General features: G+C 50.6%; 2 protein-coding genes across 5 annotated transcripts; one reads left to right on the top strand and one right to left on the bottom strand.

The window, feature by feature from the left end:
• The first annotated feature begins 7,732 nt into the window (after window positions 1-7,732).
• ARHGEF18 (Rho/Rac guanine nucleotide exchange factor 18) lies at window positions 7,733-101,245 on the top strand. 4 transcript variants are annotated; one of them, XM_081231895.1, is made up of 29 exons: window positions 7,733-8,002; window positions 23,422-23,543; window positions 30,065-30,330; window positions 31,253-31,403; window positions 32,078-32,192; window positions 32,858-32,915; window positions 33,246-33,290; window positions 33,796-33,873; window positions 34,793-34,895; window positions 35,040-35,181; window positions 74,352-74,490; window positions 76,014-76,126; window positions 76,285-76,425; window positions 77,796-78,046; window positions 78,783-78,908; window positions 80,812-80,929; window positions 81,822-82,070; window positions 83,533-83,609; window positions 84,946-85,124; window positions 85,912-86,003; window positions 93,707-93,889; window positions 95,218-95,355; window positions 95,763-95,887; window positions 96,626-96,682; window positions 96,780-96,827; window positions 96,949-97,428; window positions 97,778-98,111; window positions 98,893-99,009; window positions 99,091-101,245. In XM_081231895.1, the coding sequence occupies exons 1-29, from the start codon at window positions 7,897-7,899 to the stop codon at window positions 99,243-99,245; spliced, it is 4,308 nt and encodes a 1,435-aa protein (XP_081088021.1). In that variant the 5' UTR covers window positions 7,733-7,896; the 3' UTR covers window positions 99,246-101,245. The 4 variants fall into 4 exon arrangements, with proteins under 4 accessions (XP_081088021.1, XP_081088020.1, XP_081088023.1 ...); XM_081231894.1 differs by having other exon boundaries at window positions 96,777-96,827; XM_081231897.1 differs by lacking the exons at window positions 7,733-8,002; window positions 23,422-23,543; window positions 30,065-30,330; ... (5 more) ...; window positions 34,793-34,895; window positions 35,040-35,181 and adding an exon at window positions 42,126-42,389 and having other exon boundaries at window positions 96,777-96,827.
• A 1,935-nt stretch (window positions 101,246-103,180) lies between these two features.
• PEX11G (peroxisomal biogenesis factor 11 gamma) lies at window positions 103,181-111,225 on the bottom strand. Its single transcript, XM_081232023.1, has 5 exons — window positions 111,145-111,225; window positions 109,616-109,804; window positions 107,075-107,253; window positions 104,354-104,416; window positions 103,181-103,736 (listed from the first exon to the last, which is right to left on the bottom strand). Exons 1-5 carry the CDS (start codon window positions 111,202-111,204, stop codon window positions 103,430-103,432), a joined length of 798 nt encoding a protein of 265 aa, XP_081088149.1. The 5' UTR covers window positions 111,205-111,225; the 3' UTR covers window positions 103,181-103,429.
• Between the last annotated feature and the right edge of the window lie 6,068 nt (window positions 111,226-117,293).

The raw sequence follows: 117,293 nt of genomic DNA, 5'->3' as shown, positions 1-117,293 counted from the left end.
CAAAAAAAAAGAAAAACAGTTTTTAACCCTAAGTTGTAAAAGTAGCTTTGAAATTCATTCTACCACGTGTTGGGTTTCTCATTTTTGTTTTTTGGGTTTTTTTTAAAATATTTATTTATTTGGCTGTGCCAGGTCCTAGTTGTGGCTCAAAGGATCTTCTTTGCTGCCTGTGGGATCTTTAGTTTCGGTGTGCATGTAGGATCTAGTTCCCAGACCAAGGATCGAACCTGGGCCCCCTGCATTGGGAGCGTGGAGTCTTAACCACTGGACCACCAGGGAAGTCCCTGGGTTTTGTTTTGGTTTTACATTTTATCTTTAGCCCTTCTGGAATTTTTTCTGCAGCACAGAAGTATTTCACTCAATCACAATTCTATGAACAGTGGGAGAAAGAAAGGTAAACCTAAGGTCCACGTGTATTCCACACCCATGTCCCTCACTAACTCAGCCATGGTCTGGCCCCTTGGCTTCGGGTGTTCTATCCCTGGTCTGGTTTTTCCTTTTTAATCCCTCTGTGGTCTTAGCTCAGCCAGAGAAGCCCCGGGAAAGCACTGCCTTCTATTGGCTATCAAAGTGATAGCACCTACATCCTGAAGAAAAAGGCATCTCTTAAAGCTAAAAGCAGGATCTGTTCACATGCCTGGGCTTAAAACTCTCCAGCAGCAGATATCAAAAGGATTGAAATTAAGGACTCAAACAGGTATTTGTACACCTGTGTTCACACCAGCATTATCACAGTAGCCAAAACGTGGAAACAACTCAAGTGTCCGTTGACAGATGAATGAATAAACAAAATGTGCTCCATACACACATGGAATATTATTCAGCCTTTAAAAGGAAGGAAATCCTGACACATGCTACGACAGGATGAAACTTTTTCTTTTGACTGAGTTGGGTCTTCATTGCTGTGCGCAGGCTTTCTCTAGTTGTGGCGAGCGGGGACTACTCTTCATTGCAGTGCATGGGCTTCTCATTGTGGTGTCTTCTCTTGTTGCAGAGTATGGGCTGTAGGCACGAGGGCTTTGGTAGTTGTGGCACGCGGGCTCAGTATTTGTGATACCCGGGCTTAGTTGCTCCGTGGCATGTGGGATCTTCCCGGACCAGAGATCAAACCTGTGTCCCCTGTATTGGCAGGCGGATTCTCAACCACTGCACCACCAGGGAAGTCCCAACGTGATGATACTTGAGGACATGAAGCTCAGTGAAATAGACCAGACACAAAAGGACAAATTCCACTTATGTGAGGTCCCTAGAGGAGTCAAATCCATAGAGACAGAAAGTAGGATGGTGGGGGACTTCCCCTTCCAATGAAGGGGGTATGGGTTCGATCCCTGGTTGGGGAGCTAAGATCCCACACGCCTCATGGCCAAAAAACCAAAACATAAAACAGAGGCAATATTGTAACAAATTCAATGAAGGCTCTTTAAAAAAATGGTCCACATCAAAAGAAATCTTTTAAAAAAATAAGAAAGAAAGTAGAATGGTGGGTTCCAGGGTCTGGGGGCGGGGATGGAGAGTCAGTGTCTCATGGGGACAGAGTTTCAGTTCGGGAAGATGAGAACGTTCTGGAGGTGTCTGGTGGGGATGGTTGCCCAACAATGGGAAGGAACTTGATGCCACTGAGCTGTGCACTTAAAAATCGTTGGCATGGTAAATCTTACCATGGTGGTATATTTCACCACCAAGGAAAGCAGGAAAGGGTAGCACAGGCGGGGGGTGGCAGGGGGAGCCTCGTGGAGGTGAGACGGGGTAGTGGGTGGGGAGAGGGGAGCCAGGGGCACACGGCTGAGGGGTCAGCATCCAGATGGCCAGTGGGGACCTCAGCAGGGAGGCGATGGGGTCATGGCGATGGAGACTGAGAGTCTACAACCTTCTCAAGCACTTGGGCCATAAGAGGGGGAAGCAGGGCAGGGCGGCAGGGAGAGGGCAGTGGAGTCAGGGGAGAAGCCGGAGAGAGTTTAAACTCTGGAGGAGGGGGAGCTCAGGAAGAGAAGAGTAAGAAGAGAGATGGAGAGAAAACCAAGGTACAGGAGAGAGAGACAGCAAGAGAACGAAAGAGGAGGGAAGACAGTGATAAAGGTGAAGTGAGACAGAGAAAGATGGACAGAGGCAGAGAGCAGCCCCTCCTGGGCATAAGATCCTGACCCCACCTTCCCCCAGCGCCGCCCTGTGATGGTGTCTGGGGGGGGGTCTCTGGGGCTCCCACATCCTCTGTCCATTCAGTCCCTGCTTAAACCCCTCCAGTGGTGCCCATCAATTACACTTGCAGTCTGGGCTCCCAAGGTCCTGAAGGTCTGAGCCCTGCCAGCCTCACCGCCTCTGTCCCCACCAGCACCTCCCAGCCACGCTGGCCTCTTCCTATTCCTCAAACACATCAGACTCAGACCCGCCTCCTAGCCTTTGTCCCTGCAGTTCCTGCCACCCGGAATGTCCTTTCCCCAGACCTTCATTTATACGCCTGGCTCCTGGGCACTCAGGTGTCAGCTCCCATGGCCTTCCCTGACGCCCTTCCTCCTGTCCCCAGCTAAAGCAGCCACCACCCCCACCTAATCTCTGTCACATCACGATGTTTACTTCCTGTCACAGCAGTTAACACCATCTGAAGTTACCTTGTGGGTCTGTTTTCTGGTTCACAGTTTGCTTTCCCCAATGAACCGTGAGCTTTCCCAGAACAGGGGGTTGCTTCTGTCTTTTTCACCATAATCCCATGCCTACAAAAGTGCCCAGCATACAGTAGGTGCTCAATCAATGCGTGCTGCATTAAACAAATAAGCAACTGGTTGCAGGATGTATCATGCACGTGAATCTGTATTCCTTCGTGTCTCCTTGGTTCCGGGTGTATGTTGCATTTGCACGTTTCTGTGGACTGTCGTGTGTGGGTCCCAGAGGACGAGCACAGGGTTCTCGGTCAGCGAGGGTTTGTGTTGAAGGCCCCTGGGTCTGTGTACTTGTGGCTTTTGTGGGGGGGGAGGGGGGGTTGTGTCACAAGACAACCAGTGTGTCCGTGTCTCCACGTGTGTTCTCACAGGTGCCCAGTATCTGCCCTTGTGTGCATGTATGTGTGTGTGAGTCATTATGTGGCCCCATGTACGTCCAGGGGTGTGCACTCTGTATGTATGTCCTCATGTCCATCCTGGGTGTCCACCTGATGGCACGTGCTCATGTGTGACCATGTGTGCATGAGCACAGTGGTCTGTGTTAGTATCTCCTTGCCTGCCCCCCTCTGGATGCATCTCTGCAGGTTCATGTTTCCAGGAGTCCAGGAGCCTGCTGTGCCTGTGTGTGTCTCTGGTGTCCTGTGGGGGGGAGGGGGGGCTCCTGCATTCATGTATGAGGTGTCACACGTGCAGGTGCAGTGGTGTGCTAGTAAATGGTGAACAGCTGGCTCTCAAGTGGAGGACGCTGATTTGCCCATTTGCATGGTGTAAATACCCTCACCATGATCAACTTCAAAGTACCAATGTGATGTCACCAAATACAGAATTGCAAAGATACAGTCCAGTATGTAAATATATATCTTGATAGATAGATGACAGATAGATCTATATAGATATATAGATATAGAATAGTATATAATGCCTTTATATACTATTTCCATCAAGCAGTTTCAGTAGATATAAATAACCTCAAGAGCATGAGTAAGATAACATAATAAAGGCCATATATGACAAACCCACAGCCAACATTGTTCTCAATGGTCAAAAACTGAAACCATTTCTTCTAAGATCAGGAAAAAGACAAGGCTGTCCACTCTCACCACTATTATTCAACATAGTTTTGGAAGTTTTAGCCACAACAGTCAGAGAGGAAAAAGAAATAAAAGGAATCCAAATCAGAAAAGAAGAAGTAAAGCTGTCACCATTTGCAGATGACATGATACTATACATAGAGAATCCTAAAGATGTTACCAGAAAACTACTAGAGCTAATCAGCGAATTTGGTAAAGTAGCAGGATACAAAATTAATGCACAGAAATCTCTTGCATTCCTATACACTAATGATGAAAAATCGAAGAGAAATTAAGGAAACACTCCCATTTACCATTGCAACAAAAAGAATAAAATACCTAGTAATGAACCTACCCAAGGAGACAAAAGACCTGTATGCAGAAAACTATGACACAGATGAAATAAATTAAAGATGATGCAAACAGATGGAGAGATATACCATGTTCTTGGATTGGAAGAATCAACATTGTGAAAATGACTATACTACCCAAAGCAATCTACAGATTCAATGCAATCCCTATCAAACTACCAATGGCATTTTTCACAGAACTAGAACAAAAAATTTCACAATTTGTTTGGAAACACAAAAGACCCCGAATGGCCAAAGCAATCCTGAGAAAGAAAAACAGAGCTGGAGGAATCAGGCTCCTGGACTTCAGACTATACTACAAAGCTACAGTAATCAAGACAGTATGGTACTGGCACAAAAACAGAAATAGAGATCATTGGAACAGGATAGAAAGCCCAGAGATAAACCCACACACAAATGGTCACCTTATTTTTGATAAAGGAGACAAGAATATACAATGGAGAAAAGACATCCTCTCCAATAAGTGGTGCTGGGAAAACTGGAGAGCTACGTGTAAAAGAATGACATTAGAACACTCCCTAACACCGTAAACAGAAGTAAACTCAAAATGGATTAAAGACCTAAATGTAAGGCCAGACACTATAAAACTCTTAGAGGAAAACATAAGCAGAACACTCTATGACATAAATCACAGCAAGATCCTTTTTGACCCACCTCCTAGAGGAATGGAAATGAAAACAAAAATAAACAAATGGGACCTAATGAAATTTAAAAGCTTTTGCACAGCAGAGGAAAACATAAACAAGACGAAAAGACAACCCTCAGAATGGGAGAAAATATTTGCAAATGAAGAAACTGACAGAGGATTAACCTCCAAAATTTACAAGCAGCTCATGCAGCTCAATATCAAAAAAACAAACAATCCAATCCAAAAATGGGCAGATGACCTAAATAGACATTTCTCCAAAGAAGATATACAGATGGCCAACAACACATGAAAGGATGCTCAACATCACTAATCATTAGAGAAATGCAAATCAAAACTACAATGTGGTGGGCTTCCCTGGTGGTGCAGTGGTTGAGAGTCCGCCTGCCCGATGCAGGGGACATGGGTTCGTGCCCTGGTCTGGGAAGATCCCACATGCTGCGGAGCGGCTAGGCCCGTGAGCCATGGCTGCTGAGCCTGCGCATCCGGAGCCTGTGCTCTGCAACGGGAGAGGCCACAACAGTGAGAGGCCCGCGTACCGCAAAAAAAAAAAAAAAACTACAATGAGGTATCACCTCACACCAGTCAGAATGGCCATCATCAAAAAATCTACAAACAGTAAATGCTGGAGAGGGCATGGAGAAAAGGGAACCCTCTTGCACTGTTGGTGGGAATGTAAATTGATACAGCCACTATGGAGAACAGTATGGAGGTTCCTTAAAAAACTAAAAATAGAACTACCATATGACCATATGACCCAGCAACCCCAATGCTGGGAATATACCCTGAGAAAACCATAATTCATAAAGAGTCATGTACCACAATGTTAATTGCAGCACTATTTACAATAGCCAGGACATGGAAGCAACCTAAGTGTCCATCGACAGATGAATGGATAAAGAAGATGCGGTACATATATACAATGGTTGTAGTGAGGTGGATGGACCTAGAGTCTGTCATACAGAGTGAAGTAAGTCAGAAAGAGAAAAACAAATACTGTATGCTAACACATATATATGGAATCTAAGAAAAAAAAAAAAAAGGTCATGAAGAACCTAGGGGTAAGACGGGAATAAGACACAGACCTACTAGAGCATGGACTTGAGGATATGGGGAGGGGGAAGGGTAAGCTGTGACAAAGTGAGAGAGTGGCATGGACATATATACACTACCAAACGTAAAATAGATAGCTAGTGGAAAGTAGCCACATAGAACAGGGAGGTCAGCTAGGTGGTTTGTGACCACCTAGAGGGGTGGGATAGGGAGAGTGGGAGGGAGGGAGATGCAAGAAGGAAGAGATATGGAAACATATGTATATGTATAACTGATTCACTTTGTTATAAAGCAGAAACTAACACACCATTGTAAAGCAATTATACTCCAATAAGATGTTAAAAAAAAAAGATGTGGTACATATATACAATGGAATATTACTCAGCCATAAAAAGAAACAAAACTGAGTTATTTGTAGTGAGGTGGATGGACCTAGAGTCTGTCATACAGAGTGAAGTAAGTCAGAAAGAGAAAAACAAGTACTGTATGCTAACACATATATATGGAATCTTAAAAAAAAAAGGTTCTGAAGAACCTAGGGGCAGGACAGGAATAAAGATGCAGATGTAGAGAATGGACTTGAGGACACAGGGAGGGGGAAGGGTAAGCTGGGACGAAGTGAGAGAGTGGCATGGACATATATACACTGCCAAATGTAAAACAGATAGCTAGTGGGAAGTAGTCGCATAGCACAGGGAGATCAGCTCGGTGCTTTGTGACCACCTAGAGGGGTGGGATAAGGAGGGTGGGTGGGAGGGAGACACAACAGGGAGGGGATATGGGGATATATATGTACATATAGCTGATCACTTTGTTGTACAGTAGAAACTAACACAACATTGTAAAGCGATTATACTCCAATAAAGATGTTAAAAAAAGAGAGAGAGCATGAGTAAGAGAAAAATGTAGCAAAATAATTAGGAAGTGATGAGTTTTTATTTTATTGTGGTAAAATGTCATGACACAAAATGTACCACTTCAACCATTTTGAAGCGTGCAGTTCAGTGGCATTAAGTACGAGGTGATGGATTTAAGTGGTTATTACTTTTGTCCTGAACAGAATTTATTTAACCATGAATTCATATCATTAAATTTTTATGATGCCTGCCTTTAAAAACTAGCTAGCAAAATTCCTAAACATTTAAGAACGGGCTCCTGTGAGCCGGGACAGCTGGCCCTGCCTGTCTTCATGTCCCGTCACAGGCTCCTTCTAGCCTCAGCATCCAGGTGTGTGTCCCCACGTGAGTGGTTCCCGGACTCTCCATGACTATGTTGTGTGCGCCTATGCACCCACATGTCTCTGAGTGCAAAAGAGCCTAGGTGTGCCTTTCATGCACCCAGGTGTGTCTGCAGGCAGACCGCTCTGTCTGCACACCTCCATGACTTCGAGACCCACAGTTATCTACACACGTGCGAGCTTGTGGCCCGTGTCTCTCCAAGAGAATCCACTTGCCCGGGTACCCACTCTAGTGGCGTGCGGGAGGCAAGTCTGAGCATCTTTTCGTAACCCCACACCAAACAACATCAGGTTGGCAGTTGAAATCAGCCACGATGGGAGTATTTACACCACAGGAATCTGCAAATGCTCACATTATGGCCCTTTTTTTTTTTTCTTGTGGTCAAGAGAGGTGGTTGTTAACCCTTTACCAACACACCATGGGGACCCATGTGCCCCATGTCACCTTGTGTGTGCCCACATGCCAGTGCATGTTCATGGGTGTGCATGAGTGCCTGTGCCTCCGTGGATACGCATGACTGGTGTGTCCCCGTGCATCTCTGTGTGTGTACCCACGTGCTCGGGTGAGGCCCCAGCACCCCGTACCTCTTCGGCAGTTGGTTCCGCAGGAAGTTGCCTGGGTCGGGGGAGGGTGCTGAGGTTCCCCCTGTCCCCTAACCCCAGCTCCTCAAGACACCTGCATGCACAGGTCTGAGCGAAAGAGGAGGGCTCCCTCTTCTAAAACCCAGTCCTGTGCTGTACTCAGACCCCTGCCTCAGCCCCTGTCTGGGAGTGGAGGCGCCAGCCAGGCAGGCGGCAATTGTGGAAGAGGAAGTTAGGGCAGAGTTGGGTCACCCTGCGGTTTACCCTGGGCTCTGGCCCACAGATGCTTCCCCCCAGGCAGGCTCAAAGCCCAAGCCATGGGTCCTGGGGGATGCAGGAGCTTGTAACCAAGCTGGATACCCACAGCAGCGAGGACAAGGCTTCATCTGGTGAGTGACCATCACTGGGGAATGGGGGACAGATGGACCAACAGGGACAGAGCGGCAGCGGGGTCTGTGGGGGAGGCCTGAGGGGCAGCAGACAGACCATCCACAATTTCTGTCCACCTTCTGGTCAGCCCACTTCCCGAGTGGGTGGGGGGAGGCTGCTTGTTCTTCTGCAAAAGTCTGTGGTCGCAAGAACTTATACCTCAGGGGGCTGGGGTCCATGATGGGCAACAAAGCCAGACAGAAAGATGGAGCCCCTTGTAGCCAAAGTCCGCACAGGGAACAAGGGACAGGGGATGAATGGTGTGTGTGGTGGTGGTGGTGGGGGGTGGATTAGGCTCCCTGTGGCAGAGTCACCAGGGATGCTTTGCTTCTTAAACTAGAGATTTGGGGTGAAGAGAGAGATCACGGACCTCCCTGAAACAGAATCCGAAGAGTGGCGCTGGGGAGTCTGACATTCAAAACAAATTCCCGCTTAAGACTGAGGTCTGAGAGCCAGTCCTGAGGACAGCCTCACCCTGATCTTCCAAGGTCATCCAAGAAGGAGGACCCTCCGCCCGGGCAGCCCTCCAGGTTGGAGCCCTCCCGGTGGCCCACCGAGGGGAGCCTCACTCACCCGGCTGCCTGGGGTGGGGCGAGGTGGGGTGGGGAAGGCTGTGGTTTCTGCAGGGCACACCCAGGCCTGCAGCTTCCTCCCTGCCCTGGTTGCCAACAAGGCCATCAGGCAGGTTTCAGGCACTCTGGGGCCAGGGACGGTGGAGCTGGTGGGGTTAGGCTAGGGGGAACATCGGGGAAGGCCCTGAAGGCCGCACTCAGAGAGTAGACTCTCCATGGAGAATTCCACTGGCTGGGTCACCCGCGGTTCTAAGGAAAGGGTTTGACAACCAGTGACAACAAAGGGAATGCTGTCCCTACTACCAGCCACCTTTGAGCTCCCTGGCCACCACCGCAAGTGAGTCCTTGTGGGAAGGCTTCCTGGCAGAGGCAAGCTTTTCACTGGACCTTGAAGCACCAGTAGAATGTCAACCACAAACCCATCAGTGTATCTAGTCTGGGACATTCCCCACATGCGCCCTGGCCCCCCAGCCCCTGACACAGGGCTGGACACCTGCCAGCGGTCAATACTGCTGTGGATGAGACGATGACTGTGTCAGCCAGTTGTGGGTTCAAATCCCTGCTCCCCTGCCTCTGTGTGGCTGTCTGCAAGTGACTTCACCACTCTGGGCTTCTGTTTGCTCCTTTGTAAAAGGGTCGTCATAGACCTTGCATGTGAAATCATGGCACAGTGCCTGGCATGCCGTAGGTGCTCTGAAACATCGTTAGCCTTGCCTGTTCTCTCTTATTCTGTCCCTGTCCCCAAACCTGGCTCCCCTGAGCAATCCCTGCCCATACCACAAGCGTGCAACCTCAGAAACTTTCTGTGCCACACCTAGAAAGAGGGACTAATGGTGAGTCTCAATCTCTATCAAGTATGTAGGGTAGACTTGTGAAAAACATGGCAACCACCTCCTTGGACTCTGCTTGAGGTGGGTTCTTCCTCAAGAGGGGTGGGGTTTTAGCATCCACAGAAGCATCGGAACACAGCAGTGAGGTTCATTTTAGAAGCTCCCTTGGGACCACACCCCCATGGAGAAGCAACTGGGTGGAAGGGGATATCCTGAGGGTAGGGAGACCCTCTCAGGAGATGAAAGTGGCTGGACCAGGTCAGGGCAAGAAGGATACAGATGCAGGAGGAGGACCGGGGACAGGACTTGGGGACCATTTGGTGGCTCTAGATGGGATTCAGGCTGAGAGGGAATCCAGGACAAGGTGCTGATTTCCACTTGAATGAGGGGATGGAGGTGTTTTGAGGAGAAGCTGTGTTTAAGACGTTTGTTACTTACCTTCCTTGTGTCTCAGTTTCCTCATTTGCACAATGGGAGTGATGGAAGTGTCACTACTATCATCCCACCGTAGAGTGGATGAGAAGACTAAATGAGCTATTGCTGTAAAACCTTTGGACTGGGGCCTGGCACAACATAAGCTCTTGTTAAATGTTGGCTTGGGTTGCTATTACTTCATCCCTGGCCTTTAGGCTGGCATGACCCACACAGCTGGCCCCCTAGTTGGCACCCCCTCCCAAAGCCCATCATCTTAACCTGTCCCTACACATGCCCACATGGACTCCAGGCCCACATACTCTCCCAGAATCTCACCTCTCCACATCAAGAGGTGGAATCAAGGTGGAGTCCCTTGTGCCTGGACTTGGGCAGACCTTCATGGGTCCCTCAACTAATAAAGTCTAGCAGAAGCAATGTGAGATCATAAAAGACAAGGCCACTTATACCGGGCTATAGCTCGCTCTCTCTCTCTCTCTCTCTCTCTCCTTGGGAGCCCTGAGCCTCCAAGTGAGAAATCTGGCTTCCCTGAGGATGACATGCAGGAGAGACTATGAGAAAAGACCACATAGAGATGAAAAGAGATGCCCATGGAATGCCAGCTCTTTGAGTTTTCCCAACTGTGTGAGCAAAGATGCCTTCTTGATGGCCTAGCCCCAGCCCATGTCTGGCTAGGATCTCATGGGTGACCCCACACCAAAACCACCCAGTCAGGCCACTTACTTCCAAATTCCTGTTCCATGGAAACCTTGAGAAATAATAAATGATTGTTGTTTTAATCCACTAGGTTTGGGGGTGATTGGTTATGCAACAGGGAATAACCAGAGCACACTGCATTGCACCCCAAAACATAGTAGCTTCAAACAATAGCAACTTATTTAGCTCATGGTTTTTTTTCATTTTGGGGTTTTTTGCCAGGCCATGCAGCTTGTGGGATCTCAGTTCCCCGACCAGGGATTGAACCCTGGGCCACCGCAGTGAAAGCCTGGAATCCTAACCACTAAGCCATGAGGGAACTCCCAAGTTCCTGATTTTTTTTCTTCCAGTTTTATTGAGACATAATTAACATACAGCTCTGTCTATATTTAAGATGTACAGCATAATGATTTGAGTTACATACATTATGAAATTATTTTCACAATACGTTTAGTGAACATCCATCATCTCATACAAATACAAAGTTAAAGAAATAGAAAACTAATTTTTTTGTGATGAGAATGCTTAGGATTTACTCTCTTGACAGCTTTCATGTATAACATACAACAGTGTTCATCATATTTATCATGCTGTACATTACATCCCTAATAGTACTGATTTATCTTACAGCTGAAGTTTGTATCTTTTGACTGCCTTCATTCAGTTGTTTAGCTCATGATTTGTTGGGTCAGCTGGGTAGTTCTTCTTGCCTCAGCCAATCTCTGCTGGGTTCACTAATGGATTCATGGGACACTGTCATGGAGGCTTCCCTGGAATCTGCCCTTTCTAGGGGTCAGGACACCGTTGTGTCAAGAAAGTACCCTTACCAAGGGTACCCTTACCAAGATGGCAGTCACCATCAACAAGATGGTAAAAGACCTCACTAAAATGGCGGAGACTCTCACCAAGATGATAGATGCCCTCACCAATATGGAGGCTATCCTTGCCAAGATGGCACATACTTCTATCAAGATGGAACACATTCTGGGACTTCCCTGGTGGTCTAGTGGTTAAGACTTCACCTTCCAATGCAGGGTGGGGTATGGGTTCTATTCCCTGCTCAGGATCTGAGATCCCACATACCTCGTGGCCAAAAAGCCAAAAACATAGAACAGAAGAAACATTGTAGCAAATTCAATAAAGACTTTAAAAAAAAATGGTCCAGGGACTTCCCTGGTGGCGCAATGGTTAAGAATCTGCCTGCCAATGCAGAGGACACGGGTTTGATCCTTAGTCCAGGAAGATCTCACATGCCGCAGAGCAGCTAAGCCCATGTGCCACAACTACTGAAGCCCACACACCTAGAGCCCGTTCTCCTCAACAAGAGAAGCCACCGCAATGAGAAGCCCGCGCACCACAACAAAGAGTAGCCCTTGCTCACCACAACGAGAGAAAGCCCGCATGCAGCAACGAAGACCCAATGCAGCCAAAAATAAATAAAATAAATTTTAAAATAATAATAATAATAAAAATTTTAAAAATTAGAAAATTGTCCACATCAAAAAAAGAATCTTTAAGAAAAAAGATGGAACACATTCCATACCCTGCACCTCCATTCAAACTCTCCACCAGCTCTTTCTACTATTACCATCCAGGACCAGAAGACCACCCTTTGGCAGGCCAAGGGGCTATTTACAACTCACAGTAACTAGCATCAGGTTAGAGGAGGCAGTCCAAGTGGTAAATGCCATCAGAGCCTCCTTCTGGCACAGACACACAATAAAATCAGAACACTTTAACCTGAGACATTCAAGGTCACTTGGCCCTCTGCCTCCAATGACTCCCACCCATGCAAATCCACCCAGCCTTCCTCCTCTCCCCACAGCATCACAATCAGCTCGACAGCTCAAGGTGGGAACCACTGGTTCCTAACCTAGTACTCAAGCAACACCATGGTCAACTATGGCCCTGGTGAAAGAAGAGAAATTGGGGGGTTAACCACAGTAGAAGTCACCTCCCACTTCTACTCACTACATAGTCAACCCTCCGTATCTACAGGTTCTGCATCTGTGGATTCAGTTAACTGTGGATCATGTGCTGTGTTTATGATCTGCAGTTGGTTGAATCCATAGATGCGGAGGGCCAGCTATGGGACTTGAACATCTGAGGATTTTCGTATTCACCGCAGGTCCTGGAACCAATCCCACGCAGGTACCAAGGGATGGCTGTATATCAGAACTTTCCACTAAGTGTGTACCCTTGACACTGCCCATGGAGAGGATACCTGGAAATATCCCTTCCCCGTGATGTTTTACACCAGACCAACCCATCCCTGTGTCACATTCTGCTGTACTTTTCACCGCAGTATCTGTATCTTCTGTGGCTCTGTCGCTATTGTCAGTTTTTCTTCTGGTTTTAGGTAACGAGATTCTATCTTCTGTTGTGCTTCAATTTTGATTGAATGCCTGATATTGTTTATGAAAAACTGTAGATATCATTGGTGGTTCTTCATGGTGTTATTTTCCTCCAGAGAGGTTTTACTTTTGCTTCTGGAAGATAGTGAAAGTAAAGGCAGGTGACTTTAGTCTAATCAGAGATTAAGCTGACTTGAAGCTGGATTTTGGTCTGGGTGAAGGTTGGTCCATTTCTGGTCTCCCCTTGCTCCTAGGGTACAGTCTTTGGTGACCCCATCTCTCTCCTCTTTGTGAGCCCTGACTTCCAATGTCTATTCCTCCAGCCCCAGAAGATTGCCAGAAGCTACACTCAGTTTCTCAGCCCCTTTCTGGTCTGCTTCACACTTAAGAACTGCATTTATATCAACAATTTGCTTGTGAGGAAAAAAAAACCCCAGCATTGCATTATGTCTACCTCGCCTCTCTAGGATTCTGACACCTCAAACCTTGGCTGCCAACGCCTTCAAATTGAGGGTGTTTTTTTTTCTTCTGATTTTATCCAGATTTTTTAGCTGGATTTACCCTGGTGGAAAGGTAAATCTGCAATAAGGTAGCCTGCCACCGTTAGAAATAGGTATCCCTGTTGTATTTTTAACACAAGATTTTTATCAAGCCTCCATTGCTAACTGTGCTTGACTCACTGTGTTTCTGTTTCTGGGCTCCTGGGTCCCTGTCTTTGTTGCCATCAGTTTGATGGAGGTCCCTCCTGGCTTCTCACTGCTTTTAATTTCCCTGAAGTTCTCATATCTGCTCTCCACCCAAAGGTCTGGAAGATCCAAGAGGCATTTGTAGTCTGTCCAGGGAAAAGTATGTGGTGGGAGATGAGGAATTAAAACCTGGAACACAGCAGAGTAGGTGATTTTTTAAATCTCCCTGAACTGTTATCTGGATTTCTATGTATATAACTGGCTGTTTGCGTATAATTGTGTGTGTGTGAACATATGTCTGACTATTTGCGTGTGTATGTTTGCCATTGTCTACATGCACTGGGAAGTGTATTGGGTGGTGTTGGTGTATAGAGTGTTTTTATATCTTTTTGTGAGTGAAAGATATGGAGGCCACCTACTCATAATAGGATAGCGGAAGTGATCTAAGGACAGAGCCCTGGGAACACAGAGTTTAAAGGTCAGGCAGAGAAAGGAAGAGAAGCCAAGTCAGGAAGGGAGACTGAGAAGGAGCAGACAGAAGAAGAAAAGGCATGAGAGGAATGGATTTCAAGAAGAAAGTGGTCATACTTGTCCAGTAAAGGTGAAACTGAAAAGCACCCAATAGATTTAGCCCCAGAGAGAGCTAGAAGACTGGCGGGGATGGAAATAAGACTTCAGTGGATGATGGAGTCGAGTAGTATGTGTAGGTAAAGACAGACTTGTGGCTAACCCTTTGAGAAGGGATGGTGGAGGCTGAGAGGTCACTGAACAGAGAAGGGACAGCCAGGAATTTTTCAGACATTAGTGAAAATGCAAGTAAGGAGGCTTCCACCACCAGGGGGCAGCACTTGTACAGACAGGCGCTGGCTGGCACCCACACAGATGCACACAGAGATAAAGACACAAAAGTAGACACAAAGAAACCCAGGCAGACACAAAACCCCCCCACAAATACCAGATGCAGATCTCCCCAAGTACTAGATGAGTCATGTAGATCCAACCCCACAGATACTGATGGGCATTCAGATACACACACACACACACACACACACGCATACACACAGAGGATCACAGAGATTTTTTAAATTGCGTGGATAATATTATTCAGCCATAAAAAAAGGAAGGGAATCTTGCCATTTGTAACAACATGGATAGACTTTGAGGGCATTATGCTAAGTGAAATAAGTCAGACAGAGAAAGACAAATACTGTGTGATCTCATTTAGATGTGGAATCTAAAAAAAAACCCACCACCACCACCACCAGGGACTTCCCTGGTGGCAGAGTGGTTAAGAATCCACCTGCCAATGCAGGGACACGGGTTCGAGCCCTGATCTGGGAAGATCCCACATGCCACGGAGCAACCAAGCCCGTGGGCCACAACTACTGAGCCTGCACTCTAGAGCCCATGAGCCACAACTACTGAGCCCGTGCGCCACAACTACTGAAGCCCGTGCACCTACAGCCCGTGCTCCGCAACAAGAGAAGCCACCGCAATGAGAAGCCCACGCACCGCGACGAAGAGTAACCCCCGCTCGCCACAACTAGAGAAAGCCCGCGCACAGCAACAAAGACCCAACACAGCCAAAAGTAAATAAATAAACAAATTAATTAATTAAAATTAAAAAACACCACCAAACTCATAGAAAAAGAGATCAGATTTGTGGTTATCAGAGGCAGGGGGTGGGGTGGGGGAATTGGATAAAGAGGGTCAAAATGTACCAACTTCTAGTTATAAGATACATAAGTCCTGAGGACGTAATGTACAGCATGGTGACTATAGTTAACACTGCTGCATGGTGTGTTTGAAAGTTGCTAAGACAGTAAATCCTAAGAGTTCTCCTCAGAACAACACAACATTATTTTCTCTCTCTTTTTTTTTTTTTGGTATCTGTATGAGATGACGGAAGTTAACTAAACTTACTGTAGTAATCATTTCACCATATATGTAGGTCAAGTCATTATGCTGTACACCTTCAACTTGTACGGTGCTGCATGTCAATTACATCGCAATGAAACTGGGAAATAAAAACCTAAAATGCTTATATACACCCCCCCATAGACAAGTTGACACTCAAGATTTGAAAACACACACTCTGTGCTAACACACAAATTCACTGTCAAAAGCACAGAGACAATGAAACACACACACATACAAACACTCAGACATTCATGCATACCCAGGTCCAACTCAGGACCCAGTCTATACCTGTTTTCTGAGGACCCCTCACTGCACCCTTCAGCTCCTCCTGGGAATGTCTTGTCCAGCCAGGGTGAAAAGCCTATAGGGCAGGGGAGGTGGGGGGTAGTGCTAAGGACTTGGCCTCTCCCAAGGCTGGAGTCCCCGGGGCCCCCCCTGCCCCAGCCCCAAGCTCCCATCAGCTGATGCATCTGGCAGCCCCTGCAGACAGTCTCCGCCCCTCTTGCTGGCAGCCCCGTCCTGGCAGATATTCCCAGCCGATTGCCTTCTTCATCCTGCTGTTCACTCACATGCTCGCACACACGGCCCCCATGGCTAGCTCAGCACTCAACCACTCCTGGCCGGTCCTCTCCAAGCTCTGGCTGAAGCGGTGGGCCTTCAAGAGAGGTAAGGGGGCAGGCAGTGAGCAGTGGGTACCGACCACCCAGGCAGGGCTCCCTGGACAGCCTGCCCACCATCCCACCCCAAGCCTTTCCTCAGCCCAGGGGCACAGAGTCTGCCTGAGCCAGCCCCAAATTTCTTGATCTCTGGTTCCCTGGGACCCCAACAGAACATCACAGACTTGTGGGGTCCCTCTTGTCTCAGAGGAAACGTCTCCCCAGGCTCATCCAGGAACTTGTCTCCTGTAGAAGGAGAATCCACCCTAGAACTGGGGTAGCCTGGTGGCTTCCTGGGGGCTCCTGATGTGATTTGTTCCCGGATGGCTGCAGGACAGAGGTTCAGAGAGGCAGCAAAAGGAAGGAGGTTTGAGACTTCCAGAAATTCTGGTAGAGACCTCCCTAGAACACACACACACACACACACACACACACATTGGCTGGTAGCCCCCTGGGTCCCAGGACTTCAGTTTACTACGTGGGGGCTGGAGAGACCCTGGTATCATATCCCCCAGGGTCTGGGTGAATTGCTTTTGCAAAAAGGCATTTCTTAAGTCTCGGCAGGAGTTTAGTCCTGGAAGATAGCCAGATGGTGTCCAAGGCCATGGGGCATGGGGGATAGTGTGATAGGAGCCCCCTGTACCCCCTGCATAAGCTGAGTACTTGTCCATGAATGAGATTCCATGCAGGAGAGAAGTCAAAAAGAAGATTCATTAGCTTGTTCATTACATACACTCTGGTTGAGGACCTGTCGCGTGCCAGGCACTGTGCTGGAGGAGACTGGAATATCGAGAATATCGGGGGACCTGGAGGCTGGGGCTGGGGAGGGAGACGGTGGCATGCGGACTGAGATGCAACAGAAGAGCAGTCATAATGGTGGAAATTGCTGCCAGATATTGACCCCTTGTGAGGTTCAGCTCAGAAAGGGGAAGTGATGATCTCAGGGTCACACAGCATGTACATGCTGAAGGAGCCTGGATTTGGAACCAGGTCTGTCTCAAGGCTACGTCTGTGGTGTGTTCTGACCAGTGAACAAAGCTACCAGCGTGGGCAGCTGGAGGGCTTGGGGAGGGTTTTTAAATCCACCAGTGGATGGTAATGTTAGAGAATTAGGGTATCAGCCACGGATCCCACCTGGGACCCAGATCCTTATGAAGCTCTACCCACTCTTGGCAGCCCAGCCCACCCTGTCTCCCTGCCCGGGAAGGTTGAAGCTGTGACTTATAGGTCGACAGGTTGGGGAGTGAGCTGTGGGAACCAGTGGTAACTCTTAAACCCTTTTATGGCTGGTGCTGCAGGAGCTGCTGTTGGAAGAGGCTGCCTAGAACTTGAATACAGGCTGAGAGGCGGCTCTTTGGCGAGAAGCATAGGGGTGGGGCGAATAGAGGGACTCTCTAACCGAGTCCTCCCATTCTTGCGCCTTTCTGTGCCCTTCTTTCTTTTTTTAATATTTATTTTATTTATTTATTTACTTGGGCTGCGCTGGGTCCTCGTTGCAGTACGCGGGATCTTTCAGTCGTGCCATGAGGGCTCATAGTTGCAGCATGCCAACTCTTAGTTTCAGCATGTGGGATCTAGTTCCCTGATCAGGGATTGAACCCTGGGCCCCTGCATTGGGAGCGTGGTTTCTTACCCACCAGACCACCAGGGAAGTCCCCCTCTGTGCCCTTCTTAAGCTCTGTAACTGGCTGTCTGGGCACCAGATGGGACCTCCTCGGAAAATAATGGAGTGGATTTGGAGAGGCAGACAAGACTGTGGAAGGGGGGTTGGGACCTGCAGGAAGTTCCCTGGGGCAGAGCCCCACTGGCCCTTCCCCTCAGTTGCTCAGTTACCCATTTCGGCCATACTTTTTCACTCATTCCCTAGTACATAATAAGTGTATATATAATGTGTGCATTCTGTGTCTCAACTTGGTTTCCTTCTTGCCTGGCTTCTCTGCCACAATTCTGCCTCTTTCTATCTATGTTTCCCCCCTCCTCATCCCCTCAGAATACCATCTCCTGAAAGTAATGCATCACTGCCACTGGACACTGGCACACCACTTATCCCAACTATCCACCCATTCATCCATCCCTGCATCCACACATACATACATCCATTTGTCCATCTAACCATCTACTCATCCATCCATCCAACCACCTACGCATTCATCCATTCAACCAGACAGACAGTCAACTATCCATCCATGCATCCACATATCCATGCATCCATCCATCCACCCATCCATCCATCTAACCACCCAACTATTCATGCATCTAAATATCTACTCATCCATCCATCCAACCAGCCAGCCAGACAACTTTCCCTTCAGCCAGGCAGCCAGCTAGCCAACTATCCAACCACTCATCCATGTATTCAACAATTCATTCATTCATCCATACAACCATCCACGCTTCCATCCAACCATATATTCACCCATCTATCCATTCATCTGCTCACCACAGGATAGCTTTGTGGTTGTGAGCCCTTGTTTTGGAGCAAGAAATACCTGGGTTCACGTCCCAACTCTGCCTCTTGCCAGTCAAGTGTGACCTTGGATGAGTCAGTACATCTCTCTGAGCCTCGGTTTCCCTTTCCATAATGTGGGGACTCAGAGGGTTGTTGTGAGGATAGAAAAATGCAAAGAACATGACAGGCTTAGCACAAGGCAAGACATATTGGAACTGATCAACACACATAAGATTTTACCACTTGGGGGTGTAAAAGTGGGTTGGATACAGAACTTGCCTCACAATCTGGAGCGGGGGACAGCAAACTTTTTCTGTAAAAGGCCAGAGAGTAAGTGTCTTCAGATTTGCAGGTCATATGATCTCTGATACAACTACTGAACTCTGCAGTTGTAGCATGAAAGCAGTCAGACAATACGTACACGAATGGGTGTGGCCGTGTGCTACTAAAACTTTACTTACAATATCAGGTGTTGAGTCAGGTTTGGCCTGTGAAACTCCTGGTCTAGAAGCGAACAAGTAAGCCAGTTAAAGTACAACAGGGAGTAGAAAAGGGGTGCCAACGAATCCAAAGTCCTCTGGCTAAGATGGTCTGCAGAGGATCAGAGAAAGTCCTTGGTTGCCAAGGCAGGAAGAGTGGGAAAGGGTGGTGGGAACAGCACAGAGGCACACAGGAGAATAGTGAGTTAGGGGCTCAGGTGTGTGTGGGGAGTTGAGAGGGTAGACTGAAGAGGGTTCGAATGTCGTTCTAAGGGGAGTCTAGGGGTGAGGACCAGAGGAAGGGGGGTGACTCTCTGAAATGTCATGCCAAGAAGACATACCAGCTACTGGGACAGAAGAAGCCAATTGTGGTTGGCAATTGTTTCTGCAGGAAAATCGAAACAAGAGCTGTGGTTGTGTAGCAGGAGCTATAATGGAGGCTGACATTAAGATAGTAGCAGAGGCAAAAAGAAAAGAGGATGGAGCAGAGAAATGTCGTGGAGGTGAAATTGACAGGGCTTGGTGTCCTGAGGGGTCGTAAGGAGGCAAGGCTCATCTCCGGGTCTCTGGCAGGGTCACTGGGAAGACAGTGCAGTCACACTGATATGGGGACACAGAAGGAGGAAGGAAAACAAGGAGTTTGGCCTTGACAGCTTGAGATTGGAGTGCAGGTGGGAATATCAGGCAGTCACCACTGGAGACAAAGGCAGAGGCCATTGGAGACAAAGTCTGGAGCTTGGAGGAGATAATCTGTCACCAGAATGAAGGCTCAGTCTGTACCTGGGGTCAGGGTTCAGCACATGATGAGGGTTGGGGTTCAGATTGTGGCTCTAGGATGGGAACTCAGTCTATGACACCAGGATCAGGGCTCAGTCCATGACACCAGGATCAGGGCTCAGTCCATGACACCAGGATCAGGAGTCAGTCCATGACACCAGGATCAGGGCTCAGTCCATGACACCAGGATCAGGGCTCAGTCCATGACACCAAAGTCAGGGCTCAGTCAGTGACACCAGGTTGAGGTTCAGTCTATGACACTGGGTTAGGGGCTCAGTCTGTGACACAAAGTTTGAGGCTCAACATGTGACACTGGGATCAGAATGGAGTCTGTCATCAGGGTCAAGCTCGGCCTGTTCCTGGGTCAGAAGCTTCCATGCAAAGAATAAACTCAGCCCTGGCCTTTCACCTTTAGCCTTTGGATCCCAGACTTTTAGGGTCACAGATGCAAGGCATAAAGTTCGGCCTTTGGCCTCTACAGGCTGCAGGAGGCCTCAGGCCTCTGTGAGGCCCCTGCCCAGGAAAGCAGGTAGACCCTGCATCCTCTCCTGAGGCCCCCTGGGGCCTTGGCTGAGGGATGGGATGGCCCCTCCAGGCGGCTACCCCTCCCCTTCCAAGCTCCCATCAGCCTCCAGGACCCAACCCCACATCTGGCTTTTCTCGCCCTTCACAGCCTGCTTGCTGTGTTCCTACATTTCCCTGAGTCATAGAAGCTGCCTCACGGGAGATGCAAGGTTGAATGAGGGCAGCAGAACAGAGGCCCTCAACCAGGTTGGGAGAGTAGCTGGGAAAGTAGTGATGGTTTCTAGAATATTTGCAGTGATGGGAATTCGCTGGTGGTTCAGTGGTTAGGACTTGGTGCTTTCCCTTTCACTGTCAGGTCCGGGTTCAATCCCTGGTCAGGGAACTAAGATCCCACAAGCCGTGTGTTGTGCAGCCATCACCACAATCAATTTTAGAACATTTTCATCACCCCCAAAAGAAATCTGTATCCTTTAGTCATACCCCAAAGTTTCCCATTTCTCCCCAGCCTTAGACAATCACTAATCTACTTTCTGCCTCTATGGATTCACCTATTCTGAACATTTCATATAAATGGCATCACATAGCATGTGGTCTTTTGTGACTGACTTCTGTGATGTCATATCATGTCTTTAAGGTTCATTCATGGTATAGCAGGTGTCAGAACTCCATTCCTTCTTTTTTTTTTTTTTTTTTTTTTTGCTGTGCTGTGCGGCTTGTGGGATCTTAGTTCCCCAACCAGGGATTGAACCCCAGGCCTTTGGCAGTGAAAGCGCAAGTCCTAATCACTGGACAGCCAGGGAACTCCCAGAACTCCATTCCTTATTATGACTGAATAATATTCCATTGTATGGATGGACCACATTTTATGTATCCATTCATCTGTTTATGGACATTTGGGTTGTTTCCACCTTTTGGCAATTGAGAATAATACTGCCATGAACTGTCATGTACAAGTTTTTGGGTGGATCTATGTTTTCCATTCTCTTGGGTATAGACCTAGGAGTGGAATGGCTGGGTCGTATGGCAACTCTATGCTTAATTTTTTGAAGAATTGCCAAAATGTTTTCCAGACTCCTTGAGTTTTTTATGTCCATGTGATACCTTTTCATTCATCTGTTTATGAAATGTGTTTATTTCTGCCTTAGCTATTTTCTGCTGTTCTTGCTACCTTCCAAAAAGCCCCAGCAATTTTGCATTCACAATTTTGTATTCGTTTTCTTAAAGGAGGCTCCCCAAATTATACAACTGTCAGCACCCCCAAAACCTGGGGCAGTGTTTGTACTTACACAGCTGGGAGGAGGGAACATAAGTGGGTACAGACAGCTCACCCCATGTTGGGATAGAAGAGGACAGCATCACCCCTTCCCCTCTGCCAGCTGCAAGGGTTATAGACCAAGTGGCCCCAAAATAGATCACCCCACATGTACCCTTTGGAGGGTGAAAGTGGGCCACTGTTAAACATTACTTGACTCAGTAGCATAAACCAGGACTGTCCCTAGCAAGCTGAGACATGGGGTCACCCAGCCACAGGGGACCCAAGCTAAGGAATAGATGAGGACCTAACTGCCACTGTCCAAAGGCATCGCCATCCTGCTCCCCACCCCCACCTCGGCCCTTCCTGAGGCTGCTACCGCTCTTACCGCAAACGTGCGGGTCAGTCTCTCTGGGTATCACCTCCATTGGACTCCTCACCTCCACCTTCACCCATGATCCTCCAGCCTCACCTCCAGGCACTCTCCCTTCAGCTCCCTGGTTGCAGCAGGACCCAGGATGTTTTTGCAGGGGGTGTGGAGGAGTGAAGGGAGTCCAGATGCCAAGGCAATGCAGTGCAGTGCAGTGCAGTACAACACAATGCAGTGCAATGCAATGCACAGGAGAGGCACCGTAGATGGGGGGGTGGACAAAGATTTCTGGAGCGAATAGGATGAGGTCTTTAGGCAGGCGGCCCTACAACAGGAATGGGGGGCTCTTAGGCAATGGGTCCTGCAGCGGCAGGGACAAGGCACAGAAGGAAGATCCTGGTGAACACCAGTGGCTGGACCAAGACATTTGACCTTCTTCCTGCAGGCGGTGGGTAACCTCCGTGGGGATTCGGATATGCAGGGGTGACGGGCTCTAGCTGCAGTGTAAGGGGCAGGGGGAGAGAGTCGGGAGTGCCTGTTTCTCCAACGGCAAAAGGCTCCATCCAACACCCAAGATCAAGCCAGGGCACCCTCCTGACCTGGAGGGCAAGGAAGGTGACCAAGCGCCCCAGGATCGGGCCCTGAAAGGTGGGCACCATCACACCCACCTTCCAGGTGAGGAAACTGAGGCTCATAGAGGTGACTTCCCCAAAGGTGTGGAGCCACTAGGGACAGGTCCAGGCAAGGACACAGTCTGGTTGACCCCAAACCCCTTGTTTTCTCCTCTATACCATGCCACCCAGGGGTCCCTGGAACTCAAAGTACAATATAGGGGCAGAGACAGCCTGAAGTTCTACCATTAGAGACCCTCTAAATGTGGGCACTGGGTACTTGCATTTGGTCTTAGGGACCCATTCTAGCAAATGAGGGCTTTTTGCTAGAGCAGGCATGACTAATCGATTTCATCTCATGAGCTAACTCGGATCAGCTGGAGATGGCTTCCAAAAATGATGCAGTGGGAAGCATTCTGAGGGGACCATGGCTCAGGAAGAAAGAGCCCTGGGATTGAATAGAAATATCTGTCCCAGGCTCAGCATGAGTGGTGTTGTGTATGTTGGCTTAAAGAGGGAATTCCCTGGCGGTCCAGTGGTTAGGACTCACTCTTTCACTGCCGAGGGCCTGGATTCGATCCCTGGTCAGGGAACTAAGAGCCCACAAGCCACAGGGTGTGGCCAAAAAAAAAAAAAAAGATCATTGGGACCATCCTCCCCTGCCATCCCATTTTACAGATAAGAAAACTGAGGCCCAGATGCAGCACTCGGGTCCTGACTCTTCAGGCCTCCCACTCAGCCGTGACACCTTGTCCCTCCTTTCCCCACAGGCTCTGAGCCCAAGCCATATGTCCAGCCCTTTGACTCTGGAGCTGCAGACTCAGCCACAAAGAGCAGCGGTGGACCCTGGAGGCCTGAGGACCCAGACTTCTCCGCCATGGAGGATGAGCAGGCATGTGTCTGACTGCTGAGACAGGCAGGAGATGAGAACGCCTGTGGCAGCAAGTACACTTTTTTAGCACCTGCAGGAACTTTGTGTGCATTATTTCAGGGAACTCTCATCAAAATATGGCAGAGTAGTTATTATCCCATTCTACAGATGAGGAAATGAATCCTTTCTGGAACAAGAAGAGGGAGAGTGGGATGAGTAGAGGGGAGGGTTGATGGATGGATGGAAGGAAGGAAGGATTGACAAAAGAGATGGATGGATGGGTGGATGGATGGATGGATGAAAGAATGGAGGGAAGGGAGGGAGGGAGGAGGGAAGGGTGGCTAGATGGGTGCATGGGTGGGTAGAGCAATCAATGAAAAAGGAAGAAAAAGCTCCCATGGGGACCTCTGAGCTAGAACAGCCCTGCAGAGTGGTCCTAAATCAGGCTGAGATGGCCAAGCCATTACGTCCCCACATCAATCAGTCGTGGCCTATGGACTGCCCAGGAAGGGATGTGACTTCCCAGAAGGAGACTGACAGCTGACAGCCATCTGCTGGCAGCCCTCCCCCAGCATCTGGGGCAGCACATCCTCACTGAAGGGGGTGTCTGGGTGGCATTTTATAACACCCACCACACTAAGGAAGGAGGGTCCATTACAGTCAAACCATATGTAGGAAATTCTGTGTATCTGCCCCTGTCAATTTATAGAAGAGCATACTGGGGTCCAAGCAGGGAAAGAATTGGCCTAGGTGTCAGGGAGAATCCAGGGTAAATGAAGACGGGACCAGGGCTCAAGTTCAGTTCTGGATCCTTCCAGGGCTCTGGACCTCTTGGACTGCAGGCAATTGGGCAGATAGGATGGCCGTGGAGGAAGCGTGTACCTGGAGAAGCAGGGAGCTCTGGGTATATACGGGGAGGCTCTACCCCACCACCACCAAATAAGCCCCGCCACCTGCATCCGTGTCCTTATCTAGTTGGTCACCAGAGCTGGAAGCAGCAGAAGGCAACATCCTTGCCCTTCCCTCCCCAAGCCCTGTGAACACTACACCTGTACAACCCTCAATTCTGTCCATGTCTCTCCTTCCTTCTCCACTGCCCTGGTGGAGGCCACTGTAATTGCTCACCCAGGTGATTTGCACAGGTGTCTTCACTGCTCCAACAGCCCTGCCCCTGTCCAAGCCTATCTGGGCTCTGCATCTTACATAATCTTTCTGAAGGCAAATCACAGCCCCCTGGCCTCCATAACACCATTGTTTGGAACTTAGAGATTAAATCCTTCCTTGGCCTACCAGGCCTGCTGATCCAACCCCATTCCCTCCCCCACACAAACCCCTTCAGTCATAAGGAAATCTTGCCAGTTTGTGGGGGAAGCACCGTGAGCTCTCAAGCCAACAGGCTTCTGAACATCCTGTTCTCTTAATGTCTGGAACGCCCTCACCCAGAGCCTCTACCTAGCTAGCTCCTACTCATTTCTCAGGGCTTCCCTCACTGTTACTTCCTCCAGGAAGCCCTCCCTGATTTCTTCCTTTCTTTCTTCCCTTCTTCTTCCTTTCTTTCTTTCTTTCTTTCTCTTTCTTTCTTTTTCTTTCTTTCTTTTCATTGAAAAAGATATATATACTGATAAGATGTAAATTATTTTAAAATATATGCAACTTGACCTATATAGCCAGCTCAAGAAATCATTTACATGTCACATAGACACTATTTTATGTGGTTGGAAGTAGGTTTGGGGGTTTTATTTTGTTACGGAAACTGTCTAAAGATGGTCTAACCTGTCCTAGTTGAGTTGTCCTTAGTAGATTTTGCACACCAATGATTACCCCAGGGTTTTTCCTTTTTTAAAAAAGAATTCTTTATATGATCTGGCTTAGAATAAATCTTATTTTTCAAACTTAAAAAAAATAAATTTAAGTTTAAAATAATAGGGCTTCCCTGGTGGCGCAGTGGTTGAGAGTCCGCCTGCCGATGCAGGGGACACGGGTTCGTGCCCCGGTCTGGGAAGATCCCACATGCCGCAGAGCGGCTAGGCCCGTGAGCCATGGCTGCTGAGCCTGCGCATCCGGAGCCTGTGCTCTGCAAGGGGAGAGGCCACAACAGTGAGAGGCCCGCCTACCGCAAAAAAAAAAAAAAAAAAAAAAAAAATAATAATAATAATAATAATAATAACAAAAAAGGGATTTTCTAAGTAGAACTCCAAACCAGAATTCCTGTCCCTTCAAACGGGGTCAGCTGGCCCCCCTTCAGTTCTTCCCCAGCCCATTTTCTAGAACATTCGCTCATCCTTGATTATAATCGCTGGATTTAGTTGTCAGTCTACTCCAATTAGCTCCATCTGGCAGGGTCATCAATTTGCCCAGAGGAAGGGCCCTGACTCCTGAAGTATAAAAACAACAACCATAGTTGCAACAACCAATATCTGCTTTCATTGATCGAGGGCTTGCAATGTGCAAGCATCATCTCATTTTACCTGCCCAGCAATCCTACAAAAAGGCAGCATCGCGCCCATTTTAGAGATGAGAAGACTGAGGCCCAGAGAGGGTTAGAAACTTGCCTAAGGTCACACTGAGCTAATAAAAGACACGCAAGGGATGCAAACCTTGACTAAGGCCTTTCTATCATTCCAGCCGTCCAAAAACTGTCTGTACCTGTTATTTATTTGCTCTTTTGTTTGAAATCAATTCCCTTTTTACACGATGAAATGGAACCAGAGAAATGATATGCTTGAAATTGCTTTGGTGTGCTATTTTTTCTTAAACAAGGAGATAAATAACTATTTACATTTTTTAAAAACGTTGATCCATGTACTATCTCAATCTGCACACAGCAAGCCCTTTGGTAGAGTGGAATTCCTGGGACATCTCGTCTCTGGGTCTGCCACTGAGGGCAGACCCATCCCTCAAGTTTCCCCAGGGTTCTGGGAGCAGGAACCTGGATTTACTGTATCATCTCTGGGGCATCAGGGTCAGCATACAAATGTTTAGGGAGATGCCTGGGAAGGCCCTCAGTGCGCCGGCTCCCATTTCTGACCCAGGAAATGTTGGAGGAAAGATACAAGTTCCCCAGCAAAGGACAAAGCCCCCTCCCTCCCCCTCCATCTCTGTACCTGCCACAACGGCCCACCATCCCCTTCCACCCAAAGCTCTGGCGGGGTTCCCACTTCTGCCTCCTGTGAGGGAGGCCAGATGTAGGAGAGGGAGTGGGGAGGGCCCGGCCCAGGCCAAGCGGCTGTCCTGATGTATTTATATTTACAGGAGGATGAAAACCAGAGAGACAAGGAAACTTTTGGGGCCGCGGCAGAGGAGACAGGAGTTGGCAGAGGTTACCGAGACACCAGGGATGGGATTGGAGTGATCTTGGGAAGGCTGCCGCCGAAGTCATAGGAGAACCAGGGGAACCTGGACCAGCCAGGGCCAGAGATGTGGGTTTTTTGAACGGAGACTGAAGAAGAGGGACCCTGGTATATGAAAGATACAGGGAGGAAGCAGCAGGAAGAGAAGAAGCAGCCAGGGAGGTGGGGGGAAGCAAGATCAGTGGGTGCAGGCACTTCCCTGGCAGTGCAGTGGTTAAGACTCTGCACTTCCATTGCAGGGGGCATGGGTTCGATCCCTGGTCAGGGAACTAAGATCCCACATGCCACGCAGTGCAGCCCCCCAAAAAAAAGATCAGTGGGTGCAAAGGAAAGATTCAAGACCATGGAAAACAGTATGGCCGGGGCTCAAAAAGCCAATCAGAGAATTGCCGTACGATCCAGCATCCCCACTTCTGCAGATCTACCCAAAAGAGGTGAAAGCAGGGACTCAGACAGACATTGTACATCCATGTTCATAGCAGCATAATCCACAAGAACCAAAAGGTGGAAGCAACCCAAGTGTCCATCAAAGACTGAATGGATAAACAAAATGTAGTTTTGTTTATATCCATACAATATGGTCCATCCATACAATGGAATGTTAGCCTTTAAAAGGAAGGAAGTTCTGACCCATGCTAAAATACAGATGAACTTGAAAACATTAGGCTAAGTGAAATAAACTAGACACAAGAGGACAAATATTGTACGACTCCACTTATACGAAGTCCCTAGAATAGGCAAATTCGATAAGACACAGTAGAGTTGAGGTGACCAGGGGCTCAGGGAGGTGAGAATGGGGAGTTACTGTTTAATGGGTACAAACCTTCTTTGGAGGAAGATGAAAAAAAGTTCTGGAGATGGACAGTGGTGACGATTGCACAATAGTGTAAATGTACTTAATGCCACTGAGTTGTATACTTAAAAATGGTTAAAATGGTGAAGTCCATGTTATGTATACTTTACTACGATTTTAAAAAAGAAGGAAGGTGTCAAAACTGTAGAAAGCTCCAAGTGGGGGAGGTGAGAGAAAAATCCAGACCCTGCATAGCTCTTCCACCCTCATTCCACCGCAGGTGTGGACACTGCCACCTGCGTCCTGCCAGGCAAGATCCGCAGTGACCAAGAGCGTGGCTCTTGGCTGGCAGGTGTTTTCCACTTTCAATTGGCTGCTTCTCTGAAAATTCCCCACACCAAGTGTTAGCAGGGACCTTCCTGTTACCCCTCCCCTAGTAAAGACTGGCCATGACCGGCCAAATGGTCCAGGGATAAATAGGGTTGCAATATTGAGCAGATAAAATTAAAGGATGCGCAGTTAGACTTGAATATTGTAATGTTTGGATTCTACTTACACTAGAAAAAAAATTCGTTGTTTATATGAAGTTGGAATTTCACTGGGCGTCCTGCATTTTATCTGGCAGTCCTATCCTGGGGCCTCTTATAGAGCTCATGAAGGGGGCCATGTCTCCTCAGTGGGCCCTTCAGGCCACCAATTGGGACAGTCCATCAAGGGCTGCCTGAGCTCACATAGATGTCTGGGGTCACATCTCAGGGTTGGTTTTGCATGGAGCACTGGTAGAGGACTCCCCACCTACCCACAAAACCCTGTCTGAGGACAGTGCTAACAAAGGCCTGGAAAAGGACAGACCCTGTCCTGCAGATCCTGACAGCCCAAAGGAGGGATACCTTATTTAGACTGGAGGAATCAGGAAGGCAGCCTGGAGGGCATGCCCAAGCTGGGTTTTGACGGGTGAATAGGAGTTCACCAGGCTGCCTCTGGGGGACTTGGGAGAAGAGATTCTCCAAGGAGAGGAAAAAGCAGGTGCTCTGGCTGGGGGAAAAAAAATGACAAATAGAATGACTGGGAGGGAGAGAGAGGAAAAAGAAATAGAAGAGTGACAAGGGTAAGAAAGAGGATAGAGCTTTGGATCCAGACAGATCTGAGTTTGGGTCTGGCTCTGCGGTTTACTGACTATGTGGCCCAGGACTGTGTGGTCCTTTCTCCTCCCTGAGCCTGTCTCCTGATCTGGAAAGTGGGACAACAACGCCCCCTGGTGGAGCTGAGGTGGGATTAGGGCTAACACCCGTGTAGTTCTGGGTGCAGGTTGGTTGCGGCTTTGGTGGATGTGGCAATCATCGTCCACCCCTGTGTATCTTCCGTGTCTAACAGCGCCTAGCACATCGATGCCTCATGGGTGGGTTGCAACGTGAGGCTGCAGACGGGCCAGAAGCGGGAGGCAGCCGACCCTGGAGCCCTCTGCACTGTGCTCACGAGCTCAGGCTTCTGCTGTCCGGGAGTGGAAGTTATTGCAGGGGATTTAGGAGCGCAGAGGTTCCAGGCTATCCTCTGGTAGGACGGAGCAGGGCCGGAAATAGGGGGAGGCAAGCGAGGTGCGGGGTCCGAAACTGTCATGTCTTAACATTTTGATAATTTGCTCATCATGGACCTCTTTGCACTGTATTGAGTTCTTTTTAAAAATATTATATTAAAGTATGATTTTCTTTATTCCTGAGTTTTGGGGCACCCCCTACAATTTTGTGTCCGAGGTGAGTGCCTCACTTGCCTCACCCTAGGCCTGGGAGGGAGACTTAGGGTACAGAAGACCCATGAGTGCACACCCTAAGCATCCCCGGGAAAAGACTAGCAGCCCCTTGGGACTTCCCTGGTAGTTCAGTGGTTAAGACTCCACGCTTCCACTGCAGGGGGTGCGGGTCCGATTCCGGGTGGGGGAATGAAGATAGCGCATGCTGCGCAGTGCGGCCAAAAAAAAGAAAGAAAGACTACGAGCCCTGACACTGCCTGAAATTCCACCAGTAGCAGTAGCGCCGAGGATAATTTACCTCCGTGCAGCGCTTTTACAAACTGCATTCATAGGCATGATCTTACCTGAGGCTTAAAACAAGCTGGGTGAGTCGACAGGACAGGTTATTTTGTCTGTTTCATAAGACCGTCAGACAGAAATTCAGTAAGGGAGGTGGAATCAGGTCTGCCAGCCCAGATTTCTGGCCCCTTTTGGGGGAATAAAGCCTTGAAGGCCTGCGTTAGACATTACACTGAGGGGACCACCCCCATTCTACCCCACCTGCCACTAGATGGGCGCTGAACCCAGGTTGGACGGGAGGGGGATGGGCAGGGTCTGCGAGTTGGGGGCCTCTGCTGCCCTCGGTCAATGCCTTTTCCCCATCCGTCTCCAGGAGGATGGAATTCCAGGGCTGCTTGGCAATGGCGAGAGCTCAGAGGACTTCAGCCTGGACTTGGGGGAGCTTCAGGGCAGTGAGTATATCCAGGACCTGGGCCTTGAGGTCCCTTCACAAAGCCAGCCTGGAGGGGCCAGGGGCAGTGGGCCCCCTAGCGAAGAAGCCGGAGAAGACTCGCCCTTCTCCAGCCTGGCAGGGTCCCAGGGCCTGCCTCGAAGACGCAGCTGGGAGAGGTCGCGGAGCTGCTCTGAGACCTGGCAGAGGTCAGTCCCCCCACCTGCTAACGCCTTCCGGGACACACCCCCAGGGAGACCAGGCCACGCTACCCCCCTGCCTCTCTGTCATCTAGCTCAAGGGCCACCAGAGGTGTCTGCACTGTCAGAAGGCAGCCCCAAAGGCCCTCTCCGGAGATGCAGGCCTGCACACAGAGCCCACGTGGGCACATGAATCCGTGTGCATGGGTAAGCACGCACACGCTGAAGGAGCGTGCACCAGCCCAGACTGGAACTGCGTGAACCCGGCAGGCAGGCTCAGACCTAGATGTGCGCACCCGCCCGTGCACCCTGGGCGTACACGCCCACGCTCAACATGCAGGCGTGCACCCTCCCCCTGCTCAAACCCAGGGAGGCATAAACATGTCACTTGCACATGCGTGCACAAAGCCACAGATGCACCTGTGATCAAAACACAGATGTGTGCTCAGTGCCACCCACAAACCACAGTGGTAGCCCCAAACAGTAGAGAGGGGTGCTTTAGCTGCCCCCTCCACCCCTCACAGGTCCCCCCAGATAGAAATCCAGTCCGTGTAAAAAAAAAACAGTGGGAGGGAGGACTTCCCTGGTGGTCCAATGGTTAAGACTCCGAGCTTCCAATCCAGGGGCATGGGTTTGATCCCTGTAGGGGAACTAAGTTAATACCACATGCTGCTGGGCCAAAAAAAAAAAAGGTAAAAAAACCCAAAACACAAAAAAGAGTGGGCCCGCGATGCAAATGGAACTTCAGCATAAAATTCCCCAGCCAGACTCCCCACCCACCTCTCTGGTACTGAGAGAGCTGGACCCCTCTCTGTGCCCTGTCCCCCCAGAGGGCTACACACGGGTTCCCTCCAGGCCCCCATGCCTCACATGCTGGAGCTGGGGCAGCAACCATGTGGAAGAGACCCGACTCCCTCCCTTCCTCCACCAGGCTCAGCCTCGAAGCCTCAGCTGAAAATGAGGGGCCCTGTCTCCCTCGGACACTGGCCAGCCTTGCTCTGAACCTGCCAGGAGAGGGCCTGCAGGCCTGGACCAAAGGGTGTCTGTCTGGGGGTGGAACACCCCCAGAGGCACCAAACAAGGTGGGTGCAACCTGCAGCCACCCCAGATGATAACACACCTGTGGGCCCAGGCACTGTCTCTGCAGGTTCCAAGGAGTGCCTTGCCCATAGCTGGGGGGACTGCTTTATCATGGCAGGTATAGCCCGTGACTGGGGAGTCGCTGGGTCCTGAGATTACAGCCCAGACCTGAAGGTCCTTTACTGGGCTGGGATCCTTGCCCATAAGTACACCCCTGGGCTGGGGAGCAGGGGCATGTCTCTGCATCTTTGCAGCTGGAAGGAGGTGCTGCCTGTGACTGGAGTTTGGAAGTAGGGAGGGCTCGTCTGAGGTCTGGGATTTTAGCCCAAACCTGGGGAATGCATGCTCGGAGCTGTTGCCTCTGCCTGGAGCATCTTTGCCCATGACCATGACCTGGGGGGAAATTACTGGCCATAGCTGGAATTTGTGGCTCAGAATTCCAGAGCTCCAGCCCACAGCTGGGGTGGGGAGTTGGTGGTCCTTTGCAGGACTGCAGCCCATGGCTGGGGAGGGTATGGCTCCAGCCCTCAGCTGCTATGGAGTCCCAACTCTGTGCTCATGCTGCATGGCTGGGGGCAGCCCCTGTCTGCAGCTGAAGGCTGGGGACCCTCGACCCGGCGAGCCTGCCTGCAGCCTGGGCTGTCTCCAGGCTTAGCGAGATGCTTATTCCCTGCAGGAATGTGACAGCCCCGAAAAAAGAGTGAGGTCACGGTCAGTCCCCGTGTCCTTCGATGAGATCAGCTCCCTGGAAATCTTTCCGGCTTTGGAAGTGCCCGCTCCAGCGGTTCAAGGTAGCCCAGCCTGGGGGTTTCCTTCATTTAAACCAAGTGGAGTAGGGGGTTTCTGCTGGAGGGTCCCCTGGATGGGGCTGGTGGAGGGGGCTTAGGGTCCCCTGGACAAGAACTGGGCAGAATGCTGAGGGGGTGGGGGGGATTCCTGCATCATCTGCCCTTCCCCCCCCCACCCCCAGGGATCCTCCAGCCAAGGTGGACACAACACTGCAATGACCCGCAGGGCTCCCCCTTCTCCCTCTGACTGTCTCTTTCTTTATCTCCTTCTTTGTCTCTGAATCTCTATCTGAAGAGCTTGTGTCCCTCTGTTGTCAGACAGACCTACAGGCCAAACCGGAATCTATCACTTTCTAGCAAGTTTCTAAGCCTCCTTAGCTTTCTCGCGGAGAATGAGACAATTACTGTATCTCCTTAGGGTCACTTGGAGGGTTCACTGACCGCATATGTGTAAAGCGTTTAGCCAGTCGTAAGCAGTCATGACACGCCGGGGACACTTCCATCCCTGGCTCTCTGCCCTCTTTTCACCTCTCCTCCCCAAGAGTGGCAAGCCACATCTGGACAGTCTCCATTTCTGCAGGGGTGGGTTTAGGGGGCGCCATGCCGGGCTGGTCCTGCCCCAGGGCCCCCTTCATGCCTGTGCCTCTTGGGGTGGGGGCTGATTCCAGGCCTGGATCCACCGGTGCTGGAGTGCATGGAAAAGGACCACGTAGAGCCAGATCATGTGTGAGTGTCCGCCCCTGGCTCAGGGAGGGACCCCCTGGACAGCCAAGGAGTCAAGGCTTGGGGAGAAGGGACGCAGGGTGTAGCATCACTGGCTGTAAGTGACCAGCCACTGTCCCCCTATAATAATCTCGATCTTCTCTACCACACCATCCTTCTCCCAGGAGAGGGACCCAGTCCCCTCAGAAAGGCTCTCGACAGCATGGGGGAGGGTCTGGGGATCCAGTTTAGGGGCTGCATCAGGACCTGGGACCGGGTAGGATAATCACAGCTCACCTTGGGGAATGTCTGTCATGTGGGGCAACTGTGGGCTGTTTTTATCTGCCATTGCAGGCTGATTGTCCAGCAGGTGCTTCAAGAACTCCGACAGTACCATGGGTAAGTGGAAAGGGGGCTAGGTGTGAGGCAACAGGTATGTGAGGGCAGATGCGGAGGACAGGTGTAGGGGGAAATTGTAGGGGGACAGGTATAGGAGTGAACAGGCATGGTGTGAAGACAAGGAGAAATGGGAGGAAAACTGTGACAGGAGAGGTGGGAGGACGTCCAGGTGTGGGAAAGGACAGGGTGCAGAAGCAAGCCGCCAGCAGTCCATGCCCTACCTTTGTCCAAGTGGGAAAAGGTACCTCTTTACCAAAATACTGCCATCTGTTAGAAAAACTTCCTGACATGCTGATTTTGTTTGACCAAGTCCTGTTATCACCCTCTGCTGGAAAACCCATCGCAATGACCACGTATACAAGCCCACACATGGAGGGATGGTGTGATCTCAGACATGGCACGGGGGGCACACCTATCCACAGGAGCCCAGAGGGAGAGGGGAACGAGAGGGGGCACCTGCGGGAGGAAGGAAGGGCTGCTGTGTCTGTCCCCTCTGATCCTGCAGCGCCTGGCAGAGGGCTTCCTTGTCCGTCAGCCCTGGAGGAGCCCACTCAAACCTCACCTGGTTTGAGTTCCTGTCCGAGTGAGTACGCAGAGCTGTTGGCGGGCCACCACTGGATTCCCACAAGAGGTTACTGTGGGCCCTGAGCTGGGGGCCCCGTCCTCTCACTGGAACCGCCAGGGCAATGGTGGGGGTGGTAGGGGGGCTCCTCATATGCCCTGGTAGGGCAGAGGAGGGCTTCTTGGAGGAGGTGACAGCTTGAGCTGGGTTCCGACGGAACAGTAGGAGTTCACCAATACGAAGAAATGAGGATGGGGAAAAGAAATCGGTGTCTTCCTCAGGAACGGTGTCGGGGTGGGGATGGGAGGAGGGGAGGGAGGGGGGAGTCAGCAGAGGCCAGATCACACCTGGGAAGCAAAGGAACACAGCTCTGTGGTGAGCGATGATGGTGAGCAATGAAGGGTACAGACTGGAGGTACGGAATCTCCCTCCAGGGACTAGATTCTGTGGGGGCTAGGTTTCTTTCTCAATGACTTAATACATATTTATTAAATGAGGGTGTGCCAGTCATCCAGGAGAGGCACGATCTGGGGCTGCAGCATTGGATGGGAAGAGGGAAGCCGGGTTTGACAGGTATCCCACAGGAAGAATGGGCAGGATTTTAGGCTGATGAGATAGGAAGGGGGCATGAATCAGAGGGAGGAGGCTGAGATGGACAAGGCCCATCAAGGGACCTCAAGTTGGAGACCAGGTCACCTTCCCCTCTGCAAACTTGGTCCCCAAGGTTCCTGAAATTTGCAAACCTCTGTAAATGTTTGTTCAGTGAATGAGTGAGTGAGAGAAGGAGGGAGAGACTTAGGGACCACAGCAGGGGTGAAACAGGATGAAGGGGCCTCAGGGAGACAGACTCCAGGTGGATCCCAGAAGCGACCTGCAGGACTGGCTCAGAAGGGCCTTCTGGGTCTGCTGCGCTCTCCTCACCAAATTTTCTGCCCCTCAGGAGCGAGGACAGAGCGGGGAAGATGGAGAGAAGTGACAGGAGTGCCAGGGTGAAGCGCAGACTGAGTTCCCTCCGATGTCGAGTCACCAGGCAGAAGGAGAAGGTCAGGGGGCCGGGCCGGGGGTAGGGGGGGCAATCCCCCTCTGCCTTCTGCAGCTTGTCAGGGTGCCCCTGGCTCCAGATCTCTATGATTCGAGGCGAGACTGGATGCACAGGGCATTCTAAGGCCCACCTCTGTCCCCAACAGGGGAAGAGCCCAGTGCTTCTGAAAGACAAAGGTCAGGATGCTCGAGAGTGGAAAGAATGTGTCAACGGGCACCAGCTGGCTCAAGAAACCTACTCTGGACACTCCAGCTGCCCGCTGTGTGGCAAACCTTTTCTGAGCTCTGGTAAGTCTGGTGGCCCAGCCCATCCCCTCGATGGCAGCCACTTCCTCTCCTTCACTTCCCCTAAATCGTTCTCATGGCCTCCTTCGCTCTTTGCATCCTCGTCCTATTTCACCCTTTCTAAGCTCGGACCAACCCTGGCTTCCTGGATGTCACCAGGGATCCATCCCTAAGAGCAGGGACCATTTGGTTAGCTTGCCCCCCCACCAAATTCCCTTTAAGTCTCAGCTTTCGTCGTTGCAAAAATCCTTTGGCAAAATCCAGACTTGGGCAGTGTATTAGTTAGCTAGGGCTGCGTAACAAAGTAACACCATCTGGTTGGCTTAAACCACAGAAATGCATTGTCTCACAGTTCTGAAGAAGTTCGACATCAAGGTGTCAGCAGGGCCAGGCTCCCTCTGAAGGTGCTAGGGAAGGGTCCACCCCAGGTGTCTCTCCTGGCTTCTGGAAGTCCAGTGGCTTGTGCCAGCAGAACTATAATCTTCATATGGCATTGTCCCTGTATGCTTGTCTACGTCTGAAATTCCCCTTTTCCTAAGGATGCCAGTCACATTGTTTTAGGGGCCGACCCTACCATAGTATGACCTCAATGAACTAAATAAAATGGCAATGACCCTATTTCCAAATAAGGCCACCTTCTGATGTACTGAGGGGGATTAGGACTGTAACATATGAATTGGGGTCGGTGGGGGGAGGCACGATCAGCCCATAACAGGCAATTTCCTGCCTCCCAGGGCTGTCTGGGGGGTAATGGTGTCTGCTCAGGAAAAAGTACTGGGTTCCAGAGGCCTTGGAGGGAGATGACTCTGGCCTTTTCTGGGATTTAGCATATCACCTTTTTGAAAACAAATTGGGCTTTGTAAGGGAGAGAGAGGAGGCACCAGCAACTGCATGTTAGTTGCAAATTCAGGCTAATTCAGGGTTCCTCAACCTTGGCCCTATTGCTATTTGAGGCCTAGTAATTCTTTGTTGGGGGAAGGGGGAACTATTTTGTGCTTTGGAGGATGTTGACCAGCATCCCTGGTCTCCACCTACTAGATACCTATTAACTCCCATCCCATGAGTCATGACAACCAAAAATGTCTCTAGATGCGGCCAAATGTCCCCTGGGGGCTAGTATTGCCCCAGTGAGAATCACTGGGGAGTGCAGTAGAGAACTGACCCCAGGATGGGCTGTGCCGTGAGAGCTGTCCCTCCACCTGCAGGGCAGGTGCCTCCCTGTGACCTGAGCCGCAGGTTTTGCATTTCCTCCTTGCCTGGCCCCACACGTGGGCATCTTCCTCCTTCCTGATTCCTTCCTCTTTCCGGAGCACTGTTTTTACTGGTGGTGGGACTGTTGGCTGCTCTTGTCAGGGGTGTCCCCTTCGGAGCTTTCTCTGCATTGGAAGATTTCCAACCCGCTTTCTGACACATGGCCTCAGTTTTCAGCTGAGGCCACCTGGGCTTTGCAAAGTCTTCAGCATCTTAAAGTCCTTTTAAGCAGCAGGTGACTTCCTGTTTCTGTTGACTTCCTAATCTCTTCTTCTGGGGGTCGGAGGTGAGGTCTGCTGGATACAGGGACGTCCCTGGAGGGCCAGGATCAAGCCCCAAGGAGCTGTATCTCAGGCATCAAATTCAAGGGGCAAGTGGGAGGTTGGCAGGAGGAAGAATGAGGTCAAAGATCCGGGACTGGGCCATGGACAGTACAGAAATGCATCCACGCTATAATGGCAGGGTTGAGTATTTTGCAGCATGCTCGCAAAGCTGAAAATATTTACCTTACGGCTCTTTATAGCCAAAGTTTGCCGATCCCCGAGCTAGCTTTCCCAGCAGCAAGGAAGACCCAGGGAAGTGACTTACAGTAGCCAACAGATCAATGAACCCCTTACACATCTGACCTTGAACATGAGGGTTCCAACAGGGATTAATTTCCTGAAGGTCACTTTACAATCACAGAAGACTTTGTACAAATAGTTAGAGAGTAATATTACTATACTGAGCAGATACAATATCCCAAACACCAAGTCCTTTAAACAGATTTCCTCATTAATCTTCACAACTCTGTAAGATAGGCACTAGTATTCCCCCTTTCTACAGATGAGGAATCTGAGGCCCAGAGGAGTTAAGTTCTTGCCAAAGGTCACAGAGCAGGGTCTGAACTCAGAGCCTGAGCCCCTAATCACCAATCTACTGCCACATGACACCATTTAATTTTTTTTTTAACTTTTTTTTTTTGATGTGGACCGTTTTTAAAGTTTTATTGAATTTTTTACAATGTTGCTTCTGTTTTATGTTTTGGTTTTTTGGTCACGAGGCATGTGGGATCTTAGGTCCCCGACCAGGGATCAACCCCGCAGCCCCTGCAATGGAAGAGGAAGTCTTAACCACTGGAGCGCCAGAGAAGTCCCTATTTTTTGTTTAATAAAATTAACTTTTAATTCTTTTAGTTGTACCAAAGGCAAAATTTTATAGGTTAAAAGAAAATTAAATTACAGATACATGAAAACCAAAAGTTTAATATACCAAAGACACTCTGTTGTTCGACGTGCTTAATGTCAATATTTGGGGCAATTTTTAAGGTTTTCCCACCAAAAAAGGGCATTAATAATAGCTCTGTACAATAATATTTAGAATAATAGGAAGATGAAAACACTTCATACCATATTTTTGCCAGCTGTTCTAAAGACAGCAAACACGTGCTCAGCTGGTTTTCCTTCGCTTTGAAATAAGCTACCGGAAATCCTAAACCAAGCAAAAATATATTGTTCCTGGATGGAATACAAGTGGTCATCCTTGCAAAAATGTTTTGCAATGAGTCCTTGGCTTCTATGAAAGCCCTAAAATAGTAAATGAGAGACTAGAGTTTATTTTCAGATTCTGTGACTGGCTTCCAATAATTTTTTTTTTTTTTTTTTTTTTTTTTTTTGGCGGTACGTGGGCCTCTCACTGTTGTGGCCTCTCCTGTTGCGGAGCACAGGCTCTGGACACGCAGGCTCAGCGGCCATGGCTCACGGGCCCAGCTGCTACGCGGCATGTGGGATCTTCCTGGACCAGGGCACGAATCCGCATCCCCTGCATCGGCAGGCGGACTCTCAACCACTGCGCCACCAGGGAAGCCCTCCAATAATCTTTTATCAGTAGACTTACAGGCAAAATACCAGGTACTAAGGATCAGATTCCATTCTTTGGTATAAGCATGAAACTGTTGTGGATTGCTGTCTGTGGCTAGCATAAACCAATGAATTACCACGCATAGAATGCAATGCAAGGCAGGCAGGAGGGATAACTTAAATGTTTTGTTTGTTACTTCAAAAAGACCAGACCTGGGACTTGTAAGTGGAATCTTTTGCTGCATTTTGGCATTATACCCTAACTTAGAGTATACAACTATCTGTCTGAGGACTCTCCTAACCCTCCAGTGGGCAGCAGATCCCTTTTCTCCCCAAAATTTTTCATTTTATTTTTAAACTTTTTTAATTTTTCTTAATTTTTTTTTTTTTTGGCTGCGCTGGGTCTTCATTGCTGCATGCGGGGTTTCTCTAGTTGCAGTGAGCAGGGGCTACTCTTCGGTGCGGTGCGCGGGCTTCATTGCGGTGGCTTCTCTTGTTGTGGAGCACGGGCTCTAGAGCGTGTGGGCTTCCATAGTTGTGGCTCGTGGGCTCTAGAGCGCAGGCTCAGTAGTTGTGGCGCTCGGGCTTAGTTGCTCCGTGGCATGTGGGATCTTCCCGGACCAGGGCTTGAACCCGTGTCCCCTGCATTGGCAGGCGGATTCTTAACCACTGCACCACCAGGGAAGTACTTTCATTTTAGATTTACAGAAAAGTGCAGAGAGAGCCCCCTTACATCATTCACCTAGCTTCCCCTCATGTTAATATCTTATATGACCACAATATGTTTGTCACAATTTAGGAACCAACATTGGTACAGTACTATTAACCAAACTCCAGACTTAATTCAGATTTCACCAGTTTTTTTTTTCCCATTAGTGTTCTCCTTCTGTTTCAGGATCCAATTCAGATACTACATTATCTTCAACCACCCTGTCTTCCCAGTCTCTCTGGTCTTTGAGGGTTTCTCCGTCTCTTCTTATTGTTCATGACCTTGACAGTCTTGAGAAATATTATCCAGGTGTCTTGTACAATGTCCTTTAATCTGGGTTTGTCTGAGGTTTTCTTATAATTAGAAAGGGGTTATGGGTTTGGGGAACCTTCCTGGCTCATCAGATCGGGGGGACGTGCTATTGACATGACATCCGTGAAGATGTTAACCTTTAACACCTGGTTAAGGTAACATCTGCCAGGTTACTATTTTCCCATTTCCCTACTCTCTTCTTTGGAAGCAAGTCCCTCAATCCAGCCTACTCTCAGGATAGCAGGAGTCAAGCTCCACCTCCTGGAAGCATCATCTGACTTTCGGGACAACCCTTTGAGGTCAGGGGAGATTGGAGTTCGTGTCACAGAAATGATGTGGCTAGCACTCAGCGTGGCGCCTGGTACTTACAGGCAATGGTAGCACCTACTGACACCATCATTATTTCTTGTTGTTGAGGAGGCAAAGCTAGCATCTAAATCACAGACCCTAACCCTGGGCTCTGACCACAGCCCCACACCTGTCTAAGGAAGCATGTGAGGCCAGAACAGCTGTGTCTTGCTCCCAGCAGGCTGAGGGCAGGCACTGCCCAGGTATAACTCGTCACAAGCCTACCTCCCATCGCAGGTATTCAAAGCCAGATGTTACTGACTTAAGGAAACAGCCCCACAGTAAGTTAAACAGAACAGTGAATGAGTCACGCTCCAGGTAATTACAGAAGGTGCGTCTCCAGGGTAAAGCTGAGGTGCTTTCTTAGAGACCAGCCCCGCTGATGGAACACCATTCCAGACAGTCCTGTTCCTGGCCTTGACCTCTGAGGTCCCTCCGTGGTCTGACCCCACCTACCCCTCCACCCTTCTCTCCCACTACTCAGCCACCGGGATTGCCCGGCGCCGCCACCCTGAAGTCTTGTGGCTGCCTGTGCCCATCACCTGCGCCTTGCTCATTCAGCGCTGTTCCTGGAACTGCCTCTGCCACATAACTTACTCACTCTCTAAAACAAAGTGAAGGGCCACCTCCCCAGGAAGCCGGCATTAGGTGACTGTAAGTTCTGAGCATCTCTGAGGTCAACTGCTGTCAGCCAAGGGCCATTTTGTCCCCCCAAAGAATATTTGGCCATATCTGGAGACATTACTGGTTGTCAGGACTAGGAGTGCTACTTGCATCTAATGGGAAGAGACCACGGATGTTATTCAATATCCTCTGATGCACAGAAGCCCCTGACGACAGAGAATTATCCAGCCCCAATTGTCATTAGTACCAAGACTGGGAAATGCAGCTATAGACACATAGCTCCTTAGCTCTTAGCAGAGTCCCTGGCCCATGATAAGGACTCAATAAAATGCAGGAAATGGTTGGATGGATAAAAGGAAGACAAGAGATACCTCTCCTTCCTGACAGGCCCCTTGAAAAGGTTTTAGGGGAGAACTTTGTCAACCTGAAGGTTTCTATAACCAAGGGGGCTATAGAAATAAGGATCATGCCATTCTTCCTGCTTAGAATCTTCAATGGCTCCCCAGTGCCCTTGGGATAAAGTCCAAAAGTCATAGCAATTCAGAGAGTGAACACTTACAGATCCATCGAGATCTCGAAATACCTGTGTCTGGGCTTCTGACCTCAATTGGGGTGGGGTATCTGATGGCCTCAACTGGGGTGGGGTTCTTGCACTTCTGGACCCTCCAACTCCCTGGACATGCTCCCTCTCTTGATCATGAAGCCTAAACTTAAAGTGAAGGCAGGTCACTTGGGGACTTTGCCACCCAGTTTCTGAACTGAGCGCTCTCAACCACAGATTGTGTGTGTTTTGAGGTGAGTTTGGTTTGGGGCGACCTTGACCTGGTTGAACAACTTGGGCCTTAGGTGAAAGGTGCTTGGCTTCTCTCCTGGTTCCTGCCCACCCCCTCCACTTATGGGGGACCTGGGTTAGACAAGAAGCCTCAGGACCCGGATGGCTGATGGCACCTGAGGGGTGCTGACACTTGGAGAGACATCTGGCATGGCTATAGATGTCTAAAAACATCTGTGTGGGGGTGTCTGGCATGTGTTTCAGACTCTGAACACCTGTTTGGGGGTATCTGATAGCATCTGTGTTGGAGGGTGTCTGAAAGTGTCCATGTGGGGTCTCTGGTATGTTTCTGGGTGTCTGAAAGCCTGTTTGGGGGTATCTGATGGCTCCTGGATGAAGGTGTCCGGTACTTTTGAGATATTTGGTATGTTTTTCAGATTTTGAATAGTTTGGGGGCATTTAACAGACCTATGTGGGTGTCTGACCTATTTGCGGGTGCCTGAAAGCGAGTATCTGATGGCATCTGCCTGGGTGTCTGGTATGTGTTTGGGGTATCTGGTGGTACCTATGCTGGGGTGTCTGGGACCACCTGAGAGATATATGACCCGTCATTTCCAAGACCCGTCATCTTCATTTCCTGTAATCTATGCTGCCACTTCTTCACAGGAGACAGACCTGTTCTCTCCATTTCTTGTACTCTCCCCTCTCAAACTTCTCGCCCCCGGACTCATCCCCCGTAGATGTCCCCAGGCTTCCACTATACCCCAACTCCCGCCTCCAGACACCCCCAATTCCCCAAGTCGCCCCCCCAGCACCGCTATCTTCTCCCAGGAAACCCCTCTCGGTCCCGCTAATCACCCAGGCCCCCGTTGACCCCACAAAACGCCCCCCAACCCCGCTGATCTCTCCTTAGGATCCCCTCTAAGCGCCCCCCAGTCCCACAGATACCCCAGCGCCCCACTGACCCCCTCCCCAAAAAAGCCCCCCACCCCGCGGACTTCCCCTCAGGATCGCCCGTAGACGCCCCCCTGCTCCACTAACCCGCCCCTCAAGGATCACTCTCACCCTCCTCGCAAATACTCTTCAGTCCCCTCGCCCCGCGTAAACCCGAGAGAACGACCCCTGCCTGAGACCCCAGGTTCAGCTTCAACCCAAGTCCTTAGTTACCGGAACCCACCGATCCTCGCGGCCACGCCCCCTTCCGGGCCCACACCCTCTAGTCCACCCTCCGGGGCGGAGCGGCGCGTGCGCACCTCGCCCGCGCGGCTTCCCGCTTCCGGCTCCGGGCTGAGGGCGGCAGTGGATCCCGGGAGGCCGGGCGGCAGGGGAGGCCGGGACACTGAGGAAGCTGCGGGCGGCGAGTGACCTGCGGGGGACCGAGGTGAGGCCGGCGGGGCGGGGCTGAGGAGAACGGGGCTCGGGCCCCGGGGAGGCGCCGTCGGGGCCCGGGGGCGGCCTCGGGCGCTGGACCCCCGGGACTGCCTGGGCTTCGGGCCCGGCCCCCATGGGCTCGTCCAAACTGGCGGGCGGGTCCTGCAGTGCCGGCTGCCCCTTTCGTGCATGTGGGCTGTGTTTGGCGAATGCAGAGTGCAGACGATGCCCGCCGGTTCTGTCCGAGCCCCGGCGCTTGGGCGGTGCAACCTCCGTGGTTCAGCCGGGAAAGGACACGGGTTCCAGGTTCTGGAGCTCCCCGGGGCAGGACCTGGGATGTGGCGATAACCATAACAATACCCAGCACCGGGGGACTTGCAGCCTCCGAGCGGCACTTATTCCGCGGAGCAGACGTCCTCCTGACAATTGATCGTTGGGGTAACAAAGACATACGAAGTGTGTGCGCTTTGGGTCTGTCTTAGTTCTCTCTCTAGTTTCTCTCTTGTGGGAGAATTTAGATGGTGCGGTGCAGGAATGAGAGGCCCTTGGTCCTTGCACGGTTTGTGGTAGCTGTCTTCTCCTTGTCTTCTCTACCTGGTGCTCCGTTGAGATCGAAGCGGTAGAAGAGATGGCTGGCCCAAGGGGTCAAAAGTGTTCGCGAAGTTTTACCACAGAAGGGAAGAACACAGCTTTTCCCCCTTTTGCCTCCGTTCGGGGGAGAGTGGAACTCCAGCCTGGAGCGAGGAAGGGCGGGTCCCTTCTTGTTGACTAGAGTTCAGGACAGGTGAACAGCCCTATGGCCAAGGGCGATCTGGGGATGATTTTGCAGGTATCCGGGTGAATGAGTAATTCTGGAGCTGTACGGAGAAGTGTCCAGAGCCCAGGCTTGAGTGTCAAATCAGATCTGGGTTCTGGTGCCAGTTTCCACCACTAAGGCTCAGTCTCCCCACCTTTAAACCGGGAATAAGGGTTGGTTGGGGATTTGATGGGATCATATGTGTAAGGTGCATGGCACAGCGCCTAGCATATGGTGAATGCTCAATAAATGTTATATACTCCGTGCATATGGTATGCCCCCAGGCCTGTATTTTAATTTTAATTGTTTTTGAAGTACAGTTGATTTACAAGGTTGTGTTAGTTTCAAGTGTACAGCAGAGTGATTCAGTTATATATATTCTTTTTCAGATTCTTTTTCATTATAGGTTATTACAAGATATTGAGTATAGTTCCCTGTGCTATACAGTAAGTCCTTGTTGTTTACCTGCTTTATATATAAACAGGTAAACAACAGGTGTGTATATGTTAATCCCAAATTCCTGGTTTATCCCCCACCCCCGCCATCCCCTTTGGTAACCATAAGTTTGTTTCCTATGTCTGTGAGTCTATTTCTGCTTCGTAGATAAGTTCATTTGTATCATTTTTTTTAGATTCCACATATAAGTGATATGTGATATTTGTCTTTTTTTATAGATAAGATTTTTTAATGTTTATTTTATTATTTATTTTTGGCTGCGTTGGGTCTTCGTTGCTGCGCACGGGCTTTCTCTAGTTGCGGTGAGCGGGCGCTTCTCTTCGTTGCAGTGCGCGGGCTTCATTGTGGTGGCTTCTCTTGTTGCAGAGCATGGACTCTAGGCGCGCGGGTTCAGTAGTTGTGGCGCACGGGCTTAGTTGCTCAGCGGCATGTGGGATCTTCCCGGACCAGGGCTCGAACCCGTGTCCCCTGCATTGGCAGGTGGATTCTTAACCACTGTGCCACCAGGGAAGCCCTGTCTTTCTCTTTCTGACTTACTTCGCTTAATATGATATTCTCTAGGTCCATCCATGTTGCTGCAAATGGCATTATTTCTTCCTTCCTTCCTTCCTTCCTTTCTTCCATCCCAGGCCTGTATTTTTAAGTTGACATTCCAAGTAATAAAGAGTCTGGAAAGTTTGAGCATCTCGGTTGTTTGGACTGGGTCAGAGTTTTATGTTTTACCAATAGCTTGCTAGTTCTATGGGTCAAGCCCTTTTGAGTGGGAAAGAAAGAAAAAAAAAGGTTGCTCTAAATCCAGTAAGAGCATACAGCCGACGGGCATACTAAATTTAATTATTGTAAATGTAACTTGTTTGGGGTTTGTATCACTTATGTCCCTTTTCAGTGGCATACCTGAGAGAAAGGAGAAAGGGATTCTTTGATTCCTTTCTTTCTCTTTTTTCCTTCAGTTGACTTGAGAATGCCCCCACGCTGAAAGTTGTGGTGGCATGTACGTTGTTCCTGGCAGAAACTGTGGTCTAATTTTCATTCTTGTCACACAGTAACGATTACAGCTGGCTGCAGGGCCCGTTGCCCATGTCACCAGCGCCCGGGACTAGGGCTGTGGTCACCAGCTGTGCCTCCCTGGGTGTTTACCTTCCACGTGTTTAGCATATTTCTGATCCTTGTGTCAAGGTCTCCTTCATTTTTCTTCACTCATCCTGGGTCCTGTTTCCATTTCCTCAAATTCCATCGATGACTTTTTAAACACTTTCATCTAAACATTTTCATCGGGGCACTCATAAGTCATTTTAAGCCCAGAGGTCTTTGTTACCTCCAGCCCAATCACTGTTTCTTTGTTATTTGTTAGTTAAACTTTACTTTTCCCCTGAAAGTGGTGAAGAGCCGCTCTGTTTTGAAAACCCTCTCTCCAGGTGCAAAACAATTCCAGTCACAGTTCTGGAGCGGCCGCTAGGAATTTTTTTGGAGGAGGAATGTGGCTGACGGGGGAAGGGCAGAGTAATTAAAATAATGTCCTTGTGGAGGTCTCAGGGAAAGGACCCCTGCAGCTATGCTCATTTTTTGTGTGGTTAAAATTGCCTTGGGTGTAAACTAAATTCAACTGGCGTTTCTTTGCTTTTGTTCTTAGGTAGATTCATAGTTTCCACCGAGGTTAAAGTAGTGTTTGCTTACGTTCAAAGTAGCAAATACACAGCCGATTTGCCATCGCATCTTGAAAAAATAATATTCTAAAGGTTTAATTTAGAGTATATACGGTTAACGCATTGTGGGTGGTTACATTTTATTTTATTTTGTTTTTATTTTTTTTAATGACTGCGTTTGTTGCCCCGCGGGAGCTTTCTCTAGTTGCAGCGAGCAGAGGCTACTCATCGCGGTGGCTTCTCGTGTTGCGGATCACGGGCTCTAGGCGCACCGGCTTCAGTAGTTGCAGCACGCAGGCTCAGTAGTTGCGCTGCATGGGCTCAGTAGTTGTGGCGCATGGGCCTAGTTGCTCCGCGGCATGTGAGATTTTCCCAGAGCAGGGATCAAACCCGTGTCCCCTGCATTGACAGGCGGATTCTGAACCACTGTGCCACCAGGGAAACCCTTGACCTGTTTTAGACTTCGGACCTCCAGAACCGAAAGAGAATAGATTTGTGTTGTTCTCAGCCAGCGTTTGTGGTAGTTTGTTACAGAAGCAATAGGAAACTCGTGCACCTGGTTTTCCTTCTCATTTGACTTGGGAGCCTCCTATGCGCACCCCTGCGCCATCTCATTTCCCTTTCCGTCTGTCCTTCTACCACGGAAGCTTCTAACATTCCAGGCTTTTTAACATTCCCCAGCAAGCCGCTGTCACCCCACCTTCGCTGACCTGCCTTGCAGCCCCTTCTCTGCACACATAGCCGTGAGCACCGTGAACACAGAGGCGGCAGCAGGGAGCTCAGGTCTGCTTCCGTGATGTTGGAGGTGCAGCTAAAACTCTCTAAACCTCAGTTTCCTGTCTATCAAATTAGAAACATAATACCACTCCTTATCTCCTAGGGTTGTCATTGCGTGTGGAGTGCTCCTGCAGTGTTTGGGGGTGTTCGTTCATTCCTTCATTAATTCATTCAGCAGATTATTACCTGGCACCCTCTGTGAACCAGGTCCTAGGGTTACAACAGTGAACACAACTTTGCTTTTTTTTTTTTAAATAACTTCTTTCAAAACAAATATATATCTACATACATATAGGTTTTTTCTTAAACAAAGTACAGCCACAGGGATCTACTCCAGAAATCCAAGGCCCAATTATAAGTCACACCTGGTAAATCAGTGCTTCTAAATTTGTCACCAGGTTCCCCCTGCACCCCCTCCCCACTTATGATCAGGAAGCTAAAACCTTCCTTGTGGTGTTTCTCCCTCTTCTAGAATATTCCCAGAGCTCTGACCAAAGGGGAAGGCCCCCACCTTCCCCACCTGCTGGGGAGAGCTCTGCCATCCACAGGGTCAGCCATTCTGCTGCTGCTTTTTTTAATTGGGATATTATAATTCATATACCATAGCATTCACCCTTTTAAAGTATATGAATCAGTGGTTTTTAATATAGTCACAGAGTTGTGCAACCATCGCCACTAATTCCAGAACATTCTCATCACCGGAAAAGGAAATCTCCTACTCATTAGCAATCACCCCCCATTTCCCTGTCCCCAGGCACAAATCTGTTTCCTGTCTCTATGGATTTTGCCTGGACAACTGATCTCTAGTCAAGAAGCAGAGAGAATTCTCTGGCGGTCCAGTGGTTAAGACTCCGCGCTTCCATTGCAGGGGGCCACGGGTTCCATCCCCGGTCGGGAACTAAGATCCCACATGCCGCAAGGCAAGGCCAAAAAACAAACAAACAAACAAACAAAAAGCAGAAACGGAGTTAAGGTGAAATCTGAAGGCCTTCTAGATGGTAAAACTAAACACTGCCCCCAGAGATTTTTAAAAACTGGGGTTGCTTTCCGTTGGCCTAGAAGGTTCGCCTTGTAGATGGGCCTGGATATGGGGGCTTCTGGGACACTATTGTGTGTTTGGTTTTGACCACAATCATAATGAAAACTACCATTTTACACAGTGATGCCATAAGCATGCGCACACATGCACAGACACACACACACACACACACACACGGGATCCAAAGTTTTACTCTGGTAGTTTCTATTCTATTTTATTATAAGCTGTCTTCCCAACTCATGAATGGGCCTGGTCCTCAACTGGTCCTCCATGTCAGAATGCCACGCCGGGGTCCCAGTGCACCAGACGGTAAAAGAATGTTTAGAAAAGGATGAAGCACTTGGTGACACAATAACTCTGACTTTTGAGGAACTGTATTAGTTTCCTAGGGTTACTGTAACAAATAACTACAAAATGGGTGGTTTAAAATGACAGAAATATATTCTTTCATGGTTCTGGAGGCCAGAAGTCTGAAATCAAGGTGTGTGCAGGGCCGTTCTTCTTCAGAAGGCTTTAGGGAAGGATCCTTCCTTGTGATGGACTCTTTCAGCTTCTAGAGGTGGCCAGAGGCGATCTTTGGCTTTGGCCATCTTTTTTTTTTTTTTTTAATTGAAATATAGTTGATTTACAATGTTATATTAATTTCTACTGTACAGGAAAGTGATTCAGTTATACACATATATACATTCTTTTTCATCTTCTTTTCCATTATGGTTTATCACAGGATATTGAATATAGTTCCCTGTGCTCTACAGTAGGACCTTGTTGTTTATCCATCCTTCTGCCTCCATCTTTTTTTAAATAAATTTATTTTATTTATTTTTATTTTGGGCCGTGTTGGGTCTTCGATGCTGCGTGCGGTTTTTCTCTAGTTGCGGCGAGCAGGGGCTACTCTTCGTTGCGGTACGCGGGTTTCTCATTGCGGTGGCTTCTCTTGTTGCAGAGCACAGGCTCTAGGCACATGGGCTCAGTAGTTGTGAAACGCAGGCTCAGTAGTTGTGGCATGTGGGCTCAGTAGTTGTGGCTCACAGGCTCTAGAGCGCAGGCTCAGTAGTTGTGGCACCCGGACTTATTTGTTCCGCAGCATATGGAATCTTCCTGGACCAGGGCTCGAACCCGTGTCCCCTGCATTGGCAGGCAGATTCTTAACCACTGTGCCACCAGGGAAGCCCCTGCCTCCATCTTCACATGACCTTCTCCTCTCTATGTGTCTGTCTGTCTCTGTATCGGTGTGTCTCTGCGTCCAAATCTCCCCTCTTCTTTCCCTTATAAAGACACCATCCTTTGGATCTAGGAGGGCCCACCCTAAATCCAGGATGATCTCATCTTGAGATCATTGACTTGATTACATCTGCAAAGACCCCGTTTCCAAATAAGGCCACATTCTGAGATTCTGGGTGGACATGAATCTGGGGGGGACCCTATTCCACCCCCCTCAGGAACTTTCTATTTCCAGTGACTTGTAAATGAGAACAAGTTTACAGGGGTTGTTAGTATTTCATTCTTACATTCTTTAGAACACATTGTAATTTTCAGGTATTTTAAAGCTAAGTGTTGAACTTCGGCTCACTCTCAGGAACCCAGTAAGTAAGAAGAGGAAAGAGGAGATCTTCAGGAAAACTAGTTCCTTGCTTGGAAGCTTCTAAATCTGAATCCGCTGCGAATATAATTTGCTACAAAGTATAAATAGGTGCCTAATATATTATAGTGGGTCAAAATGTTTGACTATTTGCCTGTACTCTGAATAATCTCCTCCTTCTCCGTGCGTTCAAATACCACCCTCATCAAATACACAACTCTTGTACCTTAGAGAGGGAAAAAAATGTTCCATCTGCCTAGCCCTGCACCTAGCTTACATAAGTACATGAAAGTGTTTTCTTCCTGACCTTGAGACATGAGATATATTAAAATATATTCAAGCTCACACCGTTGCAGCACTAAAAGGAATACTAATGAAGGTTTTGCAAGGTTCTGGAATTTTCCTAATATAGGAGCTGGTTAGAGCTGGCATTCTTAGGACGGTGAGGATCTTGAGATGCTCAGAAACCCACCTCATACCTGTTTGCTGCCAGCATGGGCTATTTCAGGGCTCTGGATTCAGTAATGACTCCAAACAGTTAAGCCACTTTGCTGCTTCCTTTATTCCATTCCCTTGTGTGTGTCGGGATTAAAAATGGGAGCTTCCCATGCCCCATGAGCCCTGCTGGGTGCATCTTGATTGTTAGGAATAGGCCCTCGTTTCCAAAACAAACCAATTAGATACAGTAGACCAGGGCTCAGCAGACTTTTTCTGTAAAGAGCCCGATAGTATATACTATAGTCTCTGCAGGTCACACAGCCTCGGTCATAGCTACCCAACTTGCTAAAGCAGCCCCAGACTACGCAGAAACAAGTGGGCATGGCTGGGAGTCAGTAAAGCTTTATTTACAAAAACAGGTGGCTGGCCCACAGGCCAGAGTCTGCCACCCCCTATAATAGACTCATGACTTTTCCTGTTCTCTTTCTAGGTCCATGACTCTGATCTTGTAAATTTGATGAGGGACACAGGTGCAGGGGGGACAGGAGTTCCTCGCAGGTGTGAGTTTGCACTGGGAACTCCCCATGGAGGGTCTTGCTAAGCCTCACCTACCCCTCACACCATTTTGGTTGTCTTTTGACAGAAATGCAGCGCCCTTGAATAATTTCCCAGGCCATTGCAAGCAAACAGGTTTTTTTTTTTTTTTTTTCCTGGCATTGTAGGTGCAAGTTTTTCTTTCCTCCCTTCCGCCTTTAACAGAATGCTTTTTATCTACTGAAAGAGAAACCCACTGGCCTCTGTCAAGTGTTTGATTTCCTCTGCCCTCCTTCCAGCCACCTCTGCTAACATTTGCTCTGTGTTTCCTGCATTAAAGGTTTTTAAAATAGTAATAATATATAATAAGGCCAGTTGGGGTTTGCTGGAAGATTTCAGATGTGTAGTAGCTACACCTGAATTAATCTTTTCAAAATCATCTGTTTTCATTGAAATGTTTTTCAATCATGTCATTTTGATTTCTGGACAGTCAGTTGAATTAACATAATTGTTTAAAACACGCCAGTGACGAAAAGCCGGCTGCCCTTCCTGGCGGGGCCTAAGGGGGTGGAATGGTTTTGCTGGGGCCAGTACAAGCATCTGGCCTTGTACTCAGAGGGACGAGAAATACTTACCCACCAGGCATATGCTTTCTTAGGGTCTGAACTCCCTGTGGATGAGACTGAAGGTGCCTCCTTCCTGACACCAGAAAGTAGTGTGAAATGGAGCAAAGGGGAGCGGATAAGCTCTGGGACAAGCCTGGACAGTGCAGGGGTGTCTTCCTCATGTTCTTTCCCAGCTGTGTTCATACCGAAGTGTCAAGGTCATACCTCTGTCCTCCCGACCAGATTTGCCCTTTTTCAACCTCATGTTGGAAGGCCATTTCCGTTGGTGGTCAATGTCATCCTTTAGGTGTGATTCTTACTAGTTTACTCTTTTTTTTTTTTAAATCACTATAGAATTTCTTTTTAATTGAAGTATAGTTAATTTACAATATTGTGCTAGCTCCAGGTGTACAGCAAAGTGATTCAGAAATATATATGTGTGTGTGTGTGTATATATATATTCTTTTTCAGATTCTTTTCCATTATGGATTATTACAAGATATCGAGTATAGTTCCCAGTGCTATACAGTAGGTCCTTGTTGTTTACCTGGTTTACATATAGTAGTGTGTATATGTTAATCCCAAACTCCTAATTTATCTCTCCTTCCCCCCCACTCTCCCTTTGGTAACCATAAGTTTGTTTTCTATGTCTGTGAGTCTATTTCTGTTTTGTAAATTAGATCACTTGTATCATTTTTTTAGATTCCACATATAAGTGATATCGTATGATATTTGTCTTCTCTGTCTGGCTTATTTCACTTAGTATGATAATCTCTAGGTCCATCCATGTTGCTGCAAATGGCATTATTTCATTCTTTTTTATGACTGAGTAATATTCTATTTCATATGTGTGTGTGTGTGTATATATATATCTCACATCTTCTTTATCCATTCATCTGTTGATGTGCACTTGGGTTGCTTCCATATCCTGGCTGTTTGTAAATAGTGCTGCTGTGAACATTGGGATGTATGTATCTTTTCGAATTAGACTTTCCTCTGGATCTGTGCCCAGGAGTGGGATTGCTGGATCATATGGTAACTACTAGTTTACTCTTGGTAAAAAGTTCCAGGGACACCCCCGCCTCCCCACTCCCCCCCATGCAGTGGTGAAACTTGTTCATCAGAATGACTCACAAAAGTAAATGGAGCATTTTTTTCCCCCTTATTTCCATGAACCATCCTTGTCAAATGCTAAGGGAGCTCTGAGGAGTGAGCACCACAGGGCGCCTTCCAGGCCACTTACACTGTGGGGGGTCCCTGGGTGTCAGAACCAGTTCCTCAACGAAGCTCTCAGGGTCCCATCCATCACGCAGGACAGCTGTCAGTAGAGAAGGAAGAATGAGGTTCTTAAGTGCTGTTTGAGTCTGTCTTCTGCCCCGGAGACGTCAGGTTCATGGGAGGAAGTTGAAATCCACGATGGTTGAGCAGCAGATGCTCGCTCCGCAGGTCAAGTCTCCTACAGCTCTAGTTGTGCTTTCTTTTTTTTAAGAAAACATTTTAACCATTTTTAAGTATAGATTCACATTGCTGTACATCCATCCCCTCCGCCCATCTCCTGGACTTTCTCATCTTCCCAAATTCTGTCCCCATTAAACACTGACTCCCCAGCCTCCTGCCCCCCACCATTCTACTTTCTGCCTCTAAGAATTTGACTACACTAAGTCCCTCGTATATGTAAAATCATACAGTATTTGTCCTTTTGTGACTGGCTTATTTCACGGAGCATGATGTCCTCACCCAGGTGTAGAAGGTGTGAGAATTTCCTTCCCTTTTAAGGCTGGATAATACGCCATTTTACGGATATATCACATTTTGTTTATCCATTCATCTGTCAGTGGACACTTGGGTTGCTTCCACCTTTTGAGTACTGTGAATCATGCTGCTATGAACGTGGGTGTGCAAATATCTATTTGAGTCCCTGCTTTCAGTTCTTTTGGGTCCATACCCAGAAGTGGAATTGTTGGATCAAATGGTAATTCTATGTTTGAGTTTTCTGAGGAACTGCCACACTTTTCCATAGCAGCCACACCATTTTGCATTCCCACCAGCAACATATGAGGATTCTAGTTCCTCTACATCCTCACCAACCCTTGTTACTTTCCATTGGACCATCCTAGTGGGTGTGAAGCGGCATCTCATTGTGGTTTTGATTTGCATTTTCCTAGCAGTAAGGATGTTGAGCATCTTTTCACGTGCTTATTGGCCACGTCTGTATCTTCTTTAGAGAAATGTCTATTCACGCGCTTTGCCCATTTTTGAATCAGATTGTTTGTTTTTTAATCGTTAAATGGTAAGGCTTCTCTGCACTCATTGCATCTGACACCAGAGGGTTGTAAGAACTTAAAAACAAGTCTTAGATACCCATGACCTCTGACATCTCCAGGCATTCCACCAGAAGACTGGTGTCTGGTAAGTATGGTCCCAGGCCTGGAAAGGAAGCAGAAGAATTGGCCCAGGGCAGTCTCCCAACTAGAGACCAGCCAACCCGCTGTCATACCCCTGTCCCCCAGAAGAGTGGGTTATCAAAGCTGAAGTCATGAGCCTGAAAGCCAGCATGAATCATTAGGAAGAAATGGTGTCACATCAGCCTCGTTTCCTCTTCTGGCAGGTGACCATCTAGTCAGTAGACCAGGGAAACGGGGTGGAACATAGGGAGATGGGAAGCGTCAGATCCGGGTCCTGGACATCATTCTTGGGGGCGGAAGTGAGAAGCACACAGAGATGATAAGATAATTCTGAGCTAATCACCATTTAGCCAGGCTTATAACTAGTTGGATGAAAGTTCCCAAACGGCGTTAATTAGTGAGTTAATTAGAGGGAGGTCGTCCCCCCCACCCCGAGTTCCATCCTCTGCTCTGTCCACCAGTCATTTACCATGTAATTTTTTTTTTAAATTTATTTTGGCTGTGTCTGGTCTTCGGTGCGGCATGCGGGCTTTTAGTTCCCTGACCAGGGATCGAACCCACGTCCCCTGCATTGGAAGGCAGATTCTTTACCACTGGACCACCAGGGAAGTCCCTACCATGTCATTTAGAAAAGCAAAGATGTGGAAAATTTGCTTATCAAAGCTGGAGGGGTGGCCTCCATCTCTGTGTCGTAGAATCGGGGCCCCCAAATCTCAGCGACTGAAATAGTTAGCTGAAGCCAGCAAGGTGGGCTTCGGGGCAAGGAATGTTTCGATTCCCATGCCTGGATCTAACTCGGCATTTCCTGGCCTGGGCGCCGTGGACATTTGGGGCCAGCTGATTCTCCGTGGTTGGGATGCCGAGCGGCATCCTTGGTGGTGACCCACTCGATGTCAGGAGCGCCCCCCCATAACCCCTGGTAGTAATGATCAAAAATGTGTCCAGGGCTTCCCTGGTGGCGCAGTGGTTGAGAGTCTGCCTGCCGATGCAGGGGACACGGGTTCGTGCCCCGGTCCGGGAAGATCCCATGTGCCGTGGAGCGGCTGGGCCCACGAGCCATGGCCGCTGGGCCTACGCTTCCAGAGCCTGTGCTCCGCAACGGGAGAGGCCACAACAGTGAGAGGCCCGCGTACCGCAAAAAAAAAAAAAAAAAATGTGTCTAGATGCTGCCAAATGTCTCCCAGGGATCTGAATCAACCACTGGTCTAAATAAGCAACTATGGAAATATAGGATGGGAAAATAGGACTGAATGACAGCCTGTGAGGAAACAACCTAGAGATTTCAGTTGATAATAATAATAATAGTTTGAACCAGTGGTTCTGAGTTGAACTACTCCTCGCCCCCCTTTCCTGTTCCAGTACTACTTGCAACAAAGCAGGGCCCCTCAGGGCTGTCATTTCCATGTCTTGTCCCATTCAGTCCCCAGGCAGCTCTGCAAAGCAGTCTCCCTAGCCCTGGAATCTCGTAAACTCCTTGGCTTTGGGTACCGTCCTCTGCCCAAATCTCCATCCCTCTTCTAGACCTGTCTCCTGAGCGCCCCACTCCTGTGTCTAGCTGCCACCTGCCATCACCCCGAGTCCTCCCAAGCAGCTTGGGTCAAACCCGCCACCGCTCCCCCCAACCCCGGCCCCAAGTCTGCCCTGCCTGTCCCCCCCGCCCAGGTCAGTGGTCCTGGCACCCTCCACCCTCGGCACCTTCCAGTCTGCTGCCTGGTTGCATCCGCTACTTCCAGAGGCAGATCTGAACTAATAACCTCATGCATAAACCTTTCTGTGGCTTCAGTTTCAAGGATAAAGTATAACCCCCAGGGGCCCCCTAAGGCCCACCACAGAACCGTTGCGCACAAGGCATCCCTTTCCCCACTGCCCCTCCACCCCACTTTGTTTCTCCTAGTTTCTCCTCTTCTAAACCGCAGACCAAGCACCTCCCTTACTTCCCTGCCTCTCTCTCTCTCCCCTGAACAAATATTTATTGGGCATCCACCCTGCACCAGGCCCTGTGCCCATAACTGACAACACAGAGATCCCCACCTGCGTGGAGTTTCCTAAGTAAAACATGAAAATGCAGTACTCTCCTCATTAGTTGTGGATTCTGTATTCACGAATTCGCCTACTGGCTGAAGTTTATCTGTAATCCCCCAAGTCAGAGCTCACAGAGCTTTCTCCGCCATTCAACAGCGCGTTCCTGGCCCTGGGTGAGGTTGAACTGCACACTCCGCCTTCCCGCCTTCTCCTTCCCGCCTTCCCCCCGTCTCAGCTTGTTCTGTAAACAAGCATCCTTTTTGTGGTGTATTTAGTGCCACATTTTCTGCATTCTTGTGCTTTCTGTTGGCAATTTCGCTGTTTTGAAAATGGCCCCCAAGCCTAGGGCTGAAGCGCTGTCTAGCGTCCTAAGCCCAGGGAGGCTGCAATGCTCCCTCTTGGGGAAAACACGTGTGTCCCACGAGCTCTGTGAGTTACAGAGCTGTTGGCCACGAGTTCAGTGTTCATGAGTCAGCGATATATATTCAGTAAGCCACCTTTCAACAGAAACACACATCACACAAGGTTCTGTATTAATGGGTTGATGAAAATATGACCAGAGGCTCTTGGAATCTGACCCCAGATTTGCCCTAGAAGCAACGGCTCGGTAACCACTAACTCAGTGTTCGCAACAACTTTATAGACGTAGCTAGTGCACGAGTGGGTGCAGAAACCTCCCAGATTGGGCCTCCTTGACCTTCCCCTTCACCTCTGACCTGCAGGTATGTCTTCTCTCCAACCACGTTTGTCCCCTGCACCCCAGGGGCATCTGCAGCCTGGGATCCCCAGCCACTGTGCGGGGAACTCCTCATCCCAACCTGTCTCAGGAGCACACCCTTGCCCTGAATTGGAGGCCCTGCCATGCCTCGTGCAGGACAGGCATCTGTCTCCGAGTCTTACTCTCCCGACCCTTGCTCCTCCAAGCCCCTTTTCACTCAGGACTCCTCATTCCAAGGAGCCACCCCAGCTTCTCCCCATGCTCTGGACAAGCCAGCTGGAGGAGGACAGGTTCTCGTGGGACATGAGTGAGTCACACGGGAGATCTGGGGCAAAGCCTGCCCTGGTGGTCCTTATCTTGTCCATACGGGTTTTCTGAACTCCACACACTGCATGATAGGTGACTGCCTGTGGGAGGACCGAGCCCAGCCCAAGGCCTCACCTCCAGCCTGTGAGCACTCAGAGATGATCAACTCATCACAAAAGGCCAGCATTTATTTTTAAAAGTCATATGCCTTCAGTAGTTAGCTTAAAGTAGATTAATGTACTTTTATTTGCCTGTCTTTTGGTGTAGATCCAACAGCCTTTCCACCGATGGAAATTTGTCATGTTTCTTGAAACCAGACCTATGGTAGAGACTCTGCTCTCTAATTTCCATTTAATCGGAAATTTAAAGAAACCTCCGGCCATCCAACTACTGAATCCTTTGAAATAATTTTAGATTTACGAAGGGTTAAAAAAAAAAAAAGATCATGCAGGTATTCCCTGGCAGTCCAGTGGTTGGGACTTGATGCTTTCACTGCTGGGAGCCAGGTTCGATCCCTGGTCAGGGAACTAGGATCCTGTAAGCCACGTGGCGCAGCCAAAAAGAAAAAAGATCGTGCAGAGAGTTCCCACATACCCTGCACCCAGCTTCCTAGCATTAACTTTTTTTTTTTAATTATAAATGTCATATGACCATTGCAGAAAATTTGGAAAATAGAAAAATGGGGGAAAACACCCAAAATCCCTTGCAACTACAATTAGTTGTCATTTTGTTGTATCACCCCCCAGGATTTTCTTTCTTTACCCCTGTTTTCCTGCAGGGTTGTCCTTGTCGGTACAGTCATTTGAAAAAGCAGTTTGGTGATGCATATCTAAAATCATAAAGCATTTCTAACCTTTGCCTCCGCAATTCTGTCCCTTTGAGACGTGTGTGTATGTGTGTGTGTGTGTGTGATTGGAATGCATACATCTGACATCTGACAACAGGGAAATGACTAAAGCAGTACTTACAAAGACCATAGCAGCATGCAAAACATGGAACGTTGGTATATTCACCGTGGTGACAACTGTCATCGTATACACCCAGGCAGATAAAGATCGGGGCACAGTAACATTTGTAAATGATGGCAAGAATATTGGCCGATTTTCATTTTCTTTTAATTTTTCCTTTAAAAAAGTTTTTAAGTTCACTCCTGTACTATTGAGGGATCAAATTCAGGTAACAGTGACATAGGTGACATTTTTTCATGAGCCCTTACCAGTGTTTCATGAGGGCCGTTTCTTATCAGCCAGGAATCTTTGCAGGTGAAGAGTTCGTGCCACATTTGTTCTTCAGGACCATAATATGCAGCCGGCTGGATTTATGCCCAAGAATGTTCTGCTTTGTTCTTTTTTTTTTGCCCCTCAGATGACTCACCACTAGCAGTTTGCCTCAGTTAGTTCTTATCTTTATTAAAGAAGAATAATTTTTTAAAAAATGCCATCTTGGCATTAGATATTAATCAGAGATGTGCCTTATTTATCGATGGACTAATTAAGCCAGTGCCCGCCACCCCCCCCCCCAAAAAAAAAACCTTTGAGGTTAAGGTTTATTAAGAACGCTCTCTAAGGGCTTCCCTGGTGGCACAGTGGTTGGGAGTCCGCCTGCCAGTGTGGGGGACATGGGTTCGAGCCCTGGTCCGGGAAGATCCCACATGCCACGGAGCAGCTGAGCCCGTGCGCCACAGCTACTGAGCCTGCTCGCCTAGAGCCCGCGAGCCACAACTACTGAGCCTGCGCTCTACAGCCCTCAGGCCACAGCTACTGAGGCCCATGCGGCTGGAGCCCAAGCTCTGCAGAGGGAGAGGCCACCGCAGTGAGAGGCCCATGCACCGCGGTGAGGAGTGGCCCCTGCTCGCCTCAGCTAGAGAAAGCCACATGCAGCAGCAAAGACCCAATGCAGCCAAAAATAAATAATAAATAAATAAATAAATAAATTTAAAAAAAAAAGAACATTCACTAAGAATTCACTCCTAGGCAGTACACCAGCTACTTAATTGACATCTAGTGATTTGGGCACTAAAACCTAGCTCTCTGCCTGACTGTCCCATGCCAACCTCATTTTTTCCCTTATGCAAAATCAGAGTAATATTTTTCTACACATCGTGTCACCGAAATTATGCTAGACTGCTTGAGGTATCATGGGGACGGATTGGCGCATTTCTGCCAGGATAAAGGTCTCACGTGAATAGTTCCAGTTAGCGTATATTTTGTGCCATGAAGTGTCCCTGACTCTTAGATGTTCCGGAAGAAAAAGCAGCTTCGAACAGTTTTCATGGAGGGGTGCGGTTTCTCCCCACGCATCTGAGTTTTTCCTTAGTGTGCCATCAGAACTTTTTAATCAGAGGTCACCTCGCAGTGTGGAAAGGTTCTGAAGGGCCTTGTGCATCTCTCAGAATTCTGGGGCTGGAGGAGCCCGAGGGAGACTGGGTCCTGATCTGGGGAGTTAGAGATGAGACCACCCACGGCCCCACCCTCATCTTTCCCCTGACAAGCTAGAGGCCACCTGGCCCATCACCCCGCTTCCAGACGGGTAGTGGGGTTCCGTCTGGCCTGCTTGCAGGCACAGAACTTTAAAACCTGCCAGGAGGGAATTCCCTGGCAGTCCAGTGGTTAGGACTCCAAGCTTTCACTGCCGAGGGCCCGGGGTTGATCCCTGGTCGGGGAACTAAGATCCCACAAGCCACACAGTGTGGCCTAAATAAATAAATAAAAATAAAAATAAATAAACTCTGCCAGGAAAGCCCACCCTCTGGGGCCAAGGGCAGTTGTGTCTGCCCAGTTCCCAAGGGTGGGAATGTCTCTGGGTGCCGTGCAGAGGAGGAGAGCTGTCCTCATTGAAGTCGGCCAGGGTAGCAAGAGGGCCACGGAGACCCCAGGAGAAGAGTGGGCTTGGGCAGGGGGAGGTCAACTTTCAGGGGGCACAGGACGGGACAGGTCCTGTCGGGGTGATGCTGGCTCAGTAAACGACAGGTCTGGGGGTGAGAAAGTGCATAAGGTCCTGGGGCGGGGGGCGCGGTGGGCAGGGAGTTCATCAAGAGAGGAGCCGTGAGGGTTGACAGACCCTCATTTCGTTCCCCCACCTTCCAGCAGAGCCCAGTCTGTTCCGTGGAGATTTTTTTTTGTTTCTTAAGTGGAAAGGTGACAAGTTGTCTTTAAAGTGAAATAGCCAAGGACGGGCTCACACCCGACCCCTGTAGCCCTCACCCTTGGGTATCTGCCCTTGGCCTTCCTGGCAGGGACCAGGTCTTGCTGTGTACCTGTGCCATGAGCACAGAGATGGCCGGTGATGTCACTCAGAGATGAGTGACACCCGACCCTCACCCTGATGAGGCCAAGGTTTGATGGGGCCTGAGGCAATGAGATGAAAGCTGTGTGTGTAGGGGGTGGGGGTCAAGGCCTAGACCACGGGGGTGGGAGCAGGGCAGGGCAACCCAAAGGGGCACCTGGGCCGGGGCTCCCAGGGGCTCCAGGGCTCCCCAGTGCTGCATGACAGCACAGTTGGGGTACAGGGTGCAGTTGGTGGCAAGAGGTGAGGCCTGGGAGGGGCCCGAACCCTGGAGAGTCCAGCACAAGCAGGCCAGGGAGTTAGGACTTTATACCAAAGCCATGGGGACGCCGATCAGGTGTGTGGGAAGCCGCACAGGCAGCAGGTGGGGAGGGACCGGGGTGGCAAGTCTGGATGGGCAGTCAGCCAAGGAGGTCACAGCCTTGGCTCATCAGCCAGGACTTGTCCCGCTGGCACGGAGGGAGGGCCCTGCACAGAGGGGAGGAGGCTCCCTGAAGAGCACGGGGAGGGGCCCCGGGGACAATGCAGGGAGAGAATGAGTGTGGGCGGAGGGGAAGCCACCTCTCCTGGGAAGTGTGTCAAGTCCAAGTTCCCTGGTGGGGGGAGGCCGCGTGCTCCCAGCTCACCACAGTGCTCAGCAGAGCTCTTTTTTTTTTTTAATTTTTAAATTTTTATTAGAGTAGAGTTGATTTACAGCATTGTGTTAGTTTCTGCTCTACAGCAAAGTGAGTCAGTTATACATATACCTATATTCACTCTTTTTTAGATTGTTTTCCCATATGGGTCATTACAGAGTACTGAGTAGAGTTCCCTGTGCTATACAGTAGGTCTTTATTAGCTTTCTATTTTATATATAGTAGTGTGTCTATGTCAATCCCAATCTCCCAATTTACCCCTTCCCCCTGCCCCCCGAAGAGCTCTTTTGAGTGGATCTAAAGTATCTGAGAATCCAGACCCTCGACCCTGCTTGCAGAGTGCGACCCACTAAGCTCCCCAGCAGCTGGGGATACAGTGCTCGACCAGACAGCGGCCTGCTCTCAGGAAGCTTCCAGACCGTCTGCGCTATGGTGGGGGAAGATGGACTATGGAAACAAGGGGTGGGGGACCCAACTGCTAAGAATTTATCCCAGGAGAGTATCCACTGCTGATGAAGTATGTCACTCAGATGTCCATCACAGTTTAATTTACAACCACGGGAAACATTGGAAATACCCCCAAGAACACGAAGTTAGAGGAATGGTCGTGTTTAATAAGTGATTTTACAGCCATTGCAAAAGATTTCCATAGGAAAGCGGTTGTAAAAGCTTTACACAGTATATTTGACAGGCTGGCAGAATGTTTATGACACATCTTAAGCAGAAAGGCAGGATGTAAAATTAAGTTTGGGCAGGAGCTCACCCATGTATTAGGTCAAACCATGGGAAATGGTCGTTTTTTGGAGGTCAGAAATGGTTGAAGGTTGGCAACCGTGTGACCTCATTGAAATGAACAGAAATAAGAATGGAAAGGAATGTGCTAAAACAGGAGCAGTGGTTCTGTCTGGTTTGTGAAATCCCAGGCGGTTGCTATTTAATTATTATGGAAAACTAGAAATCCCACGTCTGCGTTAACGTCACCTGTTACATAGGGGAGCCCCCCAGGAGAGCCCACTTCTGAGCCAGCCGTTCACGGGGACCGCCATCTTGGGCTTCCTGTCCTCCAAGCATCACCCCCATCTTTCGGCCCCTTCCTCTCAAGTCACGGCTGGGACCCCTCGGTAGTTCTATAAACTCTCCAGGGCATACCCCACTCAGCCCAAGTTGGCGCTCATGGGGGCCTCAGTCCACCTACATCCCACCCTCCATGGTACTTACTAGAACACAGCTTTCTAGGTGCCACTTCCGGCCAGTGAACTCACTGAACTTGGCCCAGGCCCTAGATAAACTCCAGGGCAGGCTTGGCCGGCCAGCAGTTTGGCCCTCCTAGCTCTGGTTATTGCACTGATACTGCTGTGACCTAAGATGACCCAGCCCTGTGTGCACCACACTGTTGGTTTATTGAGCCTGCCTGCAGGCACCAAAAACCCCTTTGGTTTTCTCACCTGTGCTGCTGCTACAGGTGGGAACCTCCCATGCCCCCCATCGTTGCTGAATCTCTTGATATTTCCTCCATAGTAGCCTATCAAGATGGTTTTGTGTTTGGGACTTCCCTGGCGGTCCGGTGGTTAGGACTCAGCACTTCCACCGCAGGGGGCCCAGGTTCGATCAGTGGTCGGGGATCCCGCATGCCACATGGGGCACCCCCCCCGCAAAAAAAAGCTTTGTGTTAATTCATCTCTCTGTCTTTATTTCCAAACAAAATCTGGGGCAGCTTCTCTGCTCCATGTCATCTGTGAATTTGATAAGCGAGCCTCCTATGGTCTCATCTCAGGCAAGACCGAGGACAGAGCCCTTTGGTATTCCACTAGAGACCCTCTTTCTACGTAAGATCGGTCCATTACCAAGCTTGAGTGTGGATGTCCAGTAAATTTTAAAGTCTCCCAACCTGCACTCATCAGTTCTTAATACCCCCTGGAATTTACAAGGGTGTCATGAGGGATTCAGCCAGCATCCAGCTGATACCCCAGGGGCCCGTATCCACTCTGTCTCCCCACTGTGGCCAGAGCCACAAGGATTAGCGACCCATTTGCTGTAGTGGCTGTAAACACCTTCTCTCTGTCTACTCTCCTGTAGGGCTGCAAAGCACACCTCTCAGAGTTTAGTCTTGATTTGTTCCAGGAAACAGGAAACCCAGGATTCACGGCCTATTTCCCATCCCCACAGCCCGTAAGCCATTTTTTGCCAGAGATCAACATCGAGTTTGTACGATTAACTTCCTTCCTCTTTTCCAATCAGGATCGCTTTGCCCTTCTGTTGTTTTCTGTCACTCTGCCCTCCCCGGCTCCCCAAAGGCACTCCACACAGGCTCAGCAAACTGTCTCCGTGTCTGACGCAAACGTTGTCCAATCTGGCAACTTTAGTTGGTGCCATCTGTGTCCCTGGACAGCCATGTGCCAGGTACTGAGGAGTTGAGGTCAGCTACACGTCCCTCGTCCTGCATTGAGCTTCGACGCCATTCTCAACGTGTTTTCTCTAATCTTTTCTGGTCCAAGTGCCATCTCACCAACAGAGGAGAAAAAAGGAAGCCACGGTTAAGGAGTCTCATTTTAGGTAGTTCCCTGGTGGCCTAGTGGTTAGGATCCCGGGCTTTCACTGCTGTGGCCTGGGTTCAATCCCTGAACTGAGATCCCACAAGCCACGCGGTGTGGCCCAAAAAAATGGGGGGGAGGGGGGAGTCTCATTTCTTCTCTGTCAGGTGGTATTATGTGGTATTATGTGCAAATATTTTCTCCCAGTTCGTAGGTGGTCTTTTCGTTTTCTTTATGGTTTCCTTTGCTGTGCAAAAGCTTTATCATCTTTAACCATAGTAAGTGCACAGCCCGGTGGCATTAAGCACATTCACATTGTTGGGCAACCATCCCCACCATCATCTCCAGAACTTTCCCATCTTCCCAAACTGAAACTCTGTCCCCATGAAACACTGACTCCTCATACCCCACCCCCAGCCCCTGACACCCACCATCTACTTCCTGTCTCTGTGGATGTGACTCATTTAGGGACCTCACATGAGTGGAATCATACAGTGTTTGTGCTTTTGTGTCTGACTTCATTCACTGAACATCATGTCCTCAAGGTTCATCCCTGTTGTAGCAGGTGTCAGACTCTCCTTCCTTTTTAGGGCTGAATAATATTCCAGTGTTACGAAAGGACCACATTTTGTTTATCCATTCATCCATCGATGGACACTTGGGTTGCTTCCACCTCAGCATCATTGTGAATAATGCTGCTGTGAACATGGGTGTCCCTAAATATTTTCGATTACTTGTCACTTCCCTCCCTCTGTCCCAAGAGGGGCCTGGCCCATTCCTGCCCTTTTGAAACATAACTCGGAGCACCTGCACACACATACCTTTTCAAATGTTATTCTTTTGTTTTTAACCAGGCTCAGTTCCTCCTGAACTTAACTTTTTATTTAAAATAAAGGAAACTTTCATTTGAGAATAGTTTTCAGTTTATAAAAAACTTGCAAAGAGAGTATGGAGTTTCCTTATACCCCCCCACGTAGTTTCCCCTGATGTTCACATTACTGTTGTCTAAACTCTGTACTTTATTCAGGTTTCACCAGGTTTTCTGTGCCAAGATCCAGCCCAGGAGCCCACATTGTGCTTAGTGGATTTCACTGTTGAGCTACTTCCCTGTGTTGTCACCCTTTGCAGTTAAGCATCATCAGTTCTAATAACCAGCCTTTGAAAATCTGAACTTGGTGGTCTTCCATGGCAGCCCCTCATCCTCCTCCTTCAGATCCTGCCCCCTTTCCTTACTCCTCATGATCCTTCATCAAATCATTTTCCAATTTTTTTATTTTATCGAAGTATAGTTGATTGACAACGTTGTGTTAATTTTTGCTGTACTGCAAAGTGACTCAGTTATCTATATATATTCTTTTTATATTCTTTTCCATTATGGTTTATTAGGGTACTGAATATAGTTCCCTGTGCTGCACAGTAGGACCTTGTTGTTTATCCATCCTGTATATACTAGTTTGCATCTGCTAATCCCAAACCCCCAATCCATCCCTCCCCCACCCCCACCCCCCAGTCTGTTCTCTATGTCTGGGAGTCTGTTTTTGTTTCATAGGTATGTTCATTTGTGTTGTATTTTAGATTCCACCTATAAGTGATATCATATGGTATTTGTCTTTCTCTGTCTGACTTACTTCACTTAGTATGATAATCTCTAGGTCCATCCATGTTGCTGCAAATGGCATTATGTCATTCTTTTTTTTATGGCTGAGTAATATTCCATGTGCCACATGTGGTACCATGTACCACATCTTCTTTATCCATTCCTCTGTCAATGGACATATAGGTTGCTTCCATGTCTTGGCTGTTGTGAACAGTGCTGCTGCAAATATTGGGGTGCATGTATCTTTTTGAATTATAGTTTTGTCTGGGTTCATTTTCCAAATTTTTAAGACCCCCCTTCCCCCTTTAATCTCAGATATCAGGTCTTTGAAATAAACCCCTCTTTTCTTCTTCTTCTCAAAAGTAAACTCTTAACACAAAACCAAACAAAGGAGGAATTATCTATAATCACAATAGGCAGCCATCTACTCATTATAAAACATCACTGCAAAAGAAAAAAAATCACTGCATTTTGGTACCAACATATGCATTGATGTCATTGGAGAAAAGGAAAATGCTATTCAGGTGATGAACCTCCAGGTTATCTGCCAACCAATCCACTTCAGAGAGAGGAGGCTCCTTGGCCATTCATTTTTGTTATTGTTTGTTTTTGTTTTAATTTTAAGGTACATATGCTTCCTAAGTTGCAGGCCCTGTTCGGTAACATAACATTCACAAATGTCAGGTGTACCCAGCGAAATGTCATTTCAGACCTGAGCTTTCCAAAAATCTTTTACTCAGATTAATTTTCAGCAAGATACATATGCATAAAAGATCACGCAGTTCCCTTTTCTCTAGACACAGGTAGACAGTGAGTTGGAAACAGTTCCTTAGCTAAGCAGACAAGGTACAGTTGCCCCCCACCATGTCCACAGGTTCCACATCCTTGATTCAGCCAACCAAGGATCAAAAATACTCCAGAAACTTCCAGAAAGCAAAACTTGAACTTGCTGCGCTCGCAGCCAACTATTTACCTAGCATTTACATTGTATTAGGTATGATAAGTAACCTTGAGATGATTTAAAGTATACCTGAGGGTGTGCATAGGTTCTATGCAGATCCAGCTGACCCCTGAACAGTGTGAGGGGGTGGGGTAGGGGCGCTGACCCTCTGTGCAGTCGAAAATCTGAGTATAACTTTATAGTTGGCCTTTTATATCTGTGGCTCCACATCCTCAGATTCAATCAACCACAGATTGTATAGAACTATAGGACATATTTAGTGGGAAAAAAAAATCCACTATAAGTGGACCTGCACAGTTCAAGCCCGTGTTGTTCAAGGGTCAACTGTATTGATACTTTGCCATTTCATGTGAGGGACTTGAGCATCCTGGGATTTGGGATTTTGGCATCCTTAGAGGCCCTGGAACCAATCCCCTCCGGATACCGAAGGATGACGGTATTTAACATTCATGCTAATAACAAAGAATATTTTTCTTTTTTTTTAATTTTATTTATTTATTTATTTATTTATTTATTTATTTATTTATGGCTGCGTTGGGTCTTCGTTGCTGCGTGCAGGCTTTCTCTAGTTGAGGCGAGCAGGGGCTACTCTTCATTGCGGGGCACAGTTTTCTCATTATGGTGGCTTCTCTTGTTGCGGAGCACAGGCTCTAGGTGTGCGGACTTCAGTAGTTGTGGCGCGTGGGTGCAGTAGTTGTGGCTCGCGGGCTCAGTAGTTGTGGTTCGCAGGCTCTAGAGCACAGGCTCAGTAGTTATGGTGCACGGGCTTAGTTGCTCCACAGCATGTGGGAACTTCCCAGACCAGGGCTTGAACCCATGTCCCCTGCATTGGCAGGTGGATTCTTAACCACTGCGCCACCAGGGAAGTCCCCAAATAAATTTTTTTGTGCCTTGCGGTGATGTTGGGGATTTACTCATTAAGGGCAGATTCTCCCATGAGGTCGGGGACAGGCAGGGATGGCTGGCCTAGGGCCGTCTGGCAGCTCTCTCAGCCAGGTATCATTTCTTACCATCCACACCTTTGCGCATTTCTCTTTTACATGGTGGCCCCTGGCAGAGGCTTCTGCACGAAGTCCCCAGGTTTCTAGCCAGGACAAAGTCTTGCGTTCGGCCACTCTCAGTGGAGCAGCCCCACATCCCGTTGGGTGGCTCTTTTTTTGGGGGGGGGCCGCATTGCGAAGCTTGTGGGATCTTAGTCCCCAACCAGGCATCAAACCCATGCCCCCTGCAGTGGAAGCACCGAGTCCTCACCGCTGGACCACCAGGGAAGTCCCTCTCATTACTTTTTATACTCTCACAGTCTCTTCTCCCAAATTATGGTGACTCTCCATGAGGTCCTCGGGCATTTCTCATTTTCATTGTAACCCTCTCTGAATGTCTCCAAGCCTGCTTTCTTATAAAGCACTATTCCCAGACCCTCCTCCTTGGCCATCAGAACTGCTCTCTGAGGTCTCATTTGAGTGTCCATCACCGTCTGCAGGAATTCTTCTTAAGAGACTGTGCCTTTGGCCTTCCCTCTAAGAGATGAAGGGAGGGAAGAAAGAGGAAGGCTGCTTGTTCTTTCTGCTGAGGTGTCCAGTGAGTGATAAGAGAAGCTCTGGAATTAAATGAGTTCGCAGGAAACACGGCTTTATTCACTGTGTTCTGGTCTGAATTGTGTTCCCCCCAAATTCCCATGTTGCATCCCTAAGCCCCCAGCGTGATGGTAATAGGAGGTGGATCATCTTTGCAAGATGATTGGAGTAGATGAGGTCATGAGGGTGGGGCCCCCATGACGGGATTAGTGCCCTTATAAGAAAAAACCCGAGATAGCTTGTGCTCACTCTCTCTACCATGTAAGGACCCAGCAAGAAGGTGGCCGTCTGAAGCCAGGAAGCAAGCCCTCAGCAAAGGCCGAATCTACTGGCACCTTAGTCTTGGACTTCCCAGCCTCCAGGGCTGTAAGACATAAATTTCTATTGTTTAAACCACCCAATCTGTTTTTTTATTGTGGCAGCCGGAGCTGTTTACGACTTTGGGCATGAGTGTTCTTTCTTTTTTTTTGTTGGTGGTGATGCTTTTGTTTCTTTCACACTTTTTCTTTTGAAATCATTACAAATTCACAGGAAATTGCAAAGGTGGTACAGAGAGGTCACGTGTACCCCTCACGCAGTTTCCCCCACTGGTTACTTCTTTGTAACTACAATATAATAGGATGTCAAAATGAGGAAATTGTCATCTGGACAATATGTGAGTCTGGTCCAATGCCATTTTATTACATGTGTAGATTCCCACAGCCACCACTTCCCTCAAGATCCAGGACTGTTCCATCACCACAGATGGCCCTTGAACTTCTGCGTTATATTCTCACCCACTCTTCACGCGCCCCCCCCCCCACTGATAACTCCAGCAACCACAAATCTTTTCTCTATCTCTATAATTTTGTCATTTCAAGAAAGCTACATAGGGAATTCCCTGGTGGTCCAGTGGTTAGGACTCCGCACTTCCCTTGTTGGGGGCCTGGATTTGATCCCTGGTTGGAGAACTAAGATCCCGCAACCACTCGGTGCAGCCAAAAAAAAGAATGTTACATAAATGGAATCATACAGTGACCTTTTGAGATTGTCTTTTATCTCAGTATAACGCCCGTGAGATCTACTCAGGTTGCTGTGTGTTATCAACAGTTCCTTTTCCTTGCCGAGTAGTATTTCGTGGCATGGATGGACCGCAGTTTGTCTGACCGTTTACTCAGTGAAAGACATCTGTGTTGTTTCCTGTTTTGGCCTCAAAGCAGCTGCAAACAGTCATGTAAAGGTTTTTGTCTGGACCGGAGTTTTGCATTTCTCTGAGATAAATACACAAGAATGCAATTGTTTAGTTTTCTTTACAAACCACCCAACTGTTTTCCAGAGTGGCTGCACCCTTTTACATTCCCACCAGCAATGTATGAGTGATCCAGTTCTCCACATCCTCACCAGCATTTAGCATCATCACCGTTTTTTATTTCAGCCGTTCTGGTAGTGACGGCTCACGGTGGTTTTGCATTTCTCTGATGGCTAAATGATTTTGAACATCATTTCACGTGCTTTTTTACCATCTGTATATCTTCTTCGGTGAAATGTAGTCTTCATCTCTTATGCTCATTTTCTGAATGGGTTGTTTGTATTTTTACTGTTGGATTTTGAGAGTGCGTCATATATTCTAAATGCTAGTCCTTCGTCAGATAGGCAGTTTGCAAAATATTTCCTCCCACTCTGTAGCCTGTCTTTTCATCCTTTTAACAGGTCTTCCGCAAGCAAATGTTTTTAATTATGACAAAGTCAGTTTAAAGATATATTTTTCTTTTGTGGATCAGGCTTCTGGTGTCATAGCGAAGAACTCTTTCACCCATCCAAGCCCCAGTTCCTGAAGATTTTCTCCTATGTTAGCTCTGAAAAGTCTTATAGTTCTACATTTTCTGTTTAAATCTGTGGTCCATTTTGAGTTCTTGTTTGTGAAAAGCATGAAGTTTAAGTTGAGGTTCATTTTTATGCCCATGGACATGGCCATTGGTCCTTTCTGCGTTAACTTCCGGAATTATCCATAGAGTAATACAAACTATTTTGTAGAATAGTGATTTGCAAGCGTATCGCTTGATGGTATAACCCACATGTCCTGCATGATATTTACACCAAAAATATATATTTGCTACCATATTATCCTTTTGCTATACATGAGGGATTTTTCAACACAGATCTCTAGATCACTCATTATTAAACATTAATTCTCAACTTATAAATCTTCATTCCAGAAGCAGTTAACTGTGGGTGGTGGCAGTACAGGTTATTTCTACTTTTATACTGTTTTGTGATTTTTAAGTCTTCTGCACACGCAGTCAAGAAGATCCCACAATTCTTTTTTAAGTGGTGTTTGCTGGGTTTGACGTAATTTGGGAGGTGGGGGGGGGCTTGTGTATTTTTTTAATTTCAGGTTCACAAAGAGTATTCTTTCTGGCTCATACTTCTAAGCCCCAATATGCCTTTTTTTTTTTCCTTTTTTCTTTTTTTTTTTTTCTCTCTTTGTCCTCTGAGGCATGGGGTTAAGGTTTGGGGTTGGGGGGGATTTCCCCCTCCTGTATTTTTTCTTTTTTATGCTGTCTTGCTTTTGTAACATCCAACTGAAGCAGGGCAGAGAAATCAATGAGTTGTCTCGGCATTGATTTAGTCTATTCCCAGGTGGCTGCCAAGCCGGGAACCGTGAACTGAAAACTTCATTTGGTATCAGATTTTCTTAATTGTCTCTCGAACACTCGCCCGCAGCCCGTGCTTGCTAGAACTCTCCAGAGACAGGTAGCACTCGCAGCCTGAGAGAAAAGTCTTCGAAGACACAAAGAATGGGGGCAGGGAGAGGGGCCTAGGACCTCACCAAATATGAGAAAAGCCAAGCCTTTGAAACTGCCGGGCGGCGGGTGGTTTTTTGGTTTGTTTTTTTGTTTTTAATATTTATTTGTTTGTTTGTTTGTTTATTTTGGCTGCTCCGGCTCTTAGTTGCGGCATGCGGACTTCTTAGTTGTGGCATGCGGGATCTTTAGTTGCGGCATGTGGGATCTAGTTCCCCAACCAGGGATCGAACCCAGGCCACCTGCATTGGGAGCACGGAGTCTTACCCACTGGACCACCAGTGAAGTCCCCTGCATGGCCTTTTGCAGAAAACTGCAGGGACCTCTGTGCCCGGGCCCAGCTGCCTCCCAAAGATGTTTCCAGTTACTTTCCCATCAAGTAGCAGGAGGAATCTGCCATTTAGAATACAGAATTTTTTTTTTTTGCAGTACGCGGGCCTCTCACTGTTGTGGCCTCTCCCGTTGTGGAGCACAGGCTCCGGGCGCGCAGGCTCAGTGGCCATGGCTCACGGGCCTAGCCGCTCCGCGGCATGTGGGATCTTCCCGGACCGGGGCACGAACCCGTGTCCCCTGCATCGGCAGGCGGACTCTCAACCACTGCGCCACCAGGGAAGCCTAGAATTCTTTTTTTTAAATTGAAGTATAGTTGATTGACAGTGTTGTGTTAGTTTCAGGTGTACAGCAAAGTGATTCAGTTATACATATATATATCTATATATTCTTTTTCAGATTTTTTTCCATTACTGGTTATTATAAGATATTGAGTATAGTTCCCTGTGCTATACAGTAGGTCCTTGTTGGTTAGAATATAAAATTCTTGCTTGGAAGTTGGTGTTTCTAGAAGCCAGTATGCTTCTAGATTATAAAGGACAGTTTAAGCCCAATTAAGATGGTCACTTGATATGTCATAATGAGTTTCCTTGAAAAATGACTTTCAACAGGTTCTTAACTGTCGAGTCTTGTTCATGGACTTCCCTCGAGGGTCCTTACGTTCCCCCAAGGGCTGATGGGGTTGTGCTTGTGTATCAGAGGATTTATAGACTGCAGGTCACTCGGGAGCCTAAGTACGCTAGAAATGAGCCCCTATTAACCTGAACTTTGTGGCGTGGGGTCTGTTGTCCAAGTAAAATCCCAAAGTGGGATCATCGTAGCTGTCACACCAGCTTAGTCGTCTGATTTGCTCACAGAGACCACTCTTCAAGAAACCGAGGCAAAACAGGTTTAAAAAAAAAAAAATCATGAGAACAGGCTGCTGTTTGTGGCTAAGAACGGGTGTGTTTTTTCCTCCGGGCCAAGAACTTATTCCATTTTCACCGTTCACTTCTCATTGTCATTCCTGGCTCTCCTCTGGGTCCCCTCTGTGGTGGACCGGTTGCCGCAGCGGGCCAGGAGCATGCCGATCGATGGCACCTCTCAGCGGTGGGCAGACGGTGCTAATTAAGCTCCGAATCAGGTTCGATGGCTGTGCCGACAGCACAGCCCAGATCCCAGTGACCCACCACCCCCTGTCTGCCTCACCATGGCTGTCTGGTTTAGGAAAACATAAGGGCAGGATGAATACAGATTCCTGTCTGTCTCAGAGCCAGGGGCAGCATGACTAAGTCATACTGGGTGTGAAACCTACAAATCACTGGGCTTGTTCTGCAGAAAGGTAACCCTTCTTCACAGGAGTTTATCCGCTGAACAGCTTTAACTGAGATATAATTCACGTATCATACAATGCACCCATTTCAGTGTACAGTGCAGTGGCTTTTAGTGTATTCAGAGTCACTGCAATCAATTTATTTTATTTTGTTTTATTTTATTTTATTTATTTTTGGCCATGCTGCACAGCTTGGGGGAATCTTAGTTCCCCAACCAGGGGTCGCACCCAGGCCCTCAGCAGTGAGAGCGCCGAATCCTAACCACTGGACTGCCAGGGAATTCCCCCTTTTTTTTTCCCACAATCAATTTTAGAACCCCCAAGAGAAACCCCATACCCATTAGCTGTCACCCTCCAATGTCCCCAAGTCCTAGGCACCTACCTATTGATCTACTTTCCGTCATTGTGGATTTACCTATTCTGCATGTTTCCTATAGATGGAATCCTACACTGCGTGGTCTTGTGTGCCTGACCACTTTCACTCAGCAGGATATTTCCCGGGTCCATCCACATCGGAGCATGTTTCAGCATCTCATTTCTTCTTTAGATGAATGCTATTCCATTGTATGGATGCAGGATTCTGTCTTTGCAAATTCACCTACTGGCTAAAATGTATTTGTAACCCTCCAATCAGTACTTGTGGGGTGTTTTCACAGTCACATGCAGAGGCACTTGCGGTGAAAAATGTGAGTCACTAAGGCACACGTTCCCAGCTGAGGTTGAACAGGCCATGCCCTGCATTCTTGCTTCAGTTCATACTGCAAACACGTGTCCTTTTTTTTTTTTCTTTTTTTTTTGCGGTACGCGGGCCTCTCATTGTTGTGGCCTCTCCCGTTGCGGAGCACAGGCTCCGGACGTGCAGGCTCAGTGTCCATGGCTCACGGGCCCAGCTGCTCCGCGGCATGTGGGATCTTCCCGGACCGGGGCACGAACCCGTGTCCCCTGCATCGGCAGGCGGACTCTTAACCACTGCGCCACCAGGGAAACCCCAGAATTTCATTCTTTTTTATGGCTAAATAAAATCCCGTGAAACAGTGATTTCTTGGCACCTGTTTTGTGGGAGGCACTGTCCTCCATTCTACTGGGGAGACAGACAGTGATTAGAATAAGTAAATTATATCATACGTTTAGGGGGCTAGTTCATCATTCTTTTAGCTGGAATTCTACCCCTTGTACCCTTTTGAGTCCAGTTGTACCTGGGGCCCCTAATCATGACCCCCAAGACACGAAAACCTCAAAGTGTCTTCTTAATCATCCAAGGAAGATCTAATTCCATTTATCGTAGATTTAGCATTACCGATCATTTTCTAAAACTTCTCTGGAGCCAGTGATTCTTAGAGGGTGTTTAGGGTGACTTTTCCTCCCGTGGGCTGTTTGATTAAAGCAGAATCCATCCGACTTCAGGCAGGACCTCGGATCACAGGAACAATCTGTCAGCCGCACCAGGACGCCGGGCAAAGTCTTCATTTTAGCATTTGTCCCATATTTGTACATCCAGATCATAATTGCCTGGGTGGAGTTCACTGGACGTAGAAATGCCAGGAAGTGCCTGCCCTGGACCATGGAGGCCTCCATTTATGATTTTCACCATAGCAAACGAGTGTTGGTATGTGAACGAACGGCCTTGTCACCTTTGTCTACTATGATAATAGCCATTGTTAGCTATTTATGATCACGACATCAGGATGTTTGAGGTCACCGACCAAATGGCATCACGTAGTCTCCATGCTGCTCAGAACCAGAGTCCCAACTACTTTCCTTGTGTGACATGGAGAAACTGGTGGGTGGGTGCATTGGGGACCCAGGAGCCGTGTCAGGAAGGCCACTGGACAGATTTCTTCTTTTTTTCTTTTTTCTTTTTTCTTTTTTTTTGGCCATGCTGCTCAGCATACGGGATCTTAGTTCCCTGACCAGGGATGGAACCCGTGTCCCCTGCATTGGGAGCATGGAGTCTTAACCACTGGACTACCAGGGAAGTCCCCAGATTTCTTTTCAAGGCTGCTGTTTGTCTTAGAGCAAAGCTTTCAAATGTAGCTTTCACCCTGAGAATAAGTAAATTAGCCAAGCGGCCCGTCGCAACTAGGCTTGACTTAAATGGTCGACTTGTCAAATAGGAGGAGGAAAAGAAAAAACAGCTTCATTAATGACAGCCTGGCTTTCCAAGAGCTGCATCTTTCCATCGATGGGGAAGGATCAGTGGGTACAATACATCTGAACATTCCAACTCTTTTTTTTCTTTTCACTACATATTTTTTAATTTAAAAAGGTAAAAATTACATTCACATTCTTTAAACACTTATTCTAATATCACATTATTTTTTAAAATAATTTGACTCTTTGTCTCTTACTTGTGTTTAACATCCTTTCTATTCAATATCCAATCTGATGCTAGATTTCTGTTTTTGTTGTTGTTTGTTTTTGTTTTTGTTATGTGTGTGTATGTATGTGTTTGGGTGTGTGTGTCCAAAATCCAGTACAAAAATCATGTACTTCAAGTATAATTATAATAGATCAATACTTGTCTGTAGATTATGACCTTAATAGAACATACAAATTCTTGCTAGTACCGAGTATGAAAAAACTTGCAGATTTGAATCAGGTAGTCCTGTGAGTGAGGTCATGGGCTTTCATTTATCAAATATAAGTGGCACTGGACATTGTACATATCTTCTTAATTCTCACTGTCCTTATTTATCAAGGGGAAGATAAGATTGCATACCTTGATACTTATTGAGAGGATCGAATGAATTAACATAGAACATATGGGAAGAACATATTCAAGTATATGATCTACTGGAGGTAGTTGGCATCAACAGTAATATCCCAACTCTTAACGAGCAGATGAGGGCAGACAACCCTTCGGGGCCCCTGTTGTGTGTTAGGTTGGTTTACGATCGCCTTATAATATAGGATCAGGGCCTCTCATCAACCTTGGGAGTCAAATTCTATCAGAGCAATTACGAACAGTGGCGCGTGCGGCCAAACACCAGAGACCCCATGGTCTCTGCGTCTCAGCATCATCCTGACAGCCGGTCTCAGATTAATTACAATCGGAGATGTGTGTGATGTCGGCACAAGCTCCCAATCCGTGATCTTAAGACTCTTTGCGGTGGATGTAAACTGCTCTTTGCTTTTTATCCCCTACCAAGACGGAGGGGTATGGGGTGGAGGAGTTGTCGTGTTGTTCTTATTTTCCCTGCGGAGAAAATACTGTGCAATTTCCACACTAAACGGTCACAGCGGGGACCAACTTCCTGCCCTCCATACCCAAGGCTTCAGCCAATACAGTAAGAGAAGCAGCTTTCCATTTCTAGAAGGATCACCCCCAGGGCTATAAAAACGGGCACAGCCCGGCCGGGTCTCAGCGCCCCCAGTGTGACCATGGGGAACACCCACTCCAAGAGCAGCAAGGGGGCCAGCTCGCTCCACGGCCGCCCCGAGCTCTCGTTCTACAGCTCTTTTCCCAGGAAGTGGAGCGAGAACGTCTTTCTGGATAACGAGCTGCTGACCTCCAAGATTCTGTCTGTGCTGCGGCCCCGGTCGGAGCGGGGCCTCCGGACGGGCCACCTCCACTACCCTGCCCACTTCCTCAGCACCAGCTCTGTCTTTGCCTCCGTCGCAGCCTCCCTGAAGGAGCACCCGAGGGCCACCCTCCTGTCCGATGGCAGCCCGGGCCTGGCCAGGAATGTCGGCATGACGGTCTCGCAGAAGGGGGGTCCACAGCCAGCACCCAGCCCGGCGGGAACAGGGACGAGACTTGGGTGAGTCGGGTAGCCCCTCTGCCACAGGGGCTGGCAAAGGGAGGGAGCAAGGGTGGCGTTCCTCAGGGACCCCGAGGGCAGCCTCTCCGGAAGGAGACCCTCGGTGGGGGCAGTGGGGGGGGGGTTGGGGAGAGCCCCACCAAGCGGCGAGATTGCTGTTAACACCTGCTTTGGAGATTCACTCCTTTTCCTTTTTCAAAAATGATGTGCTCTGGGGGTCCTCGGCCATTTGGAGCCAGTTGCTTCCTGCTCTTGAAGGGCCCTTGGACAGGGCTCCTCTGTGTCCTCCAGACGAGGCTGGAAGCCCACTGAGGTTGCCACGAAGTTTGTGTCCTGTTATTCATGCCTTAATCCGATTTTCCTAGGACTTTGAGGTGGTTCTTGTAATATTGCATTCAGCAGCGTTCAGGTAGAAAACCTCATGTAAAAAAAAAAAAATGTCACTGCAGTGATCCTTGGATGAGTCGGTGGGGAAAGGAGCTGATTTTCTTTTTCCTCTAGAAAGGATTCTCCCTCCAGTCTCAAGTGGGAGTGAGGCTGTGTCCACCCTACTCTGGCCAGAAAGAATTCCAGGGGTTCCTGAGGGCTCCGGTGGCCAGGAAAGGAAGCATATAATGAATGCACCCTCAGAATGTACTTGAACATTAAATTGAAGTTAGTTTTGATGGCAGATATAGGGAACAAACTAGTGGTTGCCAGTGGGGAGAGGGAAGGGGAGAGGGGCAAGATAGGGGCAGGGGATTAAGAGGCACAAACTACTATGTATAAAATAGATAGGGCTTCCCTGGTGGTGCAGTGGTTAAGAATCTGCCTGCCAGTGCAGGGGACATGGGACATGGGTTCGAACCCTGGTCCGGGAAGATTCCTCATGCTGTGGAGCAACTGAGCCCGTGCGCCACAACTACTGAGCCTAGAGCCCACGAGCCACAACTGCTGAGCCCACGTGCCACAATTACTGAAGCCCGCATGTCTAGAGCCCGTGCTTCGCAACAGAGAAGCCACCACAATGAGAAGCCCAAGCACTGCAACGAAGAGTAGCCCCCGCTCGCCGCAACTAGAGAAAGCCCGCGTGCAGCAACAGACTCAACGCAGCCAAAAATAAATAAATTTATTTTAAAGAATAAAATAGATAAACTACACAGGTATATTATACAACACAGGGAATATCGCCAGTGTTTTTTAATAAGTATAAATGGAGTATAACCTTTAAAAATTGTGAATCACTATGTTATACACCTGTAACTAATATATTGTACATCAACTGTATTCCCCCCCAAAAAGAGGCAGTTTTGATGGAAGAAGACCTGATGTCACATTGACAGATAGTCTCCTAATTTTCAAAATGTTCTGTGAGTTAAGGCTTATGTTGATAGCCAGAAAGTTCTCAAATAGTATCTAATCAGATTGAGTAATAACGTGATTTGCCTTTGTAGAGTGTGTGTGTGTGTGTGTGTGTGTGTGTGTGTGTGTGCGCGCGCGCGCGTGCAATGCAATTTTTGACTGGTTTTATGATTTCCATTTAGACCAGTCACAGGAGAGATGGATGAAACCGACACAGTGTCTCTGAAGTTCAAGCAGGCAGCCGATGACTCTCTTTCACTTACATCTTTGAACATTGACTCCATCTTTACAGAAGGTACCGTCACCTCGATTCTTTCTCGGGTGTCAGGTGGTCTCCATTCACTGGGAGGCACCGGGACCCACATCCGGGCATCCAGGCGGCACGGACAGGGGCAGCCCCAAGCCTGCCAAGGCCCCGGGCCCCTGAGCAGCGGCCTCCTATCCTTCCCTCAGACCCCTACACTGCCTCGCTGAGGCGTGAGATCGAAGCAGATGCCCACGAGTTCGAGGCTGAGTCCTGGAGCCTCTCCGTGGACCCCGCATATGTGAAGAAACAGAAGAGGGAGGTGGTGAAAAGGCAGGATGTGCTCTATGGTAAGGAGGCCTGCCACACCAGCCCTTCCATTCCTCCCCCTCCCCCTTCTTTTTCTTTTTCTCCTCCCCTCTCCCTCCCCCTCCCTCTTCTTCTTCTTGATTTTTTTTTTTTTAATTTATTAATTCCATCTGGGAGCCAGGACTCCACTGCTAACCCTCCCTGAGACTGTGTGGCCCACTCCACCTACTGCCCCAGGGTAGCCCTGCCTTCCGGGCCGGGAAGGAGGTGGCCGGACGGTGCTTTGTGAGAACCAGTCCCCAAGGACAGGAATGACCGAATGCCCAGTCCTGACTCGTCCTTACCTTGCTGGTGACCCCGGGAGAGAAGACCGCCTGGGCCCATCCCAGTCATCCCTGGTGACCACAGACAGTCCCGGGCGTGGTGGAGGTTTTGGAGGCAGGTTCCTCTCTGCATGTGACTGTAGCGCTGCTCCGGGGTGGGCACCCCTTCCCACCGGCTGTTGGAAAACCTGGCCGTGGGCAGCCGCTGTCCTTATATGGGATGTTGCAGTCGCCGTGGAAACCACATCTCCCAGGCACCGCTCATCCCTGGGCTGGGTGCCCCCTGTGGGCCCCTCCAGGCCCCCAACACTGCTCAGTGGTTTCCACTCACCAGTGGACACTCACTTCCTTCCACGTTTTGCACACTGAGCTCCCTGCCAGGGCCAGAGCAGGTTGGGGTGTGGGTGGGGAGGAGAGCCTGAGCCCGGCCAGGAGTCCTGCCTGGGGTGGGGCGGGCAGTGCAGTCCGTTGCTTCCCTCTGGGCAGCCCTGTGTCACGCTGTCTCCGCTGCTGGGCAAGCGCAGAGTCCTTCCAAGCCCTGTGGCTGGCGACCCTGGCCCCGGCCAGCGCCACTGACTTCTGTTTCATCTCTAACAACTTCAAGGCCTTGACTTAAATGGCAGAGGAACTCCATCACAAAATCGAATCTTTCTTTGCCTTTAACAGTGAATTAAAGTCCTCCCTGGAGCTCCCCTTTCCCCATCAGTTATAGTCTGGGGCAGGTCTCTGACATGCAAGTTTCACATCCCAGGGAGGGGTGTTGGTCAGAACAGTCTTCTTGTTTCAAACAGCCTGGAAACATCTTCGGTTGACATTAGGCAGGAACCCCTCCTGTGCATCTGAGGTCCCAGCGCACATCCCGGTCCTGTCTTTCCTGATGTGCTTCCACCCCTCGCTGCCCCCTTAAGCTGGGCCCCCAGCACTGCTGGGCCGGGGAAGACAGGAAGCCTGGTCCCTGGGCTGTCAGACCACCAGGGCGAGGGCTTTGCGGAAACCTGAGAAGCCAGCCTGGCCCGTCGCGGGACAAGGGAGGGCCAAGCCGGGGCGTTGGCCCCGCACCACTAAGTCCCGCGTCCCTGTCCGGGCAGAGCTGATGCAGACGGAGGCCCACCACGTGCGGACGCTCAAGATCATGCTGAAGGTCTACTCCAAGGCCCTGCGGGAGGAGCTGCAGTTCAGCCCCAAGGCCGTCAGCCTCCTCTTCCCGGGCGCAGACGACCTGCTGGAGCTGCACGGCCACTTCCTGTCTCGGCTGAAGGAGCGCCGTCAGGAGTCCCTGGAGGAGGGCAGTGACCGCAACTACATCGTCCAGAAGATCGGGGACCTCCTGGTACAGCAGGTAGGCGTGGCCAGGGCGGCTCAGGGCCTGGACCAGCCCCTGCCCTGTCTCTTTCCTTCCAATGCAGAAAGAACATGCCCCCCATTGACTGAGAGCCCCAGCCCCCAAGGACTGAAGTCCCGGCTCCTTAACAGCCACGCGTCGTGCCACCAGCCTAGAAACAGAGACCTAAATGGTGAACGCACTCGTCTAGACACTATCCAGTGGGTGTTCTGGGCTTTTGTTTGGTTGGCTGGCTTTTATTTTTTTTGGTCTTGACGGCTGTTTGGTTTTTGGACCAGAGCCATCCATGGTAGGGCCGTTGACCCTGAGCTGACTTCTGAGTGGACTTCTGGGCCGAGACCGAGATTGACAAAGGGGACCCAGGACCCTTCATCTGCCCTCAGAGTGCCCAGAACATCCCAAGTCAGCTAACTAGGATTCATGAGAAGATGCCGTTCGCTTTTGAATTTTTCTAACATTCTTCCACTTAAATTTATTTTTCCTTCTTGGATTTCAGGATGTTTTACAAGCACCTGTGACTTGTAGACGTTTTCTCCTTTTCCCTTTCGGTACCTTGTGCTGAGACGCCACGTACTGAAGCATTTCTCTGTTTGGGTGCCAGTGAGCCAGACAAGAAAGTGAAATCCCAAGTCAAGTCAATCTGCGTTTTAGCAGAGTCAGGCGAATGAGGTGAAAACATTCCCTGGCAGTTTTTGTGTTTCCTTCTAGTAACACCTCCACGGCCTCTCTTCAGTTTTCAGGTGAAAACGGGGAGAGAATGAAAGAAAAATACAGTGTCTTTTGTAGCGGCCACAACGAAGCCGTCAGTCACTACAAGTTGCTGCTGCAGCAAAACAAGAAATTTCAAAACTTGATCAAGGTAAAAAAAAAAAAAAAGTATTTATTTTTAATTAAAAACATATCCTCAGGACTTACCCGGCAGTCCAGTGGTTAAGAACCCATGCTTCCAATGCAGGTGGCACGGATTTGATCCCTGATCAGGGAACTGAGATCCCGCGTGCTGCACGGTGTGGCCAAAAATTTTTTTTTTTTTTTTTTTTTTGCGGTACGCGGGCCTCTCACTGCTGTGGCCTCTCCCATTAAGGAGCACAGGCTCCGGACGTGCAGGCTCAGCGGCCATGGCTCACGGGCCCAGCCGCTCCGCGGCATGTGGGATTTTCCCAGACCGGGGCACGAACCCGCGTCCCCTGCATCGGCAGGCGGACTCCCAACCACTGCGCCACCAGGGAAGCCCCCCAAATTTTTTTAATTTAAAAAAAAAAGAAGTAACCTCTTTGCAATAGGTTGTTCCCCGTCCCCTCCCCTGCCCCCAGAACTGTAGGCTTTTGGAGAGCTTGGGGTTATAAACAACTTGTTATAAGGCAGTGATTTTTCAAGGTTCTGTCTCATTTTTAACCACAAACTCATTCAGAACACAGTGGTGAAAGCTCTGGAGAATCCCCGGGTGTAAAGCAAAGCAGGCCTAGGGTTTTGTTCCTGCCGCAGCAGGGTGGCCCCTGAGATGCCCCTCAATGGATGACCATGGGTCCTCAGACCGTTGAGGGGACATGAGTGTCCTCACAAGGGGCCGCCCTGCCCCGGGAACCGGCCCTCCAGAGCCACCCGCTCTGCCTCGGATGCTCTGGCAGATGCAAGGCCTGCCTTCCTCTAAGCCTTTGTCCTTTCGTCACCTCTTCCCCTGTCTGGTCCCCATGCATCCCCCGCAGCCCGTGGAATGACCCACACCTGTCTTCTTTCTGCCCAGCAGTGTGCAAGTGCTCAGGGCCCAGGAGCTAAGTCAGTAGTCGGGCAAGACCCTGCCCCCCGCCCCATCCTGGGAGGCACTCCTGGGTCAGGGCTGCTGGGCGCCTGGTCAGCATGTGCCCTGAGGCAGCCCCGGCCCACTGCACCCCACAACAGCTCCACACCTGCAGCCTGTACCCCAAGGACTCTACCCTGAAGTGATATCCAGCAACTAAAGGTCTAGAGTTAAGGATGCAGGGTTGTTAAATTTCACCCCAGGGAACTTCCCTGGCGGTCCAGTGGTTAAGACCCCGTGCTTCCACTGCAGGGGGCACAGGTTTGATCCCTGGTCGGGGAACTAAGATCCTGCACGCCACGAGGTGTGGCCAAAAAAAAAAAAAAATTCTAAAAAACTTTCACTCCATTATCCTGGCAGTGGGTAGACGTGAAAAGGAGAGGGTCGTTTGGGGGCCTGAGTCCAGTGGTTACGAACTTGGCACTTTCACTGCCGCGGGCCCAGGTTCAATCCCTGGTCAGGGAACTAAGATCCCGCAAGCCACATGATGTGGCTGGGAAACAAAGTGACTTCAGGTGACCACTTCTTAGGCTCGTAGCCAGAAGCGTGCACCAGCAGCAGCCAGGGAGCCAGTTCAGAGAGCACCGGCCCAGTCGCGTCTGGAGGGTCCCGACGGCCATCAGCCAGGTTAGGGTCTGTGCGTGTGCGTGTGCAGATGGATAGCTCTCCAGGCGATTCCCATAACCACCCCCCTCACTCACTCCCCCACCCCCTGGCTGGTTTCTTCCTAATGGGTTCTGCGGGGGCCCACATTTTATAGCAGGTGAGGCTGCCTCTGCCTTTGTGGCCTTTCTGTATACAGCAGGCAGTCCCTGCTTTCAAGTACCTGCAAAGCGGCAAGGAAAAGGTCCCCATAAGCCGAAAAGGGACCGTGAACTGGATATCACTCGATATCCGACCATGAACTGATGTGGCGGGAGATTAGACACCCTCGCAGCATGGCTTTGTTTTCTCCGTTTCATAGAGAATCGGCAACTTCTCCATCGTGAGGCGGCTCGGCGTGCAGGAGTGTATCCTTCTGGTCACCCAGCGCATAACCAAGTACCCCGTGCTGGTGGAGCGTATTATTCAGAACACGGAAGGTACGGTAGCTCTCCTGTCTTGCCCTTAGGTGCTTGGTGGGGAGGAGGGTCTCTGTCTCCCCACCCCCTATTCTAATGGTGGGTTAGATAATCCACTCTGCCATCTGTCCCTGGTTCTCCGGATTCAGCTGGGCTCAGCAGTCACTAACTGAGCTGCCACCTTGCAGAATCCACTGTGCTGGGTGCTAGGGTTTCCAACCAGGGTGCCTGGTCTCGCCTGCCCTTACCCCCCCGAGTCCCCGCACAGTCTGGGCTGGAGCAGCCCTCAGTCAGTATTGGAGAGTGGATGAAAAGACACAGGTAGTGCCCTTGCTAAGGTCACCCCTGGGTGACCCTCACAGGCCCAGAGGTGACCTCCGTGTCACATACCTGGTGCCGTGGAGGGCAGAGAGGAAGGGCATGTAGCCCAGCCGGGGGTTCCCGGAGGCCAGGCCAGTGCTGACCGCACCTCCCTTATCTCCAGGGGATTTGGGTGGTGGGAGAATGCACAAAGTTCCCCTGCCATGAAAGCACTCCCTTGGAGTGGGAGGAGCCAGCCCTTGGTAATGTCCGGAGGTGGAGGGAGTCTTTTAGGGAGAGCTGGAGGGCAGGGGGGAGTCTGTTTACTGAGGAATGGCCAGCGGAGTTATGCAGGGGCTGTTTTTGCCGCTTAATTTGCACCTCAGCTTCTGCATTCGACAGAAGCTCTGTCTTGGTGAAAACCAAACACTGGGCTGTCACGTTTACTTTGGAGAAGCGTTTACATCTCAGGAAATTTGAGTTGGAAGGTGATTCTCAAGGGTCCTCTGGGCAGTGGCCTCGGGACACACCGCCTCGACCCCGTAGCCTGTCCGCCTCCATCGTGTTCGTGGACGCAGACCAAGGAAAGCGCTAACTCTGCTGTGTGTGGCAGCTGACTCCGAGGACCACAAAGACCTGACCCAGGCCCTGAACCTCATCAAAGGCATCATCTCACAAGTGGACGCCAGGGTCAGCGAGTGTGAGAAAGGCCAGCGCCTCAGGGAGATCGCGGGGAAGATGGACCTCAAGTCCTCCAGCAAGCTCAAGAACGGGCTGACCTTCCGCAAGGAGGACATGCTGCAGCGGCAGCTCCACCTGGAGGGCATGCTGTGCTGGAAGACCACGTCCGGGCGCCTAAAAGGTAAAGTCCCTCTCCAGTCACCTCTGCTGGATGCCATCCTGGGTTGGTGGGCGCCATCTTGGATCAGTGGCACCATCTTGGAGTGGTAGACACCATTTGGGATTAGTAGCACCACCTTGGAGTGGTGGACGCCGTCCTGGGCTGGTGGCACCATCTTGGAGTGGTGGGTGCCATCCTGGGTTGATGGCACCACCATGGAGTGGTGGATGTCATCTTGGGTCAGTGGCACCACGTTGGAGTGGTGGACACCATCCTGGGTCAGTGGCACCACCTTGGAGTCTTGGGTACCTTCTTGGATGAGTGAGCACTGTTTTGGATTGATGGGCACCAGCTGGCACAGAGCCACTGCAGCCTGGCTGCTTCGCGGCTGAAGAGAGGTTACCTGCTGAGTCAGGTCAAGCGCAGAAGTAGAGCAGGAACGAGGTGGAGGTGGTCGTACCAGCACCCTGTGTGTCCGGTGGTTGAGATGGTGTGGTGCACACAGGGAAAGCCACCGGGTGAAGAGGGCACACCGAGTCATTGACTCCTGAACAGAAACCCGGGGTATCAGGACACCCCAGATTTAGCAGAGGCCCCAGGATTCTAAACAACAGTCACAGGCCCCAGTGGGGGTAGAGGATGCCACCTGGGCCACGGAGGTCCGTGGCCCCCAGCATCCCACCTGCTGTTTGGGGTGAGCTCCACGCCCTACTTTCAAGATCCGTGGTGTGGTTCCAGACCAGAGAGCACCCGGGGCTCATCCCTGAGTTTCCTGTCCATTTCATGAGCCTCTAGAAACATCCTAACCTGTCCACTGGCATCAGCCTCTTTAAAGATCTTTGGGGGGTGTCGCAGGTAGCCAAACGACAGATGTACTTGTTCTTAATTTGAGCAGGTGAGTAGCCAAAAGATACAGTTACAGTTGAGCACTCCCTGCATGCCAGGCACCGAGGCGGGTGGCAGAGGCCCCTGCCCACGTGGGGCTCCAGTCGGTAGGCAGAAGGAGAGAAGTAAACACAAAAACAGTGAAAAGCACAGTAAGTGCTTTAGAGGAACCCAGCAGGCTGCAGCACGAGAGAGTTCCGTGAGGAGAGGGTGTCTCATTGGGATGGGTGTCTGAACAAGCTCCGCAAGGAGGCAGTATTTTCGTTTCCCGCAGCGCGAGCGCTCCTGTTGGAAACACAGCTCAGGATTTGCACCCACATGCACCAGCTCTGCTGGGTGGGTCACCGCACCATGTCCCTACAGGGACAAGGCTCCGAGCCTGCCGCCACCAGGAAGCTCGGGCATGCGGGCACCAGAGTTTTGCTACGGCAGGAAGCAGGACGCCAGCGTCCAGAGGCTTGGCGTTAAAAGCTGAAACCAGGAGGGTGATGGGGTGGGGTCAGGTTGAAGGGCGCCCGCGGGCTGTGGCACCGGCCTGGGATTCCACGTCTGCCCGGCGGGACCCTGTAAGATGTTTCCTTCTGCATTCTCCCCTTAGATGTCCTTGCTGTCCTGTTGACGGACGTGCTTCTGCTGCTACAAGAAAAGGATCAAAAATACGTCTTTGCTTCCGTGGTACGTGTCCCGTCCCTTCGCAGAAAGGGCTGCTCGAAAGCTGCCTGCACAGGCCGGGGAAGGGGGTACTGAATGGGCTCCTGTCCAGTGGCCTGAGGCGGCTTCAGCGTCACGCCAACATCTTGCCCAGTTCTGCCCAGGCTCTGTGCTTCTGTGGCCCTTCCCCTCACAGGCGCCCGGGCTCTCACAGGCCTGGGCAACCTCGCCGGGAGAGCCTGTCCCTCCTTCCCGGGGAGCTAGTGCATCGCTGAGGATGCACACTCAGGCAGCCACTGCCCTGGGAGCTATGACCACGTTGGCCCCACGGCATGCTGGTCCCAGCACAGCTGCGTCACGGGAGCCAAGCTGGCCGGGAGCTCCGTGCGCACGGAGGACTCGGGGTCAGGCTGGGATTCCGCCCATCCCACCTGGCCCACGTCCACCGGGGATGCGGCCTCCGCCCCTGCTCACCTGGGTGACCTGTGGGTGCCTGCCACGGAGGGGCTCAGCAAACCCGTTTGCCTCTGGGTTCACCTGGAGAGGAAGGTGGCCTTTGTCACTCAACTCCAGAGTCTCGCCCCTTTCCCAGGGACTTAAACTAGCTTCTCAAGAAGTTTCCAGAAATAGGTTACGCTGTCTTGCCAAACGGTGGTCTCGCCCTGACGCCAGCCCACCTCGTGTGTGCTGTGTGTTCGCTCACAAGGGTGATGCGACATCTATGATCTGCTGTGCCGTCTGCTCCCCATGGCCTCCCCTGCTTGCCCTCTGTGTCTGTGTGTCTGTGTCCTGATTGCCTCTCCTCAGAAAGACACCAGTCCTGTTGGGTCAGGGCCCACCCTCCTCTTTAAAGACCCTGTCTCCAAATACCGTCACATTCTGAGGTTAGGACCTCGGCATCTGGATTTAGTGGGGAATGGGGGAAAATTCAGTATAGCCCATAACAACCAGTTAAAATTGCACATTTTACTGCTCGGTCAGAGCATTATCTCTTGTCGGACACACCACAGATTGGGAATACTGGCTGGCTCTAGGTGTTTCGGGCACAGGGTTGGGAGGAAGATTTATTTGTCATCACAGCCTGCCTGCTCTTGTATCTTCTGAGATTTATACAGTGTACATGCGTTAGCAATTATAAAACATTTTTAAGCACGTTGAACAAGCACATGAAAAGGATGTGAGGATATCATCACGATAGTGTCCGTTTTCCCCAGGTGGCAAAATCTTTCTGCTTTGAATTGTTGGAGGATAAGCAGGGTGCACGCCTCCCCCGCTCCCCCCAAGTCCCCTTCCCCGCCGGCTCATGGCTCCACGGCTGTGGGGCAGGTACAGGGTGACCCTCCCCGCCCCACCTCTGCAGGACTCCAAGCGCCCCATCATCTCGCTGCAAAAGCTCATCGTGAGGGAGGTGGCCAACGAGGAGAAAGCCATGTTTCTGATCAGCGCCTCCCTGCGCGGGCCCGAGATGTACGAGATCTACACCAGCTCCAAGGAGGACAGGAACACCTGGATGGCTCACATCCGAAGGGCTGTGGAGAGGTGAGAGGGGCCCAGGTGGGCCTTCCCTCCACCGACGGCTGTGCCCCTGGCTTTGGTGGCTGGCAAATCAGCAGAGACCTTGGAGCACCTGCGAGGGTGCCGAGGGTTGCAGGCGGAAGACCCCTTCGCTTTCCCCTCCCTGTCGTTCCACCTCGGTTCTCTGTCCGTCCCCTCATCTAAGGGCAGACAGAAGATGCCATTCAGCCCCTTCCGACAACGGCTAAAAAGGCCAAATGTCTGTGGCTGGAGGATGCGGGGCCCGCAGCTCTGTATTAGTGGGCTGTCCACCTGACACTGGGGGCTGTCCTTCCTCTTCGGGCCAGGGGACCCCTCAGGACCCCAGCCCTGTGGCTTTGAGTGATGCCTGGCTCCTGGTCCACCGACAGACGGTGGTCCGGTCCCCATGCCCAGCCTGCTGCTCCCTCCCTTTATGCCCAGAAGCTTCTCAAAGCTTTCATCTTCTTCGAGCCCCCTCAGTACTCGACTTTGGCTCTGCTGGCTTTGCGGCGTCGTGTCGCTCGAAGGTCCCCGGGGAAGGGACTGCTCCGTCTCCTCCTCCCCCCACCCACTGCAAGTTTGCCAGACATTTAAACCCTGTGGCCGGTTACGTCCTGACACTTTGAGACTGGATGCTTGCCGACGGCTGTGTTTCTGTCCTGCGCGGTTGACCATTAACAAACGAAAACTCTCAGCACATCAGAGCTGCTCTTTGCAGCCGGGCCTGCAGGCAGACCTCAGTGCTGTTTCAGAGGCAGCCAGTCCGCCCATCTGTCCCCTCTCCCTGCAGCTGCCCGGACGAGGAGGAGGGCCCCTACAGTGAGGCCGAGGAGGAGAGGAAGGTGGTTGAGGCCCGCGCCATGAGGCTGAGGGACTTCCAAGGTAAGGGCGGGGTGGGGGGCATGGGGTCAGTGTGACCTCGTCTGGTGACTTGGCCCCGAGAGCCCTCCTGGGCCCGGCTGTGGCCTTTCTGTTCTATCCCATCAGAACTGGCCATGGAGCGAACCGCTGCCCAGGTGACCAGGAGTTTGGCTGTGGGCTGTCCCATGTCCTGCGGTTCTATGGGCTGTTTGCCCTGGGGTAGCGCTCTTCCAGAGGGCGTGTGGGAAAGGGGGGTGGGGCGCTAGGGTTGCTCCCTCGGTCCTCGCGCAAGAAGGGCTCAATAATTCACATACCTTACCAGTCACCCACTTAAAGTGTGCCATGCAGTGGCTTTTAGTATATACCAAAAGGATGTGCAACCATCACAGTCAATTTTAGGCTGTTTTCATCACCCCAGAAAGAAACCCCATCCCCATTAGCAGTCACTCCCATTCTTTCCCCATCTCTAGCAGCTGGGAACTTCTGTCCTACTGTCTATCTGTTTATGAATTGACTTATTCCAGACGCCTTGTATAAATGGGGATATTTGTCGCTTGGAGACTGGCTTATTTCACTAAGCATGATGTTTTCAAGGTTCATCCCTGCGGCAGAATCTCTTTCCTTTTTAAGGCTGAATAATATTCCATTGTATGGATAGACCACATCGTGCTTATTCAGCTCCCTGGTTTTAACAGATTCCTGTGAGATTTCAGCGAGGTCATTGCCAAGAATCCATCTCAGTACTTTGTGGTCTCAGTCAACTCCCCTCCTCTCTCTCACTCACTGTGATATTTATGTTTAACATAAGTAACATTTGAGCAGTAAGCGCATAAAATTAGGCAGTATGTATTTTATTTCTTTTTGTGGGGAGAGGTGCAAGTTTGAGGGTATTAAGGAATAAAAATGTCCAAAAGAAATCAGGGAGAGAAATCCCACCAACCCCTGAAAGTATAATGTTAACATAGTATTCATTTCATCCTGTTCTAAATTTTTTTTTAACATCTTCATTGGAGTATAATTGCTTTACAATGTTGTGTTAGTTTCTGCTGTACAACAAAGTGAATCAGCTCTATGTATACATATATCCCCATATCCCCTCCCTCTTGTGTCTCCCTCCCACCCTCCCTATCCCACCCCCCTAGGTGGTCACAAAGCACCGAGCTGATCTCCCTGTGCTATGCACCTGCTTCCTACTAGCTATCTACCTTACGTTTGGTAGTGTATATATATGTCCATGCCACTCTCTCACTTCGTCCCAGCTTACCCTTCCCCCTCCCCGTGTCCTCAAGTCCATTCTCTACATCTGCGTCTTTATTCCTGTCCTGCCCCTAGGTTCATCAGAACCCTTTTTTTTTTTTTTAGATTCCATATGTATGTGTTAGCATACGGTATTTGTTTTTCTCTTTCTGACTTACTTCACTCTGTACGACAGACTCTAGGTCCATCCACCTAACTACAAATAACTCAATTTCGTTTCTTTTTATGGCTGAGTAATATTCCATTGTATATATGTGCCACATCTTCTTCATCCATTCATCTGTCGATGGACACTTAGGTTGCTTCCATGTCCTGGCTATTGTAAATAGAGCTGCAATGAACATTGGGGTACATGACTCTTTGTGAACTATGGTTTTCTCAGGGTATATGCCCAGTAGTGGGATTGCTGGGTCGTATGGTAGTTCTATTTTTAGCTTTTTAAGGAACTTCCATACTGTTCTCCATAGTGGCTGTATCAATTTACATTCCCACCAACAGTGCAAGAGGGTTCCCTTTTCTCCACACCCTCTCCAGCATTTATTGTTTGTAGATTTTTTGATGTTGGCCATTCTGACCGGTGTGAGGTGATACCTCATTGTAGTTTCGATTTGCATTTCTTTAATGATGAGTGATGTTGAGCATCCTTTCATGTATTTGTTGGCAATCTGTATATCTTCTTTGGAGAAATGTCTGTTTAAGTCTTCTGCCCATTTTTGGATTGGGTTGTTTGGGTTTTTTTGATATTGAGCTGCACAACCTGCTTGTATATTTTGGAGATTAATCCTTTGTCAGTTGCTTCGTTTGCAAATATTTTCTTCCATTCTGAGGGTTGTCTTTTCGTCTTGTTTATGGTTTCCTTTGCTGTGCAAAAGCTTTTAAGTTTCATTAGGTCCCATTTGTTTATTTTTGTTTTTGTTTCCATTACTCTAGGAGGTGGGTCAAAAAGGATCTTGCTGTGATTTATGTCATAGAGTGTTCTGCTTATGTTTTCCTCTAAGAGTTTTATAGTGTCTGGCCTTACATTTAGGTCTGTAATCCATTTTGTGTTTATTTTTGTATATGGTGTTAGGAAGTGTTCTAATTTCATTCTTTTACATGTAGCTGTCCAGTTTTCCCAGCACCACTTATTGAAGAGGCTGTCTTTTCTCCACTGTATATTCTTGCCTCCTTTATCAAAAATAAGGTGACCATTTGTGTGTGGGTTTATCTCTGGGCTTTCTATCCTGTTCCATTGACCTATAGTTCTGTTTTTGTGCCAGTACCATACTGTATTGATTACTGTAACTTTGTAGTATAGTCTGAAGTCAGGGAGCCTGATTCCTCTAGCTCCGTTTTTCTTTCTCAAGATTACTTGGGCTATTCGGGGTCTTTTGTGTTTCCATACAAATTGTGAAATTTTTTGTTCTAGTTCTGTGAAAAATGCCATTGGTAGTTTGATAGGGATTGCATTGAATCTGTAGATTGCTTTGGGTAGTATAGTCATTTTCACAATGTTGATTCTTCCAGTCCAAGAACATGGTGTGTCTCTCCATCTGTTTGTGTCGTCTTTAATGTCTTTCATCAGTGTCTTATAGTTTTCTGCATACAGGCCTCTTGTCTCCTTAGGTAGGTTTATTCCTAGGTATTTTATTCTGTTTGCTGCAATGGTAAATGGGAGTGTTTCCTTAATTTCTCTTTCGGATTTTTCATCATTAGTGTATAGGAATGCAAGAGATTTCTGTGCATTAATTCTGTACCCTGCTACTTTACCAAATTCATTGGTTAGCTCTAGTAGTTTTCTGGTAGCATCTTTAGGATTCTCTATGTATAGTATCATGTCAGCAGCAAACAGTGACAGTTTTACTTCTTCTTTTCCGATTTGGATTCTTTTTATTTCTTTTTCTTTGATTGCTGTGGCTAAAACTTCCAAAACTACATTGAATAATAGTCATGAAAGTGGGCAACCTTGTCTTGTTCCTGATCTTAGTGGAAATGGTTTCAGTTTTTCACCATTGAGAACGATGTTGGCTGTGGGTTTGTCATATATGGCCTTTATTATTTTGAGGTAGGTTCCCTCTGTGCCTACTTTATGGAGAGTTTTTTTCATAAATGGGTACTGAATTTTGTTGAAAGCTTTTTCTGCATCTATTGAGATGATCATATGATTTTTATCCTTCAGTTTGTTAATCTGGTATATCACAATGATTGTTTTGCATATATTGAAGAATTCTTGCATTCCTGGGATAAATCCCACTTGATCATGGTTTAATGTGCTGTTGGATTCTGTTTGCTAGTATTTTGTTGAGGGTTTTTGCATCTATGTTCATCAGTGATATTGGCCTGTAGTTTTCTTTTTTTTGTGACATCTTTGTCTGGTTTTGGTATCAGGGTGATGGTGGCCTCGTAGAATGAGTTTGGGAGTGTTCCTCCCTCTGCTGTATTTTGGAAGAGTTTGAGAAGGACAGGCGTTAGCTCTTCTCTAAATGTTTGATAGAATCTGCCTGTGAAGCCATCTGGTCCTGGGCTTTTTTTTTGTTGGAAGATTTTTAATCACAGTTTCAATTTCAGTGCTTGTGATTAGTCTGTTTATATTTTCTATTTCTTCCTCGTTCAGTCTGGAGGGTTGTGCTTTTCTAAGAATTTGTCCGTTTCTTCCAGGTTGTGCATTTTATTTGCATATAGTTGCTTGTAGTAATCTCTCATGATCCTTTGTATTTCTGCAGTGTCAGTTGTTACTTGTCCTTTTTCATTTCTAATTCTATTGATTTGAGTCTTCTTTTTTTTCTTGATGAATCTGGCTAATGGTTTGTCAATTTTGTTTATCTTCTCAAAGAACCAGCTTTTAGTTTTATTGACCTTTGTTATTGTTTCCTTAATTTCTTTTTCATTTATTTCCTATCTGATCTTTATGATTTCTTTCCTTCTGCTAACTTTGGGGGTTTTTGTTCTTCTTTCTCTAATTGCTTTAGGTGTAAGGTTAGGTTGTTTATTTGAGATTTTTCTTGTTTCTTGAGGTAGGGTTGTATTGCTATAAACTTCCCTCTTAGAACTGGTTTTGCTGTGTCCCATAGGTTTTGGGCCGTCGTGTTTTCATTGTCATTTGTTTCTAGGTATTTTTTTATTTCCTCTTTGATTTCTTCAGTGATCTCTTGGTTATTTAGTAGTGTATTGTTTAGCCTCCATGTGTTTGTATTTTTTTAGAGTTTTTTTCCTGTAATTGATATCTAGTCTCATAGCGTTGTGGTTGGAAAAGATACCTGATACAATTTAATTTTCTTAAATTCAGCAAGGCTTGATTTGTGACCCAAGATATGATCTATCCTGGAGAATGTTCCATAAGCACTTGAGAAGAAAGTGTATTCTGTTGTTTTTGGATGGAATGTCCTATAAATATCAATTAAGTCCATCTTGTCTAATGTGTCATTATTAAAACATCTTGTGTTTCCTTATTTATTTTCATTTTGGATGATCTGTCCATTGGTAAAAGTGGGATGTTAAAGTCCCCTACTATTATTGTGTTACTGTCAATTTCCCTTTTTATGGCTGTTAGTATTTGCCTTATGTATTGACGTGCTCCTATGTTGGGTGCCTAAATATTTACAGTTGTTATATTTTCTTCTTGGATTGATCCCTTGATCATTATGTAGTGTCCTTCTTTGTCTCTTGTAATAGTCCTTATTTTAAAGTCTATTTTGTCTGACATGAGAATTGCTACTCCAGCTTTCTTTTGGTTTCCATTTGCATGGAATATCTTTTTCCATCCCCTCATTTTCAGTCTGTATGTGTCCCTAGGTCTGAAGTGGGTCTCTTGTAGACAGCATATATACAGGTCTTGTTTTTGTATCCATTCAGCCAGTCTGTGTCTTTTGGTTGGCACATTTAATCCATTCACATTTAAGGTAATTATCGACATGTATCTTCCTATTACCATTTTCTTAATTGTTTTGGGTTTGTTTTTGTAGGTCTTTTCCTTCTCTTATGTTTCCTGCCTAGAGAAGTTCCTTTAGCATTTGTTGTAAAGCTGGTTTGGTGGTGCTGAATTCTCTTAACTTTTGCTTGTCTGTAAAGGTTTTAATTTCTCCGTCGAATCTGAATGAGATCCTTGCTGGGTAGAGAAATCTTGGTTGCAGGTTTTTCCCTTTCATCACTTTAAATATGTCCTGCCACTCCCTTCTGGCTTGCAGAATTTCTGCTGAAAGATCAGCTGTTAACCTTATGGGGATTCCCTTGTATGTTGTTGCTTTTCCCTTGCTGCTTTTAATATTTTTTCTTTGTATTTAATTTTTGATAGTTTGATTAATATGTGTCTTGGCATGTTTCTCCTTGGATTTATCCTGTATGGGACTCTCTGTGCTTCCTGGACCTGATTGACTATTTCCTTTCCCATGTTAGGGAAGTTTTGAACTATAATCTCTTCAAATATTTTCTCAGTCCCTTTTTTCTCTTCTTCTTCTGGGACCCCTATAATTCAAATGTTGTTGTGTTTAATGTTGTCCCAGAGGTGTCTCAGATTGTCCTCAATTCTTTTCATTCTTTTTTGTTTATTCTGCTCTGTGGTAGTTATTTCCACTATTTTATCTTCCAGGTCATTTATCCTTTCTTCTGCCTCAGTTATTCTGCTATTGATTCCTTCTAGAGTATTTTTAATTTCATTTATTGTGTTGTTCATCATTGTTTGTTTGCTCTTTAGTCCTTCTAGGTCCTTGTTAAACTTTTGTTGTATTTTCTTCATTCTGTTTCCAAGATTTTGGATCATCTTTACTATCATTACTCCGAATTCTTTTTTAGGTAGACTGCCTATTTCCTCTTCATTTGTTTGGTCTGGTGGGTTTTTATCTTGCTCCTTCATCTGCTGTGTGTTTCTCTGTCTTCTCATTTTGCTTAACTTACTGTGTTTGGGGTCTCCTTCTCACAGGCTGCAGGTTCGTAGTTCCCGTTGTTTTTGGTGTCTGCCCCCAGTGGGTGAGGTTGTTTCACTGGCTTGTTTAGGCTTCCTGGTGGAGGGGACTGGTGCCTGTGTTCTGGTGGGTGGGGCTGGATCTTGTCTTTCTGGTGGGCAGGGCCGCATCTGGTGGTGTGTGTTGGGGTGTCTGTCAACTTAGTATGATTTTTGAACAGCCTCTCTGCTAATGGGTGGGGTTGTGTTCCTGTCTTGCTAGTTGTTTGGCATGGGGCGTCCAGCACTGGAGCTTGCTGGCCATTGGGTGGAGCTGGGTCTTAGCATTGAGATGGAGATCTCTGGGAGAGCTCTCGCCAATTGTAATTACGTGGAGGTCTCTGGTGGACGAATGTCCTGAACTCGGCTCTCCCACCTCGGAGGCTCAGGCCTGACACCAGGCTGGAGCACCAAGACCCTGTCAGCCACACAGCAAATAGTGGTAGGAGGCCAACATCTAGAAAGTAGGGGCCCATCCACTCAGCCTCAGGGCTGTTCCAGTGTTGTCAGGGCTCCGCCGGTCCCTCGGGGCTGGTTCACCTCTTCCCCAGTGTGTCCTGTTCTAACTCTTATTTCTGCCGGAGGGTAATAAAATACATGTGCTACACAGATGCATCTCCATGGATACCACAGAATCATACAGGAACGTCTCCTCATCACCCTTGCCTGACAAGAGTCTTAGTGAATTAGAAATAGATGTTTCCTTCACCAAGATCTCCTTTATTGTCTTGGACCAAAAGCCAATCTCATCCTTCACACTGGACCACCAGGGACACTCCCATCAAAATCAGGAGCGAGGCAGGGCCCCCCGCCCCCCATTCTCACCATTAGTATCTTCCTCCTGGTCGTTCCAGCCAGGGTAGTAAGGGAAGAAGCGGAAGTAAGAGATCACAACTGGTTGGGAGGTGGCAGAATTATTTTTTGCAGGTGACATGATTATCTGCCTAGGAGATCCTGTAGAATCAACTGGAAAACTATTTGAAATGTAAGAGAGCTCAATAATTTAGCCGAACGGGACATGTATATTTATACTAGCAATCACCAGTGAGAAAGTCTAATAAAATAAGTCGTAGTCATGGCAGCAAAAAAAAGGTATAGGGACTTCCCTGGTGGTCCAGTGGTTAAGACTCCACGCTTCCATTGCAGGTGGTCCGGGTTCAACCCCTGGTCAGGGAACTAAGATCCCGCATGCCTCGTGGTGCGGCCAAAAAAAAAAAGTATAAAACCCAGAGACTTGTAAGAAGATTAGAAAACTAAGTCTTATAAGGCTCTCAATTTGTCCCAAACTAATAAAAATCAGCCCGTTATGGTCCTCCCCCATACCCCCCACCGTGTTTGATTTTTATAATTGAGGGAAACAAGCTGGAGACAGGGCCACACCCTTGCCTGCTTGTTGGGAATGTTGGACAAAGGGAGAGGTCCAGCTCCAGACAGGGCGTGGATCAGCAGGGTTCCCAGAGGCCCACCTGGCCTTGTGAGGCATCCTGACACCGGCTCCTGGGGGAAACTACCCCGGAGGAGGCCGACCGCCACGCCCATTGCCACTTTGCAGAGCGACTTAACATTAAAGACCAGCAGATCGCCCAGAGCCTCAGCGAGAAGCAGCACATCTACCTGGAGATGGCTGAGATGAGCGGCCTTGAGGACCTCGCCCCTGCTCGGCTCCTCTTCCGGGGAGGGGACCCCCCCGAGAACCTGCAGGGGGAGCTGCTTCTCAAGTCGGCCATGAGTGAGAGTAAGTAGACACCAGCCCTCGCTGAGCACCGGCCCGCCCTCCCTGTGCTGCCTGGTGGGCTCCTGGGAGACCCCAGGCTGGGCACACAGCCCCGTGGGGCCCACAGGCCACCCTATCTGGGCACGATTCTGTCTGCTTCTATTCTGCTTAGAGCTGGAAGATCCTTGGACCCAGTTGGGTGCAGACCCCTCGCTGCAGATTTAAAGTACCATCTCCTATTCACTCAACAAACACTCCCGGTGCTGGACCTGGGGGTCTCAAATTGACTGAGACGGTTCCTCTTTTCTTTTTTTTTTTTTTTTTTTTTTTTTTTTTTAGTTTTATTTATTTATTTATTGCGGTACGCGGGCCTCTCACTGTTGTGGCCTCTCCCGCTGCGGAGCACAGGATCCGGATGCGCAGGCTCAGCAGCCATTGCTCACGGGCCGAGTCGCTCCGCGGCATGTAGGATCTTCCCAGACCGGGGCACGAACCCGTGTCCCCTGCATCGGCAGGCAGACTCTCAACCACTGCGCCACCAGGGAAGCCCGGTTCCTCTTTTCTGATGAGTGGGTCACTGATGCTGTCCCCAGAAAAATACACACATATACATTTGGTGGGTCGTTTCAGGGGCTCCTGGCCACACAGCCACGGGAGGGTGCTGGCCGGTAAGCGGCCCGCTTCCGGAGCTGATAGGGTCCTTGCGGAGCTCCTAGAAACTTCCACGCAGCTGCTGAGCCCCATGCTAGGCCAGGACATGTGCTCCTGCTGGGCAGTCAGGCAGGAGGGCCAGCACTGTTCTTTCAACGGCAGGCGAGACAGACACAGCCCTGCCCTCCAGAATTTTCCATCAGAGTGAAAACGCCAGAGGGGTCCCGCTTGGACTGTGCTCCTGCTCAGCCTTGCTCCCTCCGGCCATGCCTCCCATGTCTCCAGTCACCACTGTCCTTGGGCTCCCGAGACCTTCTCATGTCCTGTGCCTCGGCCTAGAATAGTCTCCCCACCTCCTCACCTGGCCAAAGCCCGTCTGTCCTCGAGCACCTTGTGTGACCAGCCCTGCTCCCCCAAGGCCACCTCCCGTGGCCCCTGACCTTCTGTATGACTGTCAGCACACAGACAGTGGCCACACCGAGTTCCCTCCTAGGCCCCGGGCCTGGAGCGCCCCGAGGTCCGGCCTCGTGTAGATACAGATTGGCACATCCTGGGTGCGGTACCTGTGTAGGGGGTGCACAGAGTCAGAGGGGGTGACCGGACACCCTGCGAGGCCGTGGCCCAGGTCCCTGCACCCTGCTCTGATGCCCACGACAGGGCCGCAGGGTGACTTGGTTCCCCTCCATCTCCTTCCACAGTCGAGGACATCCAGAGCCTGATCTGCAGGCAGCTGGGCAGCGCCAAAGGCCAGGTGGATGACGGGGGCGGATCCTCGTCCTCAGCTCGGAGGGTGGAGGCCTCCGGGGGCTACGACAGTGCCGGCAGCCCCAGCAAGAGTGAGTGGCGCCACCTCCTCTCGGGGCTGGGGCTTCTCGGGACCCCAGGAGGTCGGCGGGTGCAGGAGAATGTGCAGTTTCTTAAAATGTTCCCTTCACAAAGCATCCTTGGCAAAGCCCAGGCGTTTGCTGTTCAGCATCTCTGCTGCTGATTCCCCTCAACCTTCTATAAACTCTCTGGGGTCAGGGTTCTGGAACTTTCCAGGGGTGGTGAGTCACGTTCTGACAGCAGCACCCAGGCCAGTTCCTGCTGCTGGTCTCTGTGCCCCAGATGCCACCCTTTCTGCCCAGGTCGGAAGGCAGCAGCCTGGTCACGATTCCTACCCAGGCTGGGGGCAGGGTGGGGAACAGGGCATGCAGACCCCTCGGGACCCGCAGCATCTCATGCACCTGGCTTGGGGTTTCAGATGGCAGTTTTCAGAAGAACGTCTGCAGCAGCAACCCCAGCCTCCGAGACTGGCAGGGCGCCGCGGGCACCCCGGACTCGAGGCTCGGCGACACCCCAGGGGCCTCTGAGGAAGCATCGCAAGCGGTACGCTGCCTCCTTGGGATGTTCCCAAGCTCCATACAGAGGGCCCCAGTGCTTTTAATTATCGTCAGTGAGGGTGAACAGCCTGTGCTTGGCTTGTCTGGTTTTTCCGTCTCAGGGCAAATAGTGAGCAGCGTCATCCCGGTTGACCGTGACTAGTAGTTAATGTGCAGATTGACATGTGGCCAGGGGACCCTCCTGGTTCCTCCTGCAGGCCCAGGCAAGGGCGGGGTGGGAGGCAGGGGAGGGGCGGGCTCAGGGCGGCGGCCTCAGCAACAGGTGAGAGCCACCATGCGGGGACCACGAGCTTTCAGTCTGCACAGGTGTCCTGCCCCGCCCCGCCAGCCGGATGCCGAGGTCACTGGCTGTTCCCTCCTCTTTGACTCAGAAGTCCCACACTTGCCAAGCGCTGGGATCAGAGTTGGAGGCCGGCTGCCTCTGGCCACCTCTGAGGTCTGAGGCCTGAGGCCTGGGCTCCTCCGACAACCACCCCCTGCCAGCCCACCCCCGCGGCCAGGCTCAGAGCCTCCCACACAGCGGGCCCAGCCCGCCCGCCGCCCTCGCACCTCCCAGAGGCCACTCTGCACCCTCAGTTTCCAGACACCAAGGCTGGCACACGTCAGACAAGCAGGCGGGGGCCTGTCCCATGCTAAGGGGATGCCTTAGTGATAATATGCGGGTCCCGCTCGAGCTGGATTGGCCCTTAGAAGCTCTCTGAGCTGTGATGCCATGTTTCCACAGGCGGAGGCACCAGGTGCTGAGCCTAGCCCCCGGCTGCCCGCCCTCCTGGAGTCGGAGGTAAGCGCGGGCTTGTGCGTTCCCCTCCCCGGGGCCGCCACGGACGCCCGGCGGGGCTTCCTGCAGAGCGCCAACGTCCCTCTCCCTCTCTCAGCAGCTCGTCCGGCGGATCCAGACACTGTCCCAGCTGCTCCTCAACCTCCAGGTACGTGGCTTTCGGGGAGCGTGGCAGGCCGCACGTGCCCTTCTCCGGGTTGAGGCTGTGGTCTGGGGGAAGGCCGGGCTCTTCCTGAAGCCGGCCGCTCACCGGCCCTCTCCTCCCCAAGGTGGTCATCGCCCAGCAGGACAGCTACGTGGAGACGCAGAGGGCGGCCCTCCAGGAGCGCGAGAAGCAGTTCCGGCTGCAGTCGACGCGCGGGAACCTGCTGCTGGAGCAGGAGCGGCAGCGCAACTTCGAGAAGCAGCGGGAGGAGCTGGCGGGCGTGCAGAAGCTGCAGGGCCAGCTGCGGCTGGAGCAACAGCGCTGGGAGCGCGAGCGGGAGCGGGAGCGCCAGGAGCTGGGCCTGGCCTCAGCGCGGCTGCGGCAGCGCGAGAGCGAGGCGCTGCGGCTGCAGGAGCAGCTGAGCCAGGAGCGCGAGGAGCTGGAGCGCCAGCGCCAGGCCTACCAGCACGACCTGGAGCGGCTGCGCGAAGCCCAGCGTGCCGTGGAGCGGGAACGCGAGCGGCTGGAGCTGCTGCACAGAGTGAAGAAGCAGAACACGGTCCCCGGGGCAGCCGGGGCGCTGCCGCCCGAGGTGCTTGCGGAGGTGAGTGCCGGGGGTGCGTCCTGGGCCCGCGCGGGCGCGTCTGTGGGTTGTGAGTGCATGAGCACATGCGTGAGTGTGTATGTGTTTTGGGGACAGGCGGTAAATGGCAGCTCCGTCGGGCCAGCGTCAGCCTCTGCCCAGATCTGACCCTCCCAGCTAAGAAGCTTCCGTTAAGCCACCCCTGACACGGGAGCTGGGCGGGCAGGCAGGCCAGGTCCATCCATCTCCAAAAACCCCGCCCTACCCGGGAGCCGAGGCGCCATGCAAATCTGCGGGGCGTGGCCCCTTGTCGGGACACGGAAGGGCTGCCCGCAGGAGCCAGCGTTGGTGTCTTCTGTCGCTCTTTTAGGCCCAGCCCCCCAGCCACACTCCCAGCTTCAACGGGGAAGGGCTGGAAGGGCCTGCGGCCCTGACTAAAGCGCCACGGCCCCGGGTGAGCTCGCTACTGTCTGGTGCGGGGCCTGAGTACGCAGAGCGCCCCGAGGTGACCCGCAGGGACAGCACCCCGGCTGAGGGTCGGCCAGCCAAGAGCGATGTGCCCATCCAGCTGCTCAGCGCCACTAACCAGATCCAGAGGCAGGCGGCCGTGCAGCAGCAGATCCCCACCAAGCTGGCCGCCTCCACCAAGGGCGGCAAGGACAAGGGCGCCAAGAGCCGGGGCTCCCACCGCTCGGAGAGCTCAGGTGAGTCGGGGCCTCTTGGCAGCCCCCTCCCTACCTTGCCCAGGGCCCGCCTGGCCCCTCGCCTTTGGAGGGGGCATTGTGAGGAAACCCCAAGGCACAGCTGGTGAGGCAACTGAGGCTGCCCCCTGCCCCCCCACCACGTGGAGGTCTTTTCATCTCAAAGAGCAAAAAAATGGAAACATCAAACCTCAGCTCTGTTCCCGCCTTGGCCCTCAAACTGGGATCAGGGACAAGGGAACGTGCTGGTGATTCAGAAACGAGCCTTGGAAACCTTTGCGCAGTTAGTCGCCCCGGGCGGGAAGTCGGGCAGGAGGTTGCACAGTGATCGCTGCTACCGCTCCCCCACCGAGCCCCGCCCTGCGCTGGTCCAGGTGCTGCCAGCTCTGCTGATGTCCTTGCTCCACCGATGGCACACGCAGCCCTTGCACCAGAGCACCCTGCAGCCAGTTGGCCCTGGTAGGGAAGGCCCATGGGGAGAGTCCCTGGGACATTCCTGGGGAGCAGGGCCTGTGTCCCAGGACCACTGGGCAGCCAGGGTCACAGGGCCTCTCATCCAAAGGTTGAATGACTCCAGGGCCTTCTGTGGTTGGGCAGGGGTGTCTGCCCTGGATTTTGTCACTGAATTTGGGGCCTAATGTCTGGGTGGGGTCTATCCCTGGGAACGGGCGCTGGGGAAAGTGTGGGCGAGAAGTGGGATGAGGCCCTGGCCCAGGTCCGCAGAGCGCTCCTGTGCCTGGAGCAAGGCTGAGCACCCCAGCCTGCACCTTCCTCCCGCTTCCAGCCTCATTTGACCTGAAGCAGCCGCTGCTTCTCAACAAGTTCATGGGCAAAGAGGAGAACGCCTCTCGGAGCCGCCGCTCGCTGAGTCCCGTCCTGCGCAGCTCCACACCCACCCCAGGTGAGCCGGCCTACACCCCACCCCCTGGCACCCACGGTGCCTGGCAGCTGCTGACACCCACAACCCCCTCTCCTCTTCCAGACTCCTGCCTCCCAGCCCCAACCCCAGTCCCAGCTGATGTCCCCAACGAGTACTTCGCCCTCAAGGCCTGGGGGGCATCCTTCCCACCCGTGGCCCTGTTCTCCACACCACTCGACAAGGAAGAAGCCAGCAAGGAAGATGTCATCTTCTTCTAGGGGGCGTGGCTCGGGGTGCAGACCCTTCCCTGTGCCGCCACCGTCCGTGCTCTCTGGGGACGTGCCCCCCGGCCCTCTCCCCTTCCCAAGTAGGCCTCTGCCAACCACCACCAGGCCGGGGCAGCGCTGGCCTGCCATCTTGAGGCTCTCTGTAGGATTAGCAGTGGTGCCTGGGCAACTTTGTAAACTTATTTTTTCTAATACAAAAAGGAGAGTTTTTAATGGAAGGTTGAACCAAAGCTAACCCACGGAGCTGTCATCGTAGCGCCCCATTTGGGTAGAGGAGAGACCAGCTCCAGGCTGTGTTTGCAAGGTAGTGACCAACTGTGGTGGTTCCACCTAGAGCATGACAACAGGCCAGACCCTGGCCTGAGGAGATGCTGGCCCAGGCTGGGCTCCATGGCCACCAGGAGACCCTGGAGCGAGTCATTATGGCACCAGAAGGGGCCCAGTGGTGTTGGCTCTGTCCACAGAATCACGCAGAATTGACTTCCATGAATGGGTTCATGGGGAACCTCCAGGCCAAGACGTGAGCCCAGCCAGGGGTGGCACACAGCTCTCCCGGGACAGGGCCACAGGGCTGGGCAGCCAGAGAGGTTGGCTGATGGCTTGCCTGGCGGGTCCTACAGGTGCAGAAACTCGTCCTGAAAGGGGCTGACCTGGAAGGGACTGACCGTAGCTCATTTTAATATGGTGGAGGTTTTTAAAACCTGCTCTTGTCAAACTCGGTGCTTTCCCAAGGCGCCTCACCAAGGCAGCGTGGTTCTGTGGGCCTCTCGAACACCAGGCGCCCAGGAAGCCAAGTCCAGAGCTTCAGCCAGGGCTGGCACACACCTGAGGGTCCCAGCTGCAGGTGGAGGGTCCTCCACCCCCATGAGATGGGCCAGTTGTTCCAGGGCTGCCAGGGAGTAGCCCCTAGGGCTGGTGTCCCGAGCCGATGGGCAGATGCTGGGACAAAGGGCAGTGGGGCGGAACGCTGGAGGGACCCATGTGGCCTGGGTGGTGACTGTTGCCAGCAAGCGCACAGACGGCCGCCTCGCGGGCACCTCACGTCCAGTGAGGTGTCGCAGCTTATTGTCAACAAACACCCAGGAGGGAGAGGGCCACCGGTCCAGCCTCGAGGCGAGGCTGTAGGTGTCGGGGATGGCATCGCATGTCCATGAACAGTCCCAGGGTGGTAACTGGGTCAGACCCACGTTCCAGCTCTGGCCAAGTGCAGGCTTGGGTGCCAGGCGGGGCGGCGGGGCATTCCAGCCTTTTCCTGCACCCCAGGCTCCCCAGTGGAACCCACAGCCCAGTACCTCCCCGAAGCATTGGCGGGAAGACTGAGTCCTGGTGGAACAGGCGCCCAGGCACCCGGGGTGAGGTGACACAGCAGTGACAAGGAACTGACAGTGGTTCCGGACCGCTCCTGAGCTGTTCCTGCCCCTCTGGGGACCCCCCCCACCTCGCCCTTGCCCAAGGGCCTGCGGCATCAGCGAGCAGCAAAGAGCAGCGGCCTCCCTGCCCCAGGACACGTGCCACATCTGTAATCAGTGTTTGTGTTTTGTACTGAGACGCATCAGAGCACTTTAGAAAAGTTGACTTTTAAGTTCCTGTCCTGTTGTGAAGAGGACATTGCTGGGCCGCGAGCCCCACCCACAGATCCACTGTGACCCTCCCAGAGGATTCCTTGGGCGGTCAGCAGCTCGAGGCCACGTGGATACCAGCAGCCGAGGAGATTTCTGGGTGGTGCCAGCAGCGGGGGCAGCACCGTGGGCACATCTCACCAGGACCCCGAGGTCACTCCCGGGTAGAGTCCAGTCTTACTTGTAAAGTTAGGGGTCGAGCAGATGGTCCTGTTTCTGTGGGATCTGTGCCCGTTAATCGTGACCATGACCTTAGTCCACCTGACAATTGTTTTTACAATGACGGCAGCATTTCCTCACTGTGATGTATGTCGGAACCGCCCTAGAACTTAAGACCTGATTCTAGCAATAAACGTGTCTGAGATGAGCTGAGCGGAGTGGTGGTTCTTTGGAGTTTTGTTTTAGGATCACCTGCCCAAAGGTCGGTGCTGCAGTGTGCTTTCGGGGTGGGGGGGCGGGGAGGAGCGGAGCTTCGGACCCTCTGCTGCACTAGGCCTGAACACCAGGCCCAGGGCCTGCCTGTGATGCCCTGTCCCTCCCATGTGGGCCCCGGACGCCACAGCAGTGCTCTCTCCCGCTGTCACCTCCTGCTGGGTGCACTGCTCCCCGTGCCCCGAGGCTGGGGTGGGGAATGTAGGGAGGCGGGGACACCTCCCAAGCAAGTGACCGCACCTTCCCCCCGCTGGGCACCAGCTCAGACCAGTGGTCGGATGGACCGCACAGACAGCCCAGGCCAGGTAGCCTTCTCTGTTCCCGGTGAGGAAGCCCCAGACAGTGATTCCATCTGGACAAAGTTGGAGGCAGTGCCAGTGCCAAGGTGGCTACGGTGGCCCCCAGGGGGAGCGCTGACGAAGCCAGGGTGCGGAGAATGCCGCCAGGTCCTCCCGCCCTGGCCGGTCCCCTCCCACTTAGGCCGCCCCTGTGGTCCTGGGGCGTCAGCCTCCTCGACAACGTGGGGCCCCTCAGCCTCCCTGCTCCCTGACAGAGCACGCGCTCCCCGAGTCCCGCCCCGGGGCCGGTCCCCTGGAATTGTCTTGCTTCACCCCAACCTGCAGCCGAGCTGCCAGCCCAGGGAAGGGCACGGGGCAGGGGGTGTGGCCACATGACAGTTGGAGCCGGCTCCTCGTCGTCAGCCCACCCAGCTGTGCCTGAGGCCGTGCAGCTGTGTCTCCGCCCCGCTGCCCAGGCTGCCCAGGCCCGGGGGGGGGGGGGGACGCCAGCCTCCTGGGGCACCTGTGACCTGCCGTGTTACACATCCAGGTGTTCACGTGGTCCCCTGACAAACACGCTGCCTTCCAGGTGTTAACTCACCGAGTCTCCCGACAGGTAGGCAGGTGCTGCTCTGACCCCCACCCTAATGTCGCTGGTGTCTCTGGGTGCTGGGAAGGCAGAGCGTGCCCCCCTTTACCAGAGGGAAGAGGGACCCCCTCCCTCCTCTTCTCCCTTCCCCTAACCCAGAGGGAGCGCCCCCGTTGGATGGGGCCAGGTGGGGTCCCTGCACCCACCCCAGCTCTTCCTGGCCACATACCTTTGTAAAAGAACAAAATGTGGTTGAAAGCACATGAGGCTTTAGGGACTGTAAACACCGCTGGTCCCCGGTGCTTCTGAGTTGTGAGGGAGAGCTCCATTCCCTCCGCTTTCCCGCCAGGACTCAGATGTGGAGGGTCACAGGCAAGAGCCAGGGGCAGATGTGGGCCGCCTGCCACCCACCGAGGCCACCCGAGGCCACATGCCTGTGGCCTCTCAAACGTCAGACTGGAAAACAAGCTCGTCCTGTCCTGCCTGCCGTGCTTTCCACGAGCTGGGAGACAGGAGCCTCGGGCGTCTCCAGAGATGCTCAGAGCCCACGAAATGCTCAGACCAGCCCTGAACGGACAACGGCAGCTCTGGGTCCAAGCGATGGCTGTGAGATGCTTCGGCCATGACAGGCACCCCGCGACACCCAGGAGCATGAGACCCGGGCACAGCCTGGTGGAGGCAGCATCCATGGCCGGGGTGCCCGAGCCCGCGGGGAGGGAGGGCCGCCCTCCATGGCTGAGGGCCACTCAGGGTCAGCGGGCTGCACTTGGCAGCGTCAGAGGGGACCACCGGCCAAGGATGCTCCAGAAGGCGGGCGGGGAAGTGTGGTTTCCCACTGCAGCTCCAGCCCGCGGGAGGCTGAACCCAGGCCCACAGGGGCACCTGCACACCCTCCCTAAAATAAGGCCCAGGGGCACCCCCGCCCGCCCGGGAGAGAGGGCGTGTGAGTGAGCGGACAGGAGGAACCGGGGCGTTAGGAATAAGCTCTCACACCTGGCCTGGCACCAGCACCACCGCCTTTAATTGATTCTCATTTAACTTTCTTCAGGCCCACCTGGCGCTCGCCATCCCAACCCGGCTCCCCCACTCGCCTTTTGGATACAGGACTCCAGCCTGCAGGTGCCTGTTCCACTGCACAGAGTCTCTGGGTCTACCCACTCCGCCCACACACACCCGCCCCTTTGGGGGCTCATGCCCCAGGCTGCTCTGCGCATCCTCTGGCCGCGCCCCCCCCACACCTGGCCTTGATCTGCTCAATTAAAGACCTGGCCCCTCCTGGGCGATTGCTGCTCCGTGGGAAGGGCCGCCATCAGGGTTCCGGCTCCCCCGTCCGTCGGGGGCGGCGTAGGCCTGGCCGCTGGCCCCGACTGCCTGGTACATGCTGAGGAGCGAGGAGATGGTGCCCAGGAGGCCCACCAGCCACGGGGGGAAGCGGCCGGCCCACAGGATGCCCGGAGGCAGCCAGTGCACCGCGTTGGCCAGGTCAGCCAAGTTGCTCAGGAGGGTCACCGCCTCCGACTGGATCTGGGCCTCCACGGCCCTCCGCTTGCCCTGGGGCAGCCGGCTGTGGGAGCAGAGTTGGGGGGGCGCTCAGGGAAGGCCCGGGTGCCCTCTGCCCACCCGCAGGGGCAGGGCAAGGAGTGCCGGGGAGGGAGGAGGACTGGCAGGGCTGCGTCCAGGTCACACTCGCCAGAGGTTGCCCACGGCGGGAGCAAGAGTCTCAGGTCCACACCTCCGTCCTCCTGAACCCGTGGAGCTGGGCAGGGATGTGGGCAGCTTCTGGGCCTGTGCTGGGCGTGGCCCTACCCCGTGTTCTCTCCCAGGATGAGATAGTGACTGACCTTGGTCCTCAGCAAACGGACTCCATCTCCCATCATCCTCCCTGATGGGGGCACGGCCGTGAAGGCTCAGCCCTGGAGTCCTGGCTCTGCCATTTCCTGCCTAGGGGGCCTCCAGCTAGCCTCAGTTTCCCCATCTGTAAAAGTGCTACATCCACTCGGAGGCAGCAGCGAGGCCCCTCAGCGTGGCACACATCATGCCCCCCCAACAACGGGGCCTGCACAGGGCGGGGCTGATCGTTGGTGACTCTGAGCACCTCCCTGGCTTGGGGAGACCCTCTGGGGTACCCAGCCTGCAGGAAGAAGTTGGCCTGTCTCCTGAGCGAAACCCCGGACGTTATACCTGGTGAGGGCTGCCCGGGGGCTCCTCAGCCTCTGTCTCAGCTTCAGGACCATCCACAGGGACCTGCAACACCACAGAGGATGGGGTTGGAGAAGCCGGGTGGGGTGCACAGGGGCCTGAGAGGAGGCTCCCGCCTGCCACTGTGGCCACAGGTTCCCTGTAAAGTTTGCCAGCCTCGCCAGTGGGTGGCTCCATCTGTCCTGCGCCCTTCTGGAGCCCCAGAGCAGCCATGCCTCGGAAGTTCCTGGGGACTCATCCCTAAGGCAGGTCCCCCACCTATTTGGGTTGCAGGTTTGGGAGCGTCCAGGGCTTCTGACCTGGCCAGTCAGGCTCCAGCCCAGCCTCTGTGAACCATTGGCCCCAGGACCACAGCTCAAAAGAACATTGTGCCACGTGCAGGGTTGATGGCCCAGCCGGGATCCACCCCTCTGTGGATGAGAACACCGAGGCTGGCCCACAGCTGGCCTGGGAAAGCTGTTCCCTCCCTGCGCCTTGGCTGGCTCACCAGGGAAATGGGGTCCAGATGGGCACCAGGACTGTCCCCTCCCCACACACACGCACCCTGGACACTGGCCAGACCTGTCTGAGGTGAAACTAGATGACCTTCTGGGCCCCGAGGGCTGGCGTCTGCAGACTGAGGAAGCGGCCATCAGATGGGCATCCTCTAGTGCTCCCTGGGGACTCTGGGGCCCTTGTGGTGTCCAACCAGGCTGCTCTGCACAGCCCTTGCACCCTGCAGCCTGGGCTGTGGGCCGTGCAGGGACGTGAATGTGCCGACTCCCACAAGTTGGAAGGCTGACCTCAGCCAGACTTCCTGACTCAGAGGTCCGTCCAGGGCCTGATCACATCTTCCCAGCCACTGTGTACCCATCCAGGTGACATGTCCCCTGAGGGGACGGGACAGAGGGCAGCACCTGCAGTGAGGTCAGTGGCTCTGCATCAGAGCCACCAGGGGGGACTCAGGCAAAATGATGCTTCTTGGGCCCCCAGTCCTGAAGAATCAGAACCTCTGGGAGCCTGGACCAGGCACCTACATTTCAACAACCTCCCACATGACTCTCCGGCACCCTGGGGTCTTAGGAACCCCTGGTCATGATGAGCACCCACTTAATGCTTCCCAAGCCCCACACCCTTGCTCACATCACATACAGAGAAATGAGGGGAAAACTAGAAGCTCTAAAAATGAATGGGGGCCTCCCTGGTGGCGCAGTGGTTGAGAGTCCGCCTGCCGATGCAGGGGATACGGGTTCGTGCCCCGGTCCGGGAGGATCCCATATGCCGCGGAGCGGCTGGGCCCGTGAGCCATGGCCGCTGAGCCTGCGCATCCGGAGCCTGTGCTCCGCAACGGGAGAGGCCACATACCGCAAAAAAATAAAAAATAAAAAAAATAAATAAATAAAAATAAAAAAAATAAAAATGAATGGAATAACAGGCGGAGCATATTCACCCTAAAAATGGGATTTTTAGGGCAGTGAAAATGTTCTGTGTGATACTTCACTGGTGGACACATGTCATTATACATTTGTCCAATCTCATAGAGCAGGCAACACAGGGAGTGAACCCTGATGTAAACCATGCACGTGGGGTGATTATGCTGTGCCAGCGTCGGTTCATCGATTGTAACAAATGTTGTGCTCTGGTGCCGTGTGGATGGTAGGGGAGGCTGTGTGTGTGTAGGGGGTATGTACATGGGAACTCTCTACTGCCGGCTCCGTTTTGCTGTGAACCTAAAACTGCCCCCAAGAAAAAGTCTAGTAAAAACAACTAAGGGAACCAAGGCTGCCCCTTAAGCAAGAATAGGAAGTCTCTTGGGGCCGGAGGTCACAAGACGCCCTGAGGAGACGCTGCAGCCTCAGAGCAGCCACGGCCCAGCCCAGGTAGCCCAATCACGCGGGGAAGGCCAATGCACAGATAGACAGGCCAGCTCCACGACAGCCACTGTAGCTGCGAGGGGAGCTTACATCAAAAAGGAGCTGCAGGCTTCCCTGGTGGCGCAGTGGTTAAGAATCCACCTGCCAATGCAGGGGGCACGGGTTCGAGCCCTGGTCCGGGAAGATCCCACAGGCCCCGAGGCAACTAAGCCTGTGTGCCACAACTGCTGAGCCTGTGCTCTAGAGCCCGCGAGCCACAACTACTGAAGCCTGCACGCCTAGAGCCCGAGCTCCGCAACAAGAGAAGCCACCGCAATGAGAAGCCCATGCACCGCAACGAAGAGTAGGCCCCGCTTGCCGCGACTAGAGAAAGCCTGCGCACAGCAACAAAGACCCAACGCAGCCACATATATACATACATACATACATACATACATACATACATACATACATACATACATAAAAATTTAAAAACAAAATACAGATGGAGGATGGGACCACGGGCCGAGGACTGCAGGCAGCCTCTAGAAGCTGGAAAAGGCCAGGAAACAGGTTCCCCCCTGGAGCCTCCAGAAAGGAACTCAGCCCTGCCCACACCTTGATTTTAGCCCAGTGAGACCCATTTTGGACTTCCGACCTCCAGAACTGTTAAGATGATCAATTTGTGTTGCTTAAAGCCGCCGAGTTTGTGGAAATCTGTTTCAGCAGCAACAGGGGACGGATACAGTGAGGTGGTGAGGAGGAAAAGCAGAGGAGGCAAAGACCCCCACGCCTCCAGCCTGTCTTCCCGTCAGCCTGGGGATCTCAGGTGTTCCCTTCCAGGCCCCTGGCGGGCGGCAGCGCTGCTTACCTAGCAATCCCCAGGAGCAGGGAGAGGCCCCAGAGGGCTGTGCTCAGTGTCCACCACGGCGCAGACTCCACGTGGAGGATTTTGGCGTCGGCAGCCCAGGCGACGTGCTCACAGGGGTAGTAGAGCTGGTCAGCCAGGTTGCCCAGGACAGACACGCAGCGGACAAAGATGGCCTCATCCTGAGGGACCGGGAGAGATGGGGGGATGGGCCTGGGATCAGACCTACCCACTGCCCATGTTAGGCGCCCAGGCCATGCCAGGTGGCAGTCACAGGGCAATGTCCAGGACTGGCAGGCTGGCCTGTAGCTAGCACTGCAGGAGAAGAAAGGCCTGATTTCTCAGCAGTGTGGTCAACATTGCCCAGTGGAGTGGCGAGTCTCAAGTCAGCCGCTCAGTGGAATCCCCCAGGGAGTTTCAAAAACGCCACACCCAGCCCCCAGCCCCAGGGATTCTGCCTCACCGAGGAATTTTTTTTAAGTCCCCGGGTGCTTCCCGTGTAGGACAACTTGGGACACCCTGCATCAGAGCCTTCCTAGCTCCTGTGTGTGGGTGTCTGGTACAGGACCCTGAGAGGGGAGCAGGGGAGGCAGCCCCACAGGGAACCCTGAGCAGGCAAATCAGGGTAGCCAGGTGGGCTGCCACACACCCGGTGCCAACTTCCAGCAGGCACTACGCTGCAAGGCTTGGGTCACCTCCCCCAAAGCAGAAAGGGGTCACCACCCCTGCAAACAGTCAAACTGAGGCTCTTAGAGGAAGCTGCCAGCTGCCCCATCTCATACAGGGATGGGCCTCAGGCTGTTGAGTTGCAAATCCCATGCCCTCCAACCCTGGGTCCTGAGCCCCTGCCTGCACCCAGCGAGGCAGGGCCAGTTGAGGCTGCGGGAGCCTCTACCCTGGGCTCCGCCCCTCAGGGTCCGGCCCCCTCAAGGCCTCCAAGCTGGTCGGGTCGCCAGCCAAGTGCTTCACTTCTCTACCTTTAACCTCGTCATCCTCACTGCCTGCCATACCCTCTGCCTCTTCTCTGTCGTCCCAGGAACCCCGCCCTTCGGGTCAAGGCCCCACCAACGCTCGCTGCCTGCCTCCTTCCTACTGGCCAGCTGTGATCCTGCCTCCCTCTGGGTTCTTAATCCCACTCCAGCTCCGCCATCCTGTCTGGGGCCTTCTGGGGTGTTCTGGCACACTTCACCCCTCCGTGAGGACGGGGCCTCCCACCCCCACCCCAACGTGCTCATTCCGCTGGTGTTTCCTGAGAAGCAGCAAGGTCCGGGCCCTATGCTGGGGAGGAGATTCTCACCGGGGCAGGAGGTAGGAGCGGGGGGGACCAACAAAAGAGGTTCTTGTTCTGGCCAAGGGACATAGGAGGTGCAGGGAGCCCCCCACCCCTTGCCTAGGGACTCAGGGGAGTCCTCACAGAGGAGATGGGGGGATGCACAGGAAGCTGAAGAGATGGGTGTCAAAGCAGGAGGAAAGTCCAGGGAAACACTTGAGATTGGGGATGATCAGGCCACGGGCACTGGGGCAGAATGGGGGAGCATCTGAGTAAGTGAGTCAGAGAGGAGACCCTTGGAGAGAAGTGAGGAGGGGCAGGGCAGCCCAGAAGGGGGCATGACTCAGCCAGGCTGGCCCAGGGCAGCTTCTCAGCCCATCCCCTGGGGCGCACAAGATCGTACCACCACCCAGGCCGGATGAGGAACACTGCTGTAGACCCACTGGTGAAATGATGAGGTTCTGTTGTAACAGCAAGATGTAACTAATCTACATGTCCAACAGGGGATCAGTTAAATAAATCACCATCTGGCTATATATGTGTACTATGTGGCCATAACGAAGGAAGAAGCTTCTTTTGTTTTTTGTTTTTTGTTTGTTTTTGGCTGCACCATGGGGCTTGCTAGGATCTCAGTTCCCCGACCAGGGATGGAACCTGGGCCCTCGGCAGTGAAAGCATGGAGTCCTAACCACTGGAATGCCAGGGAATTCCTGGAAGGAGCTTCTTTTGGATTGATATGGAATGACCTCCAAGTTGTACTGTTACGTGAAAAAAGCAAGTGGCAGAAGAGTGTAAATGGCATGCAACTATTTATGTAAGCAATGTGTATTTGCCTGTGCAGGTGCAGGAGATCTCATAAAGGAAACACAAGAAGCTGACAACAGTGGCTGCCTCTGAGGAGGAAAATTGGCGGCCAGAGGGTCAGGAAGGAGAGAGACTTTTTAATTATGTAGTCTTTAGGGATGTGCAAACGTATGAGCTAATTTTTTTAATTAAAAGTGAAATGAGCACATCTGATTGTCTCCAAAAGAAGTAAAATTGGGGACTTCCCTGGCGGTCCAGTGGTCAAGACTCCACACTTTCAATGCAGGGGGCGCAGGTTCCATCCCTGGTCAGGGAGCTAAGATCCCACATGCTGTGCAGTGTGGCCAAAAAAAGTAAAATTGAGAAAAGTAATAAACTGCCCACATGATTGCCTTTATAAAGACCAGTCCATAAGACGCTGACTTCCCGGGATCCACGCCCCCTCCCTTCAGCCCAATGCGCCCTGTTACCTCTGCCCCAAGGCCGTACTGCTTAGTGTAGACAAACATGGCCACGTCATCAAAGAGTCGCAGGACGGTCCTGCAGTGGCTGAGTTGGGAGGACAGTGCCAGCAGACGTGTCCCCACTTCTGACCTGGCAGGACATTGTTCCACCAGGACCCCGCCCACCAGCTGGCAGCAGTACCCCAGCGTTCGGATCTGTGGGAAACCAGAAGCAGTCAGCATGGCCCTGCTGCAGGACTGAGCTGGATCCCCCCTGACCTGGCCGTGGACCCCATAAGATCAAGTGGGAGGACGAGTCTCAATCAACAAACTTCCAGTAAAAGCCAAAAGTTGAAAAGGAAACTTGTAGGTGGGATAAATGGAGACATGACGTCATTGTCCTAAAGGCCCTGGGAAACTAACAGAGTATTGGCTCATGTCACTGAATGGCACAGTCTCTGGAGACATATGTGATGGGGACAAGAAGAAGAAACCCCCATTTCCCACCTCCTGGATCTTCCTTTTCCCAGCATGTAGGAGAGCTAGGTGGAAATGAATCGAATATATTTGCATCTACCTGGCTGCACCAAATTCTGTGGCTGGGCTGTGGATTGGGAAGGTGACCAGGCCTCAACCCAGTGGACAAAAGGATAATTTGTTTTTATTACTTTAGTGAGAAGGAACCCAGTGGCGATTTGGGGCATGGTGAACTCGGTCTGCATCACCACCCTTATATCTTTATTTCATCTGCTTTTCAGAAGATACTTTTTCCTGTTGTTTTATGTATTATTTTTACTTGTAATTCCTTTTCAGCACCTTTGTAATGGCAAAAACGCTGCAATTTAAATGTCCAGCTTGGGGGCATTTGTTAAAACCTGAACACCCAATCATATGGGGTTTGGTTGGAACCTGAATGCCCAGCTACTGGTACACTCCCTAGTACAACCTGAATGCCTACCTGTAAGAGACTGATTGGGACAAGCTCAGAATCTGACCTCAGGGGCCTGGAAGGCACAATCTAAGTACCCAACCAGAGGGGATGTGGTCAGATCCTAAACATCCAGCCATAGGGAAAGCCCTGCAAAATCTTAAATCCCCATATGAGATTGTTTGGGACAACTCAGGGACCAACTACAGTGGCCTAGTCCAATCCTACATGTCCAGACATGGATTTGTTTGGCATGGAAATGTCCAGCCAGGTTGAATTGGCCAGAACAACCTAAGTGCCCAACTATAGGGGATTTTTCAGGATCCAAATGTCCTGCCAGAGGGGACCCTGCAACATCCTAAATCCTCATACGATATTGTTTGGGACACAAGGACCAGCTACAGTGATCTGGCCGGATCCCAATGTGCAAACGTGAGGATCTGGTTGGTACTGTAAATGTCCAGTCACGAGGGGGTGGCCGGAACAACCTACATGTCCACTACTCGGGGACAGGGCCTCTGCCGTGGGGGATCGTGAGTGACCCCGCTCCCTCTCTGGGCTCGGTGTCCGGGTCTCGGGGCTTTGGCCCGATTCCGAGACCTCTGGCCGCGCTCCACCCAAGCCTCACCAGGCGGTCGCGGCCCCTATAGGACTCCAGCTCCGACGCCAGACCGCTCATGGCCTCCATGGCGACTCCGCCGTAACGTCACCGTGACGTCAGCGCGCCGCGCCAGGGGGCGGGCCCGGCACCAGGCTGTGCGCTCCCGGGAACGTTCTGCGCAGAAGCGGCCGCAACTGTTTGTCGGCTCCCTGACCGTTTGTCTGCTGCTGGGAGGGAGAGAGTTTGCAGCCTTCGGGCCGCCACGTGTGCGCTCCCCAGGGCCTGTGCACCCAGGTGGACCCTCGGAGTTAGCTACCCGTGTTTTCAAAGGTAACCAACTGCCCACACACACAAAAATATTCCAAGCAAAAGCACCAACCTGTTTGCCGTGGTCCAAGAAGGGAGTTCTCTAATTTTCCTGCTTCACCCTTTCTGTATTGTCTACTTGTCTGTAGGGAGCATGGATGGCTGTTGTCATATCATGTAAGGCATTTTTAGAAAGTCAAGGAAACTTTGGGGAATTCCCTGGCGGTCCAGTTGTTAGGACGCTGTGCTTCCACTGCAGGGGGCGAAGGTTCAGTCCCTGGGACTAAGATCATGCATGCATGCATGCATAGTCTTAACCACGGTGTGCAGAGTCTTAACCACGGTGCCACCAGGGAAGTCACTGAATTGTATATCTTAAAATGGTGAACTTTTTGTTATGTGAATTTCACCTCAATTAAAAAAAAAAAGGAAACAGGCTATGCCAACTTTTTGAGAAAATGTCTTTTATTTTTTTGACCGGCTAGTCCATGCAGACTGAACAAAATTCAAAAACTACAAAACAGTGCAAAGGTGAACATTTTAATCTCTTCCCAATGACAACCAAAGAATGTTGCTCACTGTCTGGCTCTACAAGGACTGAGTCATTGGCAACTGCAGTCACTGACCTTCATCACACCGACAGGAGTTCAGGGCCGAAGATCAGGAATGAGGCTCTTTCTGCTCGGGGGAAACTGGCAGGACTTCAGATAGATATTTTCAGGACAAATTTTTTATGAGCCTGGATTCTTGCATCTTTCCAAACTAAGAAAAGCACTAAAATCATTAACTGCGGTATTTGTTCCTTGTGACCAGAAGCCACCTTCTCCTGAGATGTGTGATTACACATACCCTTCTCCAAAATCACACCTATACTGACCTTCCCCCCACCTTTTCCTCAGAGCTGTCTGAGGCTGTGTCTAGGGCTACAGTCCTCAGTAAATCCCTCAATAAAACGGAAACTCGGGCTTCCCTGGTGGCGCAGTGGTTAAGAATCCGCCTGCCAATGCAGGGGACACGGGTTCGAGCCCTGGTCCGGGAAGATCCCACATGATGCGGAGCAACTAAGCCCGTGCGCCGCAACTACTGAGCCTGCGCTTTAGAGCCCGCAAGCCGCAACTACTGAAGCCCGTGCGCCTAGAGCCTGTGCTCCGCAACAAGAGAAGCCACCACAATGAGAAGCCTGCACACAACAAAGAGTAGCCCCGGCTCTCAGCAACTAGAGAAAACCCGCGTGAAGCAGCAAAGACCCAATGCAGCCAAAAATTAAATAAATAAATTTATTAAAAAAAAAAAAAGACTCCGCACTCCCAATGCAGGGGGCCCAGTTTCAATCCCTGGTCAGGGAACTAGATCCCATATGCATGCTGCAAGTAAGAGTTCACATGCAACAACTAAGGAGCCTGCAAGCCGCAACTAAGGAGCCCGCCTGCTGCAACTAAGACCCAGAGCCACCAAATAAAAATAAATAAATAAATATTTTTTAAAAAAAGATGTACAATTCAGTGGCATTTAGTACACTCGCGTGTTGTACAGACATCCCACCTTTAGAGTTTTAAAATGTTTTCATCACCCTCAAAGGAAACTCTGTCACTCTTTCGAGCAGTCACTCTATTCCTCCCCTCCTTAACCCCTAGCAACCACCATCTGCTTTCTGTGTCTATGGACTTACCTATTCTGGATATTTCATATAAATAGAATCATACCATATGTGAACATCTGTGTCTGGCTTCTTTCACTGACCCTGTTTTCGAGGTCCATCCACGTTGTGCATGTCTCAGTACTTCATTCCTTTTGTGGCTGAATAATATTCCATGCTCTGGCTCTGTCACATTTTGTTTATCTGCTCATCGGTTGATGGACACTTGGGTTGTTTCTACCTTTTGACTCTTGTGAATACTGCTGCTATGAACGTGGTGTACGTGTACTCGTTCTAGTTCCTGCTTTCGATTCCTTTGGGCATATACCTAAGAGCAGAATTGCTGGATTATACGGTAACAATGTTTGACTTTTTGAGAAGCCACCAGACTGTTTTCCACAGTGGCTCCACCATTTTACATTCCCACCAGCAATGCATAAGTGTTCCAATTTCTCCACATTCATGCCAACACTTGGACTATTCATTTTAATAATACATTTTAACCCAGCATATCCAAAAATATTGTCATGCCAGCATGGGATCAGTCCGGACTAACGTACGTACGTTTTACCACCTACTCTCCCCACCTCCATCCTCTTCTCATAGTGCATCAGCTTTCTTCTTCCTCTTCTTAGTCAGCTGAGGAAATGCCTCTACATACTTTCCTCCTTTCAAAGATTGCATCTGCTCTCCTATTTTTCCTGAGCCTAAAATAATCAGTAGAGTTCAGGGAAAGATAAGCTGGCTTACCAGTAAGGAGACACAGATGGCACATCTCCTACTAGCTGGGAAGTGGTATCTCACTGTGGTTTTGCTTTGCATGTCCCTAATCACTAATGATGTTGACTGATTTCCTTTAAAAAAAACAAAAATTTCCTCTTGATTTCGACTCCTATTACTCTCCCAGCCTCATTCACTCCTATCCAACCACATTGCCCTCCTCCTGTTCCTTGAAGTTGCAGCCCATACCTGACTCAGGACCTCTGCATGTGCTGTTTGCTCTGCCTGGAAGGCTCTCCCTCCAGATACCCACATGGCTCCCTCCCTCACCTCCTCCTCATGTTTACTCAAATGTCATCCTCTCATGGGACCTCCCCTGCACACCCTCCTGGGCACTTCCTGCCCACATTTCTTGCTGCCTTATTTTTCTTCTTAGTTGGTAACACTACCTGACATAACTGTCTATGTTGCTACTTAACCTAGTCATTTAGTTATTTGTCTGGTTGTCTAGTTATTTTTCTCTCCTCAACAGAATGTGAACTCCACCAGGGCAGGGCTTTGGATGTGTCTTGGTCACAGCTAGATCCCCACAGCGTGGCACAAAATAGGTTCTCAGTAAGCGGTGTTGCCTGTGGGGCTCAACGGCCTGTCAAAAGCTCACTGTTTCTGCTCCATCCACACTGTCCTGGGAGATCCTATCCACTCCCACGATTTCCCTAGCCACCTCTTTGCTGGCCTCTCCCCCCATCTCTCTCCAATCCTGCCCTGTCTACTGCTCCCACCTGCCCCCTGGACAGTTCCTCTGCAAATCCTACAAGCCCCCTCACACTCAGCTACTCCCAGACTGACATCAGACTGACATCAGCATCATCTTGCTCTTCTGTAGTCCCATCTCGAGGCTCCCCTGCCCATCACCCAGGCACAGACCTGGATATCACTCTCACCTCTTTACCTCAGTACGCCCCTCCCATGTCCCAACAGCCACCAAAATATCCCTGGAATCCATCCACTGTTTCCCAGCCCACAGCCTCCTCCATAGGCAGCCCCCATTCTCTCTCACCTGGACCCCAAGCCCCAGCCTCCTCCCGAGGGCCTGACTTCCCCAAGACATCCAAGAGACTCTTTAATCCTCACATTCGACCACAGCCCTCCTTGCTTAAGCCTTGGGTGCAGGGGTCTGTATGCTCCCCAACCCCCTAACTGGGGACACTGCTCCATCAGCAGAAAAAATCCAGGGACTTCCCTGGTGGTCCAGTGGTTAGGACTCCACGCTTCCACTGCAGGGGGCCCGGGTTCGATCCCTGGTCGAGGAACTAAGATCCCGCAAGTCGCATGGTACAGCCAAAAAAAATTAAAACAAAAACAAAAACTATATACACACACACGCAAAAAAAGAAAAAGTCCAAGCCAAGCCCAAGGCCCACAGAGGGAGGGGGGCCCTTGGGCTGTGGAGCGGCTCCATGAGTGACTGGATCCCTTCTCTTGAGCCTGTACTGTCCCCATGGACCTTGTAAAAACACAAGGCATTTCTCTGATGCCTACTGTGCGCCAGGCTCCATTCTAGGCACCAAGGAGACAGCGGTGAGTCTTGTGGGCAGGGCCCCGCCCTCCCAGTGTCTGCCACCATTGGGTTGGGGCTGAGCTTGACCTTTGGGGAAGAGACAGGAACTGGCCTGGCATTCACAGCTGGCCTTGTGGTTGCTAGGGCCTGGCCTGGTGATCACAGCTAGGCGCTTGTGTTCTCCTGCTGGACACAAATAATTTCACAGAACGCCCACATTGGACAAGGCCACTCTGTGACCGTGGTGGAACAAGACAAAACAAGCCCACTTCATCATGATGTCTGAACACAGACAAAACATGAACATTGTCAGATCACAACAGTGACCAGACATTTCCTGGCTAATCTAAATGACTTCTGTGTCTTTGCCATTCGCTGCTTTAATCTTAACTTCATTCCTTAGACTTCGTGATCAAAATTATTGTTTCTCTGTAAGAGTGTTACCTCTCCCCCTTGCTTCCTGACAGCATCCAGGATCTACACCCTCCTGGGTCCTCCTTTTCCCAGCAGGCAGGGAAAACGTATATTTGCATCAACCTGGCTGGGCCAAAGCCCTCAGCAGAGCCCTGGGCTAGGGAGCAGGTAATGGGACCTCGACCCAGTGGACCAAACAACATTTTGCTTGAATTTAGTGAAAAGGAACCCACTGAGTACATAAGTCCTGGAGCTCAAATTCAAAGTACAGGGACGACAGACCAGAAGACTCTATTATAAACATTAAACCCGCCAAGAGATCAGATGTTAATTGTTTCAGACCTAGAAAAAAGTGATGGTTATGTGACACCATAGAGGTGTTGGCTAAGGCTACAATAGCAACCATGTTGCAATAGAAATGTATCAAAAATCGGTATGTTGTATACCTTAAACTCACACAGTGTTATGTCAACTATATGGAAAGGAAAGAAGAAAGAGAGAGAGGGAGAGAGGAAGGAAGGAGGGAGGGAGGGAGGAAAGAAGGGAGAGGAGAGGGATGGTGGGAGGGAGGGAAGGAGGGAGGAAGGAGGGGAAGATCCCATTCAGTAGGTGATTTAGGGCACCATGAACTGGGACAGGTTCACCACTCTTACGTTTTTATTTCATCTATTTGTTAGTTGTTGTTTTTTTCTTTAAGAAACTGCTTTCTCCTTTTTTTTTTTTTTTTTTTTTTTTTTTTTTGCGGTATGCGGGCCTCTCACTGTTGTGGCCTCTCCCGTTGCGGAGCACAGGCTCCGGACGCGCAGGCTCAGTGGCCATGGCTCACGGGCCCAGCCGCTCCATGGAATGTGGGATCTTCCTGGACCGGGGCACGAACCAGTGTCCCCTGCATCGGCAGGCGGACTCTCAACCACTGCGCCACCAGGGAAGCCCTGCTTTCTCCTTTAAAATCTCTTTTTTGTATTGTGGTAAAATATACATAAAACTGACCATTTTAAACATCTTTAAGTGCTCAGTGGCATTAAGCACATTCACACTGTCGGGCAACCATCCCCACCATCGTCTCCAGAACTCTCTCATCTTCCCAAACTGAAACTCTGTCCCCATTAAGCATCAGCTTCTCATCTCCCCACCCCCACTTCCCTGTCCTGATGTTTTTATATATTATCTTTATTTGTCGGAACATCTCAAAAAAAGGAAGTCAAATTTCCGACCGGTAAAAGCATCCAACACAGAGCAAAGCCCCGCTTACTGAAACCTCCCAGGAAGCACCTAAGACAAGCCCAAGTCTGATAGGTCCATAGAGTATGCCCTCCCCGCTGCAACAAGTAACAAGCCCTATGTGTTCAAATACATGTGTGTCCCTGGTGGTCTTGGGGCTGGAGGTGGAGAGCACAGATGTCTCTAAGGCTACATGGCAGGTATATGAGCCCTGGAGTGGCATTAAGCGGTACAGTGACTCAGACAGTTTGGCCTATCCTGTGCAGAAGAGTGTTAGAAAGCAGACAAGGAGGAAAACCTGGGGAAATGGGGATAATG

The sequence above is a fragment of the Mesoplodon bidens genome (genome assembly GCF_964165515.1).
Source record: "Mesoplodon bidens genome assembly, chromosome: 4".
NCBI lineage: Eukaryota > Metazoa > Chordata > Mammalia > Artiodactyla > Ziphiidae > Mesoplodon > Mesoplodon bidens.
This window is presented reverse-complemented; position numbering and strand designations above follow the sequence as displayed.

Coding starts and splice junctions, on each gene's coding strand:
- ARHGEF18 (XM_081231894.1), top strand. CDS start 7,897: ATGCTTCCCCCCAGGCAGGCTCAAAGCCCAAGCCATGGGTCCTGGGGG. Junction 34,896..35,039: donor TCACCAGGCAGAAGGAGAAG/GTCAGGGGGCCG, acceptor TGTCCCCAACAG/GGGAAGAGCCCAGTGCTTCT. Junction 96,828..96,948: donor AGCTGCTCCTCAACCTCCAG/GTACGTGGCTTT, acceptor CTCCTCCCCAAG/GTGGTCATCGCCCAGCAGGA.
- PEX11G (XM_081232023.1), bottom strand. CDS start 111,204: ATGGAGGCCATGAGCGGTCTGGCGTCGGAGCTGGAGTCCTATAGGGGC. Junction 104,417..107,074: donor CTGCTCCTGGGGATTGCTAG/GTAAGCAGCGCT, acceptor GTGGTGTTGCAG/GTCCCTGTGGATGGTCCTGA. Junction 103,737..104,353: donor CCCCGGGCAGCCCTCACCAG/GTATAACGTCCG, acceptor CTGCTCCCACAG/CCGGCTGCCCCAGGGCAAGC.